The following is a 144,179-nucleotide window of genomic DNA, read 5'->3' as shown; positions in this document are numbered from 1 at the left end:
AGGACACATCTGAAATTCCAGAGTGCCAGGGGATGTATGCAAACACAGAGAGAATGGCTAAGCAGAGAGCAGATGAAAGATCAATTAGTTTCATAGACCGTTTTTTTTACAATACTGTTTGATTATGACATAAAGAATTGGAGATTGCAAGGTCTGAAAATGTTGTGTATCGCAATGTAATAAATAAAGTGTATTTCAAAGATACCTAGTTGTGAGAAGCTCTTGGAAATTGTAAGTGACCCCACACAAGGGGTATCTGTGGACTCCGTGCTCACCTGAGTCAAGCAGGTCCAGTGGATTTTTAATTAGTCTGTGAATGTTTGACCTTTCTTGCACTATAGATTGTCCATATTGCAAGTCTGAGTTTTTCCTTTCATCATAACATTTCCCACAAAATACGTTGATCCTGTTTTCTCCCAGTTTTCCCCAGCAAAGCCTGCATAGATTCCACCCAAATCCTGCCCTAGTAGTGCTAATTCCATGATGGTGAATTCTCCATAGTCAGGTACCAGAAAGTCAGATTTTATCAACTAAAAAACAAGGGATGCATCACTTCCTGCAGTGTCAGACCTGTTCTCCTCCCTTCAAACAGGCAGACAAATGATCACCATGAGTGAAAAACAGAAATGGCAACGTTACCAATCTATTGCTCAGCAACGACATCTGTGCCATAGGACTGATTTTGCTCATCATGATGAGGAACGGTCAGTGAAAAGTAGAGGCTGTAGAGAGGACAACACAGCTTACACAGCTGCTCACAGCACATGTATTTGAGCAATACTCTGAGTGACTAGAATGAGTTAGTAATCCTATAAAAGAGGGACCAGATGAAGTACTGGTCTTCCTTGTCATCCATAAAACAAGGAACCTGTTGAAGTTAATCAGGGCAGAATAATTGGATGAGGCAAGATATCATCTGCTGGGGAAACAACTACATGGCCAGACAGCCCCAACATGTAAGTCAGCGCACATGCACTGTGTGAAACAGCGCTGCTGGTGGGAGCAGAAAGAGGAGGGGAACAAAAAGTAACCCTGTAGTCCTCTGCCAGTTCCACACCTGAAAGGCTTACAGACCGCAACAGTGGTTCTCCTGAATGTCTTTCCATGAGATCCTTTCCTCACCAGGTGACAAAGAGCATCCATACCACCTCTGCTCCTCCCTGCACGGGGGTTAACACCAGGCAGCTCTGGTTGTAAATGCAGCTTAAAGCACATTTATAACAAGAATTCTTGCTTGGTTAGCATGGGAGAAATGCTCAACAAATTAAGCTGGTCCAAAGCAAATCTTTGGCCCAGTTTAAATTGGTCTAAGTCAGGTCACATTTAAACATGGCTCCGGTTGAGCCAGTTCGTAGATGGGCCAATCTGTATTTTGACACTGCTGAAAACAAAGTTGGCCTAGCCTATCCCAGGACATAGTTTAACATGCCCACTGGACTAGTTTAAACATGTTTCTCCCAGTATTTGTATGCCAGGATCTTTGAAGTGTTGCTAAATATCATGATTTTATCACAAATCACAATATAATTGGCATTTTTCTCAAAGCCTCAGCTTCTAGAGTCATGTGAAATTGATAATCTCTTAGGGTTTGCATTTATTTATTTATTTATTTTAATAAAAAAGATTTAATAATGACTATGTGAAGTGCAAGTGTGGCCTTCAAAAATAGAAGGCGTACAAAACCCCAAATATTTTCTGTTTTAATCTCTGGAATTTTAAGTGCCATGTTTGACTCCAAAACAATTGGGGTAGCAAAAACTTCTTTGTTCAGCTCAAATCCAGCTTGCTATGCTTAGAAGCACTGCTGGTTTAACTAAATGAGTTTCACCTCACACTTTATTTAAATTGGCTTGGCTTCTGTGTTGAGACAAGTTCTTGGATTCTTGAATGTATAGCAAACTTTATAATATGGCTTTATTGACACTTAAAAGTTTTGCAGGCATGCCTTTGTAGCTAAAACATCTTCCAGACTACCCTAGCCACACCAGCAACAGTTCTAATGCAGACAGAGCTCTACCAGCAAAATAATCCATTTACCAGTGCAGTCTATTACATTCAGGAGATCAAAATTTTTGTTTTGTTTTGTTACTATCAGCTGCATCTACACTAGCAGGGTTTGCCAGTACAGCTATCTTGGCAACCCTTTTAAATGCAAACAAGCTGTATGTGCCCGCAGCACAGACTGAGATCTCATTTTTAATGCTATTAAACAGCTGTGTCTTGGGCTTTTGCCTTGTTAGACTCTTTTAACCACATTATTTTGTTCAACTGCTAAATAAACAGCATGGGGTTAAATGTATTAGTGTAATTTATCTTCATTCCTTCCTAATTTACACTTCGAATGAATTAATTAGAATGATCTAATTAACACTGTACAATAGCAGTACCAGTGCCAGAGATGTCTCAGGGGGATGTGGCCAGGAACACCCCTCAGTGACCCACACCTGCTTTTCTTATCATTTGTCTTTGATGAGCTTCTCCAGCCTGGCCTGGTAACAGAGGTTTGGTTGATACAGCCCAACGTGGCACTGTGCTTGCTTAGTCCCAGAGGCTATCTGAAGTGTCTGACGGGAGGTCAACATCCAACAGTTCTTAGCAGCAATTATGCCAGCTTTTCCATTTGTTTTGAGGGGAGAAATCCTTCTTTGCCTTGTTCTCCTCACTTCTGTGTATGCTGCTTTTTTCTAAAGGATTACTTACACTCAGACTGTCCCTTAGATGTCATTCCGGCATGGTATGGCAGCTCAGCGTGAGTAGAAAACATCTACTGCTGTCTAGAAACTAGCGGCACTAAGGGGCAAATTTTTGTGTAAGTGACATGTAACTGCTACTCTCCAAAACATTTATACTGCCTCGGTGTGACAAATGGTTGTAAGGTGGGAGTCCCTTCTCTCTTGGAAAGAATATGACCACCAGAAGAACATTTGTAGACAGTGAGCTACGGCATTATGCAATGTATAAGAGAGAGGACATGTCAGGCCTTGGTCTCTATTTAAAAGTAAGTTTTAAAAGTAAGTATGTTTTGCACAAAATGTTTTCAAAAAGGGTCACTGTGACTTTAAAATAATGTTATAGATGTGGATAATGTCTGGACTGAGTGAAAACCATATAGATTTTTAAGATTTCTTAATCCTTAGGAGAAACCCTGGGAAAAGCCTTACTGTTGCAACTAGTCCAGAATTCACGACTCTGCACTATTCCAGCAGTACATATATACAGAAAATCAGTACTGAGAGAAAATACATCTTAGGCTATGAGGAAAAGCCTTCCAGTTCATCTTTTTCTAAAGTCCCTTTATGTATCTGATCATTTTCCAGTTCTTATTGCTCTCTAGATATCCCCAAAAGAGTCTCCGCTACCTAACTTACATTTTGTCTACTCTGTATTGCCTGGGCTCTCTCATAGCAAGAAAAATCACTCTTGGTCAGCGAAGACAACGGTGTTAATGACCCACTTTTGACCGAGTTGGATTAGCAAGGGGTCCCAATTATTTCTGGTATGCAAGCTACTTCCCACAGACATGTGGTTGAGAGCAGGACTGGGAGTACCGCTGCAAAGAGTGGTTGATGCCACTTCTGTCACCACTTGTGACATTCAGTGTCATCACTGTCACATTCAGAAAAAAAATAATAATAATAATAATAAAGTCTTAGCACCTTATCCATATATTCGGGAGATTTCTGTGCATATCTTTACTGCCTATTCCCCCCTCTGCACAATGACTCCACACGGGCAGTTCCTCGCTTCTTTTCAGGAGCTGTCTCCGTTCTCAGTGCAGCCTCCAGGCTTGCAGCAGCCTCCCTCTGCTTCTCTCTTCCTAAGTAGCAGTGGCCCCCAGTGGTGACAGCTATGCCGGCTTCCCATTTCAGGTTACTCCAGTCCGTACTGAACAGCCTCCATGCTCTAACAGGAACGTGGCCTAAGGACGAGCTCCTCACATCTTCCCGTTCTGCTGGGACTGCGGGACAGTTCCCTCGCATCCCTTCCACCCCTCCAGGACTAAGCTTGGAACCAGCCAATGCGGATCAGTCTCTGAGAATGTGGCTGTTTCCTACACTGTCCATTAAAATGCTTAGGCTTTTAGAAGGGAGCAGGTGATTCAAACAGTGAACAGGCTGTCTTCTAGGGAAACCCCTAAACGATTGAGCATTTTGCTTGTTTTCACCTTTTCCACTAGTATTGAAAGCAGGAAGACAACAATGTATTCATGCAAATGAATAGCTTTGGCTTTGTAAGGACAGCAATACACATCTAAGCAGCTCTGCTTACATTCCTAAGTGGGAGTACACATTGAAATACAAGGTATTTAAGGTCTTTTAATACTTGAGGACCATTTAAGGTCTTTTTTTTCAAGGTATGTAAGGATAAGGACTTTTGACTTAATATGGGAATACATATATTTTTGGTGCTGCAACTTTCAGTCACTGAAGTTTGAAAACACACAAATCTGTGCATCCAAAAATTTACATTTTAGCTTGGGGACTTGTTACACTGTTCCCCTCACTTACATACTATTTTGCCTGCAAATTAGAAGGGGACTCTCTCTTGAACTCTTCAGGCCTGCTGAAGTGTTGAGCCAGATACTGACAGACAGCACCAAAACAAACAAAAATAGACAATGCTTTCTGTCCAAATGCTTTCTGTCCGAATGCTTTCTGTCACAAATTTAGGAGAGAGTTTCAGACTTTGTCAGGTAGGTAAGAGAAAGCATGAGAGAAAAAAAACTTTTTACTTCTTCTCTTCCTCAGTGCCTAGGAGACATTAAGCTAATCTGTCCTTATGGATGTGTAGATAGATTTGAACTTTGGGTAGAAGCTCAGGTTACTCAACCTATGTATCACTGCTATTAGCATCCACTGTATGAAATCAGAGTGAAGGCCAACACACATATTCACAGAATCACAGAAAGGTAGAGGTTGGAAGGGCCCTCTGGAGGCCATATGGTCCAACCCCCCTGGTCAGGCAGGGACACCCAGAACAGGTTGCATAGGAGCTTTTGGAGATCACCAAGGATGGAGGAGACTCCACAAACACTCCGGGCAACCTCAGCTAGTGTTCAGTCACCCACACAGTAAAAAAGTGTTTCCTGATGTTCAGGATAAACCTCTTGTGCCCATTGCCTCTTGTTCTGTCACTGGGCAGCACTGAAAAGAGCCTGGCTCCATCCTCTTTGCACCTTCCCTTCAGGTATTTATAGACATGGATAAGATAACCCCTGAGCTTCTTCTCCAGGCTGAACAGTCTCAACCCTCTCAGCCTCTCCTCATGGGAGAGGTGCTCCAGTTCCTTCATCATTTCCATGGCCTTTCCTTGGGCTTTGTACAGTATGCCCATGTCTCTCTTCTACAGGGGGGCCCAGAACTGGACACAGCACTGCAGGTGTGGCCTCACCAGTGCTGAGTAGAGGGAAAGGATCACTTCCCTCAACCTGCTGGCAACGCTTTGCCTAATGCAGCCCAGGACACCATTAGCCTTCTTTGCAGCAAGGACATATTGCTGGCTCACATAACTGCTGGCTCATGTCTTGTAGTCATGTTTTCCATTATCATATTCATACATCTTAAAGCACTAGTTTCCAAACTACAGGCTGTGAGGTCATGGGAAGTGGTCCACAGAACCATAGTAAAATGTGTTTTAATATACTGTTTCCTATTCTGAAAGGTTGATGATAAGAATACAGGAAAAATTTGGAAGCTCAATGTGGTTTGTCAGGGACCACTGCTTTAAAGAGACAGAGAGTACAGAATTTCCTGATTTTTATGAGTTTAGGACAGATCCAGACAAGTATTTTAAAGCAAGCTTGTTTGTGTAAGTACGGCTTTATTAATTTTCCTGCTGAACAATTCACCACAAAACATCTGGAACAGCCTTATTAGTAGTCTTGAGGCTGCATTAATTCTGGATGTTCTTAAATAGCATTTTTTACTTAAGAACACTTAAGAAAGGAACACTTTTGAAGGCTCTTGGCAGAACATGAGAAGGTTAAAATAATCTGTTACCTAGTCTTCTTCTGTGAAGCCTGATGATTGTGAGGACTAAGTAATCTGATTCCATACATTTTAACAGGATGAAATGTGTCCTATTGAGCTGGTATTTCTGTGGTTTAGATCAAACTTTTGAACATGTTGCCTACAGCAGAGGTTGTTTCCCAGGCATTCTTATATACACAAGTAGCCTCAGTATCCTCATCAGCCTATGTCTCTTTAATGAGAAGGACTTAAAAGGACACATTTACTTGTTTTAAAAGACTTGTTTATGTACTCCCTCAAAGCATTTATGTGAGACTTTATTGTTCTTGTGTACAAAGGAAACCAGTGAATTGTATGCTGCCACAGAGCCCATGTATTATACAAACACTTATAGGTTCTTTGTGGGGTTTAAATCCTTCATGGTGCTGGTCTGATTTTTTTTTTAAGCAAGCCTTTGTAGAAGATGAATTTCCTGTTGGTGCAATGCAATGGTGGTACATTTAGATTTACAGCAAAACCTTTTTTAAGAAAGGGAAAACTTAGGAGTGAAGAAAAACCTGCATCGCAATAGGCAAAACCTTGAAAGTTCCATGTTCAACAGTGAGGGGAAAACCAGGTTTCTTAGCTGACTTGTATTCCAAAAGGGCCTATTACCTCTCCTCTCTAAATATTAATTTGGATTATTTAGTTAAGCCTAAAACAATTCAGAGGGCTTAAACTTGGAAGGATGCTTAGTGTGGGCAAAGCTTCAAAACTTTCTTAATACAATGCGGCATTTACTCTGGTTATTGATTTGCATCTTCAAAGCTCTGCTTTATTTTAGGCTAATGGAGTTTAATTAGAGATCTGATTGCTGCTGAAAGTAGTAAAAATGAAACTGTTGGTGCTTTATTTGAGCTAAACATTTTCTGGCATTGTTCCCAACCTCCAGGACATGTCTGAACACGTTTCTACTTTCCCACCTGAAGAAGGAACACTTGGCATGTCAACATATGTATATTTTGGCTTAAAGAAAAGACAGTAGTTTGGAAATACAAAAGACAGCTTCTGCCTTTTGTAATAGGTCGTGTGTTAATATGTAAAAGAGGTAATACATTAAATTACAAAGAATTTGAAGTTCATAGTTGCAAGATAGCTAACTGATCACTTGGGCTTTCTTAAAGAAATGTATTTAAGGTTTTAGCTAACAGGCAATTTCCTCTTCAGAATTTACTTTCCTCTGTACGTAAACTTGGAATTTTGCTCACATTGACTAACAAAGCCTGGTGATTTAACACATCCAAATAATTTATTGGAAGAAACACTGGGGTCTCTTTAAAGGATTAATGCAAACTCAGCTGTGGAAGCAATTTTATCCTGGTTATAAGATTAGAATATGCCTACTAGTGCATTTTCTAGATGGCTTTGAAATTCATTGCTTACTGCAATAAACTGCACATATCGTAATAGATATTATAGAATAGGATAGAAAAATACTTTAAAGCTTTGTCCTATCACAACAAACAGAAGGAGGCAGGAGAAAACAGCTTTAAGACAGTGTTCCTCACAAAGCAGTTGTCAAGCACCCACCCATAAATGGATTTTGTAGTTCAAAAGTATTGGTTCAAAGTATCTAACCAGACATCTCTAAGTGTCCAATAGGTTGTGTAAAATGTCAGTATACCTACAATGGTATGCACAAAGCCCAGCCAGAACTTGTGTTTGTACATGTGTAGTGTTTGGACATGTGTAGTCTCATTTTCTCTGCTAGAAGCACAAAAATGAAAATTATGTAAGTACCTTAGATTATCAGTTGTATGAAAATTCATCAGATTTGGATATCTGGCTTCAAAATTTCTCAAGCAAATTTTAGATATTCATTGTTCATATGAAGATTGGACATATGAAAAAACCTCAATAACTGCTAACACGACTGCCAGATTTTCATACAAATGAAAGCTTCGTGAATATGCAAAGAGTCCTAAAATTTGCCTGGAGGATTATCTGAGCTCCTATGACTAAGATACTTCGGACACACCTTCTGTTTTTCTTCCACTCAAGCACACTTCAAACAGCGTTCTTTCTGCTGGGGTCCCTGAGATTCCAGTATGTTAATTGAGTAGAAATCTTTGAGGTACAAAATATCTGAAAAAAATCATAAGTAATTTTATGAGACATCATTGATTTTCCCAGATCACAATCTGATCAAAAGGAAAGAAAGAAAAGACTAAGAAAAATATGCATAGAATTTTCCTTTACTATTGACACAGAATATTCCATACAGTTCTTATAAAATCAATAAACAAAGTTATTTTAGGCTGCCTCTCAGAGAAGTTCTAGTGAAGATATACTTCTGCAAGGGAGCAGTTTTGTCAGAAAGAAACAGTTCTAAATTTTCTAGAGTTCCCACTTTTTATTTCCCTACAAATGACATTAAACTGTGAAGTTCTAAAACATGCATTAAGTAATGAGTGTGGTTTAGTTTTTCCGTGCTAATGCATCTCAAAAAATATGCTATAGAAATGAAAATACATTTAAAATACAGGGCTCCCTGCCCATCCAAATATAAACCATAAAATTTTTGTCATTGATCTTCAGAATAAACTTGAAACAAGGACTAATCTTTAGACTTCTTAACCTGTTGTTTTTTTTTTTTTTTCCTTTTAGTGTATTCTAAATATTCTCTCTATATATATTCAATATATTTTATCATACACTAATGTATTTCTGTTTGAAAAAGATCCAGTCTGTTTTTTTAAGGGACCAAAATAAAATAAAATAAAATAAAATAAAATAAATCCATGAATAATTTCTTACCACAACAAGGTTTATAAGAAGAGGAAAGCTCTTAAAACCTTCATGCTTCTCCGAGCATTAGATGGTCATGGGTACAGCCCCACAACAACTATCGTGGAATTACCATTACATTCACACTTACTTGCAAGATGTAACGCTTTAGACACTGCTTTTTAAACTGGGGTAGTCATAAAGCCTGGGCTGTTCTGCAGCCATCCCTCCCTGTTATTCTCCCTCTCCCTTGCAGTGAGGTGGCAGATACCTGCCTCAAGTCACAGCCTCGGCAGGCTGGGTGGGACACGGACACCCTCTCGTGGCTCCAGCTGGAAGACGAACTCATTGGCACCAGTCAACGCAAGGAACTGCCGAAAGCTGGTGAGAAGTAATCCTAACCTCACCGTTAGGCAATCACTTGTTATCAACATAACCCAGAAGGTATCACCTAAATTCTGGCTTTGCTGAAAACAGTTGATAGAAGATTGGAGACATGGTTTTGTCTCAGTATTTAATGTTGAGCAGTGCAATTATGTTCAGTGTAGCAGATATGCATTCATATTTCCCAGGCTCACAGCTGTAAAACTAACTCTGCCCTTCCCTCTTTAAATACTTCCCTCCTCACTCCTTTATTATTACTTATTATACAATTACTTATTCTTTATAGATAAACACATTCTTAAGGAACTCATGACAGTGGTACTGTTTCCCTTCTTGTTTCCTGCATATATTTATCTTTGCCTATGTTGCTTCTTCTTGGGATGGTGCATTCAGACCATATCCTAGCTAATAACATATTTCTCACTGCTGCCCTCCTTGCTTAGCAGTATTTGTCCATGAAGGTAAAAGGATCTGCAAAGAGGGGAGCCTGCCAATTGCACAGCCAAAATACACTCAGTCACGCCCTGGTAACGGACTGACTTTGGAATGACTGCACAGATTCCACCCCGATAGGTTTTGGTACCACACCCCCTATCTGATCCACTTATTTCAGTAAATCCCACATCCATGCAAAGATAGGTCTGACCTGTTTATGCCTGCAGGCACGGTTGTCCACTCTACCTCGATCTGAACCAACAGATTAACTCAAAGTTTCTGAAGTACATTTTCTCAGCATTATTAATTTAAGACTAAAACCCAGCTACTGTGAAGTCAATGGGAGCTTTGCCAGTGAATGCCGATGCCTCTGCTATTTTATTCCTTGGCTTCCTAAGCAGGAACTGCCAATCATGCTGTATTACACAGTAAAATTATTAGGCATCCAATCATAATTTCCGCAAAGTAGAGACAAGTTATCCTTTGCCGGCAACAGAATCAGGCGCCTTCAGCAAACCACCAAATTCCCTACGTGTTTCTTTTGCTGGAAGACTCAATTCTAAATAACTTAACTTCAAACAATAATTTCTGAGCTGATACACTAAAACATTATGCCATCAAGTATATGTAGCATCAAACTCCAGTCTGCAAGCCCATTTTCTGACTTTTTTTTTTTTTGCTCCTTTCAGGAGTTCAGTATTTTAGTTTCCTTCTGAATAGTAAGGCCTGTAAACCAGACAATGGTAGATTCCATGTTACATTATTCTGCACAATTAATATGGAGTGTCAAGAAAATATAAGGTAATAAATAGAAATCCAGATCTCATTTTCATCAGAAAATCAACTTGGGCTTTATAAAAAATGTGTAGTTATTACTTCAGACTCTTTGCCTAGAGGTATGTATTTTTGACTGAGGTGTCTTTTTTGTCTATTTTTTTAAACAAATAATAAATCTACATATAACAAAACATATGACTAATCAAATTAAGCAATCTACTTCAGAATTGGCACCTTGGCACAGGAGCTCTTGGCAGAACTGAAGGCAGTAGACAGATAATGGTTTTCAAGCTTTTTCCTCTCTTTGTTTGCCTTTTACCAGTTCCAAGGAGTACAGCCAAGGCAAAAGCCAGCTCTGAACTTCTTTCTGCACTGTTTATATTTCAGAGCTCTTAGGAGGAGAAAGCAGGAAAATGGCTGAACTTCAGCAACACAACATGTGAGTGACACAGGTCTCCTCCACTAAGGGGTTTGCTTCAAAGCTATTGTGCACTATCAGCACAGGTTGAAGCATTACAGTTCCAAGCACTAGGTCCGATCTGATTGCATGTGCCCCCCTGTCCACACAATTGACCTGAATGAAGCTGGCTTTTTGATCATTCTTCATCTGACCATGCACAATGTTGGAACTGATGATAGAAAGAGGCATTAAATGAGTTAACAATTCTTTCATAGACATAGCGTGAAGAACATTTACACAAAGCATCGCAGGTAATGTGAGTTACTAATTACTACAGGAAGCAGGAGCTAAATAACATATGACCACTTCTGCTGACAAATTAAACTACAAATACAATACATGCTGCATTACAGCTCACTGAACAGAGGAGATTACTTACAGACTGCCAAAAGAGAAAGCAATATCTGTTACAGGGCTTCATACAAAGAAAATATTACTGTTTAACTGCAATCAAAACCATTCCACAGATCTTAAAATCCACAGTTCATTTAAAATGTATTGTATTTTATTTGAAACTTGATATTTTGTAAGGTTTTCTTTATCACTTAAAAAAAAACCTTTTCTCCAAAATACAATATATCTTGAAATCACAATACATCTTGAAATTCTTTTCAACAGGTCTTACTCTGTACACAGAGCAATACTGTTCATAAATGCCTTCTAACTGTGTTGTGGTAGCTCTTTCAATCACGATTCAATGTTTACTTAAATCTGTCTTTGACAGACTCCATAGTCACAGCCTTCAGATCATAACTCTCATGTTCCACATTGTGCCGTAAATGAAACTAGTGCAATAAACGAAACATTCACAGTACACATTAGTTTTTGGGGTGTATCAATAGCTACACTGATTATGCATTAGAGGGTCATTTATTCATTTCAACAACACACAGCGAGTTTAAGTATTTTGAAGCTAAAGTTTTTCCTTATATACACACAGCACTTTTAATATAAAATTAATAAATTCCATGTTACTCTGCACTTTCTCACCAAAGTGATTAAATTAATTTTGAGAGCTGAGATTCATCTGACTATAGTACATCAAATTATCTTTTTGTGTGTGTCAAAATCATAGAATATTGGCTGCAAAGGGTCTTTCAAGGTATCTAGTCCAACCTCCTGTTCAAAGTAGGGTTACTTTTGAAGTTGGATCAGGTTGCTCAGGGCCCTTTCTATGCAAATTTTGAAAATTGCCACAAACGGTGGATATTCACTTCCTTCAACCCACTGATAATGGTCTTGCTAGTATAGCTGAGGATACTGTTTGCCTTCACAGCTACAAGGTCACTTTGCTGACTTGGGTTCAACCTGCTCTTTGCCAAGACACCCAGTCCTTATCGGCAAAGCTGTTCTCTCACTAGTCAATACCCAGTTGGTACCAATGCATAGCGGGGTTCTGTGCCAAGTGCAGAACTTTGTGTTTGTTGTTGTTGACATTCAAAATGTTCCTGCTTGTTCCATGGGTTCAAGGTTTCATGGAACACGTTGCCCAGGGAAGTGGTGAAGTCACCGTTCCTGGAGGTGTTCAAGGAAAGGGTAGATGTGGTACTTAGGGACGTGGTTTAGTGGACAATATTGGTGGTAGGGTGATGGTTGGACTAGATGACCTCAGAGGTCTTTTCCAACTTTAATGACTCTATGTTTTCAAGATTCTATGGATTTGTATATGGCCAGCTTACTTGAGGATTTCCTCATTTGATCCTCCTCTGCTGTGGATAGTATCTCTCTCCCCAAAGGTTGCTAGTAGTCAGAGAAACATAGAAGGCCTGGAAGAAGATTCTGCTGGTGAAGACTGAAACGAAGCAAGAATTGGGTGCCTCAGCCTCTTCCATGTCTTTCAATAGCATGTCACCTGCCTGATTCATTAGCAGTTCATATTTTCCCTGGTCTTCCTTTTGCTGCCAGTGTACCTGCAGAAGCCCTTTTTGCATTTCACATGCCTCACCTACTTCAATACCAGCCAAATGTTGGTGTTAACGCCATCCCTGCATGTTTCTGTACTCCAACTCAGCAGCATATGCTGTCTTCCACTTCCAGTACGCTTCCTTCCTGTGTTTGAGCTCAGTCACATGGTCCCTGTTTGACTTAATTACTTTCCTACTGTATGATTTGCACATTGGGATAACCTAAGCAACCAATACACATCAGGCACAAGCAGACTGAGTCTACTTGAAAACATGTCAATGTCTTATTTTTCCACAAAAAAAAAAAAAAAAGTCAGATCCAAGCTTTTAGAGAGCTCTAGTATTTTGGCTTAGAATTAATTTATTTTTTCTCATGGAATCGCTTCATCTTGTCCTGCATATTTAAATAATACATAAAGGCTGGGACATTTTAATGCCTTAGCTCATCTCTGCCAGAGCTGTAGATTTCATACTAAGCCCACATGCAACCAATTACTTATTACTACAGTCAAGGACAGAAGCACTACGTGAATATTGGACTTGAATATCAGGCCTTCTCCTCTAAGCCATAGTTTTCTTTTGCCTTACTCAGTGATGTTACTGAACAAACATATATACCCACTCTACTCATTACAGACTCCAAATCAAAGAAGGAGACACAAATTCAGGGAGAGTTCTTAAAAGGAGAAGCCTGGTGTGAAACCTAAATTGAAGGATGCCTGGTTGGAGGGACTGATGAAGAATATAGATAAAAAAGTAATCTAAGCACAGTATTCTGGGCCTCCTGAAGTTTAAGAGTACAGGGATTTACAAGAACTATAAAAGAAAAAGCTGAAATAGTCAAGACAGGAAATGATTCAAGTATGAATAAGGATTTCAGCAGAGACAGAACTGAAGCAAGGAAGAAGCCTGGCAGTACTGTAGAGATTGTGAGAGATCAATGACACATAACCAAACTGTGAGGGGTGTTGTGGGCTGAAAAATGTTCACTTCAGGCTCAAGAATTGTTTCAAGATTTCTGGCCTTCGGTAATGCAGAAGGTAATTATGTAAATTATTGCATTAGTTGGACTGCTCTTACAAAGTGAAAAAAAAAAAATCATAGTTGTCAAGCTAGCATTCCTGCAATCTTTTCCTCCCCTTTAATAAAAGTTAAGGTAAGGGGAGATGTACTAGAAGAACTACAATGGTATTCTAGTACTGATACCTGTTCAAGGCTGGACTCAGTACACTTGCTTCAAAATAATCTGTAATATATATTTGGAAATACACGTGCAGATGATTAATTTATTTGTGAATAAAACAAACATTGCAGAATAAAAGAACAACTAAAGAAACTATAAACGATTTGACCCCGACAGCTCTTTTACGGGTAATGACCATGGAAAAGGACATGGAACAGAAGGATTACAGCAAATGCAGAATATTGTAGGAATATGTCATGAAGACAGACTCTAATGGGCTCAATAGAAATCAGAACGGTAAATGAAAGTAAAAAAGGGTGGCATTCCTGAAAAAGAAGGGATAATTCAGGCTGAGAATAGTAAAAAACTTAGATGAAGAAAAGGTGTAAAGGCAGAGCTGTGTACTTTTCAAGGCTGTTTAGAAAGTAACAATGAAAAAAGCAAGATGGACAGAGTTCAGTGGAAGCCCTTCTCCACCCACTATACATTAAATTTATCTTACTTGAAAATGCCATGCAAGAGCATGGAGACTGCGCAGCTGGCTTTTATGCAAAGCTGTCATCTTAATTAGAAAATGTGAAAGTCTGATGAATAAACATAAAATAATTATTATTTCATAGACCTGCAAATTTAACAGAACACAGTCCTAGAAAAGAAATAAACGACTCCTAGATCAAAGGATTCATAGCTCACCTTCACTGGAGGAATAAGTAGATATTTATTAGTTACCATTTTCTTTTTCTTTCTTTTTTTTGAAGCCAGCTCACAATAAGTATACAGCTTAATGTCATTTTAAATTATATCTACAGTTTTCTGACAGATTCATTTGCTTTTTCAGGTTTGTGTCTAACACACTGTCAGTTTCTAATCAATAGGAGACAATTCCCTTTGAGAGTTATTAAAATATACCTTGCATTTAAATGCAATAAAAAGCATGACTGAACATGCCTCTGTTCCTCATAACACATAAATACCACATCTGGTCCATAAAAAACATGCATTATACAGAGGTTGTATGAATGCCAGATACATATTATTACATGGAACTGTTTTATCCATCTAGCCTAATTTCCAGATGTTTTATTACTTGTAGACAAGAGTATTGTCAAAAATGTTGCTGGAAGTCCATTTATTTCAAGAGGGCAAGGTACAGGGAGAGCAACTTAAGCTACAGGAAATGTTTGTGATACAGTTAATGGCAAATCATGTGACTGAATCATCAGTGCTATCATGTTTAAAGTGATGCACTTAAAAATTCAATTTCAGACTAAAATTTCAGTAGACTGCATTATAAATAGCCATTTATTCTTCCTGCAGTAAATGGCACGTAATTGCAGGTAGTATTTACAAAAAAACAGAAGAAGCAACTAATGGAAATGAAATGGACATTGTTATTACAAAAGGTACTGGCAACATTTCCAACAACATATCAAGCAGTTGGCTAAAGATTCTGGATATTCAAAATGAATATACTTTAATTCCTCTAATGTGGAATTGGGCTGTTTTATTATTATTATTATTATTATTTTCTTTTTCTTTTTCTTTTTTTTAATTCCCTCCATAAGGAACAGATAAGTTTCCAAACTTATATCTATCTTAACTTTATATCTAAAATGCAAGTGACATTTCTCAAAGAAACACGTGACATCTGAGGACCTTTTTTGGATCACCCACAAGAGTGAGGTGACTAATGCAATAGTAAGAACTGTGAATAATGTTTAAAGATATGCACAGTATGAAGTAGAAGAGGGGATAAAAAGATGTAAGTGAGTACATAAAGGAAAGAAAAATCAGCAGGCACTGTATCATAAAAATGGTGTTTCACCAAGATGCCAGAAGAAACAGGACTAGGATTATCTTGAGTACAGCACTGTAGAAATGAAAATGTTGTAAGAACACCACTAGAAAGTACACACTAACATAAGGGTTGGACAGTAACCACTGGTTTTCTTTGTAATGAAAATATACCTCATTAAGTGCAGGATTTGGTTTAACAAAGCACAAGCTGTATTGATATGTGAAAACTACCAATGAAAACACACTGATTTTTAGAATATTTAGAGTTTCAGTGTGACATTCCTGATTTTATCTCTGAGAAAACTTAGAATGATTACAGTAAATTTGTTTTGGAATCCCATTCAAAATAGCATCATATAACTTAATCTTATAACTTACGTTTCTAAGAAGTAACACTGACCCCATCTGTCCTACAAGATTTCCTGTACTGTCATTGACAACCTAAATGTTCCTCTCCACAGTTCACTGTGGATTCTGTTTCAAATTATATACTACCTCTCACACCCTAACTTCTTTTTTAGTAAACCCTGAGCAGTAACATGTCCCTGTAAAAAAATAATAATAATAAAAAGAGATAAACTAAAGGGAGACATTCCTAATAGTCTCTCAGAGAAACCAACAGGCTATAATCTATTATTTTAGTTAATAATTCCAGTCTATAATTCCAGTTGAATGATTTCATTACCTCTCTTCAGATTTACTAAATACCAATATTTCAAACAGATTTACACTATATCCACTAAAAACTTAGAAAACATTTCCAAATCGTCTGAGATACATAAATGCTGTAAAAAGGATTGTAAAGTCAATTTCAGTCCTATGAATACCATGACCCTGTATTTATGTGAAACCTAACGTTGACTATTAGCATGTCCCAAGGCTTATATAGGATTTGAAAATGGGAAAGTATTAATCATCCTGTCCATAAAAAATATGACGGTTACTCCACCATTGCTGATAGTTCCTCAGACACAAGTTAGGATGATCATCAATAACACACCCAACTTCTCAGGTTAAGGCCTGGCCTGCTACAGACATTATCCCTCTTTTCTGAAGACAAGCTCCAATGACTGCCTTATAGATTTCAGCAGGCCCCTTAGACCAGTCAGACAACTTGTGGTTCAGTGTACTATCAACTATGAGACTGTGACATCTTGAATTATGGAATGAGAGTCTGTGCGACTGTGCACAGGAAATTGTCATTGGTAAACAAAAGATCCATCACTGGAAGTGAATAGCCAGCTGAATGAATGACTTCTCAACAAGGCAAGTGGCCAAAGCCAGGAGATTTCTCACCTCCTTTCTCAGAAGGTTTATGTACAATGACAGAGATTACTGTGATAAGGCTAAGGAGATAATTAATATTTCTCAATGTATGCATTAACCTGATGACTACTGCATGATTTCCAGCTGTTGCTCTCTCATAGTAAATGGAAAGCAATCTCGACAGAGAGCATATCTGATTCTCCCTGTACAATTGCTCAGAGAGGATAGAGCACATAAAAGCACCCTGTTCATGAACAACACCAAAAACAGAGAAACACTGCACTTGCATAGAATATTTTTTCCTCCTGCAGTGCACATTCTATGCAATGATTCTGTGCTGGAAACTTAACTATTCAGTTAAGTTTCAGTTAAGTTCCTATTTGGATCCCATAAAGAAGCACCAGTTAAATTAATCTTGAGGTTTTACATAACTCCTGCTATTGAAAGTAAAAACAACCCAGCTTCTCTGTGCTGCTAAATATCCCGACACCTCTAGGGATCAAATCTACCCTTTAGAATATGTCTGTACTGTATCTAACAGAACAAAATTAAACTTAAGTGACTACAGCAATATAAACACATAATAGTGAGAATGCAAAACAAGCATTTTGTTACAAACATCACAAGACCTACATCTTTATGCTCAATATGGATTTTTTTCCAAAGCTAAGAACATAAGGACTATAAAAACTAATAGTAGTGTTTAAGTTAGTAGGTCTCCAAATACTTTGCAAAGGATACAGCTCTCCAAATGTAACATGCTAGCCAAAAACACCCTCACCAAGTCACAGAGATGGAACAACCCCAAGCTAAAACAGAACAGCTGCAAATCATATGGCAGGTAAAACTGGCCTCATCCTCAGGCTTTACATTAAGGCATTCACCTGTGTCCCACTATCATTTTTTTATTGAAAGCATCTGCAAGCTCTCAATACAATGTTCTTCTTTCCAAGAGAAAGAAAACCATTGTTAAAAACAAAGCAGTATCCTTACTTTACCCCTCTGGGGATTTTATCAATATACTGTTACCTATATTTTTGTCCAAAACATAGGGTATTCCTTTTGTGGTTCTCAAGAAATCCAAGCAAAAGAGAATATCCATCTATCTTTGATTTTCTGGACTAGAAAATATGTCTGTCTTGATGTACTCTGGGTCCAGTTTGCATACATGCTGTAATCCTAACACATGTTCTTGTTTCGTTTTATAAGGACCAGTGGAAGAGTTTGTATCCACTGGCTTTTTTTTACTGCTCCATAAAGTATGCCTCTTCTGTAATCAAAGTTTGTGATAAAAAAGAAATGAGCCTAAGGAGGCTCATTTTTACCTCTTTCCTCTATATCCACCATCCACTCCATCCTGCATTCAGGAGTCTGCCTTTAACTTTGCAAAACAAGGTTTTAGATGATCTTATTCTTAATAGACTACTCTGCATGCAGCTCACTTCTTTTCAGGATTGTGGTCCTGTTTTAAGGTATGGAAAATCAGTAACAATTTGCCAGCGCTAAAAAATGCACCAGACCTAGTTCAGCAAAGCACTGGAACATGTTAGTGGCAGGCCACATTATCTGAGATTTTGGACATACAGATAACATAACTGTCACAACAAATTTCGGGAGCATCTCTGCCTTTCACCTTTTGCTAACCCCTTTCTGTCTAGGTGATCTGGCTGGTCTCAAATCAGAATTGCACTCATGTGACTTTAACTCACTGGGAAATCTGGAGTACTGAGTGACACAAAAGCCCTTTTTCTTCTCTTCTGCCCTCTGTACAAGATTTACTCCTCTTCCAGGATGACAAAAATGCAGTAGAAGCTCTGTTCCACGTCCAGGTCAGCAGTTCCTGCATCCTACCTGTCCCAGCACAGCAAGGCACAGTCACACTGGAGCTGCAGGGTCCCTCTCCAGCTGTAGCAGGGCAGAAAGGAGAGGCATGGCGCAGCCAGGTGGCACAGAGCAGCTGAACCTACTTAAGTGTATCCAAGGAGGACAGAAGACATCATTAGAGCACTGTACCTACTAACTTGTGAAATCACTAAATTGTGAAATCATTTACATCACTAATCACTACACATACTTAATTTAACTGTAGTACATCATATAGATCTGTAGTTGGCACTAAGCTACAGCAGCACTGATCACAGAGCACTGGCAGGAAAAGACGTTTTCCTCTGTATAGAGTAGATTAGCACCAGAGCAGGTCAGCCATGGTTTACCTAATCAAGCCTCAAAAACTCCCCAGCTGAGGTACTACATCCTCCCTAGACAGCTTGCTCCAGTGCTGCCCCAGAGAGTTTATCAGCCTGTACTGATGCACAAAGCAATTCTACACCTGCACAATTCTCATTGGAGTTGCATACTTCATCAAAGTTGCATACTCACCAAAGAAACTATGGACATGGAACTCGGGGCCAGTTTCTAATCAACTAACAAAAGATGCAGACGATATTAATTGCTATTTTCATCACGCTGTAGTTTCACCTTAAAGGTACTGTCCCCAGGAATGACAGCCAAATGCTGATTCAGTGAGAGCACAGCACCACCTTCTGCTGAAGAGAAGGCTTCAGCAGGGAAGAACAGCTTTTAACATCTCGCCAGTTAATATTTCTACTTCTAAAGGAAAAAAAAAAAAAATGTTACCTCTCTGTATAGACCTCACTCTCTTTGATTATTAAAGAAGTCTCTAACATAAAAACTTGCAAGAGTTCTATGCTTTGAGCACAGGGTGGAGACTGCTACTAGGTGTTCTGGGCCAATTCTATAACTCTACCACATTCCTCTGACAAGTTGCTTCTCTAGGAAACATCTTTCAGAGCTTGTACGAACAGGCAGTTTAAACTAATGTAAAACAATGGAGGCAAAAGGATCTGCAATATGTAATTTATTACAATGATGCAACAGCAATGTGACTAAGACGTTCTGACATTAATTTAGCCTCAAATGTACAGCGGTTATTTTGTATGGATCTGTCTTTTGTTCGTAACAGATTAGCAGTTGTGCAGGTGCCTTTCTGTACTGCAGCTCTTTCCTGATTCAGCAGTCTGCTTCTGTGGAAGTCCTCTGCTGTGCTGAGATCTCAGAAGCCTGATGTCACCTGACTAAATGCTGCTGGGCATCCACATTTGGTCCAATTTCATCTTCACAGCTCAGGAGATATAGCATCTAGCCAGCAAACTCAACACCTGGTCTGTGTGCTATGTTGCCTTATCATACGATCAGCTGGAGCTGTACTGGGACCTTGGATTTTATTTCTCCCAGGACGCAGCAAAGAGGCAGGATGCTCTAAATACTTAACATCAGGAATCTTTTGAGGACATTACTGTCTTTCACTGCTATCATAGCTATCTTGTACCAACTAGTCATCCTCTCAGAGTCCTCTCTCCCCAGCGGAGTTGCACCCTCTCTGTATATGTACAAAGAAGCTCCAACATGGTAAGTTTTACATTAAAAGGCCTTTTAATAGTTCATAGTTCCTTGACTGAAGGAATGCAGATGCAGGAAGACAGAAAGATAAGAAGCTGGAGCCCATTGTTCATATTTGTGGAGAATTCTGCTCAGAAGAGAGTCAAGGAGGACAACTGGAGCTATTTTTAAGGACAACTTTATTTAGTAGAGGGCCAAAACTATGTAAATTGGGCTGTGTTAAAAGATTTGGGGATCTCTAGGTATGGGTTCTAGAAGCATGAGAAATTCTCCTTCTGCTTAAATAGTCCTTATTCATATCTGCTTAAAATAGTGACCCCTTCTATTCCAGCAAATCCTCACCCTCTGTCCTACCTTGCTAAAACATGTGCGTGGTGATGGTCAATGACCTGAGCAAGCAACAACAGCTAATGATCAGGCACAAAACATTACTAAAGAACAGCCTGTACTTGATTACCTGATTCAGCCTTTTTCCTCTTCTGATACCTCATGCAATCACTGGACACCAGAGAACCAGAACTGATGAAACTAAGGACCCTGGAGCAGTAGTTCTCCACCAGAACAGCAGACTCTATCAGTCCAAAGCCCCCATATCCACAGTCAGCACTATTCTAGACCCCAGAATTCCCAGACAGCTGTGAAAAAGACAAACCAACAGAAGGTCATGAGGAGTTTTAAAGTCATCCAGTAAATGCAGTAAAGTAGAATGTTCCTGCATCTGGCATATGCTGACAATTTCGTCCAACATCTGTTCCTCACACCTTCCAGGGGCTTAAGTACTGAAGCCACACATTTGACTCAGTACCAGACATGTTATTCAGATTTTCTTGTATTCACGTAACAGAGCAAACACTGAAACACTAGTCAGACAGTAACACACAGTGAGGCTGAAACCTAAACCACAATTCCCTTTACAAAACAATACATATATATTACATATGCTGTGTCTACACTTTACTTTGTAGATAGTTCAGATACTTACATAAATCATGCTTCTGGCATGTGCACCCATTCACAAACTGTCCTTGCTATTATGTGAAGCAGCTTTGGCCTATGAGTTTTCTTCAAGTTACATCAGTTAAACATCCTGTTTTGGTTAGTTCCAATTCCTAATTACTTACGTATGTCAACATCAGTACCAGCATTCTCAGCATGTAGCTCACACACAGGTAGTATGTAATCTCCTTCTATTTTGAGACTCTCCTTGGCCAATAAACACACTTGAAGTCTGACAGTCCTAAGCGCTCGAAGTGTGAGCACTCAGTGGTCACCTGAACTGTTTCTATGCTGCTGGGGGTTTCCAGCCTACTAGATTTTAAACCCATGCCATATAAAGGATATCCTTAAAAAAAAAAAAAAAGAAAAAAGAAAAGCAGGCCAATCTGTACAAAAAGTCACTAGAAGGAAAGAGAAGATATGTCCAGAAAACCTGGACATGTATCTTACAAAAGACCATGTATGCGCTGGAAAATCACAGTGCAGGTTAGGAATTCACAGTGCAGCATGTCACACCCTGGCAGTTGTTTACTCTATATCCAAACTGCAGAATCTTCACAAACATTCCCTGTAGGAAGTTAATGTGATCAGTTCTTTGTACTATGAAACTATGACTCTAACTTACTCTGCCAAAATACCTCCTTGACAGCAAGACTTTAGCTGAAGTACCCTATGCCACTGACCAAGACAGTGTGCTATTGCACGTGAAGGTACTATTCAGACTCATGCAGAACAATCTAGCTCACATAATGGAACAGCTGAACTGCTTACAGCCACTGTGAAAACATTTACTTGTAGTTTAAGTCAGTTTCAGTTAACTTAGAGATTTAGCTTAGCTTGGAAATGCAGCAAGTAAAATATCACTTGATTTCCAAATAAAAGTCACACTTTCTGCTAACTTCCATAAAATTTCTTTCAAAAATTATTGGACAGGCCTTTAACATACTCTAAAATCATCTGCAAGAGACAGCAGGGTGTAATTATCAGTATGGTCAATTCACAGCCTGGGTAGTAACTTCTCCTCATGTTGTCCAGACTGCAGTGGCCACAGAATATTACTCAGTGATAAGTCACTATTTCCTCTCTGCAACTTTGCTATTTCTCAAGTAAGAAGGGGAGTGAACTGCAGAGACTGTATGGTAAAACCCTCTGCACACCTGGAAACAATGATGAGAAAACTCTCATCACTGTAAGTGCCAACTATAGCCACAGTACAATTGGAAGATCTGAAAGCCAGATTCAGTAACTTGAAAACACCCTTACCACTTCCTCCCATAAAAGACATTTCTGTCCAACTCCATTCCACCATTTTGATTAGTAAGGTGAACATCTGAGATTCCTTTATGTCAAAAACACTTTTTTCCGTATCTAATGAGTGTGTGTGTATGTGTTTGTGTGAAGGAATCTGTTCCTTGAATTCTGCACACGACTCTGTTGCAGAGGTCAAGCCCAGCTAGATTCATGTCATGTCATGCCATGTTTAGCAATCTTTCCACTTTTTAAGACTTCCCAGGAGACAGGGTTAGACTAAAACTAATTAACACTTAACCCTACCGAATGCAAAAGACATCTCTAATAGGATAGGGGATACAGGTTTCTTACCTCAGAAATGATTCACTTCTGCACTTCTTTTTAAAATTTCCACAAAAAATATAGTAGTACATCTAGTACTCATTTTGTAGGTATTTATGGGCTGTATTATTACGTAAGTCTTTACAGACATAGGTAAAAGTACATTCTTGGTTGTTTAGAACAAATTACAATCTAAGCAAAATGTATACAATAAAAGAGAAGACTGAGCAATAATCAAAATCTGTACTTCTCAGAAGCATGACATGAAATATACAGAACAGGGCAAGGATAAAGCATGACAGCTTTCCACGCCCAAGACTTGGAGCTAATATTGGAGCACAGTGATCTTTGAGAAGTACTTTCATTGCTTCCCCGGGCTGTCCTATAAACACTGCACTGATACTTTAAAGCTGCATTTGCTAGCAGCAGTACAGTCTGGAAGCATAACCATCTGCCATCATTAAAGCTGGCCTTGATTATCACTTTATGTGACAGCCTACTTACAAAGGTGCAAAAGAAAACCAGAACACAACACTTCTCTAACTGTGACACTTCCTTGCCCCACTGTAATGAGCACCTACATAAGGTGTAACTCTTACCTGAAATGTGTTTCCATTGTCAAAGCCTCCTTGCACAAATGAGGTCAAAATGTCTTAGTTGAGGTGCTTTCTCCATCCCTATTCCCAAATGTTACGTCCCTATTTTGACATTTCTACAGATAGAAGAAAAAATTCCATCCTTCCCAGACTCCTGCTTTATCCACTGCTGGTCCTTTTACTATACCTCATATTATCTCTCTCCTCCACTGTCAACATTCATACTTGATAATCTGAAAAAGGCACAGTAGAGACAATAGGTGATTCTGTAAAACACAGAAAAGTTAGTTGAGAATTAAATCCAACAGTGCATATTCTTCATGCCAAGGAAATGATCATGACACATCTTGCCATTTGCATGTTCTATTAATAAATTTCACTAAGAAACTTCTTATCTCTCAGATTCCTTCCCACAGACAAATAGGAAATAATACAATGGCTTATAAAATCCCTTATATTGGTGTCCTGCCTTCCCTAAGAACATATGGCACCATTTGTTCTGCTGGTGTTATGCGGATATGTTACCACCAACAGATACCACGGTTTGTGACTCAGGCTGCAGAGCAAGTGTAATGTATTTGGGGAGGGGAAAACAGAAAGAAGCCCTCTGGGTAGTTACGGGGTGTAGTTATGAAGTTCATAAGAGACAAAGTAATGAAAACATGCTGTCTGGACAGTGAGTCTGTCACATCCTTGGCTCGAGTAATAATTTAAGTGTGGCTATTTTCCCTGTACCCTTTTGAATAAGAATTTTATTTGGGGTTTAATTAACCTAACAAAGTTGCATGATATTGACAACTGAATTAAGCCACGTACATTTTGTCTGCATTTTTAGCTGTCTTTAAGGAACTGAAAGGTGGAATTGCGAGTGTTTGGGATCCATTCAGTCTCACAGATCTCATGTCCTTTCCCTACCAATGAAGTACAGAGAAACAAGGGCACTCACCAACCTAGTGTTATCTGACCTCATACCCCATATCTCTGAAGCACCAACCTAGTCTCTTGTTGTTTCCCCTTGATATGTTCCATGAAATGACTAATTTTTTTTTTTTTTTTTAAGAGCTTGTTGTCTTGAATAACACTTACGCGTTTTCCTCCAACGCCTTGTGCACATGCTGGAAACAATTACAGTCCCAGCTCTGCAGTGTCCTATGCTCAGCGGAAACTGCAGCGAACTCAGCAGGCCTCTGGCGGCTCTGCAGCCAGCCGACACACTAGGGGACTGCAGCCTGCAGTCAAGCACTCTTTAATAGTGCAAATCCTTAGCTAACCTTTGTTTCTTCCCTGTGAGCTATGAAGCAGTCATCAGGGGTAATGTAAGACTGGGTTACGTTACAGCACTTCAAACACAACTGTATCTAAAAATACCAATGCAAACTCAGGTTGCTTGTAGTTATTACAGACACTACAGGACTTTTTAGACAGATTTCCTCAGAAAATGACAGCATGTTTGTATCTGTCCACTCCATCCTTCCATGAAATAACTTTTAAATTCCAATAGCCATTTTCAAGCTAAACTAGCAGAAGTAGATGTCTCAGGGATACCACATTCCTAGAAGTAGCTTCAAAGCATAGGAGTAAAGAAAGAAGTGTGCACGTCATGCACTTACATGAGGAAAGACCACCTGCTGTCCTTAATTACTGGAAAATCCACCCAATAAAGTTGTGTACAAAACAGCTTGTTTAAATAGTGGCATCAATAAAGGCACTTAATTGGTGTAGAACAGCCTTGCTATACTGAAGCTACAACAGCAGAAAACAAAACCAAAAGCAAAAATAAGGAGTTGCATCTGCACCTAGTCATTTGGGACGGTTAGGCTGGTGAACACTTATCTCCAAACAGCAGGCTTAGTTTAGCAGCATACAGCTGCCCAGAAATTTTCAGCTAGTCATCATTGACTACTCTGAGTAAGTAAGTACTCTACTGAGAAAGTAGATTTTACTGATCTCTCAGTTGTGCTGAGGAAACATGAAATAATCTGTATTTTCTAAATGTGCTTAAAAACACAAACATTGGTAGGTAACTCAAGCAGTTCAGTCAGCACACTTGAGACAGTCAGATCAGGAAATTGGAAGAAAGCAACAAGCAAACTGAAACCTGGGCCAGAACTTGAATATCAGCATGCAAAATCATATGAGACAGCCTGAAGAGACCACAAGGCCATTTCCACATTGATCTTGCTGCATGCAGTAGGGGCATTTGGAAGTGTTAGATGCTGTGTGCCAGTTTGGTATCATAACCAAGATTTGTTTTTTACCTGTAACATGACAAGACTAAGTAACACTTTGCCAGGGACAACCTGCATCAAACAGCTTCCATCAAGGCAATACACTCCAATTGTATAAACAGGCACAGCTGATGACAAAACTGGGATGTTTTGTGATCCATTCCTTTCAGGTGCAGTTTCACAGTCTAAACAGGCCTGGCATAGTCTCAGCCTTTCCTTGATCCTACTCTGTCCCACATGCCATCACTTTTTCTTTGATGAGGGAGGTGCTCCATCAGCTCCCTGGATTTGCTGACTGTGCAATCACACCAGTCTCAGTGCAAGGCAGCAGGACCATGTCACAGTACTGAGGACAACAGCAAAGACTCACCTCCTCTTACACACCCGTGCCACCCCACCCTGTAATTATTCACGAAACGGGTGAGGCTTCAGCGTTTTTCCGGACAAGCCACCTCAACAACAGCAAAAGCTTCTTCTCCAAACCTTGAGTGACACAGCCTAAAAGAGGGCAAGCCCTAGAAAAGAAGAGAGATTTTGTTTCTTAATAATCCCTGTGTTCTTTGCATACAGCTGTCAACTTAATTATGGAGATGCTTTATTTTTTTTGCCTTAAGAGTACCTAGCTTGATCAAGAGTGTGTCCTCAAAGCTGACCTTCTGTGAAGGGATGATGACCGAGGGAGCACTTGCTGACTGAATCTGCAGATGCCCTGCAGCAGGTTATGATGAACTCTCCACCGCTGTTGTGTAACTGCCGTATCCGCCTGAGCAAGAGTGATGGCACACCACTGCCTGCGTTAGCCATCTAATTAACAGTGGTTTAAAGTCAGGGCAGCTTTCCACTGGAATTTCCAGCTTTTAGACACACGACTTGCCTCCTGAACGCCTCATGCCAACTTCCAAAATTCACAGTGGCATCTGCCAGAACACCTAGCTCGCCTAAAACCGGAGACACTTTGCCAGAAGTGAGACTTGTGCTTACATTTACCCCTCTGCCCAGTTCACGGTACATTCTGCAGAAAGCCTTTTCAAAAAAAATCCCCCAGGACTGCAATTGTTTTGCGGCAATACAAGCGATTCCTAAGATTTTGCTTCACAAACCGCAATCCAAGTTGCCACAACCTCTCTCCCCACACGCACGCATGAAGCCCCCGCCAGCTCCTCTGTCAGCCCGTGCTCGTGGGCGGCCGTTGCGGGCCGCGGCCCCGCCATGAGGCGGCCGGGGGGGCGGTGTCGGGGCCCGCCCGCGGCGGTCCCGTGATGGCGGAGGCGGGGCGGCGGCGGCAGGCGGCGGCGGTGGCACAGGCACAGCCGGGGCTTGGCCCCGCAGTTCCATGGGCAGAGCCATGGGGCTCGCAGGGCTGCTGCTGGGGTTGCTCCTCGTGCCCGCCGTGCTGCTGAGCACCAGCCTCGGCCGCGGCGACCCGCCGCCAGAGCCCGAGCTGGAGGTGGAGCTGGCCGAGGGGCCGCCGGCTGCGGGCGGCGTCGCCGCCGAGGACTCGCTGTGGCCGCTGCCGCAGTCGCTCCGCACGTCCCGCCGGCAGCTGCAGCTCGCCCCCGACCGCTTCCAGGTGGTGCACGGGGCCGGCTCCTCGGCGGGGCCGGGCTGCGGCCTCCTGCAGGATGCCTTCCGCAGGTCAGCGGGGGCCGGGGGGGCTCAGGGGCGGAGGTGGGGCCGGCCGGGGGGTGCCGGCGGCCGCCTGAGGGTGCCTGTGTTCCCCCCCGTGCAGGTACTACGAGTACATGTTCGGGCACTCCCGCTGGCGGAGCCCCGGCCGGCGGTGGCCGTCCGTCCGTCGGGAGCTGTTGCAGCTGCAGGTGGTGATCGCGGCCCCGGAGCCCGGCTGTGACAGCTACCCGCGGCTGGCGTCCAGCGAGGCCTGTGAGTACCCCGCCCGGCAGTCACCTGTCACCTCCTGCCTCCGCTCCTTCCCCGGGCCAGGCGGGCATCCTCTGCACTCGTCTTCCACTCACGTTGTTGCTGAGTGGAGAAGTCAACTGATGGTATTTTTAAGGCTCACTGAGGGTGTTGGGACATGACGCTGTGAACGCTGTGGTGAACTTCAGTCCGCACCAAGTTGTGAAGTTAGTTAGAAACATAATCTGTGACAGGACAAGGGAGAATGGGCTAAAGTTACACCAGGGGAGGTTTAGGTTGGGTATTAGGAAGAACTTCTTTACCAAAAGGTTTGTTAGGCATTGGAATGGGCTGCCCAGGGAAGTGGTTGGGTCACCATCCCTGGAGGTCTTTAAAAGACGTTTAGATGTAGAGCTTAGGGATATGGTTTAGTGGAGGACTTGTTACTGTTAGGTCAGAGGTTGGACTCGGTGATCTTGGAGGTCTCTTCCAACCTAGATGATTCCATGATTCTGTGATTTCCGCAGTTTAATTGGCATTTAACTCATTTACCTTCTGCTGTCCTTGCTAGTAACTATTACCAGTCAGAGGTACATATGCTGTGCTATATCCAGTTATGTGAGATCTATATATAGTCAAGGCACTGTCTTTTCTCTCAGTCAGGGGTGTGGGATGAAGGCTGGCTTTGCTTGTTCATCTGCCCTCCTTTGAGATATCTAAGTCTGAACTGAAGCTACCTGTACTTGCTCACGTACCTGATATTTCTTCTTTTCCAAGAAAAATAGAAAGCGTGCAGTCAAACTTCTCGTCATTCATCTTGAAGTACTATAAATACACTTTTATTCTGTTGAGAGATACAAGACAGGATTAAAAATAAGATGACTGTATTATATTTGGCATGCAACAATTCTTCAGTTCCATGACTGAAGTCCAGATTGGAGAAATACTCTAAAATCACTACAGAAGTTTCTTAACAGCACAGAATTCTGCATGTTCAATTCATCTGGTTCTGTCTGGAGATAAACTGTAATAGTCTGGGCAGTTGTTTGGTATCCAGGATACAGATCCCTAGAAAAAGATCCTTTTATTCTTAAGTCATACATTAACAGCAGGACTAATTCTACCTGACTTGTGAAAGAATGTGTTGATTTTAAATTTACTTATCCCTTTTTGTACACATAGCCAAATAGCGTAATTTTGCTGTGCAAGTTTTTCACACGTTTCAATGCAAACAGGATACAGCAGCAAAACTTAATGCTTTAGATTTTTTCTGCCTTGGTCAGGTTATTACATTGCTTTACTACTTGGTGAACTTTGAACTGCTTTCTGAACTTGAGTTCTGAACCATGCTGATTCTTCTTTTCTTTAAGGGAATTACTCAGTTGCCAGATGGAGCAGTTTGGTCGCTTTCCTTAACAGACACAGTTTGGATTAGTCAGTGGGTATCCCATAGCAAGAGTATTGGATACTTAATCAAAGTACAGATTATCTGCCTTTCTCCCTGCTGTCTTCTTTCCTCTTTGTGTAAAAGGTTCCATATAGACTTACAAAACTTGTTGTTCTGCATTCATTTAAGACATACGTTCAGAAAAAAACATCTCAGAAGCAAATTCCTGACTGGCCTACAGTTTACCACAAAAAAAAAAAAAAAAGATTGCAGCCATCTTCTAAGTTCTGTTTCTTACCCAGCACTTCCAATGTACACAGAATTGTTTGTGTTTAGGTTAAAATTGAAGTCTGGGATACTTTCTTCATGTCCCTGAATTGCTTTTCTCTGGTAGTTTAGTCAAAAGTTTGAACCATGTGATTTGTAACCAACCTTTCTTTCAGACTGAGGCAGATGCAACAATCTACCCCTCTAATACTTGTTCCTTTGCTAGAATTTGTTGAACCATCTTACATGGAAAAATGAAATGACTTGTGTTTTTTCCCCCCAGTACTTTGTGGTCAGTTAACGCTTCCTCCAACACAAGGGGGGATTGTTACGGATCTCTTCAGATAGTATTCTTCATTTTGCTTACCTTACTTCATCTTACTGATGCCCTACATATGCTCATTAGATGTTTGGTATTTTTGGTCCTTATTAAGGAGATCTTTATGATAAACACCAAGCAATATTAATTGACAAACCATACCTCTAAAAAAAAAATGTAAGCATGACGTATCTAAAGTGAATGTAGAAGGAGAAGTAAAATTCTGTGGTTAGGTCCAACTTAGTTACCTAACCCTTGTTGCCTCCATATTAAAGGCAAAAAACATCACTTGCTGTGTTTTCAATCGAGCTAAACTAGTCAGAAATTCAGGCCCACGTGCAACACTGAGCATTCCCATTATTAAAACTGTATTTGTTTTACCCTCTTACTGGTTAACTGCTGTTTCTGACTAGTAGATTGCTCAGTTTTGGGACCCCATAAATGAAAGATAGCTGCACAGTATCACAATTAAAAACAATTTATTGGAATTTTAAATAATCTACAAAAAAAGGCAGACCTGCAGAGTCACCTAACTCCTGTTAATATTATCATATTAATTCATGCTTTCTTGAGGAATAAACTTTTTTTTTTCTTCTCTGTAGATCATTTGACTATAACTGAGCCTGTGGCTATACTGAAAGCAGATGAAGTATGGGGTGCTTTAAGAGGTAAGTCGATACTTTACATGTACAGCTGTTTGTTCTGAGGTTATATAGACTGCATGGCAGAGTAGGAATCATCTGAACACTAAGGCCTGCCCTCATTCAGATTTCCATGGGAAGTAAAGTTGGTCATGGAGGCCAGAAGGGTACAAAGGTGTGCACTGGACACCTCAGTCTGTATGTTCAGCATCCCAGACCCAGTGGCACACCATACCTCCACTTTTGCTGTGTCTGAAATCATCCAAGCCAACCAGATCCTGGGTGCTAAAAATCTCTTAGATCTACAGTGTGAACAAATTGTTCTCTGACTGCATCTAATAACTGAACATGCAGAACACATCACCAGAAAGACTGTAACGCTGAAGTCCCTGTTTGCTGTGCTTACTATCTGAATTAGAATTTTTTTAATGCTGAATTAGAAAGTTCACCTGTTCCAGAAATGACAGGAATATACATGTTAACACCAGACATTGCTACCTTGCTCTCAGTAGCTTCTGTTCTATTCAAGGATTAATTTGGTACAGCTGAGCTGTAATGATAATATTCAATGCTTGTGTATAATGGAGAGCTTGAGCAGTTCTCTCTTCCTTACATGGTTAAGCTTACTTCCTTAAATGTTGTGCTTGAGCAACTAAGGAAAATTTGGTAACAAGAAAGAAACTCTGTCACAAGGCATTCTTTCTAACTATGTGCATGCCTGGAAATAGTTTTGATCCTGCTTTTAACTAAAGTTTTAAGGACAAGTACTGTGTTGTACTCCAGATCTTTTTCTTGGATTTTTCCAGGTTTGGAAACCTTCAGTCAGCTGGTTCATGAAGATGATTATGGAAGTGTAAGTATAGCTATTAACTAAAACCACAGTTCTGATGAGACAGCCACATTCTGTGTTAGCTGCTTTTCTGGAAGCAGCAGATCTACGAGTTTCATTAACTATTTTCTCAGAAAATAATGTTTGCAAGGCTCTTAACAAACAGAGGAGTATTTCCTGTTTGTAGTGACGAACATAAAATGAGAATTCTAATTCTTAAATTTCATTCTGCTAGTTTCTTGTCAATGAATCTGTTATCTACGACTTCCCAAGATTTGCTCATAGAGGAATCTTACTTGACACATCAAGGCACTATTTGCCATTGAAATCCATTCTCACAAACCTGGTAAGTGGACTGTCATGTATCATTAATAAGGAAGGCTTTTTGGTGTTGTATGTTGTCCCCTGAAGTAGATAGCACTCATGATGACACCAAATGAGAACCTGTCTGACTTCTAAAAGAACAGAGTGAAATTTTCTACGTGGAGGTCAGAGCCTACAGTCAGAGCATACCCTGGTGATGAATTGAGTGGGCAGTTGCCGTGTAAATCCATAAAGAAAGCTGGGATTTGTGCACCATGTGTTTTCAGTATTTTCTGTTGTTTACACCAGCTCATGCTCATGTATTTCAAGGTCTAATTTGAGTGTCAGTGGTTGCAGGAAAACTACAGTCTTCTCAATAGCCACCTAGTCTGTTCTTGTGTTGCTAAGAGCAATTCAGTAACTAAATACAAAGGGGAGTTCATTGGGAGCTACTGATTTCTTTCACTGCTTTCCCTCAAAAAGGAGTAAACTTTCTTCAAAGAGCACAAACCCAGTGAGAAATGTATACTCCCACCTTGATGGGAAGGTGAGAAATTTGTCTAATTACAGCACCCAAAGCTGTGGGTTTTCTTATTTCATACTGTCTTTTTCCCCTGTTTAAAAAAAAAAGAAAAAAAACTTGCAGCAGGGCTTACTTGGTTGAAGTGGGGGAGCCTTTGAATGAAGGAACATGCAGTTTCCTGTCTTATCTCTGTCTTGCTTTTCCAAGAGAAATTTTTCTTAGATATTTCCCTCCATGTTCCAGAACTTTGCAGGACAGGCTTGTGATGGGCAGGAAGAGAGCGCAGGTAAAACCGGTCTTTATTTCTGAGGTCATCCTTGAACTGTGCTCAGAACTAGCCCTTCTATGAGTATGTACAACTTGTATTTACCTTTAAGATCAGTCCCTACTTGGCTACTAGTGTTTGTGCAGCTAGTCATTTAAAACTGAGAATGCTTCAACTACTCAAGTAGTTCCTGTGTCAATATTTGTTGTCAATATTTGTTGACTTTTCCAGATGTATGTCCAAAGTGTAACTTGACTTCTGAGACTTGTATTTCTAACCATCATTGTATTTTCATAACTATTGCTCTTTTGTTTTCTTTCCTTGAATTATCTCTGTGGCCCAACTGCTTCACCAGAGCTATGTTTCATGCCATTTTACTGGCTTATGAAAAAGTGTGCCTGCTTGAATCCAGGCTAACCTAATAAAAAGCAGCAGTAATCCCTTCACTGACATGTGGTAATTAGATGCTTAAGACAGCAGTTTAAGTACATTTCCTGCTTGTGTCTGGTTACTGTACTGTATCTCCAGGAACGACATCGACCTTGAGAAAGGACAGACCATGGGGAGGGTCAGGAAGTATAATTTTATATGGAAAGATGGTAGTTGGTAGAAATGCTTGAAGGCAAGCAATAACTAAAACTACTGCTCTCTGATAAAACAGATTAAGTAATTTTGGCAAATGGACAAAGTATAAATCTTCTTTGGATTTGGCAGTAGTTTGCTGCAGAGATTATTGTTGCTTCTGAAAAGACAGCTTGGATGAAAAAAGGGGAAAATTGAATTGTGGCAAGAGATTGGGAGCAACTGTGTTGCAATTACTTGGCGCAGAAGAATGCAGAGGACGCATTCCTTCCACTCCAAGCACACAACACTTAGAGTGATTGTGGCAAACTTGTATAACTCATGATATGTTTGTGACTGCCCATAGTCTATAATAAATGTGTTTACATTTATCTTGATAACGTACAGCGTACAAAATATAAGTACTGACACTGTATTGACATAAAAATGCATAGTTCATCTTGCCTGCACTTGAAATGGATTCTGGAAGGGTTACTAGGAAGTAAGGATGTACTCAGTGCTAGGAATCGCTCTCATAGTGTTTACTTTTCAAGTCCAAAGTATTTAGGTAGAAAAGCATAAGCTTTCCTGTAAGGTGAAATAGCTTATTTTGTGTAGAGAATCACACAAGCGTGTTGCGAAGTGGAAGAAATTAATAAGAATTTATAGTAGTTCCTCTTCTACCAACCAGTGTAGCACAATCAGATGAAGTGCTTGTTGACTCTGCAGTGTAGGACTGAAGCGAATAGATAATGGAGGAAATGAGAAGGTTATAAACAGGTTGGTGTGTTTTAGTGTATGATTCTACAGTTCAGTGAACAACAGTATGCTTTTTCCTTCATTTTAGTTGTTGCTCTAGGCATGCAGGATGTATTAGGAGAAGGCCACCTTCTTTTGCGTAATTTGTTTGTGAGACTAAAGTGCTTAACTGGACTGTATTGCATTGTTCATTACAGGATGCCATGGCTTTTAACAAGTTCAACGTCCTCCACTGGCATATAGTAGATGATCAGTCATTTCCTTACCAGAGTATTTTTTTTCCTGAGCTAAGTAACAAGGTGAGTAAACATCTTTGGAGCAGGGGTGAATGGGCAGGAATGAATACGTGCCAGGTATTTCTGGCACATCTTTTGTGAAAATAAAATACAAAAGTGGGAACCTGTGAATGGTTGAATACACCTGCCGAGGCTGATTGTGAAACAGTACGAGAGATTCCAAAATCTGTATGCTTGGAACCAGTGTAATAGTACTTTTGCTCTTTCAGAGATCTAGTTAACTTTGCAAGACATTCTGCTTCTATAAGAGATCCAAAAGTGAAAGTTTTCTAAAAAATACAGGGTGATGTATGTCTCTACTCCGTGACTCGCAGCAGATTTTGCTAATTAATGAAAGCCATCAAGAGGTTCTTGCTCAGTAGCAGTACAGTAGCAGCCAAATAAAGTATGCTGAAGCAGACTGAGCCAATGCACAAGATTTGTGATTGTTTTAAAATGCTTGATAGACTCTGACCTTCATACAAAAATTACACAGGCAGTGCTTAGAGCAGACATCAATGAAGAACTTCAAAATTCAGAAACTGTAGATGTTAGATGGTGCAGTCAGATTAGTTTTCCTAGGAATGGCTGTGGAGTTCTGTCCTATTCCCCAGTAACAGCTGGGGAGTGAGTGATGTCCTTTGCTGGAATAATCTTCTTTCAGAAGGCATGCTTACCATTATCTTTTTTTGAGTCACTCAGCTGTGGAAACTGTTCTGGATAAATGGAAGATTAAGGCACAGTCAATCATGAGGAGTCACAATACTTTTCTTAAGTAGTTTTGCTCTTTGACAAGTGTGTGTTTTACCAAATTGTAGAGATGTGGGTCACTCGTGACATTTGTTTGCTGTGTGGAAGTGGAATAATACTCAAATACAGCATCACAAAACAAACACACCCTGATGCTAAATTGGGCAATGTATCAAAACAACCAAGCAGAGGTATGAGAAGAAAACTCCGTTCCTTCTGACTCAGCAGAACTTTTCCATTAGTCTTGCAAGTCAAGTAACAAGGGCCCTCTGTTTCAGAGTCGGTGATGCAGAGATGGAGGAAAAGTCTCACTTGCTTCTCTGTAGAAGAAGTGGAAAAGATATCTTTCAAAAGCCTGATGGAGTAGAATCCAACTTCTTTATTCTCCTCAGTAACTGAACCTAAGAAGAAAGGAGAGTCTCCTCAGGAGATTTATCTTAGGGTGAAAATGTGGTTTTCTCACTAGTCAGCCGTAAAGTTTTGTCAGTGCAGTTGCACATGTGATAACCTAGAAAAGGCCAACTTGTAAAAATGCTCTGCAGTCTAAAAAAATAACACTTTAATCCCAATTTTGTGAGCTGCTGATATAACTTTTTGTAAACTTTCTCAAAATATGAACACTTCACAGGGAGCTTACTCCTATAACCACATCTATACTCCTACTGACGTCCGTCTGGTGATTGAGTACGCCCGGTTAAGAGGCATTAGAGTTATCCCAGAATTTGATACCCCAGGACACACGCAGTCTTGGGGAAAAGGTATGTCCAAGAAAGTACTAATAGTTAAAAGATTATGATAAGTAAAGTGCAGCAGAATATTCCTGTATAAAAGCAAATAGACTTATTTAAAGCAGCCTTTGAAGTATTTTGAAAGGCCATTGGTATGAGATAAGCAAGGGGAAGAATTGATGATGATCAGCACATTTACATGTTAGAGGAACTAAAGTGAATAGAGGAAGCTGGAACTGAGCAGTCGTTTCCTGTGCTGGATGTGTGTGCAAAGGCACAAATATATTCTGTCTGCCTTGGACTTCATATTGATGTTATCATCCCATTCAGTCCTCTTGAGTTTAGAGTAATAGGGCAGTGGCTAGAAATAGTGAGCTGCTGTCTCTAGGGTAGAGATTTCTTTTTTGAGAAGGTTCTTTAAAAACGGTTGATGTTTCTGTCTGTTAGTAAAGCTGGTGTACAAAATTCAGAGAACTTGGATACTTTTAGTTCACTCCATCTTCTGCATTTCAGAGTAGTAGTATTCTTGATTGTGATGCTTGAATCCTGAGTGATGGCGTTTGCATGTGCTCAAGGACAAGGGAGCCTTGTACTTCAATTCAAGATGTACAGACTGTGTTCTCACTGCAATTAGGCTAAGATGTTTCTGGCCAAACTGGGAATAGTATAGATTTTTCTAGTCTGTCTTAGTTATAGCTTTAGCAACAAGATGTCTTGTATTCATCCTGTGGCAAGCATGACCGGAACATTGGAAATGGTTCAGACTGTCTCACTAACCTTAAATGAGAAGGAAAGGAACAACACAAAAGCTGAACTGGTAAACATTATTTCTCAGTCTTTCATCTCATATAGTCTTCATAGTTACGATGTATTTGCAGAAGCCAGTGGCATGCCTACCAATACATAGGTTGACCTACGTTCATACTAAGAGAGGAAGGTTCAGCGCTCGTGCCTGAAATTAGCTAGTCCCAGTAGCTTTGTGTATGACAGCTTTTTTTTTTTTTTTGGTGAGAGCTGTAGCTATGCTTTGCCTGCTTCTCAATTCAAGATGCTGGAGAGAGGCTTGAAGGCATGCATGGAGGGCAGGTGAAGCAAGGGGGACCTGTTTGGGTGAACATGCATAGAGTAGAAAACATGCAGCTGGAAGGTGCTGCTGCTGCAACCATGACAAACAGAGTAAACTGAACTTAGGAATCTCCAGCCTACATATAAAAAATTTTATACTGTTTTGCTCTCCTAGCTCATGTTGCTTCAGGTAGCTTGACTCAAGAACCACTGGTTAGGAATTTTTTGTTTAGTTGTTTTTTGCTTGGTTGAGTTTATTGTTATTAGGTTTTTTGTTTGTTTGTTTTTTATCTAGCCTTCCTTTCTTGAGTAGAGTCAGCTTCCTAGCATACACGACAGAACATCTACCTCGAGCCAAATAACTCCCACCTACTTAACTGCTAACAAAATAGAGTAATAAAAAGAGAACAGAGACCTCCAGAGCACATTCATTTTATTTGGCTTCTTTCATAATCTGTTAAAGGTTACCTATTCAAGTAGTTGTCCAGAAGCTGCTTTCCAGGACATGTTCTATAAATCTGTGTTTTTAAATCACAAATCTAAAAGTCAGAGACCTAACTTCAAGTTAGAGGGTTGCTCAACCTTGGGCAAAATTGTTATATTTTAACCTGCCTCTATTTCATTGTACATAGAATAGATGAGCGCTTTAGTCATGAATATTAACCTTTGTAAAAGGGTAAACTACATCCTGCTAGCAGAGGTAGCACACCAGCATGGAACTGAATATCCTCTATTAATTGTTTTTATTAGGTCAAAAAGATCTTCTCACCCCTTGTTACAATGGAGAACAGCCAAGTGGGTCCTTTGGACCTGTAAATCCCATTTTGAATTCAACTTATGACTTCATGACTAAATTCTTCAAAGAAATCAGCAGTGTATTTCCTGATGCCTACATTCATCTAGGAGGAGATGAAGTGAGCTTCGATTGTTGGTATGGACACAGTTCAAAGAATAAATAGCTAATGTCTCTTAAACTTCCCTAAATCCATCAGTTATGGCACTCAGTTGTGTGAGATGGTTTTTCACTGCTTAACCCAAAGATATTCACCATTCCTACTTCTGTAAAAATTTATAGGCAGAGCATCTGTGATCTTCAACAAGCGCTGTAGGAGTTAGAGTTGTGCAGAATTTCATTTTGACCAGTAGTTTCACAAATGTTCAGCTATTAAAAAGGATTTCTTTAAGGCAACAAGCCATGCAGAAGGGGAACAGTTATGGGAGAAAAGTACTATAGAAGATAATTAACACTTAAAGGCTTTGTGTTGAAGGAAAAGCAGTCCTTTCTGCTGAGTTCTGCCTTCCAGAAGATCTGCTAACATTAAGAATGTAACACTGACTCTTGTGTGCTTGTATTACAAGGATGGCATGTATAAATACAGTTCTTCAAGTTGTAGATTTTTACTGATTTGGGAGTCTTTCTGATCAGAAAACGAGTAATACAGACTTTGGAGATGATCTAATAGAATTAGCATTCAGATTGATCTAGTTAATGTTGCGCTTTTTCTTGAAGCGTCAAACCTGAATGCTCAGGACTTTGTTGTTTTTTTTTTTCAAATAATGGTAAGTTCTGACAAATTTCATATCACAACATGTTGCATTCCTTTAGGGGAGTTTTCTCAAGCTTTGTTCTTGATGTCACTCCCACAGATCTCATGGTGCTGCTAAACTCCCTGTCTGCTCAGTTTATAGACCTGCTAGCAATCTTCCCACAAAACCACTGAGAAACCAGGAACCCCAGAGATTTTAGGAACTTCAGGCAGTCTGCCAGAGGCTGCTTCAAAACAGTGACTTCAGTAACATTCCCAGAGAATGATGACTGTTGGCTTTCTTTCAAATCAGGATGAAATTTGGTTTCAAAACACCTAAATCATCCTACTGCTTCTGCTCTCTTGTGCATTCCAGGCTATGGCATCTCTAAGGAATCAACTAGTATACTGTGCATGGGTGAAACTAGTTGGGAAATCAGGTTTAAAACAAAGTTATTCTTCTTTTATAACTTGTTTTATTGTTACTATTTAAGGAAATCTAACCCTGATGTGAAAGAGTTCATGAAGGAGCAAGGTTTTGGCATTGACTATGCCAAACTGGAATCGTACTACATTCAGAAGTATGTTTTTTGCTTTTATTTCCTACCTAGCTTATCACAGTCACTATCTGAGGGGAGTGTTGGGGTGCAGATACAGAAGCTATTTTAGACTGTATAGCTTTAAAAAATTCCCATGTATGGTGTACTGCCCACTTACTTTCCAATTAATGCACTGAATATAAAGTTTACTCCTTTAAGATGTGGGACACAATGAGTGTATGTAGGGTAGTTCTAAGCGTGGTCTGAATGTTTCGAGTATCTTAAGCTAGCTATCTGTTTAAATGTCAATACACAAGGCGGGGAGGGAAAGTCTCAAGGCTTTTGTGGCCAGTTATTTCACTTGTTCTTAAATAACGTAGATTTTAACAACTTTTTGAGTTACCAGTTATGTTCTGCACCTTAGTTTGTGTTACTGCACGTGCATATCCTTATACATGTGCTCTTCTAGGCAGAGCACTGAAAGCCAGAACTAGAAAAAAAAAGGTTTTGTTTGGTTCCTTACGCAGTATTGGAAAGGCCTGATGTGCATTAGAGTAGGAAACATCGCTATGTTGTATGTCTGTACTTGAGCTACTTGATGTTCACAAACATCATCTTATTCCCAAATTCTAGGATTTTGGATATTGTTTCCTCTTATAACAAAGGATACATGGTCTGGCAAGAAGTGTTTGATAACAAAGCACAGGTAAGATTGGGAAGTAAGTAATGTGCTTTTGCATAACTGCACAGTATTGTGGGAAGCTTCCAAAATGAATATTAAGTAATTTTGGTTGTGTCTTTTAAAAATTAAAAGCAAATCTGCTGACCTTAGCAGTACAGGCAAAATAGGTGAAACAGGAACACCAGCACTGCAGCACTTTCTTTGAAGTGAAGGCAGATAATATAATGAGGCAGAGCATCAGAGTAAAGAGCGGGAAAGTTTCTATTCTTTTTTACGTACTCTTAAGTTTTCTGACATAACAGTCCACCTAGACTAGTAACTCTTGGTGCTCAGCTTTTAGGAGCTGGTTAGACAGCTGCTGCACACAGGACCCATCTCAGGACATTAACTGTCTATAAACTAAGCTTCAAGTGTGAACTATGTTTAATACTAACAACCAGTCAGCTTTAGATTTCCTATGAAAGAAAACAACCAAAGGCAGCTTCCAAAATACTCCTCTTCAAAACAGAATGTCACACCCCCGGTTTTGAAATCCATTATCCTTTTCCTGATAATAGCAATTAGGATTGTCTTTCATGTAAATTTCCTTTTTTATTTTTCCCTTTTAGCTGAAGCCAGATACTGTAGTTGAAGTGTGGATGGCAAATAACTATGCTCATGAACTTAGCAGTGTCACTAAGGCAGGGTTCACTGCTATCCTGGCAGCTCCCTGGTATTTGGATTACATTAGTTATGGGCAAGACTGGAAGAAATACTACAGCGTTGAACCACTCAACTTCCCTGGTTTGTTATCTTATTTTTTTTTTTTATATGCATGTTTTTTGTGTGTTCATAATAAGGTAAAAATGGGAAGGAAAAGCTATTTAGCGATGCGTGCAGTCAGTATGATCAGGTACTCTGTAATCAAAGGACTTTTTTTGTCATGTAGAACTCTGCAAAACTCTTAAGTAAAAAATAGCGACTTCCTATTTTTCAAATGGAAATTTGAAAGGTCTAGAGGCAGCCTCTTCAGAGGCTGAAAGTTAAAATCTTTTCTGCCAGAGAAGGGAAACAGGCTTTCCAGTCAAATGGGCTAATCATTATCACATTCAATAACAGGACTAGCAAAATGTTAAGTCTGTGCTCAGGATAGGTATGTTATATGATAAAATGAACATCAGCTGAACAGCAGTCCAAGCAGTGAAAAATGAAATTTCTGATACATGCCCCTCTTCTGGGCAAATACAAATTCTATCTTTCTGTTTTCAATTCAGGATCTGAAAAACAGAAAAAGCTCTTATTAGGTGGAGAAGCTTGCTTGTGGGGAGAATTTGTGGATGCAACTAACCTCACACCAAGACTGTGGTAAGAACTTTATATTTCAGAAATCTAGCTACGAGGAGCATGAACTAATCCAGCAGGACTGTATGTTAGTCATAACAGAGCTCCTTGCTGACCTTGAGCAGCTATAAAAATTGGTGCTTCTGGATATAAGACCTGGTATAAAAAACTTTAATCCACTCTTGGTTGTAGACCATATTTCCTCTAAAACTTATCTTTACAGGCCTCGGGCAAGTGCTGTAGGGGAAAGACTCTGGAGCAGCAGCAACGTGACTGACTTGCAGGATGCCTATAAAAGACTGTCTAATCATCGATGCCGCATGCTCAGGTAAGATTAATAGTTCTAGTAAACCTGTGGTTCTCGTGCTGTAGAGACAATGGTGCTGAAGTACAGGCCTAACTTGCTGGCTCAGAAATGAAGGGAGGAGAGCTAGCAGTCTAGTCTATGTAGATATCATCCCATGTGTTTTTTGCATGGTCAGAAGAGGCAGAACAGATGCAGTAAGACAGGAATTCAAAGAGTTTTGCAAATAACATTCACAAAACCATTAACCCTCTGCAGTAAAATATTAGAACACATTTTTGTTCCTCTTTCCTCTAAAGAAAAAAGCCTACCCCAAGACTGACTTATTTCAGACAACAGAGGATATTTAAGGGCATACAGGAGGAATACACAGACAGAAGAAAACATAGTCTGATTTTTTTTTTAATTACTGGGAATAAAAACTAGAGTTGCCACAGGTAATCAAATGGAGCTTCTTGCATGAGAGATGAGCTTGAATGACCTATTCTTTCAGGTATTGCCTTAAAGTAGGGACTGAGAGAGGTAGATATGGAGGTCCTGTAAAATTAAACTTTATGGTTACAGTAAACCAAGTCAGTTCATAACAGATTGTTTTCTGCAGTTCTTTCTCAAAAAGTGCCTAGACGAGTTGTTGGTTTTTTATTGCCAGTGCTGTCTTTTTATATTCACGGCTGTAGAAATGAGTCAGTTCCAGGTCTGAAATCCAAGTCCAACTCCACTCTTAAAAGTACACAGCCAGAGAGATATTTAGATTTTCTCTAATGTTGCTGCAAAGTTGGACTGCAGCAAGAATGCAACATGACATTTAGCTTTACAGTAGTTTATGACAAATCTTAGAAAATACCAACCATGAGAAACAGGATTTTGAGGTAGAAGCATTTAAAGGGCAAGATGCATGGCAGTACCCAAAAGTCAAGCACTCTGCTCAGGTTCCTGTAGATGTATCAGCAATATTATCTGTCACAATCACCAACTTTTAGCTTGGAGTATAAACTAACTTTATAGAGTGACTGAAGTCTCAGTGTAATTTTGACTTCTCAAGTTTATTTCAAGCTGGCTTTAAAGAATGCTATAGGAATATACTGTTGTGCTTGAATTGCACTCTCTCTCTCTTTCCTGAGAAAGACAGATATATTAAGAGGAAGTTAACAAACACATGTTAAAAACAAGATTAAAGGACATTAAAAACTTAACGTCCCACCACTTAGCAGCATCTTACATCTCTTGCTGGGGCTAAGAGGGAATGCTAATAAAACTGAACAGTGCGGTGGCTGTGCTACTAGGATTAGGGTTTTACAGAGAACTAAGTCATGCTATTCCTGGACCTGGGTTAGTTAGTGCAGCCTCTCCATCTCCTTCAATACCGGTACCTGTGCAGTATCTGCAGCAAAGGGAGCTGGTCCAGGTGGCTGTGGCGAGTTACTTCATGTGATAGCACGAGAGATGGGGAATGCAGGGACAAAATAAAGACAGCTCCCTGCACTTGTATGTTTCCCTTAAGCTACTTTCAGGCAAATTGCTGGCATATAAACTCATGGTGAACAACTCCTGTTATAAAAAGACTAGCTTTGTGAAAGGACCTGTCCTCCTTAAAAGGCTTCGTTAGATGTAGGCTTTAAACTAGAGGAACCATCACCTTTTCATTGCTTAAATGAGCACTCCTTGGGTCTGCAAGCACATTGTCTTTCTTGTATACAGACCTTCCACAAGGCTTCCTGAGCTTTGTTTGAATTCCAAATAGCTGATTTTATCAGTCAGGCTGTTAGAAGAGTTTGGAGTTTACCAACATTTTTGTACATAGCATAAGTATGTACAGGCTGTACATACTGCCATAGACGTGGCAGTTCTAGCAGACTGAGGAGCCTTTCCAAGTAAAGCAGCTTTGGCTCACTATGTACATCTGGATACCAGGCAGCGAGGAAAAGAGTAGGTAATGATTTTTTTAACATCTAGATCAAAGTCAGTGGAAGAATGGTAACCCTTCTTATCTAAAGGCAAAGTTACTGCTACTGAAATTGTACTATAAAAGCAGCTACTAAACTCTAGATCTAAACTCAGCTTCCTGTAGTAGGATACAGAAGCACAGATTACAGAGGAATGGTGATGGGAAAAGGGAAACAGAAACCTAGATGTCTTTTAGCAATGACTAACCAAAGTATTGCTTAGCAGCAAGCAACGGTTCAACTGCCCTAAATTATCCATTTTCTGCCATTGTAGCTCTTAAACTTCCATTTAAATACTGCTATTTATTATCCTACAGCTCACTGGAGCATTAGTATCTAGCTATTAAGTATCCAAGAAGCAGACTTTTGACTACCACTACTTTCATCCTGAAACATCTTTCATAGTATCTTACTAATTTTCTGTATTTTTTTTTTTAGTGCATCTGTCTGTCAAGAGACTTTTTATAAAGGTCTGGCTCCCCAGAGTCATAAATTGAATGAAAGGACAGTTACAGCTGCATATGAAGAAAATGTTAGCTTGGGAGGGGCATGTGTAAATGTAAACAATTTTTGTGTGTTTACATTCACTACTCATCTTTGATAAAAACAGTAACTTTTTCAGCATAGCTAAACTCCCAGGCCCGGAATCAAAGCTTTTCAAACCATTTTCTGGTATTCTGGTACAACTGACTGAAACACAGAACTGTAGTTAGCTTGATAATTCAGTACAATCAGCCATCAAACAGGGCCATTCTGACTCCCAAGTAGGCCATCCATTTTGTTTACACAAAGCAGATTAAAGCAGACTGCCGGTATCTCTCTTCCTGCCTATATCACTAGTCCATTATTTGGTTAATCACGCATATTCCGCTTTATTTTTTAACAGACGGGGCATAGCAGCTGAACCTCTCTTTGTTGGCTACTGTGCCCATGAAGCAAGAGGGTGGTAACTGCTTCAGAGACTTCTGCTCAACAACCTGAAGTGCCTCTGGAGTGTGAACATGCGTACACATGGTTTGATTGTTGAACAAACACTTAAAATTTTCACTTTTAAGTAAAGTTATTTGGCATTCTTGTTGGAGTAAAAACAATTTTTTTTTTTTAATTGGGGATAATGCGATTAATCCCATATCATGCTTTTATGAGAGGTGTTCTTCACTGTGAAATCTTGAAACCTGATACTTTACATACCAAAGGTGGGGGAAAAATAAAGATACTGTTTAGATAAAAAGCAGACCATTTTTATTTAAAAGTGTCTTGTCATTTGCTAGTTTTCTAGGTAATTGCAGAATTGCAAATCACAAATTAATTGTAGTAGACAGCAAGTCAGAACCATTTAAAGCTTTTATCAGTCATTCTTAGGTCAAAAGAAATCCTCCCTGAACATATCCAAGAAGGTAGGTGGGGATTGCTATTGGGGGAGAACTCTGCCTTTCTTGTATTTTTTGAGCAGATCTCACTCAATGTGCAGAAGCCTGCACTCCACATACTTGGTAAAGCAAACTCAGGCAAACGTTACATCCAGTGTCCTGAGCTCTGTTCCAAGGTGGTTTCTAACACTACAGGAATATTTATATTTGTAGAGTTCAGATTGCTTCTTAACCACACTCTTGTAGTCAGCTGAAAAGAACTCAAATATAGCAAATCTGTATGTATCTGTAGCCATAAGCTTCACAAACTTTACTAAGTAAGAAACAGACTTTATAGCACTTAATAATATAAATCCTCTTCATAAGAATGATTGTTACTTCTCATTGTAGATGTCTGTAAGGTAAGGACTGCCAAAGTGGCAGACCACAGCCCCATGTCTGGTTCAGCTGCTTTGCATTTACAATGTTGCCAGAAGAACACAGTCTCTTCAACCTTCCTTGGACAGTCAAAAGCGCAGTCCACTTGTACAGCAGCTAACACACTGTTTATCACACTGAGTTCATCACAGAAGAACATACTTATCTATGTAAACAGTCTCCTGAAACTATTTAACAGGGAAGACAGGACAACCTTCTTCCTTCTGCAGAGCAGAACGGTCACACCAACCCCATCTTCCTTTGCAGAAGTGCACTTTGCTCTTGGCTGTTCAGGGCTTGATAACTGGCTAACTCCAAAGTGAAGGTTGCTGAGCCTGATGTTAGAGAACGCAGAACTGTTGAGTAGCCCTGGACAAAATAGAGAACATATGTCACCTAATTTAGGATAAACAGAAGATAAATTATCACAGAATTGTTATGGTCCCAGAGAAAAAGGAACAGTAATAAGTATGCTGCAACACAGTATATATATATATATTTAATATTACAGTATTAAAGTGCAATACACACAAGTAAATTAACCCAGTAATTTTTTTATTTTTTTTTAAATTACTATTCTCTTTAAAACCCATTTTTTATTTTTTACTACTTCTCTGACTTGAAATTGAAAACATGCTGGTTAACAAACTGAGTCAGGCCCAAAATACTGCTAGGTCTGCAAGTGCAATAACCAAATAGGCCCTACCTCACTGCAACCCCTCTGAATAACTTCGTTCAGTCTTTGAATAACTGAAATATAATAAAAAACAAACACTCCAAATTAAATCATCCATAAGAAGGAAAGTGATCCGAAGCCTATGAAGCATTTTTATGCATTAAGGTAACCACATACCATCATTTCTGCTAGTGGAACAGCAGCAACCACAACCCTGTTATCTTGACGACTCTGGATTTCCTGAACACTGCCCCTCCGTTGTGCAAGGTCAGCAAGCGCTGCACTGAGATGATCTTCACTTACTGTGATTTCTAGGTTCATCAGGGGCTCCAGCACTTGTATACCAGCTTTTTTCAAAGCCTACATGGAAGGCAAGGAGAATTATGCTGAACCTTTTTTTTTTTTTTTAAAAAAAAAAAAATAAAAAATTGACGTAACGTAAGCTAATACTGCTGCTCACTCTGATTCTCTGCTTCCAAAAGCTATAAAATCCCCAAGTGAGGGTGTTACACTGTCCAAGAACAATTACCAGACATTGATATACACATATTTTCCCAGTGATACCTGATGCTGCTGTATTCAACAACAACTTAAGGTTTTGCTGTACCTTTTGCAAGCAACGGGAGACACAAGCTGATACCATTGTGTGGGAGGTGTCAGGATGCATTGTCAGTGATTGCACTGTCACGTCTATATACTGAACTGGGAATCCTAGCAAAGGTCCTAGCAAGGAAAAGAAGGAAAAAAGCATACAAAAGAAAAAAAGGCTTTTATTTTTTTTCAGAGTATTAGGACACACAGAGGGGAAAAAAATCAGGATTAATTTGGAGTCTCTCGTGAATTCTCCCTCCCTTCCCCTTATCTTCGCTATGCCTGAGGCCATGACTATTTGTCTTATTCCTCATTTCATGATTTTATCATTACCTAGCTTTGCCAAAAGAGAAAAAGGAATGTAAACTTATACTTTCTTATTCTGTTTACCAAAAACAGTTAACGGTCTCCAGAATTTAAAGTTCCTGAGTGCACTCATTCATATAGCTGTTCCCAAATGATTTTTTTTAATACATTAAGATATCTAAAACTTGTCTGTTGAAACAAGACCTCATCTGAAAAAGTACGGAAACCTTTTGTTTAACCTGAAGTGAGAGTATCTTCTGTACTTTCATTTTCAACAGAGTGTGATGACAGCAAATGCCTAATACCAATCCCCCTGCAAGGTTAACTCAATTCCATAGAGGATGGACTGCTTCTCCAGTAACCTAGATAGGTTATCTCCCTCCAAACAAGGGCTCTCAACCAGATCACAAAGTGTGTTAGGATGGAAGGCTTGAACTGCATCTAAGGAAAACATGGCCATATTTATTTATTTAAAAAGGAAGAAAGCTCTTAGCAGTATTAATTTTATATCGCTAGACTACAAAGACTACACTGTAATAAAGGGTCTTCAAGGACTGTGAAGAAAGCACATAATCAAGACTCATTCCACAGCCAGAGCTGAGAACACTTTCCAACTCAAAGCAACACAGAAAAGGAACACCATATGCTGCTTATTCTACATTAATTCTTTTTTGTTAATCCACTACCTGTTAATTTTACTGTGAGGGAGAGTGTTTAGGCCACAAATTATTAAACACATCTTGTTTTGAATTAAATGTAAAAGACAGCTCTTTACAGCAAATTTCAAGTATAGACTTTGCAATTACGCAAGACCATTTATCGTATACTTTCACTAATTTAACATAGTGAAAATCAGGAAAAAAATATCAGTAACTAATAGAAGCGTGATTTTTACATATTGGCCTCTGAAACCAGTTCCAATCACATTGCTGTAGTTTGATGTCCGTCAAGCAAAAGCCTTATCTCTTATTAAAAAAATAGATCAAAAAACATATCAAACTAAATTAAGCTCATTGTTGAGTGACTTAGGAGAAGTGAAGCTTAAAACCAAAGACTTCAATTGCCAGCACGGCCAAAAGAGTGTTTGGCAATTTTTGTAGTTAAGGCAATCCTGGAATATTCCTTTGCATCCAGCATTAGTAGGTAATAAACTTTACTTTTCAAGCTACGAAGGAGATTTTTCCCCTCCTAGAAACATACTGAATTGCTTCTTAGAGAAATATGCTGAAAAGTTACTCCAGTATAGCTGTCATAGCACTTCTTTACCTTGAATGCATGAATTTGTGATTCCATTTTCTATAGCTCCCTGAAGGTCTTTCGGTAGCACTTCAATGACACTTTCAGCATACTCAATGGCAGGTTTTGTCATTGCTCTGTCCACTAACCTGGGCCTCACCTCTAGCTCTGTGGTTACAAAGTGTCGTTTATCTCCTACTGTTTTATCCAGTACATCTGCAGGGAAAAAAAAAAAAAAAAGGAAACATGCATTTGGAAAAAACTTACACGTGTAAGTAACTTTCACATGAAAGTTAAGTAGTTAAGCCTAATTAAAGGTCATTTCAAGGAACAGAACCAGGTACAAGATGTTTCTTACATTCACTCATTCACTCCTTTTACCTGTGGCTTGTGCAGCATTTAGGATGGTTTCTCTGTAGGCTATTTGAAGAGGTCCCAGGTAAGTTTCTATTCCATATTCACGTTTGATTCGGTCATGAATGATCTCTATGTGTAGTTCTCCCATGCCACAAAGAATAGTCTAGTAAGACGAAAGTTAAGAGAGAGGTGGAAAATGTTGCAAACCTTTCAAGTTTTTAAAGTGCTGTTTAAACAAGGACTCACAGGCTTTTAATAGCTTCTTAAAAGTATTTCAAATTCTAAGGAGCCTAGAGAGAAGAAAACAGGACTACTTTAAGTCATCCAAACACCCTAAGTGAAATAGCAATTATGGTTGTAGGATCATTACAAAAAAGAACGTTACATTAGCTTAGAGAGTACATAATTCAAACTCTTCTAAACTCGTAAAGAACTGTCAAAAACATGCAGAGCATGGGATGACCTCGTTTATTCTGTAAAGTGCACATGATTCGATTTTAGTTTGTTTTGAGGCACACAGCTTTGTACGTAACACAAAAACATTTAGAGTCCTTCTCATTCAAGAGAATCTCAATATGTTATTAGGGTGGTCTTGACAGTTCTAAAATAAAGTTTGATTATAAGATGATGAATAGAAGATTCATCTTACTTGTCCCGTGTCAGGATCTAGCTTCACTTTTAAGCTTGGATCTTCACGCTGAAGGCAGCTCAATGCGTTATCCAAGTCTGTACGTACACATCAAACATTATATCTAAAGAGACTCCAGTAATTTGAGAATCAGAATAAAGCCTAAACATCATTTGCCTCCTAGGATCATATTTTATTCTCAGAAGGAATCAAAAGGACGACAGAGAAGCATATCTTTTGTAGACAAAGACAACTCAAATTACAAGCAACTTGTGACTTCTTATTCTGTCCAATAAATTAATTGCATGCTAAAGAGAGCTTCCATGACTGATTTACCTTCTTAAATAGCAAAATTTAATGACACCAAGCAAGAGCTTAATGCTCCGTGCAACTTTTGGAGAAAGGAGCTTTTCAAATAAAAAAAAATATAGTCTCACTTAAAAATAATGGCTTACTGAAAAGAATAGTTAAAATTTAAACCATAAGAATACAATTTTCCAAGTCATATCTTGCATTTACACAAAGACATAACTGAACATGTAAGTGCTTCAACAACTCAGTAAAAAGGACGGCTCTTATATGATTTATCTACATATTTAGATGAGTTCAGCAAGAAAAGGTTCAAACTCCAAACTTTTTTGTGATTCCCCATTATGTTGCCTAACTGCCAAAGAAATCAGCTACAAAAAAGCAATGACAAAATAATAGACTCACAGCTGAAACTGCATTTATTCATTTTACAGACTTTGAGGAAAAAAAAACAGACACCTTACAACCCTGCAGCCTGTGGGCAGCTGGTTCCAAATCTACATTCTGCCTTGCTCCATTCCACTATACGACAGTAGGACTTGGTTTTCCTTCCCCTTCACCCTGAACTATGCTCAACTTCGTTGGAATGAAGCTGCAGAGTGTTGGAGGGTGTATTTTCAAGGAGTGAAGCACCCAGGTTTTCTGGTACAGATTCTCTGGGAAGGGCAGTTAAGATTAAAGGTCACACTGCATGAGTGAACCCTAACTAGCCTCAGAAAAGTCTTGCTAAGTGGAGAGTTTAACACTATAGCATATAACAGCAAATGCTGACTGAAAAAGACACAGTTCAAGGTTAACTGTACTCAGAGACACTAAGAACAGCAAATCAGCATGACTGCGGCAAAAGTAAGCATGATAGTAAGACAGGAAAGAGCAGACAAATGCCTCCATGTCTGCTTTCGAAATGAATAGCTAATACTTTTCCTAGACACAAAAAAAACATTAAAGTAATAATAAAATATGGATACTGACAACCACAATCTAAAATACTTTTACGTATCTATATTGTACCTTGTTGCTTGGCCATTGAAGGAGGCTCAATGGTACAGAAGAAAACAGGCTCAGGAATCTCAACACCTGCCAGCAGGAGGCTCTCCACGTCACTGCTACTCCTCCGCCCTCTCCCAGTATCCCTTCCAGCTCGTTGTGCTGCAGATACAGCTGAAGCCTTCGATGACACTATGGTATCTCCAGTGGCACTCTATATGTCAACCCACAGTGACCCAAAAGTGACAGGAAAGGGGAGGAGGGAACAAAAAATGAAACCAAAAGCCGATCATTTCTCTTCCTCAAAACCATCTGTGCTACACTCCACTGATTGATAAATGATTACTGTAACTTCTGTACACAAATAATTAGACTGATCTGGAAGAAGAAAATACATGCTTGAGCTTAGACTGATATTTCTTTGTCTTGTTCACTAGATTTTAAATTTAACATATTAGTCAAGATAGAAAGCCACAAAGGACAGCGTTGGTAAAACAAAATTTGCCTAGGCATGCTACAATTGGTTACATTTTAGAAAATCTGTGCAAATGATACCAATGCAGCCTTTTCAGACACTGAAGCACTGTATTAGTAAGCCATCCAATAGAAGTATGAAACAAACTTACTTAACTTTTTGACTTTGGTTAACTCATTTGCAACATCACTCTCCTTTCCACTGAGGTCTCTCAGTGGCATTACACAGCATTGGTACTGTGAGAGTTGCAATATGAGCGCAAGGTCAGAATCCTAGAGCTTCAATGTTCAATTCTTTCCATGTAATCAGCCCTGCATCTCCCGGGTCAATTACCAACATTTGCACACTGTAATTTTTCATTTTAGGAGGAAGTACACGTATACTTCAAATAAAGCAAGCTTATAGATTTCACAACAATCAAGACAAGAACGCGTTTGAGATACAGTATCACAGAAGTAGAAAGCACACTAGTGAAACAAGCTTTCTTTCAGAATCAAGGATTTTCAATTACCTGCTTTAACCCAACAGTAAGGGCAATGTTGCCAGGCATTAGTGATGGTATTTCAATTTGCTGATCAGCAAAAGGCAGGAGCAGACGGCTTATTCTCTCCCTGCAAATGAAATTATTGAATATTTCATGACTAACAGACATTCCGATGTTACACTAAAACACATCTTACTCTTACTCACGTGCAACTTTTGTTAATATTATATACAGCTGATTGAGGTTTCAGTGAACCTGAATAAACACGAATGAAAACCAGTGGTCCACGACATTTATCGTGAAGTACTTTAAACGCTAGGGCACACAGGTCATCTTTGTACCACTGCCTGCAAAACAGAAACCACAACAAAAAGCATAGTTGTAGGATTAATATTCTTCTAGCTCACATTTACATAAATAGCCACTCACTTCACCCACTTAAGAAGCTGCATGTTTCTTATCGCAGTATTAGCAGAGGCAGATTTTTCTTTAAAAAACAAAACAACAACAAAACATAATTTATACAGAATATATTAACCCAAGCAGTTCCAGCTCCAGAAGAATGCGTAAGAGGCCATATAACTCAGCCAATATTAGAGATGATCCCTAGACCCCCTTTGTAAAATTCTGGTATCCTCAGATTAAAAATAGATTTTAAGTTCTAAAATTGCAAGTTTGGCAATTGGAGATAAATGCATGCAATTTTAGTAGCATTGGCCAAAGCAGGTTCAGTACTTGAGTATACTTTTAAGTACGTACATCTTTACTGTTACTTAACTTTAACAGCACTAAGCATTTTTAAAGATATTAATGTTTTTTTTTTGTTTGTTTGTTTGTTTTCCTTTTATGCTTTCCTACTTGTTCTCCTTTTTGCTGACTCTCCCTTTCTCCTTGTACTTACAGAAACTCATATGACCGCTCATTAGGTGCGGGCAAGTACATAGTAATAGCGTCCAGTAAAGGCTGCACTCCTTTGTTCTTCAATGCACTGCCACAGAGTACAGGTACTGCTTTCTGAGCTAGTGTGACCCTGCGTATAGCAGACTGTAGCTGCAAAAAGAAATAATTTTCTGTTAACATACAAAACACACTTTAACCTTAAATGGCATTCCAGCTCTGAGATATTGTTCACTGTCCACATACCTAGGAAATGACAAGCTCTTTTAGTTTTTTCCTTTTATTTATAGAAAAGGAAAGACAGAAAATAAAATGTTTACTACAGGTAAAGAGTGCCTTTTCACTTCATTAAATCTCTGTGTCTGTCTATCAGTGAGTCCATCAGTGTGTAAAAAAGCACAAGGACAAAACAACAGACCTTCAACAGTGTACTCCAGTGTACTCCACTGACATATAAATCATGATCATGTAATCAGCAACCTTTGCAGCTAGCAATAAGCATTTAGGAAGTGATTCCAGCAACTGCTTGAGAATAACTGGGCTACGGCAAGCAGTGCGCACAACAGTTCATAAACATGAATCTAGCTACCCCCATTGGTCTTGAGTAACAGACTGCACATTCTGCCTTCTCAGGGCACTGCAACATGCAGCACATGAGCAGCTGATGTACAGCCAAGCTACTTCTCTGCCTCCAACAGGAAGTGGAAGAGCTGCTTGCAGTAACTCCTCTTGCACACACAGTAGTGCCCAACGCTTCACAAGTTCAGGATTTTAAAAAAAAGTTATTTTTGTCTGTCTTTTCATTTAAAGAAGTTACTGTCACATTGGTGATGAGTTTTGTCAGCTTCCACTTCTCAACCTGTAGAAGTTCCCATGTTCTGTTGTTCTGGTGCAGAGAGTATTTTGTTATATTTTTAAGTTCTCATTTTATTTATGCAAGCCAGTCTTCCATAGCAACCTTACTGTGAAAGGCCATGTATTCCAACACAAACTCGGCTAGCATAAATACAATATTAATAGTAAAAAAAGAATCATTCACTCACTTTTACCATTAAAAAAAATGTGTTTTAGCAAGGCTACCATTTTTCTAATCAGATCACGTGAGACTGTGTTCCTAAATTCACCTACAAAAAGTCACTTCATCGTGCTCTAAATCCATACTAGGCAGGTAAAGTTAAAGTTTGATTCGCTAGCACAGGTTTTGTTTGCTTTTAATTTTTAGTTTGTTTGTTTATTTTAGTGCTTGTTTATTATAAAAATATTTGAAGTTTTTGTGTACCTAAAAGTTAATTTTAAAGCATTAACACTAGAAATTTTCTTTTGAAACAACAGGTTTTACACTAAAAGAGTAAATGTTTTGGATAGAAACGTAGGTCAGCTCTGCTACTGTAAACAGCAAGGCAGGACCACAGCCTCAATCATGAGAAGCCCTATTAAAGTCAACACAGCCATGTGTGCCACTTTCCATACTTGCTGTACAGTCCCATATTTATTTAACAATATAAAACCCCAAAAGTTTAGAAGCATGTTTCCAAACATAACATCACTTGCCCAACTCGCAAGGAACCACATATCCAAATGTTTAGATGCTAAAATAGAAGACACTGGTTTTAAGATTTCTCAACATTCAAGGCACATCTGCTCATGTTATTTTTCTAATATTCCTTTTTATTTAGAAAGTTTTACTTCACCAGTTTCAACATACAATGCCTGAAAGCCCAACTAATTTACAGAAACTGAAGTGCTACTTTTGTTAGTAAGAATCAGGAGCTCAGACAAACTGGGTTGACTACTTGGAAACTCCATTCACTTTTCCCTAGAGTTTTTTGCAGAAGCCTAACTGTCAGTAAAAATCATCCTTACCAAAGGTTAAACTATTTTTTGAGGGGGTGGATTTGCCAAACATGTTTGAGAATCACTGTTAGTTCACTATCAGCTATAACTCATACTGATTTTTATGTACTTTGTCTTAAATTCAAAGTACTATAAAAGCTAGTGATTTGTTGATTAAAAAATTCACATCTGCAAAATCATAATCTGCATATGCCAAAAAATAAATAGGCCTGCCATTCAGATTAACAGCTAGTAATAACTTATTTAAAGGTAATGAAAGGTAAAAGTTACCTTGTCGGCTGGTATTAGGTCAAAATTTTCACTGTATTCTCCTAGAACCAGTTCAGCAAATTCATCATCCAGATCTGCAACCTTCAACAGAATAGTTCTGCTTTACTATTTGATATATATCAGTTTCACAGGTAAGTCACCAGTCTTAGTTATTTAGAAAATGCAGCTAAACAGATCAGGAGTCAAGACTTTAAAGACACCGGACATCAAACTCAAACCAAGCAATACTGAAGACACATTCCATATCTCAGATTCCAACCCAACTATTATAGATCCTTTTCCCAGTTTTACAAAAGTCATTGGCCTTTTCACATGAAAAAATAAAATCCTTCCTTTATATTACAGAATGTTACTTTTAAACAATAAAAGTTTGCCCTTCTCTCTACAATAATGTAACTATTGTAATAGCTAAGTGAAATAACAAAAAAGAAGTAAGATTTTAATTATATTCTGCTTGACAGCATATGCTAGATAGGACAAGCTTTTACAATCCTTTCCAGTGTTTCAGGGCTCTTAGACTACTTCTGCAGAACAAATCTCCCCAGAAGAAAAAAGCAAGAACCTTTACGGAATCAATTTTACAAAGAAATCTATGCAAATAAAGATTTCAAGAAAGCATGGGGTGGGTGGAGAATTATCAGCTTCATAAAGCTGCTGTCAGACAAAACAGCAGTGGGAAAGAAAATGCCCGTACATCTCCCTGAAACCGAAAAAGCCTGCAGCCATATAGTATCATTACAATGATATAACTGAATATATTTCAGACCTGTAAGCAAGGAGAAGACTGAAGTAACCAGCAATTAACTTTTGTGAGAGAACAGACACAGCCGGAAAAAATAGGCAAGCTTTCAGGGCATTTTGACCTTCATGTCAGAGGCTCAAAGGTCCAAGGATCTTTCGTGTTTTCAGGCTGTTCCAAATAGCTTTAAAATAATTAAATGCATTTCAAACATTGTCTCATATACACCCTTGCACTACCACACTCCTGCTACAACCCTAAGGCACTATACACCTTCTAGTGGCTATGACAGCAATTAAGCAAATACTGAAATGATTCATTTCAGAAGTCTGAAATGTTTTCTGAAATTAATTCATTTAGAAGTCTAATTAGGCCAATAGTAAAAACTTAAGAGATAAAGGAAAGCATTCATTTAGTCAAATGAAAAGCAAGCTTACAAAATGACTAGTAGTCAAACTATTAAATTTTACAATATTTGTGATAAAAAGAATATTAATAGAATAAAAAGTAGGACAAAAAATATTTTAGGAACACAAGGTTATCTCAATTATCACACTCCTGGCCCGCCCCTTCCTGCTTCAGGAAAGGACCAGAAACCAAAAGTGGAAAGGGGCGGGACAGTACCAAACAAAACCAACACTGTTTTATGAAGCTTTCCATCTAAGAAATTTTTTTAGATGACAGATTGAATAATAACACTCCCATTAAAAACCTGCGTATTTAGAAAACTAGATTATATAAGTGTTTTACTGAACTTGATGCAAGACTAAACGGATCGCTCTGACTGATGTTTCAAAGGAAACAAAGTCTTCTGTCTATGCACTTGCACAATATTTTCCAGAGTTGCACGGAAGGCAGATATTCCAGCAAAATGGATCAATACCTCAGGCAAATGTAACTGTTAAACTTCCCGTATTTTCATTTATAGAAGTATAGAGTAAAATATAATCACTACTACACTTGTTGGCCACGTAAAGGCAATTGCAGTTTTAGACCGATAAAAGCAAACAGAATGCAAAATAACTCATTTTAATGGGAGAGAAGTCTTGCCTGGAGTCTCTCAAGTGCAACCAACTTTTCTGTATCATTACATAAATCATACAGAACAATTTGGGATTTTATAATGCCAGCTGAGAGAAGAAAAACAATCTGGACAGACTATTTCAAATGTTCTGCACTGTTTTAACAGGCAGTTAACTCCTACTTTATTGTTCTTCCATTCTTTACCTTTTCTAAACTGTCTCATCTGCAGGAAACGTGTTAGGATCCTAGGATCAAGTAGATCATGTTTCTATTGCAATTTATTAGCTTTACAGTATGACATTTTATAGAAAAGAAATACATTCTTCATATATCATCTCTCCCACAGACTTTTTGGATGTATCTGGAACAAGGTTTATGGTGAGATTCAGCTGCCTCCAGCACAGCATTTAGTGTCATTTTGAACAGACTGTGTGACATCCTATCCAGCTTCTAGCTGCCACTCCAGGATACAGATATCCCACAGGCTCTGCATCCTATGTGCCAGGCCTCATGTGAATGTCCCAAGTATCTTTTCACAATTAAGATGGCAAAAAATTCCATGTTTGCCATCTTAATACTGAGCTTAGTTTTTATGAATTTTAAGACCCAAGGAGTATTTTCCACTTTGTACCTGTATTGTGCAGCCAGGGAATGTGACTCTCTATATTTAGCATGTTTTGCCATCACACGTTTGACAGATGTAAATAATGTGAAGAAAATTGGAAATCAATTCAACAAGGACAAATGCAGAACTTTGTACCTGGGACAAAACAAAACCATGCAATGACAAAGAATGGGGATATGCTACCTAGGAAATTGCTTTGCAGAAGACAACCTGAGGGTCCTGCTGGACCATTGAGCCTTGCAGTGACAAGCGTCCCCTTGCAGTGACAAATACTAACTGCATACTGCAAGAGTACACCCAGTGGATCAAGGCAAGGACTTACCACCCTCTACTTTGCACTTGTGAAGCCACATCTTGGACATTGATTTTAGGTTCCCTGGCACAAGAGAGACTGACAAATGGTGAGAAATCCAGAGGAATATTACTAAGGTGGTATGTCGGAGTGCAGCTGGAGACCCAGACAGATGACCATCTAGAAAGGTCATCTGAAGGGGGAAACAAAGGATGTTAAATGCTGCCTCCTACTACCTACAACGGTTCTAAATAGCAGTTTTAAATGTATTATGTATTTACTTTAGAACTTTACTTGTTCTATTAAGGTATTTCTAGCATCCTGGACTTCTTGGAACAGGTTGGGATCATCAGTCTCTAGCAGTGGCTTTTGCTCAAAATGTTTTCCGTCATCCATATCAGAGGTAGGTTTCCAAATTATTTGTTCCTTAGTCACAATATCAACCAGTCCTCTGAAAGTCTTGGCCTCCCCAATGGGCAACTGCAAATAGAATTAGAGAGTTGCAGAAAATTAGGAAAGAAGTTCCATTCAAAAGAAAAGCAGATAAATTTCTAAGCTTAATTTCTGAGCTTACCTGTAAAAGCAAAGGTTTTGTCTTCAACTTTTGTTTGATACTCTCAACAGCATATGTAAAGCTGTATCAAAACAACAGATATTAAGTTACAATAAATTTAATGATATAGTAAAATTGGTTTACTTTTCCTCATTTATTGTAAAAATTACTCCTACGATTACACAAAAACATGCATCTGCATAACTGAAGATACGTACAGTATATACTAACATAATTTACTATCTTTGTGCTTAACAGAACAACTTTAACTTGATTAGATACATTCTATTACAAGGTTTTTAACAGTGATTAAAATGACTGTATAAATACCTTGCCCTGGTTTTGTCCATCTTGTTTAAAAAGCAGATTCGCGGTATCTGATGTTTGTCTGCTTGTCTCCAGACTGTCAAAGTTTGTGCCTACACAGAGACACAAAACAGCAACATTAATGTTAAGAGTTGAACTATACACTCCCCAATATCTTCATCTTACACTGCTGCTGCTGAGGGACTGAGCTCAGAGTAGAGAAGGGAACTGTGCTGAAGGCATTATGACACCCCCTGTTCTAGCAAAGTATATGAACTTCACAACACTGAATTCAAAACATGAAACTTTTCTACAGAATTGAATCATGCATGCTATAAACTCAAATTCCAGCCTGCCTACACCTTTTAGGCACTATGCTCCAATGGGCATACTTAAATAGATCACTGAGGAGGGGGAAATTCTGAGTGAAAATTATTCTTTACATGGAATCATCTAAAGAAATACTCATTTCTCTCCAGCGATAGAGCTAGCCAGAAGCATTAATATCAATCTGCATCTATATATAAATAAAATAAAAAGGCAACAAAAAAAACTACAAAAATCAAAAACAGACTTAAGTGGCAATCCCCCTTATTTTCTTCTCGGTAGCAGAGAAATTCCTGTACACTTATATAACTTAAAAGTACAATGTTCAGCTTTCTGAAGCTCAGTTTTGATCAAAGCATGAACATAGATAACATACAAAAACATCTATGTATTGTTATTATTTCAGCATCTTTTAAGTCATTAAGAAAACAAAATATTACCACTCATTTTTACCTCAACGCCAGCTGAAGCATCAAACACTGCTACTGCTCCATCCAGCACTCTCAAGCAACGCTCAACTTCCAGTGTAAAGTCTACATGACCTAAAAACAATTGAAAGAATTCAAATTCATAATTTGAATTACGACTGTCATGATTGAAACAGGCAACATCTACAGGTCACTACGGTAGTTTTTTAAATGCTCATAACATGTCAAAATGACCCTGTCTCCACTTTCATAGAAATACACCCACCGGTCCCTGAAACACACAGACTGTACCTGAGCTAACTTGAAACAAGCCAGATCAGGCTCCAGGAAGCAATAATTCGTCAAGGTCAACAGAGCTCAGTACAGGTTTATTTACTGCATCAATTCAACCAGTTAAATATTGCACCATATTCAAAACTAGGACCTAGGCACAGCAACACCTCACCTCATCTACTCCCTCCTGGTAAGATGAGTACCACGAAAGCGTAGTACCTGGGGTGTCAATCAGATTGATTCTGTAATCATTCCAGTCAAAAGTAACAGCAGCAGACTGAATGGTAATACCACGTTCTCGTTCTTGTACCATAAAATCTGTCACCGTGTCCCCATCATCAACATCTGTGAACAGAAAGCAGGGTTACAGCCAGGTATATAAATCACTCAAAGGCTGAAGTCATCTTGGAATAACGATGAAGAGAGAAATTTGGAAATACTCTGTTTTGTACGTGTACAAGGTATGAAAACTGCCCTAATTCATAGACCAATGTCAGCTCATTTACCCAGGTTCTCTGTCTAAGCAACAAACGCTTTGCAAATCAAAGACCAACAATTCCAACAACATTTGATGTTCTTAAAAACCAACACTGTGCAGAAACTTAAAAATTGAAGTGACGCTGTGAGAAGCTTAAGAAAATAAAGTGAGGTCCAAAACCATGAACAAACCACACTTTTGAAAAGACTGGCTGCACTCATTGTAAATGATGTTATATTTTAAAATTTAATAGTTAAAAGTAGACTTATGTTAAAAGGAAGCTACAAAATTTATTATTTTTATTTTTAATAAAAAAAGATTAGTCAAGCGTGTTGCCAAGTTCAATCAATCCACTAGCCCAATATCTTCTAACACTCATATACAATAGAGAAAACAGCATTAAAATTAAGAGGTCAAAAGGCAGAATAAATAAGGGCTGATGTGATTCTTTCAATACTGACTATTTCTGAGAGAGCTGATGCTGCAAGGAATTTTTCCTGTGTTAGGGCTTCCAAAATAAATGGTTATTTTTTGGTAATCTGGTGTCCTGACACATCAAAAGGGAACAGGAGAAACAGCTTTGCCAAAACAGCCAATGAACAATATGTAAAACAAGGAGAGCTTCGGATTGAATGTTAAGCAAATCGCAGTGCACTAAAAATAAAAGAAAAAAATATGAATCTATGAGCTCTTAACTGCCTTAGAATTTAAGTGCAACCCTGTTAGACCATAAGAGAAAATGCATTATAATTTCACTTCATTGTGACATAATTTTGATACAATGAATTTCTATGCTAAAAATTCTACCAGCAATTTCTAACTGCATTGTGTATGATTGCTATTATTGTTAAGTCTCTCAAAACCACTGAAATAAAATAATAAAAAAATAAAATCTAACCTCCAAGTGTTCTTATGTATCCAGAATAATACAGCATTCTCTCTGTTGTTGTAGTTTTCCCTGCATCAATATGGGCCATGATGCCAATGTTGCGGATTCTGCATAAAACAAATACTTTACCTTTACTGTGGTATTTTTTTTTCTAGTGATGTTGGTTCTTGCATAAACAATTCATATCCATTATGATGAAGATGAATCATACAAGATGAATAACATTTTTCCTCTACTGCTTAACTGATATAACATACATGCTGATTCTGAAGCATTTTAGCACTGAAATGGTGAATTTTCTTTGGATTGGTAATATTTGAGAGTACAGGAACAGTTTAACATGTTTCACTTCTGTAGTAGTTTGGCATCATTCTGCACCCATCTGCCCTCTCCACAGAGGAAACATCCATCCCTATCCCTAAGCCCTGGAGAATAAAGCAGTCTGTTGCATATTGTGCCCCAAATCTAGCAACCAGTTTCTCATGAAGTTGTCCCTGATTCTGTTCACCCAAATCTTCTTTTCTGAAGTACCTTGCTCAGAGGCTATCAAAGCTACTTCACTGACTGCGCATATCACAGGCTTCTGGTCAGCCCCCATATTCACCATTAATGGTAGCTGAATTAGCACTCAAGACAGAGGTAGTCTTCCAAGAGAGCTTCATCCCTCTGACATTCCTTTGACAACTCAGCCCCTAATTACTCTGCCCTCATTACGAAGGACCTTATTTCCATGGCCAAGTGCTCCTGTAAAAACAAAGTAGGCAGCCCTGCCCATGGTGGTGGTCCAGTTGACAAGAAATCCCCTTCCCCTACACCAGTGACCACTGTGGCCTTTGAGCTTCTCTAAAAGGCCGATTTTGATTGTTATTATGATTTTGAATTTTATGATTTAAAAAAAAAAAAAAATTAAGATTTTTTATAATTTTGATTATGATTTTGAATGTGACTCATATTTTTACCAATCCAAGACCTTTCTGACACTAACAACCATTTTACACCAAAATGTCAGAAATCTGAAACTCGGGAAGTATTAACTATTATTTAGAGCATGCACTTAATTAACAGGCATAGCAACAACCCTTGATATCGTACCACATCAATTCCCCTTGCTCTCGGTTACACAGGGAGAGTAAGCTAGCATGACATACCTGGATATATGAGGATTAACGACAGAACGTAGAGATTTAACATCTTCTGGAAACAAACGGAACAAAGATTTGTCAGGCTGATACCAACACAGAAGTGATAGATTTTTAACAAAATCAGGTATATTTAACAAAACTCCTAAAGACCTTGCCAAAAAAGATTAGGACAAAGCCACAACTCATGACAATCCCTAATCCCTACCCATCTCAATTTTCTAAAGAGATCTATTTACATTTGCAACAAGTCTCACTCTCTTGCTCTCTCTCACACACAAAACTCTTCAAAACTTAGAAACAACACAAAAGAGCTGACACAGAAAAGTATCATCAGAACAGCAAAATCTTACTCTTCGGAAATAGTAACAAAAAGTCACACAGTTCAAGACAATTGCAATGCTGAAATTCATCTGAACATCTTTCCTGGGAAGAAAGCAAACTGACTTAGACTAAGAAGAGTTTTAAATCTGTATCTTGAAAGATAATGAAAGTGATATATAATTCAGTTACTCAAGCCATCTAAGTTCTGTTTCAGTAACTCACTTTTCTAGTTTATCTTAGATATGCCAAACAGAACTCAAGTGTATTTACATATTTCTTCATCTACATATCATCCTTTTTATTAGAGATTACGTTAAAGAGGTAACTCATAAGTTTGCATCTTGATGAACAGACTGATTTTGCAAGAAACAAGGTTGCAGGCTAGCCATTCACACACACACACAAAAACACCAAACCAAACACCTCCAAATAAGTTCAGCTAGTACTGCCTTGCTCCCTCTGGTTTCTAAAATAACACATATAATAACACATTCGTATGTCTGAGTCTTCTTGCTTGTCTAAGTCATGATAAGAGGTTATGTGGAGAGCAAAACTCTGTCTCCACATGACACACTGAGGTATTCAGCACAGTATAACTGGGGATAAATACAGTAAGCAACAGGGACACTGCACAGAAAACTTCACAGAAACAGAAGTACACAGAGACTTCATTGACATTAGCAATTTAGAACTGAGTTAAGACTCATCCTCAGGTACATGACTGAAGATTAAGACTTTTACTAACATACACGGGGCTAAATACATTAACAATATTTTTGTTTTTAAATAGAAGTTGGCTACCCACCAGTGACCAACATTTTCACCTCCACTTTCTTCTAAAAAACTGTGGGAAAATATCTGCCTCACTCCTAATGCTAACTTGTATCAATTGAATTCCATTCTATCTCAGTGCTGCTACTCAAAAGAACAGTAAAAACTCCTTTTAATTGAAATTTTGTTTTCCAGGCATCTTATTCTTCTTACTCTTTTACCCTAACTCTGCGAAGAAAGAAGACTAATGTTAACTTAGAACTTCCTTCTCTTTAATCACAGATTCCTGTTTTTTTACCCCTTGTCCAACATGCTGGCAATCATCAGCGACTTGATAACCAATTAATACTTAAGGCAATCGGACAAGGGTTCCAGCAGACTTCACAGCAGACCTGATTTCCATCTCTATGTTTAATTTTTCTTATTTCCTAGGGTCTTTATACTGTATACCTACAGAGAAAACAGAAGAAATACAAAGCATTTCTTTTCAATCCTTGATCCTATTAACTGCTCTGCACTTGAAAACACAAATTTTATAAATAATGACTCAAAAATATAGTAAAACTTAGAAATTATCTTACTCACTTTAAAATGAATTCCTACTACTAAGTCATAAATTAAATTGAGAGAAACAACAAAATATTTTAAACTTATACCTGGTGAATAACTGTAGTTTCTTTGACCAGTGTTCTGCCATGTCAGGCTTAGGACTCTGATTTTTGTCTTCCTGAAACAGGCATGCTAAAAATGGAAGGAAAAAAAAGAACACAAAAAAATGTCATCAGCATAACTAATGACTAAATACACTAAGATCCAAATACAAATAAGATCTTGCAGGAAATGATATTCATTAGCTATTTACATAAACTCAAATTGCCACCTAGGTGGAAGCAGAACTATGAAGACAGTAGCATCACTGTTTAAAACAAGTCCAAACCCAGTATCATTTGGGAATTCTTGTAAAAATCTATGATACTATCTAAACTAGTTGACAGCAGCCACAGTATTTTAAATATGCCTAAGTATTTGTTTAAATAATACAAATTTAACTGTTTAAAATGTTATGTAATTCAAACCACAGGTGTATTTTAGAAGAAAATACAACTTCCCCATTCTGATGCATGAGAAGCCCAATACCAACATGAATTCATTCATGCTGTTCAGATACCAACACCAACTGAAAGAAAATGTTTACTTTTTTTTTTTTTTTTTTTTTCCTCACAGAATTAGTATCAAAATTTAGGAGAAAAGTTTACCTCACTGCACAAACTTGTTAACTTCAACGCGCTCATCGGAAGTTTCCTCATGGTTCTCAGCATCCTGGCTCCTGTGTCTGACACTGTTCCCTGTTAAAAATAAATAAATAAATAAACAAACATACCGGAATGGTTACAACAGAAAGCACGTAACCATACTTCTACAGAAAGCTATTATGGAACTGGGTTCGTTTTCAAGTTAGGTTACTGGTTTTCAGGTAAAACCCGCATCAGATTTGTAAAGACAAGTTACCAGGCCTTATGAGGCAGCAGCATAACTGTGCGTCCACAAACGCAAAGCACATTTCTCAGATAATTTTACAACCCATAACGCAGAACAACCCATAGCACAATCCACACTCACGGTAAAAACGAGCTCCAGACCTCCGGTTACCGATCAGCGAGGCACAAATCGTTTTCTGGTCTTGAAGGAGAGCGACAGGGAAACGTACATTTTTTGAACAACAAAATAAAATAAGCCAAACCAACACAAAAATCCCACAGACAGCCCCGCTACTTCCCGACGGGGCTGGGCCGGGGCCGCCCCGCGCTGAGGCGCCGGCGGAAGGCGCTCCCCTCATCCCCTTCCCCGCCGCTGCCCGGAACCGCCGAGCCCCGGCCTCCCGCGCCGGCCTCAGCAGACGCAGCGGCCCCGCCGCGGCTCCGGCCCTCCCCGCCGCCTTCTTCGGCTCTTTTTCTCCTCGCCGAGCCGGGTGCGAAGCCCCCGCAGGAGGCCGGCAGGCCCCGGGGAGAACCAAAGAGCCGCCGAGCGGGGAGCGTTTCCAGCCGGGGCGGCCGCGCGGGGGGACCGCCCTTTTGGCAGCGCGGAGAGGCCGCGAGGAGGCCGCCATGGTGGGCACGGGACGGGGGAAAGCGGGGACGGGGCCGGGGGGACCGGAGAGGGGCCGCGGGAACCGGAGAGGGGACGGGGGACGAGGGCCGGGGGACGAGGGACGAGGGCCGGGGGACAGGAGCTGCGGGCCGGGGACGAGGTATGGGACTGGGGAACGGGGACGAGGTGTGGGGCTGGGGGACGGGAGAGGGACGGGGTTTGGGCTATGGGGACAGGGTTGGGTTTGGGTTTGACCCCGCTGCCCCGCACCCACAGCCGCAGAATGAGTACATCGAGCTGCACCGCAAGCGGTATGGGTACCGCCTGGACTACCACGAGAAGAAGAGGAAGAAGGAGGGCCGGGAGGCCCACGAGCGGTCCAGGAAGGCCAAGAAGATGATCGGGCTGAAGGCCAAGCTCTACCACAAGCAGCGGCACGCCGAGAAGATCCAGATGAAGAAGACGTGAGTAGCCGCTGCTCCCCTGGCGTCGGCCGGACATCCTGGCGCTGGGGGAATTCACAGAGCTATAAAGAGATAGTTATTGTTTGGTCATACATTGCTCTTAAACATCACTTAATTTTTAGGATAGAATGGTTAAGGCCTTATCTGACTTCCCCTCTTCTCAACTCGTGTGCTTACCGATACAGTTAACAATTCTGTTCCTAAAAGCATTTGTTAAAATAAGCATTAATTAGCAGTAGCCATGACAATAATGTAGCTACGACAACAGAAATACTGTATTGGCCTTGATTTTATTGGCTTTAGCACTGCGCAGATGTGCACTGCGCAGATGTGCTTGGCTTTGAGGGTTAGACTCTTTGCTTTAAGCTATTCAGAAATTCCTTGGTAAGAGCCATGCCTTGTATTCTTATCTTGCCAGGAATTGACAGGCTTTGATGCACTCTGTAATCTGTCAGCTGTTATATTAAGAGAAATAACTAGTTTTCCAGGAAAAATATTTAGGATTATTCCTTAAATCTAAATACATACTACGTTACATTGTTTACAAATATCTCTTTAAAAGAAAAATAAAAATGAGTAGGCACTACCTGAAGCAGGAGGCTATCATATCTCAAAAGGTGTTTTTTTTTCCCTTTTCTTAATAGTAAGTGGGTTTTCAAAAACACTGTTTTTCTTTCTTTTCAGCATTAAAATGCATGAAAAGAGAAAGACAAAGGAAAAGAATGATGACAAAACACCTAAAGGAGCTGTACCAGCATACCTGCTGGACAGAGAAGGCCAGTCACGGGCTAAGGTTCTCTCTAACATGATCAAACAGAAGAGAAAAGAGAAAGCGGTAAGTAACTATTAAAAGCCAGATTCTTGGTATTTTTTGTGACAATGATCCCATTGTGGCATTGATGCTGAAGCAAACTCGTAAGTATCGATACTATATGAAAGCTGAAATTGAATAGTTTGCCAGTCTTGAAAAAAACGTGCAATATCTTGATTTTCATAAATTTAAATACTATCTAAAATAAGTAGCTATAAGTTATATAAAAATATGGTCTACAAATATTATTTTATTTTATTCTTTGGTTGTCTCCTTTGATTTAGCAATGGCACATCTATGACTTAATGACAATTATGTTTTCTGCAGGGGAAATGGGAGGTTCCTGTGCCAAAGGTCCGTGCACAGGGAGAAACAGAAGTTTTAAAAGTGATTCGTACAGGGAAGAGAAAGAAGAAGGCCTGGAAGAGAATGGTTACAAAAGTTTGTTTTGTTGGAGATGGCTTTACTAGGAAACCTCCTAAATATGAACGATTCATTCGACCAATGGTAATGCTCCCGAGACTTAAAGAATATTTAAGTAATAATTGTCTTGACTTGCTGTTTTGAGTTTGGCAAGGAAACTTCCTTGTATGACAATGCACTTGATTACTGCTGACTTAGAGTTCTTAGTAGCTTCCTGCAGATATGTCAACTTAGAATAGCTGGAAGGTGGGGAGATACCCTTGCAGTCACAGCCACTGCCTGCATTGGAATGTTTCCACTCTTACTCAGATGACACGAATGAGTTAAAGCTATGAGCTCTCAAATCAGGAAGGTCTGTAGGAGAGGTACTTCGAAAACTTCTGTATTTTTCAAGCAACTGTGATTCTGTCAGCTGCAGAGGCCGACTCGGTTGTAGGACTCAAGTACTCTGTCCTCCTGGTTTGCTAACGAAGCTTGAAGCACAGCGGTGGCAGTATGCAAAGGAAATGCTGTTCCTGCCTGGCCTTTTTGTTAACACAGCTGCAAAGAACAGTGTGCAGGCTCTGCCTGGCTAGCGGTTCACAGGAGGGAAGGTCAGATTTAGCAAGGCAGTAGAGTTTTTATATAAATAGAAACTAGAAGCTTCAAATGGGTTTTTATTGACACACAAAGGGTTATGGTACTTAGTGGTAAAGCCCCCTTTAAAGAGCATGGGTACTTAGAAAGAGGTGTAATAAATGAGTGTTTAATATTTTGTAATATTTGTAAGGTTTTCAAGAATAAAGGAAACGTTTCAACTCTAAAAACCAGAAGGACTGTTAAATGGTTTACTGTAAACTCCTCGTTTCTTCATGGAACGTGAACCACCTGTGGTAGCAAGTATTCTTCTTGAGCCACTCTTGTTTTTTATCAGGTTCCTAACAAACCTGGCATTCTATACTAGGCAGATGACATTCTATGTTACAGATTCTCATTCTTTCCGTTCTGTTAAAATGCATAAAGCTGAGGACATAATGTGCTAAATTATCTGTGAGAGCTTAAAAACTAATTTGTTCCAACTCTCTGCAACAGGGCTTACGTTTCAAGAAGGCACATGTGACACATCCTGAACTTAAAGCTACTTTTTGCCTGCCTATCCTTGGTGTAAAAAAGAATCCATCTTCTCCTTTGTATACAACATTGGGGGTAATTACCAAAGGGACCGTCATTGAAGTGAATGTGAGTGAGCTCGGCCTGGTGACGCAAGGGGGCAAAGTTATCTGGGGTAAGTAGTTAAACTAGCTGCACTGAAGGACTATTTTAAGTCTTCATTGCCTGGTGTATTGTGAAGGCCCTGTCCTGTAAAATAGATCATCGTAATTTATCCATGTTAGGTTTTGGCTGTAGCAGAAGCAATTACTGGACAGCTATAAAAACGCTAGTTTTAGTATTAGGCTTTCAATTCAGACTTCCAACATCAAATTAGACAAAGTTCAGAAAAATGAATTAACTTGCTTGCCTGTGTCTTGCATTAAGAAGTGTTACAAGTCTGTAAAGACCTAACCGTGTAAACTATGAATAATCAAGTTTTCAGTGAAAGTTGTACGTAGAAGTGTCTTCATTGCATCACGCTAACTTCTTTTAACAATGAGGTTGACTTGGACAGCAGAATGTGTAGCAGAACTTGTGATTTATTTTTTTTTAATTTACCTAGAATTCTTGAGGATGCATTTATAAAAACAGCCTGAATAGTATATTGAGAATGAAAGTTTGCAGCTCACCAGAAAGTATATTTAGATTTCAGAATGCTTTGAGTTTGAGAACAGGAATTTTTTCCCATTCTAAGGAGACTTACGGATTAAACTTGCAAACATGTAAAATTTGCTATATAGGCTACTTCAAGCTTTTGTAAACATTTCCTTTTCTCTTTAGGGAAATACGCACAAGTAACAAACAATCCAGAAAATGATGGCTGTATTAACGCAGTTCTGCTCATCTAAGCTGTGTTTCATACTAAGCATTGGACATTGACTCTTAAAAAATCGGTGCAGTTTCAACAAGTTTGGAAGATCTCTGGAACCTTCAACCATTCAGGAACGTTGGCCCACAAGCTGATGAGGAATTTAAATGCACCAGAAAGGACTGTTCAGATTTCTACCCTTTTCAGGTGAACAGTGTCTAAATAAAGTAATTTGATTTTCATGCTTGGCTGACATGGTGTGGATTTGAACTAAATCTTCTCATCAACTGTACAGTAGCAGTTGCCTGACTCTGATAATATTCTATAAATACTTAGCTCACAATCCTATCAGTAGGAAATAAAGCCATTATCTCCCACGATGGCCTACTGTAAAGCTAAAGTTACACAGGAGCATGTGAACTTGTATTCAGCAGCTGGGAAAGTAGTAGTGTTGGAAGGATGCAGTCTTACTGCAGATGGACATCAGAAATTGAGCACTCTAGTTTGGTACTTGCCCCTACAGAAGGATGGGGTTGGCTCACATCTGCAGTGTGAGGTTGTGGGAAGGGTAGTTTGCTAGAAGGGCAATGACTTTTTTCCTGTTACCTCCATTATTTCTCCCCCTTGCATCCCTTACTGCATTTGTGGCTGTAGAGCAGGCAGGCAAGATATTAACAGTTTCATAAGGTAAAATTCAAGAAGCAGGGTTTTCAAGATAATGTGGTATTTGAGAACAGCGTGGTAACACTGATATTGCAGCTCCTTGTTGCTATCATGGGTGATTTAAGATCATAAGCAGCAACTGATCAAGGTATATTTATCCTCAAAATATAGGAAACAAGCTGCTTTTACAGTGACTTCCTCTGATGCTGTAGACTGCATCAGTCATCTTCCAGTCAAGAGTTTGGTGGTTAACTAAGTACCATCTTTCACTACAGACACACAGCATTTTATAGTCCTACTCTTAAACAGTATTTCACTTCAAAGCAAAGGAGGTTTTTAACACAAATGTAAAGTCAAGTCCTTATAAACTTTTTTTCTGATTTATGAAGGTCTTCTTATTCCCCCAGCACTGTAAGAGGGAAACTTTCAAACAGAGCTCTTGAGATATTTCAGAGTATTTGTTTTTGAACATAGAGGGAAGTTTAAGATCAAAGGAGGCTGTCTGCAGCTATCACGCATGCAACAGGCCACAGGGAAAGGCAGTCTGAATAGCAGATGGTAGAACCACACAATAGTTAAGGTTGGAAGGGACCTCTTGAGATTGTCTAGTCTAACTCCCCTGCTTAAAGCAGAGTCAACTGCAGTAGGTGTCTGAGGACAGTGTCCAGTCAGATTTTTACTGTCTCTAGGGATAGAGACTCAATAACCATTCTAGACAACTTGATCCAGTGTTTGACCACTCTTCAGTTTAGGAAAAGTTTAAGGTTTAAATAGAATTTTTCTGTATGCTAGTTTGTAGCCACTGCTTCGCATCCTGGCACTGGATACACTAAGAATCTATTTCCATCTTCTTTATGTCCTCCTATCACGTATTTGTACATAAGGGTAAGATGCCTGTTGCCCCCACCCCAAGTATTCTCTTCTCTAGGTTAAACAATTGCAGCTCTCTCAGCCTCATATATGAGAGATATTCCAATCCTATAATCATCTTCGTGACCATAACACCATTTCCATCTGGAATTCAAGCCAAACAGTTAAGTTTGATGTTTATGTACTAGGTTTGTGATTTCTCTTACACCATCTGAGAGAAACAATAATACTTTAAGTATACCTTAGTTTTCTCCTCTTACAGGTTATTTTGTTAGTTTAATATATCACCATAGTCTGGATTTAGTAACTGTGATTTTTACTCGTGCAATTAAGTGATTCAAAACTAAAAGGTTACAAGCCAGTTAGTCATATGCTTGTTGTCAAAACAGAAAAGCCTGCAGTTTTTGTTGCTTTACCCTTTACTGCATGTTAAAAACATGGGCACAATACTTTAATTTTCTATTGCATTGTACTGCTGCCCCTCTCTCCCTCCACATAAACTACAGCTGCCTCAGGAACACTACTGCATTTTGTGTTGTAAATACATTACTTGTTGGCTGGGTAATACAATTGTTGCAATTCAAAATGCATTTTAATGTAACGCTATAGGGAGTTGATAAGCTTACACCAAATATGCAGTATGGTGCAAATTGCTGAATGCATATGGTAAACATACAGAACAGCCTAGTCTACAGCTCTTTATCTGTGGAATAAACTAATTATTTGCAGCTTTTTTATATATATGAAGGTAAAGGATTTTTTAATTTATAATCTTCGAGCTTTTAAATGAAATTGTAAAATGAGGCTAATTATAATTACACAATTTTGTTCTAGTGAACTTTAAAAGATGCCTCATGTAGCAGAAATAAATACTAAAAAATAAAATAAATCACAAAATAAGTTTAATTACTACTTCAAAACATTTCAAAAGCAGTCAAGACAATACTAAAAAAAAGAAAACCTAAACCACATTGTAACTAGACTTAAGTACAGTACTCTAGAATAGCATCACATCTTTCATAGGATTTATAAACAGGTTATCATTAGTTTAAAAACATCTCACACCACATTTATGAAAATAAATTTAGAAGTGTATCTTCTTCGAAATAAAATTCTATAATGGTTGCTCAAAGCACAGAAGATCAAACTTAGGGCTCTTTATTGCTGTGTTCAACTTAGTGGTGTTTATAAGTTGTAGATGATCAGTTCAATTCATCACATCTACAAACGCTAGATAGTTCAAAAAAAGAAAAGCTAATGTCAGACATCATTTAAAAACAAGTTAAAAGCACATTTGAATGAGACATTTTCATGTAAAGGGCTATGAAACATGAAAACAGCAAACAAGAATTGTCTGAAATGAAGAGACTGGAAGAAACTGGGATAAGCAAAGCAAATTCCACTAAAAATTAACAAGCAGGACAAGAGACATTTTAACAAATGTTGGATTCAAATACAAAACCATTTACCATTTGAGTGTAAGGTTGAAGACAAAAGGTTTTTTAAACTCTATTCCTAGACTAAATAAAGCTCAAAAATACTGTTCGCTTTCACCATACACATGTAGTTCCACAGCACGTTGTAATAGTATTTGGTACAAATGTATAAAGTTGATGTTTTTAATCATTGGTTGCTGGTGCGATCCTAAAAATTCTTTAACAGTTCAATGGCAATGAGCCAGACAGTTAACAGATCTAACAAATATTGTCTGAGCCTAAAAAACGCTGGTTTTCCCCAAGGTAAAACATTTCAGTCAATACAGTTTTCAGGTAAGTTAACCTAACAGAAAGTACAGACTATTAAGCTACTGTTCCCCTACTGGACAGTCAGTATAGCAAAAAAAAACTACTATTTAAAGTCAGTAGTTCAATTTAGCTACACAATATTTACTGCAAGATGATTGATGCCAAAGAAGTTATTACAGAAATAAACTGCCTTTTAGTTCAAAGTACTGCTGCAATCACAGTTAAGAACTATGTCTAGTTTTCAAGACAGCTGTTACCAGAACTGTTTATCATACCACAACTGCCCACATTAGGTAGGTAATAACCTGGGCATTGGCACTACCTCAGGTACCCCAGATATATAGAGGTAGCTACTCAAGAATACACTTAAAGATATGAGTTTAAGCTCAGTATTTAAGACTCTGACTCACTGAAATTAGATCAGAAATCCGACTGTTCTCAGTAGAAACCAAGACCGACCTCATCTAATAATCTTGTTGTAGTATTTCCATATTTAATATGCAAATGTCCTAAGAGTAAGATACTAATTGAAATTAGTTCAAGTTTGGCCATGAAAAAAAAAGAGCCTGGTAAGTGAAATGACCTTCTCACAGTGTTTTCCAACCTTACAGGGAATACAAGTGACAACATATCCATTAAAAATCTACCTAAAAGTAACTGGGACTCATTGTTCATGAGCAACAGAATCCTTAACTTAAAGCGAACGCATTTGTATCAATTGAAGTATTTAACAGATTAATGTCTAGTAAAGTTTGGTCTAACAAACAGAACATGAGTCATGATATACTGTATACAACCAACCTTTAAGTTTCACAAATCCCACCCTCAGCAATGCAATAGATGCTTTTTCTAACTATTACTCACCTTTTTCTACAATAAATCTTAGCACTAAAAGAGAAGCCATAGCATAGATAAGTTCTGTCTCAAGTGTTTCACAGAAAATGTTTAATTAGTTTGAGAAGCTTAAGGTTCACTTGAATATGTTTACGAACAATCATGTAAGATCTTGAATATTTATCAGTCACAGGGTTCATAAGGAGTAAATGTACATTGACAGGAAGTTACAACTGTGTTCAAGAAACCCAGATTTAAATGTGATCCCATGCACCCTGAATCCACAGATTATCTAATACCTGTTTCTGGGGAAACAAACAAACAAACAAACAAAAAAACACCTCCCCCCAATAATCTTTGAACAGATAAAAAGCATTGCACTTCATCAGCTGAAATAAATAGTAAGCATATACCTTATACAGTTAAAATATTTTATAAATACAGTTAAACTGTATAAGCACAAAATGAGAAAAACAGATTCTTAAATTAGCTGCACAGAGGGACAAGAATTAAGACAGCATTGCAACTATTCAAGTGAACCTTAGAAGTCCTGAACAGCAATTTCCAGAAACCCTCTACTCTCAAGACACTGTGGGAGACTAGTTCACTAATCCTGGAAAAGGTATACAGCAGGGCAAATAGCTGTGTGATTTCCTGTTATTAGAACCACTGTTCTTTCTTACTCCTGAGTTTTTAACCCATTACAGGAGGAGCTTCATTTATTGAAAGAAGTACATAGCAAATTACTTAACCTCTGAAGGGAAACATGCATGAATAGCCTGTTTACATTTCTGTTTGCATATAGCAAAGTTTAATTCCTGCTTTTAATAAAAGCTATAAACTGGGAAGATATTACCCCAGGAATTATACCCAAGTTATAAAAAGAAAGTGGGAATTATAAGTATTTTCAGCTATCCCCTCAAAACTCCTAAAGGCATAGTGTTTGGCAATAAAATAAAAAAACTTGCTGAAACATCCACTAATATTCACACTAATGAATGTCACAACCACCTGAAATGCCAGAGCTCACAGGAGTCACACACCTGGCAGAGACAATTTCAACAGATACTCCGCAGCATCAGCTGAGTATTTAGAAAATACAACCATCACTTCCATTCAGACTGATACTAGATCAAAAGCTGTCATATCCTTGTCCTGTAATGTAACAAAGTAATCAAGTAGCCATTCAATACATGCAAGTAGTTAGAAAGGCTATCAAACAATTCCGTAAGTGTACTGGAGTCTACACTCCATACATTCTGAAGAAACTTACACTTAGCAAGACACTCACTTTGGAAGCTACAAATACAATTTACTGTATAGGCAGCTCTAAATCTTCACATTAAAAACTTAATTATCTTCGTGTGCTATAGTAGGTGCTGTGTTGATGGTGTTATGGGTGACTCAGCTGTCTCCAGTGATTAGCAAATAGTTGGGAATCAGAAATAGAGCCATTCTCTCCTGTCTGACTCTAGTGAAAGACAGATGCTGCTCATGGTTTTTTGATCTAATGACTTGTACCTTCTAGTATATTGAGATCTAGAATTACAGAATCTTACATTCTTTTAATCTCATCTGAGAAAGCCTATGGGAAGGGAACAAGAAGAGAGTGAAGATGTTTCTTGTTCTGCTCTTCTCCACAGTAGAGAACACAAGATTAGGAAAAAAAAAATGCTAGTGATGTCTGGCCTTGTGGAAGTTTATGGAAATTTTAGTGACCTTAATAGAGCCAGGATTTCACACTTTTTCTTCCAAGACTGCCACCTCAGATATGCAAACTGTTCGTTTACTAGCACAACTGTATTTTTTTCGGTATGTATCCTTTATAAAAGGAGGAGACTGGCTGTTTACTTTCATACTCTGATGAAGCTCAATGTCTACTAGTTAAAAATTCATGAGAATTTGAGTAAAGGTGATAAATCCCCAAATGACGTCCAACCCAGCATTTTAAACGTGTGTCCTGTGTCCCAGATGGTTTAGTTACACTCTAGTGTTTTACACAAAATAACAACTTTCTTACAAATATATGAATTAACAACCAATACTTCATTTTTTAAGCTGGCTTTCCTTTTTTCTTGGGAGGACCTTTGTAACCTTTGGCCTTTCTTCGCAAATTTCTCCGATCCACAATGGGTACCTCAATTTCTGCTTCCTCGGAGCTACTGTCAGCAGCCCGCTCTGCCGCTGTCTGTGTGTACTGCTCAGCAGACTCTTCCAAGTGCTCTTCCAACTGGTTCTTCTGTCCTTCTTGTCCAGAAGGCTGCTGAAAAGAAACACCCTCCAGTTCCACCACTATCAAAGAGCTCTGACCCAAGGTATCAGGGGCCTCCTGTGAGTTGTGCCCTGCTTCCTCATTTTGATCTTCCACTGAGGAAGCTGTTTTGGGTGACACATTTTCAGAAACAGATTCTTCTGCTGCTTCAGTTATCACATTGTTTGGTAGGCCATTGTCTGAGGGTTCTTCCTTTGATGCTGAGGCAACTGCATTCTCAGTGGATGATTTTTTCTTTTCAGATTCTTGTTGGTCTTCCTCTGAACCCTCTTTCTCTACTGATGTACTTTCTTCAGTTAGTGCTTCTGAATCATTTGCATTTACAGCCTGAGGGGTGGGAGGGCAGAAAAACAGAGGGACAATTAACTTAAGATACAAGTGGCTGAATGACTACCACCCCTAGCTAATAATTACAGAGGATATTTTAGCGTTAAGCAGTTTCTGGAACTGCATGCATAGTCAAACCAATACTATTCTCCTCGTTGCAGAAAGCTACTTCATGAACTGCATTTGATATTAATCAAATTATTCAAAGAATTGTTCGGTAAACATGTTCTGAAATTAATCTCATGGAAAAAAGGGAAGTGTTTTATTTTAGACAGACATTTATTTCGCTAGCATAACTCCACTTTTGTACTACAAACAACAACAAGTTAAATCTGTGTTCTAGAAGGGTATTTTATTAGAAATTAATTGCTTGTATACTTCATCAGGGCAGACTTACTAGATAAAATAAAGATGTGGCTTTCAATTATATCCACCTAAAATTTTACTGAGAAATAGCTGTTTCATTACTGCCAAGGCAAACTGGAGTAAAGGAGCTTTCTTTTTGGTATCACATAGATATACGTCCTATTTCTGCATATTAAAACAGAAGCGTTAGTATATTCTGTTAATGGATTTACAACATCTTTCCTAAGAATTGCTGCTCCCAAAAATTTCATGTGATGAGGGGGGCCACCTTCTATCTTTTACTTAACAGAAGACAAAACAGCAAGATATGTACATCCTTAAGGAAAACAAAACAAAACAAAACAAAAACATTTTGTTTCCATGCCCTTACCTTATCTAAAACAGTATCTTCTGCAGGTTTTGCTGGAGATTCAATGACTAATGGAACAAGCAGTGTTACAGGTTCTTCTCCTTGACTCTCAGACTGCAATTTTGATTCACCACCTAGAGCTTCATTTGCTGTCTCCTCTTCGGCCGTAAGTGAGGTCTTCCCAGTTTCTTCTGCTACCTCACCATTAAGAGATTCAGATGGCGTTTCCTAAAAAACACATTTCTAAGTCAAGATTATGCCCAGCCCTTGTTCCCAAACACTAGTTGGTATATCTGGGATCTAACTTTTTATTTTAGATATGAAAAGCAGCTAACGTGGATACCTAGAAATGTGCATCAAGAAGGCAGAGCTCAGCACAGAGTGGCTATCCAACTACCTAGCCAGCATATTAGCTTGGTGCTGTCACCTGCACTGAACATCTGACCACGGCTTTTATGGTAAACAGCCAGCCAAATAGCATACATATTACAGTCATTCCTTGAAATACAGGTTGGTGAACCCAACATAGTTTATGGTCCACTTCCTCACAAATCAGTAAGAACTGAAAATCCTGGACATATTGCTAGGCACAGAGGGCACTCCCAGATCTAAAAATCAATCAAGTAACAAGTCTTTGTTCAAATTCAGCTTCAGTCTACAAAGTCAGACAAGCTTTACGGGGAGAAGAAAATTGACAGTAGTCACTGAAGCCTATCAGCTATTAACTTATTCACTGAAACTTTTTTCCCCCTCTTATTAGAAATACGGGATCAGATTTTGACCCTACTCCAGTTCTCTCAATTTTTTAAATAGAACAAATCAATTAAGAAAGCCAGGTTAATAGACAAGCTATTCACTTTTCTGAAGATCCTATGAACTCTATTGTTCCAAGTAAGTGTAAAGGAATTTTCCCTTGGCACTAATTCTATTCTAGCTCTAGGTTCTCAGATATACTACTCAACAAAGCATTGTACAGAAATTGAAGAGTCAATAACCACATTCATCAAGGCAGCAAGGACCATGTATTACAAAAACTGTAGTCATGTTGCAAACTTTTCATCTTCTGTGGTGAGAACCCAGCTCACCTCCTTCTCACTCACTTTCTCAGATGGCGGTATATGTAACTCAGTTTCTGATACAGACTGTTCCTCGTTTTCAGTGATCATTTCCTCATCGCTTTCATCAGCATTCTCTTCAGGTTCTTCTACAAGGACTTCGAAGCGTTCAAATAGGTTGGCACGAACTTCTAGCCTGCAGCAGGTATTAATATATACCCCTTAAGTCTTTTAGATTAATACATAATTTAGACTAATACATAAATCAGCAGGGAAAGTCTTTCATGACTGATTTTGAACCTCTATATGAAATATGAATCCAGAAAACTAAACAGGTCTAAAAATGATAAATTCCTAATTAGGAGAAATATCTCAACTAGGCAAAGGTGCTATAGCAGTTATAGAGTGAAGGCATCTTGTTTCCATTTTATGTGAAAAGTCAGAAATATGTTGTTTTAAACAAAGTTTGTTTCTTTAAATCTAGAAAGCAATAGTGCATTACACATTTAAAAGCTATAAAGGGATGCAAAAGAAAGCAACTTCACCCAGCCTCACTACAGAAACAGCTTAAAATTATGGAGCTATGTAAGCAAGTATGTTTGTATAATTACTGAGTATACATTTTCTATGAAGACCACAAATGGAGAAGAATTTAAGGTGACAAACATCATGGCTGAAGAAGATTCAAATGAGCTAGATATGAAATTAGCCAAAAGCTAAAGATGAAACTCTAATGCACCTGCAATGCAGTAACACCATCTCAAGTATTCAGTTCTTTTTTTCTGATATGCTGAAACTTAGACATACTGAAAATATTATATACAAGCATACATGCAATATATACAGGTACATGTAATAGATTTGCAGGAGGCTACTTCTCAATCTCACAGTGAAGAAATCTTCACTTGCTCAAGAGGTGTTTTTTTGTTGTTTGTTCTGATTTGGTGGAGGGAGGGGAAGAGGAAGGAGGAAGAGAGAGAAAAGCAGTGTATATCTATGAATATACATACACTCACAGACATAAAGGGAGACGATGGAGTGCTTTTGTTTTTAAATAATAGCCAAATCTCTGCTTTCTCGACAGAAATCACTGCAATTTAGAACTTCAGGCCCTGTCCTACACAAACTGTTGTAGTACATGAATGGTGGTACACTTACATCTCACACAGATTTTCACAGTTATTACACAGGAGAATGTTCTTTAAGCTGGAGATGACTTTCTTCTTTTATGGAGGTTTTAAATCAGGGTTTGTCTGAACAAGAGCTTTACTTTGAATAAGGGTGGCTCCCTGCAACTCTTCTGTTAAATTACAAGTAGTAACCAGCTCCCAGACCAAACAGTCAGACTATTTTACAGCAATATGCCACCATAATAAGATCAGAAACGGAACTCTAATCAGGACTACACATAGTGTTGCGAATACTTGTCCAGTTATATTATCACAAGAAACTACTCTGTGTGAGTAGAGATGTTTTTAATGAAGGCTAAGCTATAACAGAACTTGTAAATACACCCTCTTTCCTTGCTATTTTCCTACTGTCATTTCCCATGTCCTTTGAGATTTCAGTGAAGCAGATGCAACCACTCTTGATGTGAGATCTCAATTTCCTTTTTCACACCATTCTTTATTTTCAGTAATTTTAAAAATCAAGTAAGCAAGCAGAAGTAGAAATAAAGGAGAAGACACAACAAATATCACAGCGGGAGAGACTGCTATAGTATGTGACTATCCAAGCAACTGAATAAAAAAATAAAATATGGGCTCCCTTACCTGCGGTCTGGCACATGATGAACATTTTCCTCATCTCCTTGGGAAGTTTCAGGTCCAGAATCCTGGCTATCTTTTCCTATCCTGGGACGTTTTAAATGACTGCTTCGTGTCCGAATAGCAATGAGTGCAACATCAGGGTCTTAAGAAAAAACAAATAAGTTTAAAAAATAAACAAATGCAGTCTAAGATCTGCAAATAATTTTTCCCTAATATTTCATTAAAACAACTGAGTGCAAGTAAACCAACATTTCACTCTGACACTTACTCTGAATATACATGCATAGATTTGTTATTAATACCCATAATAATTTTCTCCCAAGACTTCCAAATGTTTGAGTTGAGCGATAACAACTTAGAGGAAGGCATGTTTCCATACACTTTGCAGATGAGCACACTAAGCTCAAAAACAGTAGAAGAGTCTGCTAACCTACTAATCCATAATAATCACAACACTGATAATCAGATCAGTTATTCTTACCTTCAGATGTGCTTGCAAGGACATCTAATGATTCTCTGCCTTTTTGAGAGTCAATCTAAAATAAAAGCAATACCAATGTTACTCTTGTACTGCATCTGGCTGGGATGTTACCTTTCCCTGCAGCAGCCCATACAGTGCTGCGCTCTGCACTTGTAGCTAGAACAGCAGTGGTATCACACCGGTGTTGTGTCTGCTGCTGAGCAGTGCTGGCACAGCATCAGGACTCTCTCTGACCCTCCTAGGGGGTGGGCAAAAACGTGAGAGAGAAACATCACCAGGGCAGCTGACCTAAACCAACCAAAGGGATATTCCATACCATGTGGTGTCACACTCAGCAATAAAAGGTGGAAAAAGGAAGAAGAGGGGAGGGGTGGGCTCTTGTTGCGAAAACGTCTGTCCTCCTCCCGAACACTGGCTACGTGCATTGAGGCCCTGCTTCAAGGACGTGGTCAAGCATTGCTCATTTGTGGGAAATAGGGAGTAATTTCTTTCCTCTGCACTTCCACACAGTCTTTAGTTATTGTGTTTTGTTATTCCCTTTCCCCCTTTCCCTTTTTTCCATGTAGTTGAATTGTTTAATTAATAATAATATTTCCTTAATATTTTTCCCCCTTTAATTAAATTATCCTTATCTCAACCTGTGAGTTGTTCTTTCCTTTACTTCTTCCCCTCCTCATCTGAGGAGGGGGAGTGAGAGAGTGGTTGTGGTGTTCAGCTGCCTAGCAAGGTAAAACCACCACAGTCCTTTTTGGCGCCCAACGTGGGGCACAAAGGGTTGAGATAACAATAGAATTGATTAAGACTCGCACAACTAACACACTTGCTAGTCACCATGTTCAGTGTCCTGTTAATATTGGCTTGTCTGATCATGTGTCATGCAATCCTTGTCACATTCTCATTTCTCCTTTATATCCGATCCGAGAACGTGCTACAATCTGTCTTCGTTTTTTTAAACTCGCCGTGCTGCCAAGCACTGGCCTTGAGTTTAATCTGGCATTCAGGTTCTGCACTGTTATCATTTGGGTCTCATGGAAACTATCTTTTAGAGAATATTCAGAATTACACTGCCTTCCTTTCCTCATCTGAAAGTCAGTTTATGAATAATATCAGGAATGGTACCTTCTCCTTTCACAGTGGGCTAATTACAACAGTTTTTGAGTATTTTGAATATCCATGTGTAACCCATATATTGATATTTCTAATTCTGCATAATGGGTCTTCTCTTCTCTCTACAATTAGTCAATTGTTAAGAAAGGTTACCCAGCAATCTGTCCTGAAACAGCCTTGTGGCAGGTGGCAAGGTGTGTGGGAGGATATAGGCAGGTACCTGTCACAGGTGTCTCCCCCAGTAGTTTTGAACTTCACCCCTGAACAAGTGCAAAATCCTAAAAACCTGACAGACTGTTTGAGAGTTGTATGCCCTGACCCTGACAATGCCGGAGAACGACAGCTTGCAGCACTGTGCTGGGTCCTGGCTTACTCCTACCAAACACTGTTTTAACATCATCCAGCACCTTGAAGAGAGAGGGAGGAAGTCTCTGAATCTGATGACCAGATAACACACGCTGTGGCTGACCCAGAGGACCAACCGACTAGGGTATCAGTCGCCCCCACAGTCAAGTCAAAACAATGGAAATGGAAGTCAGCTCGTTTAGTAAGGGAAGAAGCCTCTCCTAAGAAGGAGGGAGAAGGGGAAAAGGCAGGCACCTCTAAAGCAGTGCCATCACAAAAACAGCAGGAAGAAGAGATGGAAATCATAAACGAATCAGAAACCATTCGATCCCTATCCCTGACTGAGCTGCAAGAAATATGAAAGGATTATGGTTGACACGCAGGTGAATACATCCTCACCTGGCTGCTTCAATGCTGGGACACAGGGGCCAGTATCCAACAATTAGAAGGCAATGAAGCCAAGCAGCTGGGATCCCTCTCTAGAGAAATGGTAATTGACAAAGGAATCTGTAGATAGGGACACAGGTTCTCAGCCTCTGGAGGCGACTCCTGGCAGCTGTGAAAGAAAGGTATCCCCATAAGGAAGACATTGTATATCAAGTAGGCAAGTGGGCCACTGTGGATAAAGGTGTCCAGCAACTGAGAAAATCAGCTGTGCTGGAGATGATTTATAGTGATTCGGACAATGCCCAGACACCTAAAGATCCCGATGAAGTCCAGTGCACAACATCCATGTGGCGTAAATTGGTGCAGAGTGCACCATCATCACATGCCAGTACGCAGGCAATGTTTAATTGGGATGAGGGCATGGGACCAACAGTGTATAATCTGTCCTGACAGCTTCAAAAATATGAAGACAATCTCTCTGCTCCACTATGGGCCTGTGTCTCAGCGGTGGAGAAACTGTCTGAAAGACTTGACCACCTTGTAGAACAAGCATATCCCTCCTCATCCAGAGGGAGTGATATTTCAGCCACTAAGAATCAGTATTTTTCTGCTTGAGAGAGTACCCAAGACGCACACCACGTGGCACCTTGTGGTTTTATCTGCGTGACCACGGGGAAGATATAAGGAAAAGTGGATGGTGTACCTACTTCAATCCTAGCTGCTCAGGTACGTGAACTGAAAGGAAACACAGCAGCAAGATGAGGGGCTCCTAAGAAAAATGCTGCTCCAGTTTCTGTTGGGCAGTTCTCCAGAGGCAGCAGAAGAGCTGATGTTATTCTTGACCCTGATGAAGGGACCTCTGCTTCTCATTTGCAAGAATTTAGTGGCAGACGTTCCAACCAGGACTAGAGGGGCCCTGCCTCTGGCCAGGTAGAGGAGAGGGATAACCGGATTTATTGGACTGTGTGGATCCGATGGCCTGGCACATTGGAACCACAAGAATACAAAGCTCTAGTGGACACTGGCACACAATGTACCTTAATGCCATCAGGCTACCAAGGGACAGAACCCATCTGTATCTCTGGAGTGACAGGGGGATCCCAACAGCTAACTGGATTGGAAGCTGAAGGGAGTCTAACTGGGAAGGAGTGGCAAAAGCATCCCATTGTGAATGGCCCGGAGGGTCCATGCATCCTTGGCATAGACTACCTCAAGAGAGGGTACTTCAAGGATCCAAAAGGGTACCGGTGGGCTTTTGGCATAGCTGCTTTGAGCACAGAGAAGATTAGGCAGCTCTCTACCCTGCCTGGCCTTTCAGAAGACCCCTCCATTGTAGGACTGCTGAAGGTTGAAGAACAGCAGGTACCAATCGCTACCATAATGGTACACTGATGGCAATATCACACAAACTGAGACTCCCTGATTCCCATCCATGAGTTGAGTCATCGGCTGGAGAGTCAAGGAGTGATCAGCAAGACTCGCTCACCCTTTAATAGTCCTATATGGCCAGTGCAAAAGTCTAACGGTGAGTGGAGGCTAACGGTGGACTGAACAAAGTCAGGCTACTGCTGAGTGCTGCAGTGCTGGACATGCTAGAACTCCAGTACGAACTACAGTCAAAGGCAGCCAAGTGGTATGCCAAAATTGGTATCACTAATGCATTTTTCTCCATCCCTTTGGCAGCAGCACGCAGGCTGCAGTTTGCTTTCACTTGGAGGGGCATCCAATACACCTGGAATCGACTGCCCCAGGGGTGGAAACACAGCCCTACCATTTGCCATGGACTGATCCAGTCTGCCCTGGAACAAGGGGGAGCTCCTGAATACCTGCAGTACATTGATGACATCCTCTTGTGGGGCAACACAGCAGAAAAAGTTTTTGAGAAAGGGAAGAAAGTGATCCATATTATCCTGAAAGCTGGTTTTGCCATTAAAAAGAGTAAGGTCAAGGGGCCAGCACAGGAAATCCAGTTCCTGGGGATAAAATGGCAGGATGGACGTCGCCATATTTCGATGGATGTGATCAACAAAATAACGGCAATGTCTCCGCCAACTAGCAAAAAGGAAACGCAAGCTTTCCTAGGCCTTGTGGGATTCTGGAGAATGCATGTTCCAGGCTATAGCAGCTTGTGAGTCCTCTATATCAAGTGACTCAAAAGAGAAACTATTTTGAGTGGAGCCCCAAGCAACAACAGGCCTTTTGAACAACTCAAACAAGAAATAGCTCGTGCAGTAGCCCTTGGGCCTTTCCGTACTGGACCAGCTGTGCAAAACATACTTTACACTGCAGCTGCAGAGCATGGCCTCACCTGGAGCCTCTGGCAGAAAACCCCAGAAGAAACTCAAGGTCGACCTCTGGGTTTCTGGAGCCAGGGCTATCGAGGATCAAAAGCCAATTACACCCCAATTGAAAAAGAGATACTAACAGCATATGAGGGTGTTCGAGCTGCTTCAGAAGTTGTGGGTACAGAAGCACAGCTCCTCTTGGCACCACGGCTACCTGTGTTACATTGGATGTTCAAAGGGAAAATACCCACTACACACCATGCAACTGACGCTACGTGGAGTAAGTGGACAGTGTTAATTACACAGCGGGCTCAAATGGGAAAACCCAGGCACCCAGGAATCCTGGAAGAGATCATGGACTGGCCGGAAGGCAGAGATTTCGGAGTGCCCACAGAAGAAGTAACCCGTGCTGAAGAGGCACCACCATATAATGAGTTGCCAGAAGACAGAAAGCAGTCGTGTTGTTCACTGACGGATCCTGCCGTGTGGTAGGGAGCCATCGGAAATGGAAAGCTGCTGTGTGGAGTCCCACACGACGCGTTGTGGAGGCCATGGAGGGGGAAGGGGAAGGCGAGTCGAGTCAGTATGCAGAAGTAAAAGTCATACAACTAGCCCTAGAGATTGCCAGAAGAGAAAAATGGCCAGTACTGCATCTCTACTCTGACTCATGGATGCAAATGCTCTGTGGGGGTGGCTGCAGCAATGGAAACAGAGCAACTGGCAGTGCAGAGGTAAACCTATCTGGGCTACTACGCTGTGACAAGATATTGCTGCCTGGGTAGAAAACCTGGATGTAAAAGTACGTCACTTAGATGCCCACATGCCCAAGAGTCACGCTTGTGTTGGGTCTGTCTGGGATGGAGTCACCTTTCTCTGCAGCAGCCCACACAGTGCTGTGCTCTGCCCTTGTAGCTGGAACAGCAGTGGTATCACTCCAGTGTTGTGTCTGCTGCTGACAGTGCTGACACAGCATCAGGACTCCCTCCAAGCCCCCAAGAGCCAGCACGCTGGGGGTGGGCAAGTGATGGGGAAGGGACATCACCAGGGCACCTGACCTAAACCAACCAAAGGGACATTCCATAACACCTGATGTCACACTCAGCAATAAAAGGGGGGCTTTCGCTGGGGAAGGTGGTCCTCCTGAACAACCGGTATGCGTTTTGAGGCCCTGCTTCCCAGGACGTGGCCGAACATCTCTCGTTGATGGGAAGCAGAGAATAACTTTTTTTCCTTTCTTTCTGTGCTTCGGTGTGGCCTTGTTTCTTTTGTTTCTTTTTCTCCCCTTTCCCTTTAATTAAATCACTCTCATCTCAAACCTCGAGCTCTTTGTGTTGTCTTTTCTCCCCCTTCCTCTTTGAGGAGGGGAGGAGTGAGAGAGCAGTTGTGGTGGAGCTCGGCTACCCACACAAGTAAAACCACCACAATGCTACTGAAGAACATCAGAACAACAAAGAGGTGTATCGAGCTTCAAAAATTGAAGTAGCTCAGGTGGACCCAGACTGGGGACGTAAGGGTGAGCTGTTTGTAGCTCAGTGGGCCCATGAAACATCAAGGTATCTGGGGAGGGATGCCACATACAGATGGGCTCGTGACCGAGGGGTGGATCTGACCATTGAGGCCATCACACAGGTTACCCATGAGTGTGAGACCTGTGCTGCAGTCAAGAGAGCCATGAAGGTAAAGTCTCCCTGGAACAGGAGGAGGTGGCTAGGGTTTTGATATGGTGAGGCCTGGCAAATTGACTGTATCAGACCACTTCCACAAACCTGCCAAGGCAAACGGTACATACTCACCATGGTAGAAGCAACAACTGGGTGGCTGGAAACATACCCCGTAAACCATGCCACAGCCTGAAACACTATCTTGGGCCTAGAAAGGCAAGTGCTGTGGCATCATGGTACACCAGAAAGAATTGAGTCTGACAATGGGAGTCATTTCTGAAACAATCTTCTCACCTCCTGGGCCAAGAGGCATGGTATTGAGTAGGTGTATCGTGTCCCTTATCACCAACAAGCCTCTGGGAAGGTTGAGAGGTACAATGGACTGTTAAAGACTACGTTAAGAGCATTGGGTACTGGGACATGGAAACAATGGGACATAAATCTACCAGAAGCCACTTGGCCAGTTAATAACAGAGGGTCTGACAGCCATTGCTGGTCCTGCTTAAACAAAACCCCTACACATGGTGAAAGGAGCTGAAGTCCCCATAGTGCATGTAGGAAAGTGGATGGGGAAGGTGGTGTGGGTTGCTCCTGCCTTGGGAAAAGGCAAACCCACTTGTGGGATTGTCTTCACCCAAAGACCAGGGTATACCTGGTGAGTAATGCAGAAGGATGGGGATATCAGGTGTGTGCCTCAAGGAGATCTAACTTTGGGAGAAAACTAATCTGTAATCCAAGTTATATGTTGTAGGAAGATGCTGCAAGATCAACGACAGGTCAACTTAGCAAGGAACTGGGCAAGTGCAACAAGAACTTGAGCTAAGCTGGTGCTGGTGTCCAGACATCCAACTCTGCCTGCTCTGAGTGACCACTTTGGCAGATGAAGACTAAATTGTCAACAGTTCTTATGGACATTTTCCAAGAAAGACTTACAGAATGTGAAGATGTACTTACCTATCAATTTGTTAAAGAACAAGGAACAACGGTGAGGAGAATATGCCAAAGTATGAGGGACCTGAGAGTGACACAAATGTTATGGAATAAGAGGTAGAGGTTTGTCCTGATTTCAGTTAGGACAGAGTTATTTTTTCCTCCTAGTAGCTGGTAGGGTGCTATGTTTTGGATTAGGATGAGAAGAGTGCTGATAACACGCTGATGTTTTAATTGTTACAGAGCAATGCTTACACCAAGCCAAGGACTTTTCAGCTTCTCACTCTGTCCTGCCAGCGGGCAGGCTGGGGGTGCAGCAAGAGCTGGGAGGGGACAGACCCAGGACAGCTGACCCAAACTGGCCAAAGGGGTATTCCATACCTTATGGCGTTATGCTGAACAATATATAGGGGTGGCTGGCCGGGGTGGGGGGACTGGCTGCTCAGGGTTGGCTGGGCATCAGTCAGCGGGTAGTGAGCAATTGCATTGTGCATCACTTGTTTTGTACACACTACTACTATTATTATTATTTCCTATCTTAATAAACTGTCTTTATCTCAACCCACAGGCTTTCCTTTCCCGTTTCTCTCCCCCATCCCAGAGAGTGAGGGGGGAGGGTGAGCGAACGGCTGTGTGGTGTTTAGCTGCCGGCTGGGTTAAACCACAACAAGGTTGTACTGGGTCTGGCTGGGATGTTACCTTTCCCTGCAGCAGCCCATACAGTGCTGCGCTCTGCACTTGTAGCTAGAACAGCAGTGGTATCACACCGGTGTTGTGTCTGCTGCTGAGCAGTGCTGGCACAGCATCAGGACTCTCTCTGACCCTCCTAGGGGGTGGGCAAAAACGTGAGAGAGAAACATCACCAGGGCAGCTGACCTAAACCAACCAAAGGGATATTCCATACCATGTGGTGTCACACTCAGCAATAAAAGGTGGAAAAAGGAAGAGTGGAGGGGTGGGCTCTCGTTGCGAAAAAGTCTGTCCTCCTCCCGAACACCGGCTATGTGCATTGAGGCCCTGCTTCAAGGCCATGGCCAAGCATCGCTCATTTGTGGGAAGTAGAGAGTTATTCCCTTTCCCCCTTTCCCTTTCTTCCCTTTAGTTGAATTGCTTAATTAATAATAATATTTCCTTAATATTTTTCCCCCTTTAATTAAATTATCCTTATCTCAACCTGTGAGTTCTTTCTTTTACTTCTTTACACTTTGATAGAGGAAGGGTCAAGTATACTACGCAGCTTAATGAGAAAGCTGTCAAAGCGCAGTGGCAGACTGCATTCTAACAGGCAGGCAGTGAGGAGTCAATGAAAAGTGATTTCAATTAAGAACAGAAAATAATTTCTCAAGTGACTGGCTAAAAACTGTAATGGGTCCAACTAGGATGGAATTAAACAGTTCCATCTTAACAAGTATAGGTACATCTGTTAAGGGTATATCTTAACAGATCTTCAGATCTTTTTTTTTTTAAATCATCTTTACAGAATCACAGAACTGTAGCGGTTGGAAGGGACCTCAAAAGATCGAGTCCAACCCCCCCTGCCAAAGCAGGTTCCTTAGAGCAGGTTGCCCAGGTAGGCATCCAGATTGGCCTTGAATATCTCCAGAGAAGGAGACTCCACAACCTCCCTGGGCAGCCTGTCCCAGTGCTCCGTCACCCTCACTGTGAAGAAGTTCTTTCGTATATAGGTGCAGAACTTCCTGTGCTTTGTCTTGCAGCCATTGCCCCTTGTCCTATCTCCACAAACCACTGAAAAGAAGTTGGCCAAATCCCTCTGTCTCCCACACCTCAGGTATTTATACACATTGATGAGATGGCCACGTTCCTTTTAATGCATGCCAGGATCCCATTGGCCTTCTTGGCCACGAGGGCACACTGCTGGCTCATGGTCAACCTGTCATCCACCAGGACCCCCAGGTCCTTCTCCGCAGAGCTCCTCTCCAGCAGGTCGTCCCCCAGCCTGTACTGATATGTCTGGTTGTTCCTTCCCAGGTGCAGGACTCTACACTTGCTCTTGTTAAACCTCATTTGGTTTCTTCCTGCCCATCTCTCCAGCCTGTCCAGGTCTCGCTGAATGGCAGCACAGCCTTCTGGTGTGTCAGCCACTCCTCCCAGCTTTGTGTCATCGGCGTACTTGCTGAGGGCAGACACTATTCCCCTCATCAAGGTTGTTGACGAAGATGTTGAACAAGACCAGACCCAGCACCGACCCCTGGGGAACACCGCTAGTCACAGGCCTCCAGCCGGACTCTGCTCCGCCGATCACCACCCTCTGAGCTCAGCCAGTCAGCCAGTTCTCAACACACCTTACTGTCCACTCCTCTATCCCACACTTTCACAGCTTTGCTAGCAGCATGTCATGGGAGACAGTATCAAAAGCCTTGCTAAAGTCAAGGTAGATGACATCCATTGCTCTCCCCTCATCTACACAGCTGCTGATGCCATCATAGAAGGCAATGAGGTTGGTCGAGCATGACTTCCCCTTGGTGAATCCATGCTGACTGCTCCTCATGACCTTCTCTTCCGATTGCTTGGAGATGGCATCCAGAACAAGCTGTTCCAACACCTTTCCAGGGACAGAGGTGAGACCAACTGGGCTGTAGTTTTCCACATCCTCCTTCTTGCCCTTCCTGAAGACCAGAGTGACATTGACTGTCCTCCAGTCTTCAGGCACCTCTCCTGTTCCCCAGGACCTTTCAAAGATGATAGAGAGTGGTTCGGCAATCACAACTGCCAGCTCCCTTAGCACACGCGGATGCATCCCATCGGGACCCATGGATTTGTGTGCGTTGAGCCCACTCAGACACTCCTGAACCGCTCTCTTGTCAACCAGGGGGGAGCCCTCCATTTCCCAGACCTTTTGTCCTCCCGCCAGGGTTGAGGAGTCCCAGGGGGAGTCATTGAAGCAAAGACAGCATTCAGCATCTCCGCCTTCTCAGCGTCTCCCGTTACCAGGACACCCCCTTGTTCAGCAAGGGACCCACGTTATCCCTAGTCTTCCTTTTACTCTTCACATACTTAAAAAAAAAAACAAACTTATTATCCTTTATCTCTTTTGCAAGCCTCATCTCTAGCTGGGCTTTAGCCTTCCTCATTGCATCCCTGTAGGTCCTGACAACACTTCTATACTCCTCCCAAGAGGACAGGCCATTTTTCCACGTTTCATAGACCTTCCTCTTCCTTTTGATCTTATCGATGCGCTCCTTGCTCATCCATGCAGGTCTCCTGCCCCCCTTCCCCTATTTCCTACTCTTCGGGATGCACCAATGCTGAGCTTGATTCTGAGCTTGGAAGAAGTGCTGTTCAAATGTAACCCAGCTCTCACAAGCACCCTTGCCTTCTAGCAACCTAGCCTATGAGATACTCCCAAGCAGGTCCTGGAAGAGGTCGAGGTTGGCTCTTCAGAAATCCAGGGTAGCAATCCTGCTTTTAGCCATACTTCTTCTACCAAGTTCCATCTTGAACTCTACCATCTCATTGTCGCTGCGTCCCAAGCTGCCCCCAACCTTCACATCCCTAACAAGCCCATCCCTATTAGTAAGGACAAGGCCCAGGAGCACCCCCCACCTTGTCAGCTCCTCCACTACCTGCATCAGAAAATTGTCTTCAACGCATTGTAGGAACCGTTCGGACTAAGTGTGCCTGGCCAAGTTGCTTACCCAGCAGATGTCTGGGTAATTGAAGTCCCCCATGAGAACCAGCACCCATGATCTTGAGGCTACTACCAGCTGCTTGTAGAAGGCCTTATCAACCTCCTCCTCCTGATCTGGTGACCTGTAGTACACCCCAACAGCGTCCCCCATGCCAGCCCACCCCTTAATTCTCACCCACAAGCTCTCCACTTGTCCTTCACCCTCCCCCAGGTGGAGCTGGGTACACTCTAATTGCTCCCTCACATAAAGGACAACCCCACCCCCACGCTTCCCCAGCCTGTCTTTCCTAAAGAGGACATAGCCCTCCATGGCAGCGTTCCAGTCATGCGAGCTGTCCCACCATGTCTCTGTGATCACAACGAGATCATGCCCCCCCCAACCAAACACAGATCTTGAGCTCATCCTGTTTATTTCCCATGCTCCGCGCATTGGTGTACAGGCACTTTAGGGAAGCAGCAGGTGCAGTTACCCCTGGGGGGATGCAAGAAGATTCCGGATGGGGTATTGGGATTGTTACCTTCTCTGAGGAGCCCTCAGACAATCCTATGGGACAACTCAGAGGTTTTTCCCTACTGTCTTCAACAGTGACAGCAGTGACAACTTCCCCAGCCCTTCTGTCACTTACAGCTCCCCTCCCTACCCCCATCAAACCTAGCTTAAAGCCCTGGTAATCAGCCCAGAGAGCTTGCTCCCTGACACACTTGTGCCCCACTTGCTGAGTTGGAGTCGATCAGCAGCCCACATACCCTGCTTCTCAAAATACCCAAATCCTTCTTCCAGACACCACCCCTCAGCCCGTCATTCACCTGTCCTGTTCTCCTCCTCCTTTCTGGGTCCCAGTCACCCAGTGGGAGGACAGAAGAGAACACTACCTGCACCCCTGATCCCTTCAACAACCTTCCCAGGGAGGAAGGTTGTTACCATCTTTACTACCAAGTATGATTTTTTTCTCCTGATTTTTACTTCTGTCCCCAACATTGAAAATAATTTAACATTATAATTAACACTACCAAGTTTTTCCTAACCATTAAGTTCACAGAAGGTGTCCACAGAATGCTAGGAGTTTGTTTATTTTCAGAAAGGTCTATACTAGAATAGTTAATAAAACATAACAAGACACTTATCTTTACACTTGTCTTGTATTTTGTAGTCTAATTTTTATCATGCCATGCAATAAAGTATGGCAACCCGTAAGTTATCATTAAAAAAAATGATCAGACAACGAAAAACAGAGCATAGTGATACAGCAGTGATGCAGGTTACATGTGCATCAGCACAAGATGCTGCTTATATCAGAGCTCTCTCTCTAGAGCTCTTTTGCCTCACTCTTACACACCACCCCCATATTTCCATTTTCTTCTGAACGTTAGAAGACAATTCAGTGGTAAAGCAGTTGACAACTGAACTGGATCCCAGCTATACTTATTGAAACAAGAGTATACATATGGATGTCTTAGCTGCTGCAAGTAATCTAGGTAATCAAGTAATCAATAAAACGTATCTAGATTTTCTGCTGCCTTTTCAGCCTCACTTTAAGCACTACCCAAGGAAGTTTACAAGTGGCTACATGCAGATTTTGCTCCTTGAAATAGTTTCATGTAAGCTTTAAATACGTAAGAATTTATAGACTAATGGTACATTATTTTAACATTAAAACACACAAAACAGGATGTGAAATGTACAAGTGTATTTGGAAGACGTTTTTCCTCATGTCTGGGGGAAGGAGCACTTTTTATTTTTGTTTTGTTTAGTGATCCAACAGCTTTCAAAGCATTGCAGAGCTCCCTACTGACAGCACTGGTGCCAAGGAGAGGAATGCCAGTGATTCTACCAAGCTGGAAGGAGTTGGAACACTTTGGAATCTATTATTTTACTCTTCTTGAAGAAGAGACAGGGCTTGAATTCTTAACTCACGGCCACAAAAGTCTTAAGAACTACTAATATCCCTTTGCCTTTTTCTCCAAGTATATCAATATAGCTCTACAACTAAAATATGCAAACCAGATCTTTTGGCTGATATGACCATTACTGGAATCTGAATCTTAGACTCAGTTCTAGATTTATGCTGAAGACTGTTATAATTTAAAGAAGTGTACATAATAAAGACAATTAAGAGTTACAGCTTTTGGTCAGTTAGAGACTGAAAACATCACTACTTTGCTGCAGAAAGCTGCAGTCTTCCTATATAGGTGGTGTATAACCTAGAATGCCAATACTTTCCATTGTATTAAACTGTGATGTGAATGTGTACTTCCATAAGCACTTTTCCTCATTCCCTTCACTCCTGCAATGACTCTACTGTTCAACAGCCTTTCTAGACCATTCAATCTCAGAGCCAATTGAACCACTTTCCTGGTCTATGCCACTGGCAAACAACTCAAATTATGAAACACTAATAGTGGTGACACAGACCTTCTGCACACAACGGGAAAAGGTAGAGACCCCTATACTTCCAGAAAAGGTGTATTTTTAATCCCTGGTTAGTCTGTCACCTCAGTGGGAAACTTTACATGTACCCAAAAAGTAACAAGAGCACTTGTCTTTTATAATGGAGACTTGAGCTGATTCAATTCTGACATGGACGAAAATAATTTCTTATACTTTATTTTTATGCTTTACTTAGTAATAAACCAATCAAAAAGAGAAGCATCACTTTCTGCTAAGTGTCATAGGTTGTGTCAGACTGGTTGCCACAGACAGTGGTGAGACAAGGAAAGTACAAGTTCTCTACATAATCAAGGACTGTTCAAGTATTTGAGACAGAAATATACATCATGCATCAAATACACTGGGATCAAATACACTAATCTGCTAAAATCCTTCATTTGTTAAGTTCAGTAATGTGTTCTTTTGTAGAATTTAAAAATATTTACTGAACATAGGGAACTGGTAATTACAGTCAGAAAAATTGGACAAAATACATTATATGATTATAGAAGACTTAAAAGCTCTCAAGCTTTTTTTACATTTGGAAAACAGTCTGTATTCCTACAGTTACCTGTGGTTCTAGATCAGTCTTCTGTTCACTTGCTTCAGATTCTGCTGCAGATTGCCAAAAATGATCCTCTGTCTGGAAACTCATTTTTTCTTTCTCAGAGGCTTCTGTTGTTAAGAACATTTAAAAGAGGCAATAGTAAGAAAAATGTATGATCTTTAAAAAACAATTAACTGTTCCTAATATAATCTCACAGATCTCAGAACAAAGATTTTTCTACTAGTCTCCATGGGCAATGTTCATAGAAGTCACTGTCGAACAACTGCCCTACAATGCAACTTTTACGGACTGTAAGAAAACATCAAAACAAAGCATCCATACCTTCAAGTTTGAGCTTTTCCCTTTGCAATACAGTGGCAATGGATGTTCTCTGGAACCAAGATCCAGCTCCTTCTGCTTCACACAAAAGGTCGTGATCCCCAGGGTACTTCTCAAAATACTTCTTACAAGCTGAGCAAATGTAAGAAAAAACATCCTATTATGCATACTATATACTCAACTGTACCTCTTTTTTTCTGAAATAAATTATTTTGCAGTCTTCCATCATACACAAACCACCAGAGAAAGAACTGTTCATCAAATCAATCCAGTCTAAATAAATGTAATACTACTTTACTTTCCATTGCTGTCTTAAACCATAAATAAAAATTAGAAAGGATTTTTCTTCTCTACGAACCCACTTTGGGGATTTTAAAGCTTCAACCTTTTATTTCTCACCTGATTCCTTACTAATGGATAGTCCCAATGGACAAAATTCCTGCTTCACATAGTGTCAGTATCATAGAATAGCTTAGGTTGGAAGAGACCTTAAACACCACCTGGTTCCAACCCCCCTGCCATGGGCAGGGACACCTCCCTCAAGATCAGGTTGCCCAAAACCCCATCCAGCCTGGCCTTGAACATTTCCAGGGATGGGGCATTCACAGCTTCTCTGGGCATCCTGTTGTAGTGATTCACCACTCCCATAGATAAGAATTTCTTCCTTATATCTAACCTAAATATCTTCTTTCAGTTTAAAGCCATTACCCTTCATTCTACTACTACGTGTCCTTGTAAAAAGGACCTCTCCAGCCTGCTCACTTTCAGCTGGAGAAAGACAATGCTTCTCGCCTGCACAGTCCAAAGCAACATCATTTCCAGAATGTTTGTCTTTCCTAGATGACATAACCCTCTTGGGTTGTTAATGAAAGAGCCAGAAGTGGTTTCTTTGTGTATTAAGACTTTTCCTTCTTACACTTAAGTTATATATAGCCTCGTATGCTGACCTGACCAGAAAAATCTGAGAAAGCCTGAATTAAATGACTTTGTGAGGCTTAGGAGTGAGCAAGGAAGAGGTGCTAAATATGTAGGAAGATCATACACAGGAACAACTCAGTCCAGTGTGGAAGGAATGAATATGTAAATATCACAGATGTAGCAGAGAACCAGCAAAGATCCAATAATTTAATCTCACACAGAAGATTAGTCTAATCAGGAAATACTTCACCATCTTAAACAAATCAAGATTTTCAGCCTTCACTGGAGAGCAGAACTTCTAACACAAACTGAGGATGAAGCCATATGTAGTTTCAATGATAGTAATAATTTGGATGCATAAAGAAAACAAAGACCAGACAAATAAATGAAAGAGCTTGCCTATGCACATTAAGGTTGACAGCGGGTACCGTAGGCCAAGAATGTCTTCAGTAAAGGAATCCACATAGTCTTCCAACATCATTAGCCCGAAGTCCTTCCCACGATGCTTCTTTCTTACAAACATTGTGTCTAGCACTGGAAGCTGGTAACACTTACTAACGTAAGAGCTACAAACACTTCCTGAAATAACAGGAGGGAAAAAAAATCCACCATTACATCAACACAGACATGCTACAGCACAGACTTCAGCGTATTCAAATAAAGATTTATTAAAAATGTCAAGTCACATAATTATAAATCACATATACAACATTAAAGTAATAAAAATAATTTATAACATTTATTAACAATAAGCAATTGCTACCAGCCTTTTATTGGCTCTTTAGGCAAGCTCCACAATGTTGCTAAGATATGTCAGATAAATATGTTAGGAAAAGTCTGCTAAAGCAGTCTGGTTGTACCAAAAGAGAGTGGATGGGGGAGAACATGAGGGTGGAGAGAAGGAAGTGGAAGGCCCACTTTGAAATCTCACTATACAATCCCAGTAGGAAACCAGACTGAAAATGAAGATGAAAAAGAGAAGAGAGAAGGAGAAAGGAAAATTAACAAACTAAAATTTTATGTAGAATACCTAACTCTTCAGGACAAATATAATGATGACAATTCAACTTGTTTAAGATTTGAAACAGTAATTCCAAATTTGAAGTGAAACCACAAAAATCCTAGGACACTTTACACTGAAGTTCCCTCCTAAATAACACATTATCCATACGTGAGGTGAAACAGACTATCATAACCTGTAAGTGCTTCAGTATTAGAGGATTCAAAGGGCATCTGTGAACTCAGTGGTGACAAAGTGATGTCATATAATGTCATCACGACAGCACTTCAACTATCCAATCCATTTTCAGGCCCTCATTTTGCCAGTTAGTGTGAACCATATAGAAAAGAACAATCCTTTCCTCTAACAAGGAGATGCATATTAGTTGCCTATATAATATACTTTATTTTGAGACTAATGAACACACCTCATTTTTAAAGTGAAGAAAATGAAGGTAGAGTTATATTACTTGGATACCCTTTGGCATACTAGTCAAGCTCCAATGCTTTCCTAACCATCTGTATCCAGAGTCTTTCTTCACATGAGCTACTCATTCAGAGAGTACAATGCACAATCAAACATATTTGAAATATCGATAACAACTAGAAAGATTAGCCTTCAGTGTTTGCTAACTTAGGACAAATAAGTGTCATAGGATCACAAAAGATATAATAAATGTGTACAAGCATATCACAACTTCAGTGTCACAAACAACTGTCACTATTACAGACTAAAAATGTATCCATTCATCTCATTTCCACCTTTATAAGGCCAGAATAAAAAGCACTGCGATGCAAATACTATTTTGTGACCACCACATTATGGAAGAGACATACACAAATTATGCAATGCTTCAATCCTTTAAGAAAACAGTAATAGAAGAGTCACAAGAAGGTAACAGACAATCAGAACAAATTAGCTGGCTGCTTTCCTATTTTTAAGGTCAGACTAGAAAGGTCAGTGACCCAGGCAGATTATTATTGTATTTTTAACAGTTTGCAAAGGCATGCATGTATGTCAGATGGGGAAACTAGCCTGCAGAACTGCTGATTAATCCAGAATCCATTCACTCCCTTCTAGAGAAGAAACAAAAAGGCCTGATTGTTCCTTTTTGATCAAAAAGTGATATTCCAATAAAGCACTATCAACATGCTAAAGTCTCTTATGTTACTAAATGTCATTCAGCAAAAATTGAAAAACACAAAACCCAAAATAACCAAAATTAAATTCTAATCTTTTCAAAAAACAGGGAAAAAAAATCCAATACTGAAATCTGTAACAAAGGGCATAAACCTACTAGCTAAATAGTATTTTCTGAGGTAATACTCAGGTAGAACGAAAGGGGAACTTGTTTTTTAAATCGCCAAGTGTAGATGAACCTTGTGCCTGTGAGCAAGGCTTCTATGCTGTAATGCTATAAAATGTTTAAGTGAAAGTAACATCATATTGCACAAACATTTCAGATAAACAGGATTTCTTTTTTTTTTTTGACCTAGCTCCAGAATTCAGATAAATAAAAGGAAAAGAATAACAAAAAAAACCAACATGCATTCCAATCCAGCAGTACATGATGTTCTACAAAGAAAATAAGAAAATAAAGCTTTCAGGTGTATCTAATTTCTGTGGCTTTTAATATATTTCATACAGTATGATGAAAGCTACGAACTACTGCTTTAAATTACTAAGTCTTGTAAGTTTAAGTGAAAAATTTTAACTGTAATTTGCCCTTTCATAAATTCAGGAAACCATCAAATCACTAGGCCTGCAAGGCTTGTAAGGTCTACTAAATGCCTTATTTTTCAAGAAAGCTCCCTATCCCCAGCCTTTATCTTCCCCCAAATCCCACTATATTTAAGTGTTTTACCTTTAGGTTTAACAGAATAGAACCCAATAGCTTCTCCTTTTCTCCACAGGATCTTAGCATAGTCATTGCTGCTGTGACAAAGAAATGGGACCTCATTTCTCTCTATTTCTTTCTTGCGATAAATAATCCGATTAAGAACATACAGAACCACTCTCTCCCCCACAGATTTCACCTAAGGAAACAGAGAGGAACATTTTAGAAAGGTGGTCGGTTTAGGTGATACTCACACCGCAGAGATCTTAATTTTCAAAGTTGCATGCTAACACAACTACAGACGGAGTCAAGAGAAGCTGAAAGTATAAAGGAAGCAGTAAGGATAAAGCTCTGAGGCTTCAGGCCAAGGAGATGCCCTGAAGCCATAGTAGTTGGTTAAGTACAAGGCACTACCACAGACAGTGGATCTTTCATACCTACAATGATAGTTCCAATCCAATGGATAAAATCTGATAGAAGTGCTAGGTGTGGTGGTAGGAAATGTTTTGATTTTAACTGAAAGCTTTTTTTTTTTTGATACTATAACAATATGCCAGCCTCAGAGCTTCCAGCCTAGCAGGATAAATCTCACTGGACAGTAGCATTTAGCACACTCAGTCACTGCTCACAGAGTTGCAGACAATGGGATGCAATGCAGTGGAAGAATCAGTTACAACATCTGTGGCATGAAACAAGGAATTGAGTATCCTTTTCTCTGCCCTGCAGGGCTCCTTTCACAAATGAAGTTTAAGTTCACCACTATCCTAACCACTGTAAAGGTAGGAACGTAGGAACCATTCTCCCTTCCCAAGGGAAAAGTCTCAACTACCCTATTTGTAGAAGACTGAGCTTTTCTGAGCACTTACTGTCCTATCATTATGGAGCACACAGAAAACAATGCAACATGACAAATTATCTAGAGTAAATCCAATTCAAGAATCAAAGAAGAGTGCCCAGACTCCATGAGCAAATATGAATGATGTTCCTGGAAAAATACAAATTTCCACTTTTGGAGAAAACACAACTCCATACTACACAGGTGTCAGTAATCAATAACAAAGCTCAATGATGAACAAAAAGGCAGATTCCAGACAACTATTTTTCCCCAAACCCCACATATTGCCTCCTGCAGGTCACCAACTCCAGCTCCCCTCTAACAAGTTCCTTTCAGTATTTTTAGTTTACCAGTCTCCTGGTAAGAATGATACATATTCCTGTTAAAAAAACATACCAAAACATCTCAGAGTGGTGCAACTAGACTTACTGTGTTCTAAACAGTAAGGACTTAATTAACATCTTAACATCATTAACATATATCTTGCATATGAAGCTAATGTACAAAAGTCACTTTCTCTGGACATATTTTTAGATGAAATTTCCCTTTACTCGAGTACTTATTCCTTTATGCCCACTGACCCTGCTTTTTACGCAAAGCAGCTAACCCATTTCCAAATGAAATAAAAGCACGTAGCATCTTACACAGTAGGTATTGCCATTACATTGCATTAGGTTGAACGATAAGAACAACTGCTAGGTGAATGTTGGGGAGTTTTACCTGCTGAAGTCCCTCTCTAGAAGGGACAGATGTTCTTAAAATGTCATCCATTGACCACCACCGGTCAGCAAGATACAGAGCTACAGCTTGAGAGAAACAATGGGAAACAAAAAGTTAGTGATTCTCACCATTTCAAAAGAACATATTCATTATAGCTGATAAATAATTAGGAATACCACTATAGTAACCTAGTAACAAAGTTAAGAGTCTACTAGTTGGCACTAGATAAATGCAGCTTTTACTGTCTTAGTAAAAGATACCTGGTACTACATAGCCCCCATCCTATGTGCAACAGTGCCTGGTCCAAAATTTGTTTGAAAAGTGAAGCCAGTAACATCAGATGAAGGTTTTCTGTAGTATGATATACAGAAACTGCTTTTCAGATATAAGCACTATTCTTCACCACTGTGCTCTGGTACTCCCTTCCACTAAAAACTAGGCCTGCCAAGAGGAGACTCATGTGTGCATGCAGGTGTATTTTAGTTCTGGGTTGTTAATGGATATTGATAGCAAAACCTGCAAGTTTTAGGGAGTCACATGAATGTAAAAAGGCTGGTGGCCATGTGATTAGTGATCAGGAAGAGTTTGCTCTACTAGCATTTGTGGCACACTTGGAAGTCATATATGAAGTGTTATATGAAAGGTAAGGAAGCACTGAGGACTGGAGGGGAAGGGAGAAGGAAAAAAACAACTGTGAGCATCACCTTGGCCAGAGTTATGTAAGGACCTGAAGTCAAAGACAAATTTACACTTGATACTGATCAATCACTTCTAATAAAGAATATCTAAATTCATAGGCAAATAAACAGATTCTATGAATGCTCAACAAATTCCTTTTAGAAAGGCGATGTGTATATTAGAGTGATCAAGAAGTTGTAAAAAAAAAAAAAAAGTACTTTGATTCAGCTGAGCATGGTGTTGTTTTGCTACATATTATCCTGTACTCAATTGGTCCAGTTCTACTCTGATTAGTGCACAAAGTTCAGTCGCTTGTGTACATGAGTTCACATCAAAAGAGAATAGTATGGGAACAAGAAGACAGTGAATAACAAATGCAAAAGTGGCAAAGTTACACTACCATAGAATGAGCAAGGGCCTGGTTACATGTGTTCATCACAGAAAAAGAAACAGCAACACAGAGATTAGAATCTTAAAATGAAACCTGTGAGCGAGTCCTCTGGTGCAAACAAAGCAAGAACTTTGTGTGTCTGCTCTCCACCATAAAGAGGAACGAAGCCCACAGTTGACAAGCTAATAGGAATCTGAAACAAGAGCGTACAATACTTCAATAGACTCTTGCTAATACAACATTAGTAAAAAATACAGACACTGTTTAGCAGGGTAAGCAAGATGAGTGCTGAAAACAGAGTGCTTAATGGTTAATTGTAAAAGACAAGCATCAGACCCTGGCCCTCACTTTAGATGTTTCTTCCTAAAGGGAGTATATTATAAAGAGCTCTGAATCAAGCTCTGGCAGACCTAGCTACAGTAATTTGTCCTGTTACAGCTCTCTGCTATCAGCAGTTTGCATTATTGTGCACAACTGAAGTAAGGTGTGCAAAGACCCAGCAGTACTTCAGCTGCCTCAGCTATACCAGCTGCCAACGCCAATGGAAGAATGAGGCAGGCAGGCACAGTAACAAACTGGCACAGCTAAATTGCTAACATGAGTCCTAATGTGCCAACATAGGAAAGCTGGATTCAAAAGGGTTTTCTTCCCTGAAACTGCACACACTTTACGAATTCCATATTTGTTTGCTTGATTTTCCTTCACGAACAATGTAAGAAGGATCAAATCAATCCACCTTTCTGGAGGTGATGCTCTTTTTGAAAATGTGTTTGCTATTTAGATTCACATTTTCAATATTTAATTAATTATCAAAAAATGGACAGGAGTTAATGGTGCAGTAAATAGACTTGCTTACCCAGAAAACAGTTTGAAAAGACTGTGATATGCTATGCCGCTAACAATTATGTTAACACAGACAGATATTTAGGTATACAACACCTGCAGAAATGCAGGGAAGTATTCAAGACTGCTTCTGCAATGGAGTCTGCCGCATTGATTTTTTATTCCCATACAGAATGCTCTCAGTAAATTTATTTCTCATTAAAGCTACACACCACTGTTTATATTTGTACTAGTTATAATAGATAATAGAAGTGTTCAACTAGACAGCATCAACACTGGCCAACTTAATGCTCTATGGATAAGTGTTTGAAACACGAAATGTGATAGCCAGCCTCTACCAGAACTCCCAACAGCAGCATGGGATATTTTGCATAAAAAGAAAGAATCACTTCTGAAATCAGTGAAACTTGAATGTATCAGAAATTGAACTCAGCCATGAAGATCACTGAAAGACTAAAGACACAAATCATGATCCCCTTAGTTACAATGCCAGATTTTTGTGACCTTAGATTTGAAGGTTTGAGATTTTTCATTATTAAATGCATACAGATACATTGTCTAGAAGCAGCAAATAGTCAGTAACGCTCAGATTTAAATGCAATTACAGAATAAAACAAAGTAGAACTTAATACACAAACAGGAATTTGGAAAATAAATAAAAGCTTTGCTAAAATAGTAATGTAATTCAATAGTTAGGAACCAGTTATTTCTAAACATTTTAAATTCACAAGTGTGTCAAGAAAACTGGGACTATGGTATTTGCTGGTTCTTACTTTGCTGTGGTCTGGCAGGGACATGAATTCCGGATTATTTGGATCCCCACACCGAAGGTCAGACAAGTAGTCCTCTGCAGAGCTCTCCAAGCCCTTATGACTGTAGCCGTTCAATATATCCACAGGGAACGCCATCATCTTGATAAATGAGCAATATTATTACTGAAGACAGTTTGAAGGATACAACACACAATGTATTACATATACCTACTAAAATTGTAACCAAGACTCCTAAATAACCCCTTCTGCTGCTCTCTGGATAGGCTGTTCAACTGAAACAGCAATGCTGAACACAGCCCTCAGCTTTGGCTACACAGCTTGGTTTTCCAAACATACACAGGCTAAGGTGATGTGGACACTGAGGTCTGGTTTTTAAAAAAACAGACTCCCTTTGTCTCTTCTTCCTTTGACTTGTCTCTCCCCACCTTACCGATGTGTCATTTGCAACTGGCACAAGGTAGAACCATGTCCTACGCATCTAAGCCAGAGAGGAGAAATGCTCCCAGCATTTCATTAGGATGGTGCCTACTGACACCCAGCCTGTAACAATATATGAACCCAGACTGTGCTTACCAGCAGAAAAGGAAGGTTTCGGCCTGTGTACGTGTGTACACACATGCATATTTCTGTACGGGACAAGCAGGCAGAAACATGGCAAGCCCCCAGTTTCATTCTGCATGTCTTCACCACAAAACCCAGCTTCACTCACAAGGTCTTCACATTCATCATTTCTGACTGGAAGTTCAAGGCAGCAAATCTAAATATCAGAGAAACCCACCAGTATCTTAAAAGTTTACTGGCACAACTGTCCAGACCATTCATTTCATCGCTTTGCAGTTTGTGCCAGAGGCAACTGGCTGCAATGCTTCTGTTGGAAGCTCTTCTCACACCAGCACTCACAGAAGTCCTTCCTGACTCTTTGCTACATCCCCCAGTGCAACTCCATCTGCAAGCCACAGACCAGTTTGGACCTACTGCTAGAGCAATACAAATGCCCAGCTGTTCTCAGAGCAATGGGCAGAGCTGCACAGCTGACGTTTCTAAGGCCACAGATTAAGCAACAAGTGGCCAGTCAAATGAAAAGTAAACAGCCCAAAAAACAACATCAGGAAGAAGGAGTTCATTTATTTTGGAGAGCTTGCATCCTAAATCTCTCTGGAGAAACTGATGTGTTGTTCACAAGTTCTCTACACAACTGGCCAGCCAGTCTGCCTACCAGCTGGCTGTTTCCAAAAGTATTTCAACTGTGAACAGGATATGCTACAAGCTAGTTTGAAAACAGATCCTACAACAGATATTTTTCCTATACCTCTAGTCCCCTCCATTTTATCTGCCATTCAGTGTTCTATTGATACAGGTAAATCAAATGCAAAGAACCCCTTCACTGCAATTTGCCAAGTGGCAATTAAGAAGTCTGCATCTAAACTTATTTTAATGGCATTAGTATACTACCCTGAAGTTTGTTGGATAGGTGAGGCTGCTCCTTACACACACACAAAGAAGTTTGTTAAAACTAGAAAACAGTCTCAGATGGTTTCATTGGTATTTAAAACTGCTACCTTTAACATTTTTGCTGATTTTGCCATCCCAGTAACACAGCAGCCAGAGAAGAGTGGATAAATTACATCCCTGGCAGCAACAAGTGACCTCACCACTAGCTGACAGCAATACAGTTCACCTGTTCTGAAATACACTAGCAACGTTGTAGTACACATGATAAATTCACAATTAACATCTGGCTGGCAGCCAGTCACCAACAGTGCTCTCCAGGGCTCAGTTCTAGGGCCAGTCCCGCTCAACATTTTCATCAGTGATCTGGGTGCAGGAGTGGGATGCATCCTCAGCAAGTCTGCTGAGAAGACTGAACTGTTAGGTGCTGTTGGCTCCCTGGAGGGACAAGAGGCCTTGCAGAAGGATTGAGACAGACTGGAGGCTCAAAGGAAAATGCTGGGTTCTGCACCCAGGATGCAGTAATGCTGGACACAATCAAATTTTGGAGATGAGTGGCTGGGGAGCAGCTCAGCTGAAAAGTCTCTGGGGATGCTGGTCAAAAGCAGGCTCAGCATGAGCCAGTAATGCAAAGCACATTTTGGGGTGCATTGAACACAGCATGGCCAGCTGACCAGACATGGTGATTCTCCTGCTTTATTTAGTGTTGGTGTGGCCTCACCTTGAATATTGAATGCAGTTCTAGGCTCCACACAATAAAAAGAATGTTAAGGTACTTGAAAGCATCCAGAGGAGGGTAACAAAGCTGGTAACCGGGCAGGAAGACCTGTCCTGTGAGGAGAGGCTGAGGACACCCGGGTTGTCCTGTCTGGAGATGAGGAGGCCGAGAGGCGGCCTCACTGCTCTCTGCAGCTTCCTGAAGGGGGAACGTGCAGGGGGAGGTGCTGGCCTCTGCTCCTAGACACCAATGACAGGACACAAGGGAACAGCACAAAGCTGCACCAGAGGGATGTCCAGCTCAGACTGGGCAAGAGGAAAAGTTCCTTTTCTGTGAGGGTGGTCAAATCCTGGAACAGCCTTCCTAGAGGTGTGGCTGATGCCCTGTGCCTGTCAGTGCTCACGAGGCATTTGAGTAACGCCCTCCGCAACGTGCTTTAACTTTGGTTAGCCCTGAAGAGGTCAGATAGTTGGACTACACGCCCTTGGTAGGTCGTTTCCAACTGCACTATTCCATTCTATTGTATTTTACTCTAATGTAGTCAAGTGTCAGAGGCAGACAGATTTAAGCACCTCAATATGCAGCCTCTTCCTGGCTTTTGCTCCTTCTGTACTGAGGTACAGATCCATCCCACTGACATAAAACTCTTAACTGGGGCTTCCACGTCAGGTACCTAACTTCTCAGCTCATTTTCTTACAGATGCCTGCAGACACAAGCCCCTACACTGCTTAAATTTATCTCTCAATGGATGGGTGACAAACACTGCAGCTCTGAACTTTGATACCTTAAATGACTAAAGATAAGGCATGGAGAATCCAAACAAATTCAGGTTTTTTTCAGGATGAAACAGCACTTAAAGATGCTTCTTGGTGTTAAAGAACAGCAAGACAAACAAATATCCTTCACCAAATAAGCAAAGACATTTAGGACCCTTAATGAATGTACTAACTTAAATATGCATTCTTGCAAGAGCCACAGTCAGAACAGGAACTGATATGAGGCATGAGATTACAGGTCACTGCTTCCACAATAGCAAGAAGATTTTGCACCTGGTCAGCTGCAACAGGACAGCTATATTCTGCTTTAAGTGAATACAGACATGAAAAAAATAATTTTCTGTATGCTGGCAGAAAAAAAAAAAAAAAGATTAAAGAAATGCTTAAGTGCTTGGATAACTCTAAGAATAACAGGTGACTTGAGCTGAGCTTTTGTTATTACATGACAAGGACATGCAAACCACAGGCTATAAATTAAAGCTACTAGGTAACAATTCCTGACACTTTTTGAATAGAATAATGCAGGACCAAACCAGAAAACATGCAGTAAGAAATTCAGTAATTATCTGAGTTCCAATCACTACACAACTAAGAAAATTAAAGCAGCAATCACATCTTTGCTTATATGCAAAAAAAAAAGGGACAAAAACTGCTTTCAGCTAACCAATAAATTCACAGAATTACTCTCAAAATAATGCAAGACCTCTTCCTGTTCAGCTGGTTGGGTTATTTTCTATTTTCATATAGCTCATATTTCATTAATTTTATCCACTCCCAACTCAATTATATTAATATCTTTCTCATCTAATATAATTTTGAGAGAAAGGGTTATGCAGAAAACAGAATGCAGGTCCGTCTTCAAGAGAGAACCACAAAACCTGCTCAGCATCCCTGATTAATATCCTATCGTTTCTACTGTGCAACAGATTAAACATGTCAGGTTACATGCTCTCAAACCTCTCTGTGATGTAATTTGTACCTTAGTGTTGATGAGATCAGAAACATTCACAACATCTAAATTCACTAGATCCACTAATAAATCATTAACTATACACAGTTATCAAATCACACTAAAAGCACTGAATAGCTGATAGCAGAAGACTGCTCCATGCCAATCTACAGCACATCACATGAAAACAGTCTAGCAAGTGTAAGCATCTTCATTTTGAAAGGCAAACTAACCTAAAGACAGCTCAAATGACACCCAAGAGTAAACTCTCCTCACAAAAAAAAAAAAAAAAAAAAAAAAAAAAAGAATTGGTTTATCAGCATCTTTAAAAAAAAAAGGTAAAAATAGACAGGTCCAGATCTACACACTCCCTTGAGTGATGCATGACAGAAAATAGCTTTCAAATTCTTCTTGATGAGACCATTACACATTTTGTCCATAGAGGCAGCAGGAACATCACAGGTCTCAGCCATGAAATCCATCGTGCCCTTTTTTTCACTTTAAGCCTCCATGTGTTGCATGACTGTAAAGCTGTCAGGTCAAATCCTTGTCATACACTGTGGGACTCTGCTCTGCTCACAAGGAACCGCTCCAATTGGCCGTCGAGCGGTCACAATTACTATGGATACACAACATAGCCTTAAGCAACCAAACCCATCACAACCCTTTGCAGAAAAAAATACTTTTTTTTTTTTTAATGGAGCATATTATGCTTTTCATGTTTCAACTGAGAGAAAGTATGTTTTAGACTCTTCATAACCACATCACTTTGCTTATTAGCATTAAAGATTGTACATAACAAGCTCGCATAAGCGATACTTGCTTTAATGTGGAATTGTATTGTGTTCCCCATTCTCAACATTATGCAAGCTACTATGACAGAAATGGCACGTCGTTTTTATGAACATCTGCAGTAACAGAGGGTAACAGAGATCAATTCAAGGAACAGCAAGAAAACGAATAACAGGATGAGCAAACATTTCTGTGCAACCAAGATAGCGCTTAATTCATATAATCTTTGCTCGTGTAAGCATTAAGAGAGAAAAAAAGTTATTCTAAGTGGGCAACCTTGCCGATTGATTTTATTGTAAATTATAGCTGCAAACGCTATTTAATCTTAGAAGCACACAAAGGAAGGAAGTGCAGTCCATGCAGCTTCTAGCCCATATGAGAATTTCACTGTGCTCTGAGAATCCAGAGATGCGGTCACCTCTCTGCAGGCCCTCAGTACCAAGTGCCATGAAATTGTTCAATAACAAGAAGCCAAAAGCTATGCTGTTTCTTATAGCATGTCTGACAACAGTGCTTAAACACCGTTTAAAACTGGATTGTGGTGCTTTTATCTTAAGGGAACTGAAGTCTAGTGGCTAGGCATTAGCAAAATATTTAGGGGAATCAGGATAATTTTCAAGCTCTGAGAGACTTCATGTGAGCAAGAACATGTTACTTGATCTGCTTCAACTCCTCACCTATAAAATGGGAACAATCAGTACCTCAGAAAGACCAGTATGAGACTTCAGCAAGACCATGAGATACTCCAACAGAATCACTTTGAAACTTTCAAATACTGGAAGTATGCAATTACTTATACAACACACCTTAACCGCACTGCTGATTTTCCTTTAAAAATCATAAACATAAAATTATTGGCACAGATAAACATGAATGATACAATATGTGCTAAACTGTATCAACTGCTACACAGCTGGTGATCAATGTTCAGATTTAAATTTACGTTTAAAAAATGTTTAACTAGCTTTTCTTTAAATTACAATTTTGAAACTACAAGAACACAAACCAGGATGCTCAAGCTATGACTTGCAGTACATTTCTGCTAAACCAGACAACTAATCCAGCTGCAGCACACAGGACATACATAACAGGTCCAATCCAGAGGCCCAGAAAGCACATGGAAGCTGAATTTAAAAAATGAATAAAAAAGAAGGTGAATAAAGAGGGGGAAAAGTAGTAATATGTTTAGTCTTCTAGCTTAAACTACACACAAAAAAGCATGACATCTGCCACTTCTAAAAATCAAGAAATCTGTTAAGTTCTACTAACACTAATTCTATTAACAGACATCTTACTTACATAAATATTTCTTTGCTTAGACTACCAGCTGTAAAATATTCAAAATATTTTCATCATTTTTATTCCTTCTTTATTCAAGATCAACTGCTTCAAGTGGAGGTTGGAGGATGTTTGTAACATACGTGCATTTGAACTTTTATCTCACTTCTATCCAAACAGTCTGAAGGAAATAGGTTAAAAGGCTATTCATCCTTTTCTAATATAAGAAAAGTAAACTTTAAGCTTATGCTAAGGTATCCCCTATGTTTAGATGATCAATCATCTATCTGGATTATTAGGAATCTTGTAGTTTGAAATACACAGGGAAAATCTGTACCACAACTACCAATTTATACCACTATTTTAACACAGTTTTCATGTTTTTTAAGTAACTCCATCTCTTAAAACTGTTTGTTTTAATTTGTTATGTAATATATGTAAGGAAAGAAAGCATTTCAGGAAAGGAAGTTATTTTTTAAACAATAAACTATATACTAGAATTTCTTTAAAACCTTACAGGCTTGAAGAACACACTGTTTGATCAGCCACACTGAATAGACTAAACTCTCCCCATTCAAATAACTACATATCTGAAGGGAGGTTTTCTTGGATTCTAATTCAAAAAGGTTTGTTGTTAGTTTTTTTTTTTTTTATATATATTCCCTAGGTGCATTTCAAACCATTATCTGCATCATACCACTAAGGCATATAAATACTGTCTCCTGATGCGTGGGTTTTGTTCACATTTTTAGAGAACACTGGCACATTCATCTTAAACATAAGTGCTTGCCAACTCAGATAAATTTGCTCTGATTTGCAGTTTTGTTTTCCCTATACAGAAGGAAAAAACATTTTAATCTGTTTTGTTTGTTTGCTTTTAATAGGAATATAAACCAAGTGACATCTACTCATACCTTACAAAGACCCAGATAAAAAAAATCTCTTAAAGAAGCACAAGACACTGATGTAAAAACTGTTGTCAAAATCCACCCAGAACTCTGGATTACTGTGTCAACCACAATATCCATAATCTGCTTGAAGCAGCTTATGTAGCTCTGGTTTTCTATCAGAGACGCAAATCAATGTCGTTGATCTGAATGCAAATAAACAAACAAAAACAATCAGTATTTTCCATTCATTAATTAGCCACCATGATTTATTTTAATTTACTTGTATGGTATAGCACAATTATGAAATCTACATAGAGGACCCAACTCTCCAATCCTAGTATAGAACACTTGAGCGGAGATCAGTGAGAATTATGGTTCATGTCTATGCGACTGTGTTCAATCTCTTGTGGAATGAAACTCTGACCGCTACATGAAAAAAAAAATCCACATAAAAAGTATCAGTATATTACTTATTTTTATTTTAAAAATTATCAAAGTTTGATTAAAGCCTACTAGCTTCATTACAGCAAATTGACATCTTAATAAAAGCATTTGAAAATCCATTTCTGCAATTAAATATATCTAGGATGTTCTAGCACGTAATGAAAATAATATTAAATTTCAGTAGCTATGATAGACTAACAGCTACCAAAATGTACTGATAAAAAACTAGACACTCCTGGTAAGACTAAACTGACTACAACATTACAGGGTGCCTTTAATTAATCGGCAGTTGCAGTAAACATGATCTCTTGTTAAGAACTACAAAATTCTATGGCCTTAATGAAAACAGGACTAAAATCTTACCAGCGATCAAATACGATACGGCAGAGCAGTACTAGGAGACCATACTATGCTACTTCACTCTAAAACATAGGTGGTGGTAAGATTCTTAAGCAGAGGCCTATTTAAGCACCTATGTAATGTCACTGGTTATTTCAAGTGATTAAAATCAAGCATTTTATTTGGTAGCCCATTTAATCAAAGACTGTGCTTTTCAGTACACAAAATACTTTTTTTTTTTCCCCAGTCTCACATTTAATGAAATTATTATACGGTTCCTTGAAGAGGACTTTCTTCCACAGAGTTGAGGGAAATTAATATGTACAAGTGTTTCCTACAAGGAAAGTGTGCCAGAGATATAGATCACATTCTGTTTGAGTCAATTTCAAATAGCAATGCTTAATAAATCTAAAAAATAAATTTTCTTAAAGGAACCTTTCTTGTCTCTCCTTTCAGCCTCTCAAATTTGCAGTGTATACATCCATACACAAAATGGAATCAGTTCCAGTTGTGTTTGAAAGTAATTGACACCTATAAGAGAGAAAGATGGGACTAAGTTTTCTTCCCAGATCCTCATCTCTTTGAGATGTTTCTTATCTCTTTGGTGCTCAGTACTTCATCGTCTTTCTCATCTCCCACTTTCCTCTATCACCCCTTTCCTACAAGAAACACTTGCTTAGTGTCTTCAAAAATTAGCAGCAAACACCACACAGATACCCTGAACAACCCACCTTTCCCCTCCAGTCACCCCTCTTTCTCCCTTCCATACCTCAGCACTCTCAAGCCGCTGTTGTGCCGTAGTCCAGCTCTCACCCTCAGCTTGATTTTGGTCCTGCACTTTATACACTACAGCTTCTGTTATTAGACATTAACAGCCTACCTACATAGCTCAGCACTTGCTACCCACATCCAGCCTCCCTCTGGGAGGCTGCCAGCTGTGCTGCTCTTTCCCTGCTTGCTCATCCTCCACAACTCCATGTCCCCTGCTTCTCCAGGCACCTCTTCCATAAAACATGCCTCTCTAAAATAATAAACCCGCAATACATGCCTCCTCTCTAGTCTTCTGCGGCATTATTTGCCACTCACTGTCAGGAGACCATCTCCCACTCCCATGTGGTGCCCATGTTCCTTGCCAGTTTGCAAACCCTCACACTCCCTCTAACATCATCCCTCCATTTTGTGTGGGCCACCTCATGCATACATCCAGTGATTTCAGAAATAAGAACAATAAAGAAAGCTCTTCTCTTGACCATACTTAGAAAAAACACACACGCTTAACACCGGGCCACTGGTAGTCTTCCAAACCTAACGTAACCAACCTAACAGCAGTGTGGTATTCTTACTTGGGTGGGCAGCCGAGCTCCACCACAACCGCTCTCTCACTCCCCCTCCTCAAAGAGAAATGGGGAGAAAATACAATGAAAGGGGCTCAAGGGTTGAGATAAGGACGAGGAGATCACGCGATAATTATTGTGTCCGGCAAAACAGACTCAGCATAGGGAGATAGTAAGATTTATTGCCTATTACTAACAAGCTAGAGAAGTGAGAAACAAAGGAAAGAAACCAAAAGCACCTTCCCCTCCCATCCACCCTCTTCCACCTCCTCCCCCCGAGTGGGGCAGGGGAACAGGGGAATGGGGGTTATGGTCAGTCTATAGAAATTCTTCTCTGCCGCTCCTTGGTCACTCTCGTCCCCTGTGCTGTGGGGTCCCTCCCACGGGATGCAGTCCTTGCTGAACTGATCCAGCGTGGGCTTCCCACAGGCAGCAGCTCTTCAAGAACTGCTCCAGATATGGGTCCGTACCACGGGGTCCATCCCTCAGGAGCAAACTGCTCCAACCTGGGTCCCCCACGGGCAGCAGCTCCTGCCAGGTCACCTGCTCCTGCGTGGGTTCCTCTCCACGGGCTGCAGCGTGGAACCCTGCTCCACCGTGGTACTCCATGGGCTGCAGGGGGACAGCCTGCTTCACCATGGGCCTCACCACAGGCCGCAGGTGACTTCTGCTCTGGTACCTGGAGCACCTCTCCCCCTCCTTCTCCACTGACCTTGGTGCCTGCAAGGCTGTTCCTCACTCCTCTCACTCTCCCAGCTGCTGTGTGGCGCAGTGTTTTTTTTCTCTGTCTTAAATCTGCTCTCACAGAGGCGCAAAACAACATCACTTACTGGCTCAGCTCTGGTCAGCAGTGGGGCCCTTACCAAACACGGGGCAGCTTCTAGATCCTTCTCACAGAAGCCACCCCTATGGCCCCCTGCTACCAAAACCTTGCCACGTAAACCCACTACAAGCAGTGAGACCGGCATTACAGTAACCTTATGTACACATTTGATTGTATTTTTAACAGGGTTCTGCTGTCTTCTCCCCTATCCCCACAACAGGGGCAGACTTCAAAGCCATACAGATTAGGTCAGCCAGTTGCAGATACACGTTGTCACAGTCTAATGCGTTAGTGCATATCAGCTAAACAACAGCAACTCTCTTTATGGGTGCTTCGAGAATATTACAAATGCAAATTCAGATGTGTTGGTGGCCATGGTTACTAATGGTAAGCAGCAGTGCATTAACTCCTCCATACCTAAGGAACTGCTGAAACAGTTGCCTGAGCTACTAGTATGTCTCATGAAGTCTGAGGATGCTCCCATTTTCAACAGAGGAGCTGCATGAAATTCAGGTAATTAGTAGTACCCCACCTCCTGTTGTCCTTTTTTATTATTGGCTGTAAGTTGTTTCTGAAGAAGGCAATTGCAAAAAAATGATTTTTGTTTGCTTGTTGTTAAAAGTCATTTGCAGCAGGACACCTATAACAGAGAGCACGATTTGCTTTGGTTTTACAGGTGATCCAAATGAAAATACAGAAGGGAAGGGGCAGAAATAACATGGGATCTTCCCAGGGGTAGGAAGAATCCACAGGATGTGAGGCAGGTAAAGCTGATAAACCAGACTGCAACAACAGGTTCCTGTCAGTCAACCCTTAAACTTTCTCACAGACCAACATGCAATTGAGACTTGTCAGAGTCTGACTATCTGGCCATATACCACCATATGGCCCACTTACCATACATTGAGGACCATGTCTGGATATTGGCACTACAATAAACACAACATATTTGGAGTGGTAAGAATTTAAACTTCAGTATACCTTTTTTTTCCCCCCCCCAAACAAAGGGAATAGGCAGATATCTCCAATCCTTATTACAATTGCCTTCAGAAGATGAAGGATGGCTAAAAATATGGTGCTGAATAAGTGAATTCTGAATTTTCACCTGCCTCTTCCACTGTGTTCTAGACTAGCAATTTTTTTCAGCTGCACACAGGTGAAGGCTTGACAATGTAAAACAAAATAATGACCTTCACTTATCAAAACTGTGTGGGATTCAAGAAAACCAGAACTACAAAGACAACTGGAAAGATATGGTAAAGAGTGTTTAAGAGAAAGGCAGCATGAAATCCAGATGACACGAATACCACCGACACTAAGAGCAATGTTCAAAGCAAGCAACCAGGGCTTCCAGCCACTGCACTTGTGCCACAGAACATGATGAGAAAGTCATTACTGAATATAAGCCCGAGCTCAGTCATTTTGTGAAGAGATATTTCAAGTTACCACCACAGGTGATAGACACCATTCTAGCAAATACATTTTGGCAAAAATTTAAGCAAAAGCATTTTAGTATGTCAGCACCAATGCTTTCCCACCTTTACAAACACCACACAGAGAGACCATCCCACCTCTAATCCAGCTCACAGCTGGATTCAGTGGTGAATGTTTGTTTTTGTCATCCCATCTTCAAAAGGATGGAAAAACAGCAAGTTATGAACTCATACTAAAAGTTTTTAAATCCATCCTCTGATACAGTATTTGAGAAACACAAACCAATGTCACTGAGAAGTTAGCAGAAAGTCAGGCATCTTGCAGGCTGTTCCAGCTAGAAGTGGCAAGGTCCAGTATTTCTCGTTTATGTAAAAACCCTATTCCCAGAACAAAGGAAGAATAAAACATCAAAAGAGCACTTCATCACTCAAAGCTCTCAAGAATCTGTTTAGACATCAGCTACTTACATCCCTCTTCTCCAAGCTTTCCAATGAGACCTCAGAAATGAGAAGCAGCTCAGGGCACACAGTCTTACCCTCTTTTCCTCACTGTCCATACCTATCGCTATCAAAACCAATATGAAGCGAACTCCTCACCACATAGTTCAAATTCCTGAGCATTTGTGTTTGTCTTTGCTTTCAGCAGTCTCATACTTGCAGCTAGTTCATTTTGGTTCCCCACAATTGTCTGGGTATAACTGCTTTGTTTTAGGTTAGCCTGCCACAGCTGTATTACAAAAGCCATTATTTAACAAGCATTCCCTAGCTATCAGCAAGCGTGTTACCACAGGACTGAATTTCTGCATCTGAGAATGTCAGCAAGAATGTCTCTAATAGCAGAAAGGAATGCATGTACAACCTCCTCCTTGGTGTCATCCTGCTCTTATCTCCATCATCAGCCATTCTGACATCCTTCCAAGAACTTACACGCTTCTGTGAATATACTGCATTTCCCCTACTTCTCACTGCAATACATCTGCATACTTCAAACCTCGAAGCCATACCTGTTAGTACCCAGGCTACCCTGTTCTGGATGTACCCAAATTTTTCAAACAGCCTCATCTGTGAAGCAAAATCAGTAACTGTTTTTCTCTAAAAATATAGATGTTACTTGCTTTCAGAGATGGGTTTTGAACAAAGATAAGCGAGTTAATCATACCCCTGAACAAGTCACCAAATAGTACTGCATGAAGTACTGGAACAGTATCAGCATTGCTAATCATATTAATCCCAAATTAGTGGGATTTAAAGCCTCCATTCAAGCTTCGTTTGCAGGAATCAGGTTGTTAGCTCCTGCTTCTTCAGGAAACTCACTTCAGCAGCTTCAGAATAAAGGCGGAGAGCATAAGCTCTCAATGCTGCCATATCAAAAAAAAAATAAAAAAACACACCTCTAATATTTTGAAAGCCTTTTTGCTGCCTTACTGCGCTGTAACAACGTTTACAATGTTGTGGGTATTGTTAACATCCTACTTTATTATTATCAATTCAAAAATCATTCATTCAGATTCCCCCAAATGATTTTTTTTGCTGGTTAATTCTGCAACAGCCGTGAAAAAGCCTTCACAATTACAGGACTTGCTGCCTGCAAAAGAGCTAAACAAAAGACTGGTTTTCTAGCAAATACATTTGCTAACCTAAACATATTTTATATTTTTGTGTAGAGTATATGAAAAATATAAACTTAGCTAAGGCTAATGAAGCATTGCAAACTATTTGAAGGTTATTGATGTTCATTGCGTGGGACTGGCCAGTGCAGCAGCAGGCTGATGGCCACTGCTGTGCCAGAACTTCTGAACCAGGTATATTCTCTTCACACTGCCTCAGAGGCTGCAGATTTGATGGAGATCACACCTTTCCTGAATATCCTTCCTCTCCACTGATTCCACAGAAGTAAGAAGCGTATTTAACTTCCCTTTCTTTACATATTTTGATAAAACCTAGACAAAAAAGTAACAATGAATTCAATTCATCATGGCCCATAAACAACCTCTAACCATAAGGGAGATACAGACACAAGGAACATGCAGATCCCGTTCTATAGTAACAATAAAACCCTAAGATATTGTTCTACTAAAAAAAAAAAAAAAAGTACAGGACTAAGAGAGGAACAACTTGCATCTGAAAAATCAAAAGCCTAAAATGCTGTTTTGAAAAGCTGTACAACAAACAATACAGACAAATTAATCTCACTGATTTGCAACTCAGAAAAGTCAAAATAACCCTAGTAAGTTACCAGTCAACTTTGAAAACAAAGAAAGAGACATGTTAGTTCTGATAATTCTCATTAAATTTTAGTGAAATTTTAAGGGAGACGTGAAAGCTTGTTACTTTTTTGAGGAAGAATTTTTAGATATTTTAGGGAGCTATTAAAAAGATTCTTTGAAATTTCAGACCCACTGAAGAACACCAACTAAATTTATAATGACTAAATGAATACATGCTGTCACATTCCATTGTTCCCCCACCAACACTAAAAAAGTCACTAATAGCAAACAAAACTGCAAGAATGCCAGAGATAACAGCTATGACACTGCTGCATGCAGCACTTCAGTCATACTTAAAACAATGGCCGGGGTAACAACATTAAAACAGGCTTTCGCATTCAGAATTATTTAGCCCATACAGAAGCCACTAGAAGTTTAGGAGGAAGGTTGACAATTGTTTCATCTTAAAAAGTACCTATTTCTATCATATGAAAAAGTTTTTTTGTTGCTGAGTATTCAGCCCTACTATAGCTTCCAAAACTTTACATTTCTCAGTTCAATGGATGACTTAGGCTCTCTGGAACGTATAGCTTATACAATTAGTGACAAGGTTACAAGCCTAGAATCAGAGAAGGGCTTGGGTTGGAAGGGACCTGGTGGGGCTGGAGGAAGATCATTACTTCTCTGTCAGAAAATAAGAAATTAGTAACTTGAATACAAAAAATGTTTTGAGGGATATCAATGTGAAAACAAGCATAAGTACACTTCATTTCAGGTCTGATATGAGGTTTATAAAGTATAATAATTGGTAACACCCTTAAATGATTAACGTTACTTGATTTTCATCAATTAATACAAATTAGAGATATGGATATACCAAGTCTTATACCTAAGAAGGTAAACAAGTAACGGGCTGTTCTACTCCAAGTTTCTCTATTACCCTGGAATTTCATGTCAAGCATTTGGGATTTTTTTATTTTTCAATGTGAAAAATGGAGAAGCATTATTAAACATCAGCCTTAACACCCAAATGAAGTCCAACCACGATGCACTGGCAAAGAATCTGAACTGCAATAGCTGTGCAATTAAAGCAACTTAAACAGGCTTGCCCAGATCGGATGTTTGGGTAAGTAAGGCAAGTTTTCATTTCATTCTGAGTTGTGTTATCATTGTAAGACTAATAGACATAAAAACATGTTTTAATAATTCAAACAGTCATTGTCTATGTTGAAATGCATATGAAAGAAATCAGGAATTTTTACAAGTCATTTGTCAGAGTGGTGCCTCTCTGTAAAGAAGTTAGGTCATGAAACGCTCCCAAAGACTTGGTACCATGTGTCTTGATCATGCTTTGCTGGAGTCAGCTGATTGGAAAACTACAGTAGAATCCCATTTAATTACTCATCTTCCACAACAGTAGAAAAAGACATTATAAAAATATTTGCTTTGCACCCAGCAGATGCTAAATAAGATCAGAGTGGGGGAAGGAGAAAAGGGAAACAATGTAAACATCTCTGCTGTATCAAAGTCCCAACAGGCTCTGCTTTCATTCATTAAATGGTGTTGAAATTGAGGTTAACAACACCTGAACTTAAGTGTTAATAGTATATAACTCTTCCTGCCCTGATGTTTTCCTCTGTGGAATAGGTGCTAAAATGTTTTCTTACTACCCACCATTAAGACAAGAAGTGAGAAGTTCTTCAGTGTTTAAATCAGAAAGGGATCAATTAAACAAGAAAGATGCTGGTGTCTTTAACGAACTAGGGAGAAGATGCACTCGGTACCTATAGGAAAGAGTTTGAAGGAGAAGACATACTACGATCGCTCATCTGCAGTAATCTTTTATGGGTCCTCCAGCACCGATTTCATTACACTGATCACTGCCACCACACCAACTCCACTTTAAAACCACTCGCTTATTTACAAGACGATGACCAACGGTGCTGCCCAACACCCAAAACAACTACCTGCACCTAAGGAAAAAGGAAGACTTCCTTCCTCTTGCACATGCACATAAAGAAAAAACCATAGCTGGACTGTGTCTCCACACCACAGGCTTTTCCAAATTTCTCATTATTAATGATGGAAAAGGCATAGCCCAGAAGAGCCTGAAGATCACTCTTTTACCACTTCCTCTAAATAGGACATTAACACGGATTAAAAAACAAACAAACAAAAAAAAACTATTGAGTTAATCTATTTTATTTTCCACTGATGCTAGTAAAACCCTTTAAAACCCTTCCCTAACCCAAGCTCTCAAGAGTAACCAATTTCTCATGCTGGATTTAACACTCCACAAGCACGACAGCGATGCTCTATCAATGCATATCTTAGGCAGGACGCTTCCCCTTGTTCTGTGATGGAGGAATCAGCCCTACCTCAAAATAAAATCTTAAAACCCCAACACATCACGTATGGGAAATCAGAAGAGATGGAGCGCGTGCGTGTCCCCACATGTAATTCACACACGCACGGGCACAGCCATCTTTTGTGGAAAAGCACCTATTGTAGCATGGCCATCTTTCACTTCCAAATCCATGTAAATGTGTGTGCACCCGCGACAGACCTTCCACACGCCGCTGTGTCTCGATATGCAAATGACCATGCTACAATAGATGCCCTCCACAAAAGATGGCTGGCTCCTGGCTCCGCCGGCCCCAGCCCGCGGCAGGGCGGCCCCTTCCCCCCGCAACTCGCACAACTCGGCCCCGCCGGGGTGGGGGCGGCCGGGGCGGGGCGGGGGACCCGTGCCCAGCCGAGGGGGGCCCGGCCGGTGCCCAGCCGCCCCCCGCTGACAGAGCCGCCCCCCGCGCCCCCCTCACGGGCTTCGGCGGCCCCGGCGGCCGGAGCCGGGCACCGGGAGCCGGGCCCTGCCTCTTCCCTCCCTCCGCCCGGCCCTTCCCCGCCACCCGGCCCGGCTGCGGGGCGATGCGGGGCTCCCCCGCCGCGCCGCGCCTCGCCTCACCTCAGCCGGCGGCGCAGCCTCCCGCGGCGGCAAGCGGAGAGGGAGGGAGAAGAGAGGCGGCGCCGGCTGGGTGGCTGGGTGGAGGCGGCCGGGCTCCCCTGCAGCGCCGTCGGTCCCCGCCAGCTTCGTCTCCCGCTTGCCCCGGAGCCGCGGCTCGGCGCCTGATATCGGCTCCCCCGCCGCTCCCCGCCCCTCAGCCGCTGACGCACTCCCGCTGCTGCGCCGCCGGCCGCCGCTCGCCCCGACATGGCCGCACCCCGCCCGCTCCTACCTGCGCCATCGCCCGCCGCCGTGGTGGCGGTGGTGGTGGTGGTGGTCGTGGCGGTGCTGGCGGCACCCGCACCCGCACCGGCACAAAGGGAGCCCGGCGCCGCCCCGCAGCTCGGGGGGTGCGAGGAGCGGGGGCCCACGCGTGGGCTCCCGGAGCCCGGAGGGTCGGTGGGGTGGGTGGGGGGATGGACGGGTGGGTGGGTGGCTGGGGTGGATGGATGGATGGGTGGATGCACAGATGGATAGGAGGGTGGATGGATGGATGGACGGATGGATGGGTGGATGGGAAGCGTCAAGGCAGGGTGGCCACCCCACATGAGGTACAGCAGACATCCTGTTCGCTCCTCATCAGCCCCAGGGCCAGAGGAGAGGGGATGTGGGGGTGACTGCTCACCACCCACCTGCCCGCAGCACTGCGGAGAAGCTGTTAGGTTACAGAGCAAGCGTGAATGGTGCTTTGTAAATGCAGTGATTGCCTGATAAATCCACTTATGGCCAAGCTTTGACAAAGGTCTGTTGGTTGTGAAAAATGGGTTTAAAACAGGAATACCGTTTTGGTCATACTACTACACGCTTACTCCAGCAGTAAGTCTTGTGAGCTCAAAGGTAACTCCTGCAGGTCCACGTAGTTGGACCAAGGTTTTTGTTACCTCCTTTTTCTCCTAATTAGAGTAATAATGATTATAATTTGCACTTCTGTTTGAAAGACAGAAAAATATTTACACAGTATAGTGAAAATTGTTCTGCAGTATATGTAGTATATATAGTAGTAGAAAATAAGACATGACAGTTTAAACCTGTCATGAAATTCTCAAAATCAGTAACCCACCTCCTGCATTTTTTTTGTTTTCAAGATAAATGAAGAAACAAACATAGAAACTGGGTCTGAGTTTCCTCATTTTTGCTGACATTTTCATGAAAGGACCAAAAACCCTTGAGCCCTTTTTGGTGGAAACTTTTTCATCCATCTTTTACACCTATTTACTAGATATTATAATATTGGAAAGGAGATAAGGAGACCTTAACAATGCAACGTAATAAAACAATTCCCTCAGTTGCTTTGGATAAGGATGTGCTATTGAAATCCTGGTCCTAAAATCTTTTGAGAAACATGAAGACAGATATGATCTTAAGGCAGAAAAATAAATTCAGACAAAAATCCTCCAGTAAATAATTGCCTTCCCAGGTCACCTCCACTAGTACTTAGAAACAGATTTGCATTTCATTTCTTTGTTATTCCTTTTATGTCATCTTTTATGTGCGGAGGAACCTCTGTGCAAGATGCACAAAGAAATGCTCACTTTCTGCTTTCTCTCCAACCTAATTTACATTCTGAGGCTTAAAGAACAGCTGACAAAAGATGCTGTTCTCATGGCTAGTGCTTCTTCTGGTAATCATACAAATCTCACTGTGAGTTTGTCAATCTGTTTTTTCTCCCCTACATAATGCTTACCTTGCAAAAATTTAAAAACATGTTTAACCTTACTAATTCAAAAAGTCACACCAGTGGTGTGAACTATATGTTGTGGGGGATCTCACAGATTAAATTCCATAGGATTGGGATGATTTGCAGTAGCTCATACACACATTCCTACACTCCCACAGCAGGCCTTTATCTCTTTGGCATTTTAGGTTGCCATGCTTTAGAGGAAAGATCATATCCCATCTCAGATGTAGCAGTGCACAGGCAAAGGAGATGCTCTCAGAACTAAATATTCTCATAGAACCTTTGCATTGAAGAGGTAATGTAGAAAGTCTAGCATCTTACCTTCTATTTTCAGATCTTTTCTCTCCAGTGTCATAGAGCAACTGATACTTTCCAAGAAAAGTCATATTGGAAGGAACCTTAGTGAAGTGTCTAGCCCATTTTGCAATGAGGCAAGACCAAACCCGGCAGATGATCGTCTAAGTTAATTAAAAAAAAAAAAAAAAAAAAAAAAAAAAAAGGTCAATGAGGGAGATGCCCACAACCTCTCTAGGTAGACTTCTAGATTAAAGATTTTTCCAATAAAAGAGTCAAAGGAAAGGTAAAAATTTCTTGTGGTACTATATTTATGAATATCATATCTTAAATGACCAAGCCTTCCATGTAGATCCAACATGCACGTCTGATCGTGTATTTCAAACAGCTTCTGTGAGTTGTACTCCAAACATATGTTCCAGCAGCATATGATGTGCTTGAAATGTTCTTGTTAGCAGATGTTGCAGCTAGCACTGATCACTAGAGAAAATCAAGAATTTAACAGCCAAAATACTGGGGTGTACCAGTGAAAAAGTTTGACATGTAAATGAGTGGTAGCAGAAATCCCTGGGGAAGCTTTGGTGATTACAAGCTTGTTGAAGTGCACGGGTAGGCCAGTAAGATCTGCCAGCCAAGAAGGAGTTAATTGTTTATCACTAATGAATCAGGAGTGCCTAACCCATCTGGAAGAAGGAACAATCTGCTCTTTGCAAGATTTATGTAACAGGACGAAAACATAACAAAACAAGCATACATGACATGAAAATCACTCAACATCTTGCTATGTTTCTTTCCTTTCACTCCTAAAAAAGGTCAGCCTTAATAGTAGGGGTGTTATTAAATTAGGTGTACAGAAAGAAAGGTGTAAAGACAGAAATGTGCATCTTGCAATTCCCTTTTCTGGCACATTAAAGAGCTGTGTCCCACTTTCTCCTTTTCAACCCCACTGATTTCCACATTATGGACACACAGAGCCGTGGCATCCTTTGCAGAGCTGTGTTCACTTTAGAAAAAAGGGATGTCATCTCAGCGTCTCTATTTGTGAGATACTCGGTCTATCCACATGCCTTACGAGTAAAATTCTGTGTTCCACAATCCTCTAACAAAAATGTGTTTCTCTCTTCTTATACTCCTGTACTAAAGACAGAAAACTTCCTTTCTGGTCAACTTATTCCACATGCAAAACGATTTTATAAGTCATCAGAATTTTCATTATCTATCAGTATGTAACAGAAATAACATGTCCTAAATGAACACCTCCTTTTCAATTTCCCATTTAACACCCTGAAATTTTACTTTTTTTTTTTTCCTCCAAGTACTGTATGGGTTCTGTTTTCCCACGCAGAATTTAATTTGTCTAGTCCTTATTCTCTAAAACACTCCAGGCAAATACTCTGTTTTCTGGTAAAACACTACTACTACTAATAATAATAATAGTAATTATGCAGTTATAGTAAGTTTTACTGGGATTAAGATTTTTGGAACAGTCCAAGATTATTTCATATGCTTCATTGATCTGCATCCTCCATTTCTTGACAAAGTCTTCATACTTCCCAAGTACAGAATGGGATATACATGGTAAAGATAAACCAAATACAGATAAGTAGATAATGAAATAGATAAACCAAAGGTGCTATAGATGAAAAAACAGAGAGCTTTCTCCTGTAAAAAATGGGAAAATTAGACTAAATCTAGATAATTCCTCATTTGTTTTGAGGAGTCACATCACATAGCTGGAGATATTTTTACCTCATGCCAGTAGAACTGAACTGTAAACCACCAGCATAGACCTCCTCTTGTGCTGTGCTGTTGTTGCAGTCAGAGGCGTGATGTCCACACAGACAGACGTATTAGTGTGCATACAGCGTGCAGACCTTTAACCATGTCACTGTTGCTATTTGTAGCAAAAGGGCATTATTAACTCAGGAAACTCTGTGTTTGAAGGAGGTGTCAAGTGGAAATTTTAGATGAGAAAGTACTCTAAGAAGGCTCTGCCATCACAGAATAACCCAAGAGAGGACACTCCACAAAGGATGAAAAACATCTCTACACAATTTAGAGACTGCTTAAATTTTCTTGCTCAAATATATAATAGACTCTTAACTCTTTCACCCTCTGCATCTTCCAGTGTTAGGACTGCCTGCAATCAGTAGACTGGCCTCTGCAGAGTGCGTATCCCCTATTCCCCATTTGCCTGTACAATGCCCTCATTATGCAGTTAATTTTAAACTTTGCCCTATGGCCTGCGTCCTCTTGCTGGCCCCATGACTTACTGCTCTTGCTGGCCCCAAGGCTTACAGCCCTTCACATCTTTCCTGGTGTGAAATGAAATACTACAGCAATCCCATCCACCCCCTGCAGCAAAAAGTCAGCCAGGCACTCGCTAGTCAGCGTCTTCGGGCTATGTGGAGGGCACATATGGGAGTAAGGCAGGGAAAGACACAGATGGAAAAGTTTGCTGCTAAATTGCACTGAAAAAGTTTGCAAGACATTGCTCAAACAGGGAAGAGCAGAAAGAGTTATGTTCAGCAAGCTGTATTTATTTTAGCACATAGTGACAAGGACAAGTTAGTGTGAAGAAATTCATAGTATTAATTTAGATTGTTAGATCATCTACAGTAGCTACCCATAATAATACCTTTATTCATTGCTGAGTATAAAGAAATTACAAGACAGTTATCCCTTTCAATTGATAATAATTTTACTGCACCTTAACTTCTGGCAGAAATACACACACTTCCCTTGTGTGTCCCCCTGAAGTACAGAGAGACAATTTTTCAGGAAATACCAATGTAACTCTCAGTGGCTTCCTTAAAATCTTTCTTTTTTTGGGGGGTGGGGGCAGAGGGGGGGTGGGGGATAGGTGGTCTGTGGTAGCTAGAAACGCTGGATAGCTGAAGGGTAGGTACAGATTTTGGATGGACTTGAACCACACCATCTCAGGCTGGTCACTGTTGTGTCACTGCTACCTTGTGCTGCTTCTGCTAGCCCATAAATCCACAGGTTTCCTTTTTTATCATGGAACTGCCAGGTTTCTGGAACAGGAATCAACTTCCAGTCATAGATAACAGAATTCCCCATCTAAGGCAGGATTAAAATTTTACAGCTGAGAAGAAAATGGAAGGACAGTCAAAATACCACGCACCAATTACCACACACAAGCAGTAATCCTGAAGCCAGGATTTCATCCCACAGCTTCATCTCAACAAAAGACACACAGGTCCTTTTGTATGTGAACAGGAACATTGCCTATCCTTTGGTTTTGCAGGTAAAAAGGTCTCTTATCTTTTCACTTGTCCAACACAGTGATCTTTAACATGTGGATATGCATCCCTGTGTGTTCCTGACAACTTTTAAAGGGTTTTCTGAAAGATAATTATGAAAAGCAAGTTTGCTGTCCTTAGGAGAATTTTACAATAAAGTATTAATTGTGAAGCAGAGATCTGCAATGTGGAAAACACCGAGAACAATTGTTCTAGTTGAACACATTTAATGCCAACAACTTAGACAAGAGGTAACTCTTTCTTTCATCTACAGATACCTGTATGTATATATTATATTTCTTATATTATTGTTTGTATTCATCTCTAAATATGAATCCAGCAATTGCTCTGATTATTTCTCACTACTTTTATTTACTCGGGTTGTTCTGGTTGCTCAAAAAGCAGTGACCTCACCTACCAGTCACATTTTCAGGACTAAATTCTTGTCTTCTGATTTTTTACTTCCAAAACCCAGAGGAAAAAAATGGATTTAAAACTCACTCACAGGTCTCCCTACATACTGTTTTTTGTTGTTGTTGTTGTTGTTATTTATTTATTTTTATTTTTCTATAGCCTAATTCCCCTGTAGCTGAAGAGGGCCTGTCTGTACCTCCTGGGGCTTAGTCCTGACGCACAGGACAGTGGTGGCATTGGCACTCACTGCTGTGGGGGCCCTCTCCCACTCACTCCACAGGAAGTGTATATGCAAGGATAGCAGCTGCTGTAGTGTGTTTCTGGAGTGGATGAATACAAACGTCAAGTCTTAATTTCCTTCTGTCGCTATTGAAGGGCATTCTGCGTGGGGCAGAAGGAGCATTTGATGGGGAGATAATAGGAAGAACTTCTAAAATTGTGCCTGGAAAACTGGGGAATCTCCCTCAGCAGCACCACAAAGAGGAGTCACTTGGGTTGCAACAGAAGACAGTTTTGCAGATGGTAATGTCCCATCAAAGGTTCACAGGATAGGCAGAAGGTCACCAGTGGGTGTGAAGAAACCCACCACAGCTCTAATAATGGACAGGGAGCAGTAAGGTCACAAAGATGAATATTTAAGACCTTCTTGGAGGCATAAGAAGGGCAGAAAGGCTGTCTGACAATCTAGCATGATTTTTTACAACTTCTTTTTCTCCAAGAGCAGGAAACTCTCTCTGAGAAATGTGGAACTAGAAGAAAATTCCTAGTCCATCCCTTTGTACTGAGGGAGGGCTGATCCTAGGCACAACTTTGGCTGATACTTGTCTAAACTTGCTCTTTTAACCTCTAGTGAAGAATCAAAAAATTGGCCTTGTATAAGAAGACAAATAAGAAAAAAAAAATACTCCTTTCTTTTATGTCTTACCAAGCTTCACATCAACATGTCAATTACTTTTTGTCCCTTGTCATTGTGTCCATGAGCATGATTGACCACAATCCCCTTACAACCAAGAACGAACATTTTCGTATTCAGTGCTTTACACTTTCTCTTCTCTTCACCAATCACCCCATGCTTTCATGCTTGCTTCAAAGATGATGTTTCTAATCTTTTTTTCATCCTTTGTTATTCTCCCAACACTGCAACTTGTTACTATACTTTTTAAGCACAGTACACCACACTGGAAAAAATAGTAGGAAAACTACATGCCAGAAAACTGACTCCACCACCCCAGGTAGTTCAAAACAATGGCCATAGTCATCATTACTTCAGCTAATACATCCTGGAAAATTGAAACAAGAGAGTCTGACTAGATATATGGACTTTTTCATGATGAAGACTGTCACACTTTGGAACGGGTTGTCCAGTGTGTCTGCAATCTCCACCCTTGGAGGTTTTCATGACCACACTGAAAAAGGCCCGGAGCAACCACATCTGACCTCGTGGGTGACCTTACTCTGAGCAGAAAGTTGGACTGGAGACCTCCCGAGGTCCAACCTGAATTACCCTCTGGTCTTTTGAGAATTGCTTCTCTGTCAATAATGTACTGCTGATGACCTATATTTAGCTTGTGAGGTACTATAATACTCAGGTCCTTTTCTAGGAACTGCTACATGCTCTATTAGTCCCTATGTTATAGGTGTGCCTTTGACTTTTCCAAATACTGTGCTTGTACTGTTGTTTTTGTTGTTTATTTGTTTTCAAAAACAAGCACAGGGAAATTCAGAGTGACTTCTGCGATTTTTGAGCTCACTTTGAGTTCCTGTCTTCATACCCTACCCTTGAATTTCCTCCTAGCAAGATGTCACCCACAAATACAATAATCATACCCTCTACTGCGTCATATGAGTTAGCATTGAAAATAATAAAATACAACCAGAGGTAAGGCAGCTCTCTCAAGAGCCGTATTTGAAATCTGTTTACAGCTAGATAGTAGACTGTGGATAGCAGACTGTGGATAAACACTCTCTGAGTTTTTTTTTTATTATTATTTTTTACCAGCTGTGGGAACACTATATTCACATTTCATACAAAACATGTTTCCACTTTTTTACAGCATTATGAGGTGAAAACTAATTTGTGAGTCGTGCTAAAGTGGAAAACCATCACTTCAAACGTTTCCTCTTCATCTGATGGACAGCTATCATGGCAAAAAAAAATAGCTTTTTAATACCTGAAAAATCCTGACTGGGTGATTCTTTATCACTTGCTATTTAGTAACAGGTCATATAAGATTTTATTCCAGTAATAGGGTGGCAAAGCAAGGAGATAGTTTACAGCTCTCCACTTCCTTCTTTTTTGTCCTGTTGGAAACTGGTGCTCTTTTTGGAGCTTACCACATTCTCCGTCCTTGAAGATAAATGCTGGCAGGTCAATGATTTTTTAAAGTATGCTGGAATAATTTTCATCAGCCTCACTAACTCAAACACACCCAGTTTCCTTAAAGATTAAGTCTTTTTCAATTGTTCTGTTCCCCACCCCCCCTTTTTTTTAATGGTAATTGTGATATATTATCACATTTATCTGTCTCATGAAGACTGAAGAAAGTAGGTACTGAATACATCAGTCTCTTTTATGTCTTGTGTCATAATTTAGTCCCATAGCCTAACATCTCTGTGTAGACTAGACCATCAAGAAAGATAACTTGTGCCAGCCCTCTTGACAGCAACATAAGACGGTCAAAGTCAGTGGGAAGGATCACTCTCAAAGGTGTCCAAGAGTCATTTTCAGTCATGTTTGCAATACTGTGTTGTGTAACAGATGTTCTTACTCTTGTTATCTACATATTCTTTTTGCTATCCCTTCCAAAGAGCTCCTATCTTCCATCTCCAAGGGTTGCTGACATTTTTTTTCCTAACGTCCACCCTGCTGCTGCTGTATTTTCTGCTTTTAAGAATCACTTGCCAGTTTGGAAGAGCTTTCTCCCAAACTGCAAAGCAACTGTTTTCAATACTGCATTACTTGTGACACCTTTGCAAGCCATTTGCTAAGTCAGCTTAGGTCTGGAAGTGTTTGAAGCAGAGGGGTATGACAGAGGGGTATGACAGAGGGGTATGTCAGCCTGTCGGTATGTCGGTACCCTACAGAGTTTTCTGAGAAGCAGGAACACTTTCACAGGCAGGTAGGGTCTGGGGTTCAGTGACCCTGTTTTGTAGGCAACAACTTGAATTCCAGTCTTACATTGATTTTTGTGTTCTGTTCTCTTCAAATTGCACACATCCTTTGACATTTCCAAATATCAGTCTGAGATTTTAACCCCAATATCAAATATTTAAGAGGATGAGCAAATGTAATACAGAATGAAATGAAACTGCTGGGTAAGTGATTCTGAGCATATCTTATCTTATAGTGCTATAATACACAGAATTTTAATTCAGGTCTTTGTTTTTAAGGACAAGCTCTTAATGATATTTTGAACAGAACCCACTCGCTTGGGAAAAAGACAAAGCACAACATGCCAAGAAGATTTTTTCAGCTTTCTGAAAGCAGTGATTGGCAAGAAACTGTACTGGAGCATTTGTGACCAAGAAATCAGTTCATCTGCACTAAAGCTTTTTCCTTACAACAAGGCTCCTTCTGCAAAGGAGGCCACTGATAATCCCTAGGGATATTTGTTCTGTCAATATTCATGGGAATCCAAAGATAATTAACTTTCTTGATTACCAGGAGCAGGCAGAGATTTACCATCTGTGGTTAGCATTCTACTTGTTCAGAGTGGGTAATAGTACATAAGTAAGTATTTACTGCAAGATCAGGACTAGGAATTAGTTTTAATCCTTTATACTATACTTATCGTACAAATAACGGCTATATTACCCACACAGAAAATTAATGACTCTTCAGCAAGATATTATTTTAGCTTTCAAATGCTATTTTTTGCATATTTGTCTATTTGTCAGTTTGACTTTAATTCATTCATACTATCAGTTACAAAATAGTCAAAATATTTCAGTGAAAATTATTACCCGGATGAATTCCAAACATGATTCAAGGAAAAAAAAAAAAAAAAAAAAAAAAAAAAAGAGAGAGATGCTGCTCCCTAAAAAATGTCTGAACAGAACTTTCATAAATGCATATTTGTTGAAATTTAAATATCTAATGGTAATACTTTATTTTATGGGGTAATCTTTCAACAGAATCTATAGGTGCACCCACCCTGCCCCATCTGAATTGAGTTACAATAATCCTTTATTTACTTAGAGTTTTTGTTTGGTTGGTATCTACTGTACATATTGTTAGGTTATTCAGTAAAAGGCATATATCCACACACACGCAGGAGCACAGAGGCACAGAAGGGAGCCCCTGTCCCAGCTCCTGCCAGGGCTGTCCCAGGAGGGCCAGCAGCCCCGCGGGCTGGGATGGCACCCACCACTGTGAGCCGATGTGCAGGCTCTGCAGGGCACCTCTCAGGCTGAGGAGGGTTACTGCCTAGGGCTACAGGACTTACATGACACAGGGAAGGATATCTTGGGATTGTTTAAGACTTACTAAGGGATGTTTAGAGGAGGAACCAAAGGTGTATCAAGGTGATTTGTGGAAGAGTTAAGTGTTGGAGATAGAGGGATAAAGGGATAAAAGGAATGGTGATGTCTAAATGTTGCTGCTCAGCATGCTTTTCTGACCATGCCCAGCACCTGCTTACCATAGTCTGTCTTGTCTTCCTATTAAATTCCATCTCTAAGCAGTTTGCTGGGTGAGGGACTCTGCTCCACGTGCACATGTGCGTGGTTGTCTGAGCGCCAGCACCCAGAGCGGGGACCAGGCATCACAGGGACCCACACGTCCCTGGTGCCAGTGACTGGAGCAAGTGCAGGTGCACAAGTTTGGGTGTGTTTGTGAAGGTCATGCTAGGCCAAACAGTGAGCAGAGGGGGCTGAGGAGCTGGAGGGTACGTGTGTCCCTGAGTGAGCCCACAGCAGGAGCTGGCTACTGGAGGGACCAGGGTGTGTATCCATAGTGTGCACAGGAGTGGGCCTGGGGTGGGGGTCTGTACCAGCAGGAGTGGGGGTGAGGCAACAGGGGCTTGTACACACTGGTGACAGCATCTGAGGAGACTGAGGGTCCAGGGCCAGCTAGTTACTGGAGGAGCTCATGTTTTCTTTATACGTATAGATACATTTCCCATCAGCTCTTAATGCTGATCAGCCAGAGAATCCTAGGATCATAGAACCATCTGGGTTGCAAAAAACCTTCAAGATCATCAAGTCCAACCATCAACCTGACCTACTAAGTACCACCACTAAATCAAGTCCCTTAGCACCACATCCACAGCCAATACCCATTGACCCATGTTCCTCTTTCCCTGGGCTCCTGTGTGGCAGCCTATGATGCTGTCAACACACATCGTCTTCTTCCCTTATGAAGCTGTGATCCCCCTCTGCTTTTTCTCTTTGCTTGCACAGGTCTGGCTGGATGAATATCTGGAAGCAGCAAATTATCTCTAAGACAGCTTTGTACAGAGTGGAACAGCATGAGGCCATTGGTGTAGTTTGCATTTGCCTGTGTGGCGTTTTCTGTCTGTGTTCATCCATGTGACCAACTAAGTATCTAAGTATAGTATAGATCTGTCTGCCTGTGTACCTATGGGAACTACATGCTCAGCATCGCTCCTGGTTGGAGTGTGGAGCTCTGATGGCTTCACCCACATAGCAGTACAAAATGTGTTCTCTGCATTACAAGTTGTTGACATAGTATGAACAGTGTTTCCATTTAATTGCAAACAAAATTAATTTTTTTACAATAATAAAATCTTACCTCAATCTCAGAATCTTTTTGTCTTCTCTTTCCAGAAAAATGAAATCCAAATATGGAATTATTAATGGGCAGAAATAATTCCTAATATATCTCTGATTGGCTCTAACAATTTCAGAAAAGGTAAACAAATTGCTAGAAATTTCATATCTGTATATGCTTATTAGGCTGTACTTGAAATCAGAAAGAATTGTCATAGATTGAACCATGCAAACAAACTCACAATACAGTTATGAACTACTGGCATCCGAGTGCCTGGTCATTTCAAAAGGCCCGGGATCATCTGAGGAGAATATCCTCATTTTACCTCAGTCTGTTATGCTGCAAATGAAATATTGTTGTTCTAGTTCCACTGCAATTAAGACTCTGCTCATTAGTCCCAGGGATAATTTCCCATTTTACAACACCCCTAGTGTACTATAATAAATGAGGAACGGGCTGTTCTGATGTTGTATTTCTGTTGAACATGGACTGATACACAGTGGAATGCATCTTGCTGCCGCTGAGAATTTAGAAAGGCAGAATTCAGCCATCCAAACTGGAAGCAGAGTGGACCAGCAAGAAAATATATATATATTAAAAAAAAATAAAAAATAAATAAATAAAAAATCCAGGAAGGTATCTAAAGGCTTTTGTGAAGACTGCCAAAAGTTTCAAAGTGTGTTTCTGGTTTTGTATTTCAGATCTTTCTAAGGGTTTCCTAGATTTCTGAGATGCTATTTGAATGCATGTGTAAAGCAATAGTTACAAATCTTAGTTTATGATCTAATACTATATTTGAAAGTCACAATGGGTTGTCTAAAGAGACGGATTTGAGAAGATAATTATTGTTTTCTTAACTAGAACAAATCAGTTACAAATCAGACCTCTACCACCTTGTAAATGGTAAGCTCTGTTATACACTTAAAATCACATAGTAAAGTTCAATGTTATCTAAAATTAATTCTCACATTCAAAAAATGAAGTGTGAGTATTAATACAAAATATTACCCTTGTTTAACACAATGTCCATACACGGTCTTTTAAAGTAGCTCGATGTTATGTTAATCAGTTTTTATGAACTGAACGTAATAGTAAAGTTGTCTTTAGCGTTACAAACTTTGACCTAAATGAAGGCTTTCAAATATATGTGAGTAAATCTGAAATAATGTCTGCACATGTTTTTGTTGATATCAGTAATTCATTGATCATTCACAACTTGATTTGGGCTCCCAAGAAATTGTCAGAAGCATCAGAATATAGCCTTGCCTGTAGCGTAATAATCCTATATGAAAGCAACATATACCATATCCCTTCTTCCCCCTCCTCAAAGTTACCAATATTTCAGATTACTGGAGTTCATATTTGTGAAGTGATACTCCTGACAGTCAGGAAAAGAATGTTATTGGTTGACACACTGGAGGAAAGGGTGGCCATCCAGAGGGACCCGGACAGGCCTGGGAGGTGGAACCACGTGAACCTCATGAAGTTCAACAAGGCCAAGTGCAGGGTCCTGCACCTGGGTCAGGGCAATCCCAAGCACAAATACAGGCTGGGTGATGAGTGGATTGAGAGCAGCCCTAAGGAGAAGGACCTGGGGAGGTTACTAATGCATGAAAAGCATGAAATGAGATGGCCATGTGTGCCTGCAGCCCAGAAATCCAACAATATCCTGGGCTGTGTAAAAAGCAGCATGGCCAGCAGTGCGAGGGAGGGGATTCTCCTGCTCTACTCCACCCTCGTGAGACCCCACCTGGAGTGCTGTGTCCAGCTCTGGGGTCCCCAGCACAGGAAAGACATGGAACTAGACCTCCATGAGGTCCAGAGGTCCAGAGGTGGACTTCAAGAGTGATCAGAGGACTGGTGCATCTGTCCTGTGAAGAAAGGCCGAGAAAGGTGGGGTTATTTAGAGAAGGTTCCAGGTACACCTGGACTTCTAGTACCTAAAGGAGGTCTACAGGAAAGCTGGGGAGGGACTCTTTATCAGGTACTGTAGTGACAGGACAAGGGCTTAAAATGAATGGTTTAAAATGAAAAGAGGGTAGATTTAGGTTACATAAAAGGAAGACATTCTTCACTATGAGGGTTGTGAGACACTGGCACAGGTTGCCCAGAGAAGCTGTGGATGCCCCATCCCTAGGAGTGCTCAAGGCCAGCTTGGATGGGGCTTTGGGCAGCCTGATGTATGATAATGGAGTTGGAACCAGATGCCTTGTAAGGTCTCTTTCAACACAAACCATTCTCTGATTACATGAAATCATCTCATCTAAACTTAAGTGTCTACTGTGTAGTCATATATACTTGAATAACTTCCCATACACTCCTCTGAGAGGGGAAAACCAGTTATTTCTGCTTTAGGATGCACTGCCCACTTCTCTTCACTGGTTGAAGTACAATCCAGAAGCCACAAGCACAGAAGTGAATGCTTACAGACTTCCCCATTATATTTAAAATAACACAGTATCACAATGCAATTGCTTGTATATCTTTTTCAGAAGCCAGTTGCTTGAAATTGCATGGACCAAGAAGCAAAAATCTTTCAAAGTAATGTTTTCCTGTTAAATACCCAAACCAACCAACAAACAAACAACACCCCAAACCAATAATAATCATATCAGTATGTTCTGTTGAACCATCTGAACATCACACTTTTTAAATTGTATTTTTCTTTCAGTAGGAAACCTTCCAGAACTCATGTCTCTTCTGCCAGACTCTTAGGGCAACAGCAGGGAGAGAAGGATTGTGGGTGAACAAAACAGTGCAGGGAGGAAGAGAGACAGACACTGTTTTTGCTGTTACTGTAAAATATTCTGAAGAAAAGTAAATAAACAAACATCATTTTTCTCTCTAACATCATTACAGTTGGCCTAGATTAGGAAGGTCAGGGAACAGATTGTCATCGGCAAACAAACTACTGTTTCCTAGGAACAGATATCTCAGTGTCTTCTAGAGTACCTACCATATCTCAAAAAAAAAAAAAAAAAAGAAAAAGAAAAAAAAAAAAGAAAAATAATATTAAAGTGTAGAAAAAAAAATCTTAAACCTTCATTCTGCTTTTTCCATGCCTCCCTCAGTTCAAATCAAGCAAGCCGTATCTACTTTGCAAGAGGATTCACGAAGTGAAGACAATTTGGAGCCCCAGCATCACTCACCACGCCCAGCACCCATCTGCTTGCTCATCATCTAGGAACATCTATAAATTTCTCTCTATGCACCATCACTCACATTGAAAGTTTCCTAATTGGGTCACTAATTGAGAAGAGACAGACTTAGTAGTCATTAATGAAAAATGGTAGAAGAGGCTACCAATAACAAGCAGCAGATGGTAACACTCATTAGCACCCTGAATATCTTGATATATGTTGAGTTGACTACTGAACCCACTTCAGGCTTCTCTGTGTTCATCCAGGACACACAACCACCAGAACAGTGAGGCAGCAGAACCACAAATGTCACACAGGAGGAGATGCTGAACAGACACAGTCAGAGGGATTGTCCTTTCCTCTGCGCGCCAGGGCACAGAGGCCACAAGGGTCATTTTTTGCTATTAACAATGGCTCAGCAGCTACAGAATTTTCTTTTTTCTTTTTTTTTAAAAAAATTATTATTTTTAATAAACACAATTGTTTACTTAGTGACTGTACATTTAGTCTCCTCAAAAAAGGACAATCATTTCTAGAAAGACTTTTATCATAGAATGGCTTGGGTTGGAAGGGACCTTAAAGATCGTCTAGTTCCAATCCTCCTGGCATGGGCAGGGATTTCACCATAGCAACTTGGTACATCTCTAAAACACTTTTGTTTTACCTATAATGAAACTGAGCTTAGTTCTTGTATCCTTGTACCCTGTGTCTGGCTGGGATGGAGTTAATTTTCCCCACAGCAGGCCATGCAGTGCTGTGCTCTGCAGTTGTAGCTAGGACAACATCAATATCACACCAATGTTTTGTCTACTGCCAAGCAGTGCTGGCACAGAATCAAGGTGGCCTCTCCAAGCCATCACTCCCAAAAGCCGGCAGGCTGGGGTGGGCAAATTGTGTGGACATAGGCAGGGGAGTTGTCCCAAACTGACCAAGGGGATGTGACATGCCATGTGATGTTGGGCTCAGCAAGAAAAAACTGTTGAGAAAAAGGAGAGGGGAAGGGGCATTCATTATGAAGGTGTTTGTCTTCTGAAGCAATTGCCATGTGTATTGAGCCCCTGCCTCCCAGAAAGTGGCTGGACATGGTCTGTTGATGGAAAGTAGAGAATATTTTTTCTCCTTTTGCTTTTCTTTCATTGAGCTGATTTTTATCTCAACCCACAATTTTTTTTTTCCATATCACTTTCTCCCATCCTGCTGAGGAGGCTGAGCAAGCAGATGTGTAATGGTTAGCTGCCTGATGGTGTGAAACCACAACAGTCCTGCACTGACAGCAGTCTGAACTGCACATTCATCCCACTGCATAAATTGTGAGAAATTATATTCTGTCAACAGTGGAATGTGAAGGGTATTGCTTTATTAAACAATCCATTCTTCATTCTGCAAGCCATGGCTTATGAGCAGTAGCAAGTGCAGCACATAAGACCTACAGCAGTGAAAGCATTGGTCGAAATGAACTTACCTCGGGTTTAGTTATAACCAGATTTAACAAAGACAGATAGTTTGAGCTTGGCTTACAGGAAAAAAATAGGATAAGACTGACTGGAGTGTTATTCTGTTAAACAAAGCTGCTCCCCCCTTTCCTAAATTACAACAAAAGTGAGTTTTGTTCAAAATTCCTTGTCCAATCTCTATACCGTTAACATTTTGTGGGAGAGATGTAAGAACAGAATAGTGTTCTGGGAAGGGTCAGGCTAAGAATCACAAAATAAGGAGTAAACAGAAAGGAGACACTGTATCGGAGTATGAGGTTGAACATTGAAGGTATAAGCTAAGATGAGCTAGTACCCACATGAGCTAGTACCCCAGTGAGCTAGTACCCACATATCATTAGTGATTCATTGCAAAAGGTTAGGTTGGAAATTGCACTCTCTTCTCTCACCTGTTTTAGAAGAAGCAGAGTTGGCAGTATTTAAATGATAGGCCTTAAGACACTGACTTTGTGTTTTTTTCCAAAGTACTGTTTAGACCCATGCAAATACCTGTCAACCCCCCGCAAAGCCCACATGCAGATTTATGCAATTTAATACCTGAAACACTGCCTGGTTGAAGCACTAAAGCTAACAAAGCAGAGCAACTTGCTCTGTCTCTGCAGCCAGCTGATTAGTCTTGAGAGAAAAAGATTCAGTCAAGTCTCAAGCATTAAAAAGTCTTGTGGGTGATTTTAAGGAATGGTCTTTGACTCAGAGGGAAGGTAAAGATGTTAAGTAAAAGTCATAAGATATCTGCAAAAGAAAAGGCTAGAGCACATCAGTTTACTACCAAGAAAATTACCCTTTAGTACAGAGTACAGTATGTATTTAGCTAGCATTCAGATAAGACCATAAAAACAAAAAAGATACAATACAATAGCTGCCAGGGACAATATAGGGAACTCTAGATTTCAATAGTAAAATCCTCAGGATTGCCAGGTATAACACTTCCATCTGTATTCAAACTACATTCAAACTATACCTACACACTTAATAGTTAATTGGCTATGAGCCAACCTCCAAGAGGTTTGTGTATCTTTGTATGTTAACCTACATGTGATAAAGCACTGTTATGACAAAGTTTGCCAGAGGCTTTATCTAAAAAACATGACTATCCAGATTATGTTATTTACTTTCATGTTTGTTCAAGTGAGATAATACTGATACTCCTTAAGGAAAACTCCGTCTGTGATACAAGATGGGCGTGTTCATGCAGCAGTTTGAGAAGACAGAGAAAATACATGTTATGTCTGTATTTATGGCAAGAAATACCTTATCAGAACTCTAAATCTGCTCCTAACAGGAAACATTTCATTTTCAATTCACCTTCAGCTTCAATTCTCCTACAAACTTCATAAAGCAACTCTTCCCTTTCAGTTTGCAAGTGGCAAACATATTTGTTAAGTAATTTTGCCATTTGACATAATTAATACTCTAACATTTACAGCAGACTGAACCTGTTGTTTCTGTGATGTGGGGTAGTTTGGCAGTGCAATGCCTTGATTACGGAACTGTGCTAGGCTGTGCCATGAGAGCATATGTAAGGAAGCAGTAAGGAAATAAGGGTTCTTCTATACTGTGACAATTCTGGGAGATCTCTGCAGGGTCACATCATCTGTTAATTCTCTCCCTCCCTTCTATCGCTATCAGACTAGAAAAGTGAGAAACTAAAAGCAAACTACAAACACATTCCCCCACATCCACCCTCTTCTACCTAGCCCCCCAAATGGAGCAGGGGAACAGGGAATGGGGGCTGCGGTAAGTCCCTCATGTCTCTCCGGTCACCATCACTCTCTGCCCCTGCTCCCCGTGGGGTCCCTCCCACAGATGCCGTCCTTCCCGAACTGAGCCTGCGGGGGCTGCCCACAGGCAGCAGCTCTCCAAGCACTGCTTCCACACAGCTCTGTACCACGGGGTCCATCCCCCAGGAGCAAACTGCCCCAGCACGGGTCCCCCACGGGCGGCAGCTCCCCCCAGACCCCTGCTCCTGCGTGGGCTCCTCTCCACGGGCTGCAGCTCCGGCCCGGGGCCTGCTCCTGCGGGGGCTCTCCATGGGCCGCAGCCTCCTCCAGGCCACATCCACCTGCTCCACCGGGGGCTCCTCCATGGGCTGCAGCGTGGAGATCTGCTCCGTGTGGGACCCATGGGCTGCAGGGGGACAGCCTGCTCCACCAGGGGCCTCTCCACAGGCCGCAGGGGAACTGCTGCTGCCTGCCTGGAGCTCCTCCTGCCCTCCTGCTGCACTCACCTGGGGGGCTGCAGGGCTGCTTCTCACCCCTCTCTCCCAGCTGCTGTAGCACACCATTTTTCCCTTCCTTAAATCTGCTCTCCCAGAGGCCCAACCAGCGCTGCTCCCTGGCTTAGCTCTGGCCAGCAGTGGGTCCCTTTTGGAGCTGTCTGGAGCTGGCTCTGCTCTGACACGGGGCAGCTGCTGGGCTCTGCTCACAGAGGCCACCCCTGCAGTCCCTCACTACCAAAACCTTGTCACATGCACCCAATACACTAATTTGTCTTGAATTACAGCTTACTAGCCCAAAAAGTTTCCTTTAGGTTTCAGATGCAAATAGCTTCTGTGAAAAAATAAAAATAATAGAAAGAATGTCCTCATCCTTTACACTGATTTAATTGTGCTATGCACGTATCTTATTTGGTTCATGGTTACATGGGGTAGACTTGAAAAAACATGCATGCATGGCATGGAAATATTACTGAAGTATAGAAATACCTTAACTAAAGCCGAGATGTTAGGCTACCAACAATTTGAATGACAGTAGTTTTAGGAGAGAAAACATGCATTCAACCAACTTACAAAAGCAAAGCAAATCTATGCTCTCCCCAGTATGATCATGAGGCATTTCCAGGAGATGGAGCTGTTCTCAAGCCTTTTGCAGCTTCTCCAGGAAAATGTTCGCTCGTACGATCAATTTTTGTGTCATTTATCATTAAAATAATAACCAGTTAGATTGTTTTTCTGAATTGTACAACTGCACGTTGATAGGCCCACACCTCGGAGCTCCTCTGAAGAGCTGCCCTGCAACATCAGCCTTCAGAGGTGCATGCTCAGGGGGAAAGAGGCTTCATGAATCTACAAGGAGAGAATCACTGGCAAGTCTCCACCAGAAAAGGGAGACCTAAGTGAATAAACCTGAGGGTGGTGGATTTTTGTTTGTTTGTTTGTTTGTTTTTCTTTGCTTTTCTTCTCCAGAATCAAACACTTGTGCCTTATTCTAAACAAGAAATTTCAGTCCAGATCCTTTATGGGAGAGGGATAACCATTCTCAGAGCACCAAAGCTGTAACCACTCACCTCTGCAGAGACATCCTCAGTGGAACTTAAATCCTGTGAGAATTAAATCCTTCCAACTGGAAAGCACAACAAGTAAGTGTCCTGGACAGGGAGATGCCAAAAACAGCCTGAAAGGCGATGCTGTACAGAGGTGTGTGTCTCAAATCCTTGCCCCCACTGAACCTTCACAGCCTGTGCTGTGGTGTGGGTCATTCCTGGTTCTCCAACACAGCTTGTGGAGTCTGGGATGCCCTTCCTTTCAATGCCAAATAGCCACTACACAGGCTGCAGAGGACTTGACTCCTATTCTCTCTTTTCCTTGAGGATACTACAACAAACATCTCTCCAAAAAGTGCCCTAAATACCTACTACAGGATGTTTTTCAGGACAGAAGCTGATTTTCTATTCCTTTTTAACTTAAGCAATAATTCTGTCACAGGCTACTCTAAAATTTAAGGTTAGGGTAGTCAGCTGGAAATGTGATATTAAAAATGCAGAAGCAGGCCTTGGAGTATTGATGGCCGTTCCAGGAGAAGATCCCAAACCACTTGGCTGCAGTTAAGCTCCTGCTCTCATCCTACATCAGTCTTCATCTAATTTACTTTTTTTTTTTTGGCTGTGGCATGGCTTCACATGGAGAGCTGGTGCATTTTCCTGAACTTGTGCTCCAAGAGAAAGAGCCTCTGGCTTAGTGAGTAGAGCAAAGCTGCCAAGCAAATGAGGGAACTAAGACCAATCTCCCACATCTAGCAATGAGGAAGAGGTGTTGCCCCACCTTGCTCCAGCAGGAAGAACCTGCATTTTACCTGGAAGCTGATGAAGCAGGTGTCTCCAGGCACACATGAGAAATGCTCCTTAAAAAAGTGGGGTGAGGAAACAGCAGGTTTGTGAATCCTGACAGCTTTAGGCTTGATGTACAAGCTAATCCATGCAGCAGCAGGAGCTGAGTGCTTCTGGACATGCCTGGGGAGAAGTCCATCAGGCATCAGAGCAATTTAAATTTCAAAGTCTCAGGTTCTGGCAGGCTTAGACAGCAGACAAGGGTGCAGCTTGATTTTGGATGTCATGACCTAAGCCTTCTGATCTCTTTAAGACTTCCTTTTCCAGCTATTAAAAAAAAAAAAAAAAAAAAAAAAAAAAATCTGAGAGAAAAACATGCTTGAATAATTTACCAATCCTACCAAAGTCATTGGGCTGCTCCAGGAAATGCAGTGGCAGGACTGGATATAAATCCTGGGCCTGGGGGGAAGCAGAGCCCCACAGCTTTCATTTCCCAGCATCATTCAGGCTGTGAAGGAAGAACTGTATGTTGTTTCACCTAAAGAGGAAAAATCACAAGCTTTAGTCTTGTTTAAAGAAAACTATGCTTTATCTCCATGATTATTGAGCACCATTTTTTTTTTTTTCCAAAAGTCTCAGAATTTTAATTCACAATTACCTTTAAAACATATACAATCCTCATTTTGGGCAAATGATATGTATATATACATATATATATATTTACTAGGCCTGAGCATTAGAACAGGCTTTGCAAAACACACCTGTAGTTCATGGATGTTTAGTGTCCCCTGACTGAGCATTTTTGGATGAGTTAAACAAACAGATGGTCTATTGTTCTCATGGTCACTTCTGTATTACATGCACTGTATTTTTTTCTGCTGTTTGTTTTGCATGTGCAGTAGATATTCTTGGCTTCTGTTCTCATAATTAATTTAGTTGCTTCATTCCCCCTTTGCTAACTTGTTGGAAAGATTATTACCAGGCACTTGGTCCACATTTGCCTTGGGACACTCGGGAAAGCTCAAGACATGGAAAACTATAGCCACTTTACTTCTGAAAGTTTTCACTGATTAGTTAAACATGATCCAATTCAGGTGCATTGTGGTTTGTCTCCTTCGGTTTCAAAGTAGACAAGCCCCTCTCAGCTTTCTTTGGTGCTCATTTGGAAATGCCTCTTTGTTCTGTAAGAATATTTAAGCATATGCTTAATTTTAAAATGTGCTTGAAGCTCATTGCAGCTGTGGTTAAACACTTCTGTGATTATTTCAGCTAAAGAATTGGGGTCTTTAGCTGGTTTATATTTTACTTACCAAGAAATGTCTTGTCTGAAAGAAACTCCCTTGTCTGCAACAAGAAGCTATAAACAGTGAATTAGTGAATCAATGTGATTTTAGACCAGGAAGCTGCTCTGAATTACATTTTTCAGCTTTTGGAAAATTGCATTAAGCTCTGCAAATGAGCCACTGGGGATACAAGAGTGGATCGTAAAAATCCATTATGAATATATTAGTTGCACTGGGTTTTAGTGCTGTAAAAATAGTTTCACTGCTTGGCTGAAGACTTACTAAAAAAAAAAAAAAAAAAAAGGAATACAGAAGCATCTGTTATTCTGTTGTATTGCTCCTTACACCATGTGCAAACGTGCAAACAAAATAAGAGATTGTTTTGTGTGATTTGTTCAATATGCTCAAATGCATTCATGCAATAGCTCCATTAACTTAAATCTAAGGTCTGCATTTGGCTCTGTATCAACAACAGAGCAGTGGGTGAATGAGCAAAGCTCTTTTTTTTTTTTTTTTTTTTTTTTTTTTTCCCCTGTGCTGTTGTAGGAAAATTAAAGCACAAATGAGTTTGTTGTTTATTATTGATGTGGCTAGCAGATGGAAAATTTTATAGCCAGCTTGCACAAAGTTCATTTTTGATGCTAAGAAATAACAGCAACAACAACAATGAATTAACTAGGGTCTGTAACAAAGAACCAACTGCAAAAATGGGAATTGTATGAAAAAAGCATTCACAGCAGACATCTGTTAAATATTATATGTATCACATTCATATGCAAGCTCCAGTATTGCAACACACAGCACTAATGAGAACAACTGCACCTGCAGAGACTTGTCAGGGCCCTCTGCACTGAGCAGTGTGGAGGCACAGGGAAGACATGGGGCCTCCCAGCTCAAATTATGGCCCCCACCACTCCCCTCCTTACTGGGCATTTTATACCAATTCACATCAGTATGCATATTGGTTTAATAATTGCATAGGACTTTCATTAAAATAAGCAGGACTTACACTGATGTGGGAAGCCTAGAGTTAACTCCCTTTTGTGCCAATACTATCATTTAAACGAGAACCTCTGCAAAACTAGCCATATTTTCAGGGAAGCTTCACAGAGATTTGGTACAACTTCCATTGAATTTGAATACAATTTAAGTTCCTTTGAAAGTTTCAGCAAAGACTTTCCACTAATAATGTATTGTTCATTTGAAAATCTGCAAAATTTCATATGAAAACATATAACATATGTGACACACCTATTTGCAAGGGTCCAGGGATGGTGACTCTAAACCCTTTGTTGTCAATCTGTTCCAGTGCTTGACCACCCTTGTGGTGGAATTTTTTTCATTATACCTAATCAGAATTTCCCATACCTAACTTCTGTCCATTTCCTCTTGTCCTGTCACTGTGCACCCCCAAGAAAAGTCCCCACAGGGTCCCATTTAGGTAGCTAAACACAGGAGGGTGGTGTCCCCTTAGCCTGGTCTTTCTGAGTATGAAGAAATCTAGATCTCTCAGGCCCCTCCTATGTCATGTGCTCTAGCCTCAAGCAAATAGGTGAAAGCTGCCAAATTATTTACATTTTCCATCCTTTCCTTTCCTTTCCTTTCCATCCTTTCCTTTGTTTGTTCCCACTGCTGTGCTGCTGGCCAGATTCTTCACATGCCCTCACATAGCCAAACACCTTTCCTCATTCCACCTACATTCTCATTCCTGAACACACAGCTTAATCCATTCAAAGCAGCTAAGGAGAAAAACAATCAGATCCTCCTCCCTGTGCTCCAAATGTTGGACACAGGTGAACATGCCTGATGCATAACCACCATGCCAACTTGTGGGACCAGCGTGAGTCCAGGGTTGAGTATGAGATAAGAGGTCCTTTCACCATCTAGAAAGAAGTGCACTCCTAAGGGACTCAAAAGTCTGGTGAGTCTTCATTGTCACAGTTCAGTTCTCACCAACGTGGAGCCATCTACTGGCCTTGATGCCCTACATGTCCATGGGCATGAATGCCAGCTCTCTTCAGTGCTGTCCAACAATGCAATGTGATGCCAGGAGGTGAGGACATCATCAAAAACACCAGACAGTGCCAGGCCTGCATTGAAATGTTGAGTGTTGGCAGCACTGACTACTTCCAGCTTCTCAGAGAGATGAGAGACTCTGGCTCCAAGCTCTACTCCGTAAGCTTAACAGGAAAAGCTGCCCTAGCAGACTTCCATCTCCACTCATGAAATTAAGCTCCAACAAGGCATATTTTAAGTCCTGGAAACACTCCCCTGACTGGAGGAAATGTAGCAGAATATTACGTATGCTTTCTAAAGGCCAGAAGTCCTGAGAAACATTTGAGGATTCTCAAAGGATACTTATGTAGGTAGAGGTATCAAGAAACTTTTTCACTGTACAGTGTTCCTTTTTCTTACAATTAACTGATTGAGAAGTAACATGCAAAGACAGGAGGTCTACTCCATACTCATCCCAGATTCACTCTACAGAGTCTTGTAAGACTTCTTCATTCTACATAAGCATTTTGAAATGAGTTTCTATGCATGAACTACATTTCAATAGCCATTTCTGTATTGAAGCCACCTTCCAGACTTCACATATTATCTACATCCTTAGTCTGCTTCTGCTGAAGCTGGGCAGAGCCCTGCTCTCACTGCAGCAGCAGGAAGACTCATCCTGTAGTTTAGGACCAGTAATGCGATGTGAATCTGACTCAGAAAGCTCCTTCTAATCTCATCTCATGAAATTATTGCAGTCTCCATGCTTCAAGCAAGGCAATGTTGGCATCTGTTAGCTTTGTTGGTGTACATGTTTCCAAACCATCAGGTAACAGGGGCTAGGTGTAGGACCTGTGCCTGATATTAGGATGCAGAGGAATGGCAATTGCTCTGTGCCGCTCCTGACCCCTCAGTGCACTGTTTGGTGTGTTACAAGGGATCAGCAGGTTAGGTTTTCTGTCTTTCACCTTAAGCTTTTTTTTTTTTTTTTTATTTTTTTTTTTTTTTCAGCCTCTGGAATGCTCCTGACTAGTTAAACTGCACAGATGCAATAGGTGATTATTTCATGAGGCTTTTATCAGGTGGCCAGTTTTTATGCAGGAAAATATTTTAATGGACTTTTTAAGGTTGTGTTTGGTTCATGGTATAAATCAAACTGCAAGCTGATTTTATAATTCATGATAGGATGACAGAAATTGTAATGGACGTACAGAACTCAGAAAATGAACTAGCCACTAGGGGACAGCAAGAATCCTACCATTATGACCCATAATAAATAATATTCAGCTATAATGCCACTAATAGATGTCAAGACCAAATGCTCTGTGATATCTGCCTGAACTGAGATGTGTCCCAGCTTTCACTGGGGAGCAGCACATCAAATTTAGTTAGCCGGGTGGTATAACCAGGAATTGTTTAAGATATTGCAATAAAAATGCAATAAGAAATGTTAAGAATCTTAAAAAAATAATAATAATGTTCAGTCCTATGCTTAGACACAAAATGTTTCCTTCCATGCCACATCAACAGACAAATTGGTCTGGTGGTGTAAGCCCCTGGACTTGGGAACTAGGGTCAGATTTCTAAAAACAAATTGAAAGTGGTCAGAGAGATTGAAAAATTTGAATAGCTCTAAAAAGAGTAGTCTGAAAATGTTTGTGCATTAAACAGGTTTTTAGAAGAATGATTTCCTGAATAAATAAATAAATAAATAAATAAATAAATAAATTTCATGTTGTTGTTAGTGGAATACAGATATACAGATATAAGATATAATTTCCTGATAAACATTTCTGACCAGTTCAGCTCTTTCTTTGTTCAGAACTGGGAAACATTCTCCACCAGAGCAGAAAATGTGATAAGGTCATGCACATTTATGAACACAGCTCACAGGTATGTGGCACAAGTGCTGTCAGAGGGTGGTATTACATCCCAAGCTCTTGTTCTCCAGCACCCATGAGCCTGCCCATCCTTTGCTACATACACCTCTTCCTCTGGGAAGACGTTGGGCTATGTTTGTTCAAAGCTCTTTCCAAAGACATACTTTGACCAAGGTTCACATTAATTGGTGAAATATTTCATTGGCCTTTAATGGATGTTTAAACAATGAATCCTTTGCTAATGTGTTTTGCAACTGCACACTAAGATCAATGCCAAGACACTACCACAAACGTAGTCTGAAACCATTAGACTATAAATAATCTATTGGTACTCTCATTATCAGATATTGGCTTGCAACCTAATAGCTTTTACGGTTTCCCATTAGACTTTCTAGTCATTTATTTAGTCCCCGAGAAAGAGCTACTCTGCTAAACGAAGGAACAGGAATGGTCTGGTCTCCACGGTTTCCTTTGTATCAACAAAACTTAACAGGTCAGTCTGACTGGGTAGTTATGAATGGTACTGTTATGGAAACCCACCAGGCAGCATTCAGATACGTCAGTCAGACAGAGTGAACAAGCCCAAAGCGCTATTGCCCACCAACTGATCCAAGAGAAAAAGCCTGTCTGTGCTCTCCTACTCACAAGAAGAAATGCCTAAAAAATCGTGACATAAAACGACAAGGTGTATTTGTGCCAGCTTCCTGGTCTGCGGGCTTTTCAAGCCCTCAGCTACAAGCAGTAATATTCCACGCAGATGGGGTTTTAAGGACAGCACTAGATGTTGACTTTTGCTGTCAGATTAACTATAAACTAATGACAGTGCAGAAATTCTTTGAAAATTATAAACTGCCTTTCTGTGCAGAGCGCATGCAGATATGTAGTCTAAATGAAATCTTAAAATTTGTATTAAATATGTTTAAAACGATGACTTCTCTTATACGGTTATACTTATGAGCTAACCCTTATAAGATAAATGCTAATGAGCAGGGACTCTCTGATGTAATCACCATATGACACTATGTTTTTGAGGATGTTTTGAAGGAATTGGCAGATGCAAGAAATGATACTGTTATTTTCCTGGCCACCTTCTTTGCTCCAGTCTCAGCAGCTTCCCAGCAATTTGTTCCCTGTAAATCCCACACACCCGTCTAAGAGTTGCTGTTTCTGAAAACTTATTATTACTTGTGATACCAGGCTTGTCTTGGTGAAATATTTGATCTTGAAACGTAGAAGCCACAGCAACTGATCATTGATGCTTTCACAGAGGCCTGAGATGATACTAAAAACAGTGACGGGGAATGTTCTAGAAATACTGAAAACACTTGGGAACACAGTCATATACCAGAAAGGGTTTGCTAGCACAGAAATACTGGTAAGCTTTCCTACTGTAGAAAACTTCTATGGCAGAATATGAAAGATTGCCAGTGTTCTTTTGGTTTCTACCCATCCTGAATAAAAGAAATTATATCTGCCAGACCGTTACTGCCTAACAGCATCCATGGAACTTACTTTTACTGGAGTAAAAATGTCTAAAAATAAACATACTACCCTAGCTGACATTTCATTCCGGCAAATGTCTGGGCTTTTTATGTATAGTTCGCCACAAGCAGACAGTGCTCCTAAATTCCCTTGTGCTTTTGAAAACCTCCACTTCATACAGTCTGTTATCACCCTTATGTCCTCTTCTAACTTTGCTTCAATTCTATATACCAAGTTCATCCAAGGTTTAAAAGGTTCATAGGTCCATGAAGTTCTTACACACTCTCCCCAAATGAACAGAATTTAAAAACAACAAGAAAACAACAGTAACCACTGACTAATCATTCATGTACATAAGTACTGCCTATCTGTGCAGTGGTTTTCAAACCAGCATTAGGCAAATCAGTAAGGGTCAAGGTAAGAAAATGGAGAAGTTACAATGCAGTGCAGTGGGAGGATGCAAAGTAGCTGGGGATGCTCTGGGAGGAAATGGAGGTGATGGGGCAGGTGAGAAGGTCTAGGAGCATGGGAAGGACCTACCCCTTTCCTGGGGATTGGGTCCTGGGGACATGAGGAGAACTGGAGAAGGAAAGGGACACAAATTTGTAGGAAGTGAGTTCTCACTAATTTCACTTCTCATCCCTACAAAGGCCATAGAATTTGCCATTTTTAGTGCCACAAACATGCAGACTGATGGAAATGAATAATACTTCTTGGTTTTGTTCTTCCTGTATGTCCTCACAGTAATTCTATAAAGCTGCTACAATGTGTAGCAGTATTAGATGCCATGAGGAAAAGTCTGAAATGAGCTCCTTGATTCTCCTGAAAATAAGCATTGGAAGATCACCTAACTCTGAGATAAGTAGATAGATTCACTTCACTGTATTTGGAACAGACGATAGGCATTTCCATGTGCAGGCTACATGCAAAGTGCAAACAAGCTCTTCTCTTTTTGTTCCATGTTCTTGCTCTAATCCTGGAGACATGGGCAGCAGCTAGACATCCTATATGTGGAGCAGGGGATGTAGAAATACAAGAAAGGTGCCACAGACATCTGAAGGAAGTGAGGGTACAATATATATACACAGAGGATTTGGCAGATGTGGATGTATATGGGGGAGGAGAAATGGAGTCAGTGGTATGAAAAGGGGACCAAGGGCATGAAGAGGTCTTGTATGTGCTCCTCCTACAGAGCGTGAGACCTCAGGCTGTCCTAGACTACCCTGCCAAATTAAAAAAACAGTGACTATTTTGGATGGTGTCAGCATTCTTTGTGTTTTTCAGATATCTTTGCTC

The 144,179-nt window shown here is 40.3% G+C and overlaps 4 protein-coding genes and 1 long non-coding RNA gene across 11 annotated transcripts; 2 read left to right on the top strand and 3 right to left on the bottom strand.

The window, feature by feature from the left end:
- The first annotated feature begins 27,015 nt into the window (after nt 1-27,015).
- HEXB (hexosaminidase subunit beta) lies at nt 27,016-43,687 on the top strand. The gene is made up of 14 exons (XM_035309144.1): nt 27,016-27,388; nt 27,483-27,634; nt 30,186-30,251; nt 31,031-31,077; nt 31,289-31,399; nt 33,662-33,763; nt 35,118-35,247; nt 37,033-37,213; nt 38,303-38,389; nt 38,981-39,053; nt 39,638-39,812; nt 40,283-40,373; nt 40,573-40,677; nt 43,483-43,687. Exons 1-14 carry the CDS (start codon nt 27,087-27,089, stop codon nt 43,544-43,546), a joined length of 1,686 nt encoding a protein of 561 aa, XP_035165035.1. The 5' UTR covers nt 27,016-27,086; the 3' UTR covers nt 43,547-43,687.
- Nucleotides 43,688-43,689: 2 nt separating this feature from the next.
- GFM2 (GTP dependent ribosome recycling factor mitochondrial 2) lies at nt 43,690-63,373 on the bottom strand. 2 transcript variants are annotated; one of them, XM_035309136.1, is made up of 21 exons: nt 63,241-63,373; nt 62,877-62,966; nt 62,277-62,361; nt 60,535-60,577; nt 59,396-59,493; nt 58,239-58,364; nt 57,772-57,860; nt 57,016-57,104; nt 56,707-56,767; nt 56,427-56,612; nt 53,454-53,534; nt 51,334-51,482; nt 50,639-50,779; nt 50,460-50,559; nt 49,498-49,687; nt 48,199-48,275; nt 47,574-47,712; nt 47,223-47,408; nt 45,667-45,782; nt 45,237-45,419; nt 43,690-44,752 (listed from the first exon to the last, which is right to left on the bottom strand). In XM_035309136.1, the coding sequence occupies exons 2-21, from the start codon at nt 62,937-62,939 to the stop codon at nt 44,624-44,626; spliced, it is 2,331 nt and encodes a 776-aa protein (XP_035165027.1). In that variant the 5' UTR covers nt 62,940-62,966; nt 63,241-63,373; the 3' UTR covers nt 43,690-44,623. The 2 variants fall into 2 exon arrangements, with proteins under 2 accessions (XP_035165027.1, XP_035165026.1); XM_035309135.1 differs by having other exon boundaries at nt 60,535-60,580; nt 63,241-63,371.
- A 206-nt stretch (nt 63,374-63,579) lies between these two features.
- Nucleotides 63,580-67,595, top strand: NSA2 (NSA2 ribosome biogenesis factor). Its single transcript, XM_035309145.1, has 6 exons — nt 63,580-63,728; nt 63,985-64,172; nt 64,857-65,007; nt 65,311-65,490; nt 66,478-66,670; nt 67,318-67,595. The coding sequence occupies exons 1-6, from the start codon at nt 63,726-63,728 to the stop codon at nt 67,383-67,385; spliced, it is 783 nt and encodes a 260-aa protein (XP_035165036.1). The 5' UTR covers nt 63,580-63,725; the 3' UTR covers nt 67,386-67,595.
- A 2,168-nt stretch (nt 67,596-69,763) lies between these two features.
- Nucleotides 69,764-116,439, bottom strand: FAM169A (family with sequence similarity 169 member A). Of its 6 annotated transcripts, none has more exons than XM_035309137.1 (13): nt 116,419-116,439; nt 99,750-99,887; nt 98,227-98,326; nt 97,065-97,150; nt 95,537-95,708; nt 93,072-93,251; nt 91,758-91,886; nt 91,434-91,543; nt 78,077-78,131; nt 77,599-77,737; nt 75,857-76,022; nt 74,793-74,999; nt 69,764-74,056 (listed from the first exon to the last, which is right to left on the bottom strand). In XM_035309137.1, the coding sequence occupies exons 1-13, from the start codon at nt 116,425-116,427 to the stop codon at nt 73,511-73,513; spliced, it is 2,037 nt and encodes a 678-aa protein (XP_035165028.1). In that variant the 5' UTR covers nt 116,428-116,439; the 3' UTR covers nt 69,764-73,510. The 6 variants fall into 6 exon arrangements, with proteins under 6 accessions (XP_035165028.1, XP_035165032.1, XP_035165029.1 ...); XM_035309141.1 differs by having other exon boundaries at nt 75,872-76,022; XM_035309138.1 differs by having other exon boundaries at nt 91,440-91,543.
- LOC118155730 lies at nt 81,399-90,344 on the bottom strand. Its single transcript, XR_004745987.1, has 3 exons — nt 90,334-90,344; nt 87,463-87,467; nt 81,399-81,462 (listed from the first exon to the last, which is right to left on the bottom strand). It is a non-coding gene; the product is annotated as an uncharacterized LOC118155730 (long non-coding RNA).
- Nucleotides 116,440-144,179: the final 27,740 nt, after the last annotated feature.

Source organism: Oxyura jamaicensis, chromosome Z (genome assembly GCF_011077185.1).
Source record: "Oxyura jamaicensis isolate SHBP4307 breed ruddy duck chromosome Z, BPBGC_Ojam_1.0, whole genome shotgun sequence".
Classification (NCBI taxonomy): domain Eukaryota; kingdom Metazoa; phylum Chordata; class Aves; order Anseriformes; family Anatidae; genus Oxyura; species Oxyura jamaicensis.
This window is presented reverse-complemented; position numbering and strand designations above follow the sequence as displayed.

Excerpts from the sequence above, each read along its gene's own strand:
- NSA2 (XM_035309145.1), top strand. Across the intron at positions 64,173-64,856 it reads AAGATCCAGATGAAGAAGAC|CATTAAAATGCATGAAAAGA; the intron begins GTGAGTAGCCGC and ends CTTTCTTTTCAG. Across the intron at positions 66,671-67,317 it reads AGGGGGCAAAGTTATCTGGG|GGAAATACGCACAAGTAACA; the intron begins GTAAGTAGTTAA and ends TTTTCTCTTTAG.
- GFM2 (XM_035309135.1), bottom strand. The coding sequence starts at position 62,939 with ATGCTGAGAACCATGAGGAAACTTCCGATGAGCGCGTTGAAGTTAACA. Across the intron at positions 51,483-53,453 it reads ACCTAATACCAGCCGACAAG|CTACAGTCTGCTATACGCAG; the intron begins GTAACTTTTACC and ends TTCTTTTTGCAG. Across the intron at positions 47,713-48,198 it reads TAGATCCTGACACGGGACAA|ACTATTCTTTGTGGCATGGG; the intron begins GTAAGATGAATC and ends TCGTCTTACTAG.
- HEXB (XM_035309144.1), top strand. The coding sequence starts at position 27,087 with ATGGGCAGAGCCATGGGGCTCGCAGGGCTGCTGCTGGGGTTGCTCCTC. Across the intron at positions 30,252-31,030 it reads AGTATGGGGTGCTTTAAGAG|GTTTGGAAACCTTCAGTCAG; the intron begins GTAAGTCGATAC and ends GGATTTTTCCAG. Across the intron at positions 39,054-39,637 it reads TGTTTGATAACAAAGCACAG|CTGAAGCCAGATACTGTAGT; the intron begins GTAAGATTGGGA and ends TTTCCCTTTTAG.
- FAM169A (XM_035309137.1), bottom strand. Across the intron at positions 95,709-97,064 it reads CTAGAGAGGGACTTCAGCAG|GTGAAATCTGTGGGGGAGAG; the intron begins GTAAAACTCCCC and ends CTGTTTCCTTAG. Across the intron at positions 91,887-93,071 it reads GTCAACCTTAATGTGCATAG|CTTGTAAGAAGTATTTTGAG; the intron begins GCAAGCTCTTTC and ends ACATTTGCTCAG.